Consider the following 144,179-nt stretch of genomic DNA (forward strand, 5'->3'; position numbering starts at 1 on the left):
CCCCAGCAGGGGAGGCAGAAAACTTTCCCCAAAGTCCTCCTCCCTGGAGGAACATGGGGCCCTAGCTCTGGATCTCCCCCTCCTCACATTTCCTATTCCCCGCCCCGCCCCCATCCCCCCCTTCCTCCCAGGAGCCGCGCGGGGATTGGCCGGAGGGGGCGGGGCCTCCCTGCGGAAAGTGACGTCACGCCCTCTCCCCTGCAGTGTGAATGAATCAAAGCCGCCGTCCCCGGGCCAGCCAGCGCGCCGGGGCTCTCGCTGCGCCACCTTTCCCAGTCGGGCTCGCAGGCAGAGGCGGGCGGAGAGGAGGATCGCGGACCGCGCTGAGGGGGGAGGAGGGGGGGACCGGAGCAGGCCCGCCGCAGCCCTCCCTCCCGCAGCAGCCGGACCTGGGGGCTCGCCCTGCCTTCCTTCCCCCCTGTCTTCAGATCTTGGTTGCGAATTGAATCGTTTCCCTGCCCAGCCCTTTGGGGTCTCCCCCCACCCACCCCCCAGTCGCTCGCCTCTCCTCTCGGCCTCTTGCAAGAAAATGATGCAAGGCTCCGCGCTCGCCACCGAAGGGGCTGTCAAGGGGCTTCCAGAAATCCTCGGCGTGCCAATGCAACGTAAGGCATTTTCTCTCTCTCTTTCTCTCTCTCTCTCTTTCCCTCTCTCGCATTGATTCTATAAGACAGACCGGCCGCGGGCAAGCCTGGGCTATTCAGACGGGAAGAAGAGAAGGGGGGTTGGGGGTTGGGTTTTTTTTTGGGGGGGGGCGGTTAGGCAGACGTCCTGCCGGTGAAGCTTGCAAACAGGTGGCTTGGCCGGTCGCGCCGGTGCGTGGAAGCGCCTCGCGGGCTCGTCCTCCTTCGCGGCCTTCCCACGACCCACAGGCGAGAGGGAAGGAGGGGGGGGGAGGAATGGCCAAGGGGCCGCGGGCCGCGACTTACAAGCGTCTTCCCGGGGGGGCTTTCCTCTCCAAGGACAGCAGGATCGGGACCCCTCGCGCCGAGATCGTGTCAAGGCGGTTCAGACGTGCGCACGGGTCAGAAGGTCCGCGGCTGGGGGGTGGAGGGGGGGATCCCGAGGAGCTTGGAGGAGACGAGGCTGTTTGCTTAGCGGCATGTTCCGTGGCCGGTCTGCCTGCGGCCGATCCCGCCTGCCCTTCTCCCCTTGGCTCTGCGATGCGTGTTCTTTCTTTCGTACGTGCGTGTGCCCGGGCGCTGGCTTTGGGGACAAACCTGTGCGGTGTATAAAGCTCGGGGCCGCCGTCGAGGCTAGAAAGGTGCCAGGCGCTTGGGCACCGGGGCCGGAATCGCGCTCTTGTGCGCGCCCGCGGAAAGCGAAGGTGTCCCGTCGGTGGGATGTTGGCAGCGCTGGGGAGACGTGCGCGGACGCTGTGCTGGGAGACTGGACGGCGCGTCCTTCCAAGGGGTCTCTAGGCAGAGAAACCGCGGCGGGGCTGTTGAGAGGGCTGTTTGACGCGCGTTCAGACGTGCACGCGGGTCAGTAGGTGCGGGGCTGGGCGGTTCCGAGGCGCCTGGAGGAGACACGGCTAATTGCAGGGCGGAAAGTGCCGGGTCCGCATCTCTCTCGTCCTATTCGTAAAGGGTCTGCCGGCTGTTCCAAATCGTCCGATTCTGCTTCCCCCTCTCCGTCGTTCGCGCGTGCCTTCCCAGTCTTAAACCGGATTGACTCGGTTTATACGGCGCTGAATCATTGCACCGTCCGCGCACTTTAGTGACCAGTTGCGATCGGTCGCTAAAGTGCTTTGGAAGCCTGGTCGGGAAGGATCCCTAAAGTGCATTGCAATTCTCCCTCTGCTGCGGGCGAAAGCAGCCCGGGGGGGGCTTTGTTTCGGGGCTGGCTCCCGAGGAAGGATGCCGTGGCTGGCGACCTTATTTTCTCATTGCGTCTCCTCGGGAGGAAGCCCAACCGAACGGGGCAAAGGATGACGGCGTAGCCTTCCAAAGGGCCTATATGCGGAGAACCCCGGGCTGTTTAGAAGGAAAGGTAGGTCGGCCCTCATGGTTGTTTGAAGTGCTTTCAGACGTGCACACGGGTTTGGCTTCCCCGGTTGGGGTTGGGGAGCTCCGTTGACTCGCAAATCAAATGGATGCCCGAGAGAGAAAAAATGGGTGCCAACCAAACCAGCCTCTGTGTTTGTTTGTTTTAATATATATATTGTTCAATATATATTGCTCATTCCAATGGAGTGAGGGGAATGAGCTTCGCTGTGTCCGATGGAACTTTCAGGCTCTTCATTTGGTGGGTTCGTGCCCCTACTAAGTGCAGAGCTATGGAGTGCAAGAAGATTCCATTCCAGACACACCTTGGCTACATGGTAGCCTCACCCAGATGAAGGCAACATGCAGTAGCTACAGGTGACTGACCCGAGAAACACACATGCACAGGGTGTAACTAGCATAGCACCTCTGTGTGCGTGTGTGTGCATGTGTGTGTGCACATTGAGGAGAATTATGCACAGGATGTGCACATCTGTGTAGGTGGATTTGAGTGGGGGGACTGTTTTTTTGTTGTTCTTGGGTGCACAACCTCTGCTTCCTCTGGCTTGAGGCACGTGTGAATGCTCCATGATGGCCCTGTATCATTTAGGTTTTAGCTACTCACCTGTTTCCCAAAAAGGTTCTTTGAGTCCAGCAACGTCCCTTCTTGTTCTTTCCTCCCACCCGAAGGAATTTTTTAAGTCCCCTTCCGTTCAACAGGGTTTAGGCCCAAGATCTGCGAGGTCCTGTTTGGACTGGGCCGAAATTTAGTTGCGTGGATAGGTATCCATGCGACCTACTCGCGAGGAAGCATCCCAGAGGCCTAGCAGTCTGCCTTGCTCTGCTATCCCCAGAAAATCCAGTAAGGCGGGAGGGATCCGAATTTAACCCGGCCTCCAATCCCCAGGCCAGTGTGAACGCGGACACAACAGCCTCCACGGGAGCTACCCGGGCCTTCCTGGGAAAGCAAAGGGCTCCATCGAAATCCCGACTCCAGTTTTGATAGTCCTGTGGATGGGGGGGGACCCCACGATCCTCTTAAAACCCGGCACAGATCAAAGCAGAGAAGCGCCTTGCGCTCCGAGATGCAAACCACTAAAGACCAGGCACAGCCATAGGCCTTGCCTCCGAGGAAACCCGCGCAGGATCAGGCGCTGGGATTGGAGGCCGAGCAGGTGGATTCCAGAGGCTTTGCTCGGGGAATTCCACTAGCCCTCTTTCCCCATCTGCAGACACCTATCCCGCCGGTCCTGAGGTCAGACTAGATTCGGAGCTGGGTGGGAACAGATGATGAAAAGGAGTTGGATTTTATACTCCGCTTTTCACTACCGGAAGGAGTCCCAAAGCAGCTTACAATCGCCTTCCTTTCCTCTCCCCACAGCAGGCACCCTGTGAGGTAGGTGGGGCCGAGAGAGAGCTCTAAGAGAAAAGCTCTAACAGGACTGTGACTAGCCCAAGGTCACCCAGCTGGCTGCATGTAGAGAAGTGAGGAATCAAACCCAGCTCTCCAGACTGAAGGCCATTGCTCTTAACCTGAGACCACAGCTGGCTCTCCCTCCCCCCCTTCCGACAAAACCGGTTCCACACGCGCCAAGTTCTAGCCGTTTTGATAAAGCCGATTCCTAAAAAGGGCAACGTGAGAACGGGACCAGTCTCAGAGCTGAGGGCAACCGCCGCTCCTCCCGGACCTTTTGCTCCCTCCCGGGGGCCGCCAACTGCCTGCGGTCCCGCTTTCTCCCCTCCCTTTGGCCTTCCTGCCCATCGGGTTCGGCCAGATCCGGTCGGACAGATGGACCTGCGTGCGGAAACCGTCGACAGGGAACTCGCCGCAAACCGCCTGCCCCCAAATTTATAGCCCGGGTCACCGCCGGAGTATTTATAATGGAGAGTCAATTGGTTTAATTCAATTAGGCCGAGAATATAACTCAGAAAGTCCGTTAAATTCCAATTATCGCGCCGCCGGCGTCTGTGCGCGCATCCCCGCGTCTCCCCTCGCCGCTCTCGCCATCCCGGAGGAGATGCGCTGGTTTCTACCGGCCTCTCGGACGCTCCCGCGCCCTCGGCTGAGCGGGAGACCCCCAGAGGAAGGGCCGCTCCCGGGTTCTCCGGGGAGGGGGGAGGATCCGCGACTCAAGGGGTCCAGAGGCCGCGTTCCCGACGGGATCCCCTGGAAGGCGCAGGCACGCGGCGGCCCCAATCCCCGGCAGAGAAGGGAGCGGGATCGGCGTGGATTTCACTCGCTCTTTTGTCTAGCAAGCCTGAGCCGCATTTCAGCGCCTGAAGGTTGGGGATCGGATCTTTGTTGGGTACAAACAGCTCCCACGTTCTTTCCACGCAGGACATGGCGTACATCCTCCAGGACATGGGTGGAGGGTCCTTCCTTCCTTCCTTCCTTCCTTCCTTCCTTCCTTCCTTCCTTCCTTCTTCCTTCCTTCCTTCCTTCCTCTGTCTTTTCCTTCCTTCCTTCCTTCCTTCCTTCCTTCCTTCCTTCCTTCCTTCCTTCCTTCGTCTTTTCCTTCCTTCCTTCCTTCCTTCCTTCCTTCCTTCCTTCCTTCCTTCCTTCCTTCCTTCCTTCCTTCCTTCGTCTTTTCCTTCCTTCCTTCCTTCCTTCCTTCCTTCCTTCCTTCCTTCCTTCCTTCGTCTGTTTCTGCCTTTGTCTTTCTCTCTCCCTCCCTCGGTCCCATTTTTTTGGTTTGTCTCCCTCGCCCTCTGGGGCGCCGTCTCTTCCCCTCTCTAAGGATCCCCACCTCAAAATGCCCTTGCAGGGATTTCGACTCCAACAGCGGCTAAACTCCCCTCGCCTTGTGAAATGGGAAGGGGGGGGGGAGGGAGGGGAGGAGATATCTCATTTTGACCCTATAAATTCGGCCAGACTCTCTGGATCTTAAAACGAGGCAGGCACCCTCTTCCTTTCTTCAGGCATCTGCCCCTTTTGGGAGGCGGCACCTGAGACCCCCTTCCTCCCTGACCCCAAAACAACGTCTCATCTCCCCCTCCCGTCGCAGATTCGGTGATGGCAACCCCCCCCCCCCACACACACGTTTTTAAAAAGAACTCCTCTTCGTCCCCCATCCTTCTTTGCTGGCTGGTTTGTTTTTAGGCCGGGTCCCAAAGAGCTTCGTGGCATCTTTCCTGCCAGCAACGAGTTTGGGCCAAAGAATCGGCCTCTCTCCCCTCCCCCCGCAAAAGGCCAACGGGAGGGAGCCGGGAGGGGAGGGGGGCAACGGGAGCCCCCTTGGCCGGCATCTCTCCAGGGCGCAACTGGGCCTGAAAGGGAAGGATTTGGGGTCAGTCCTCGAAGGCCGGCGCGGAGAAGGGCGCGGGGAGCCAGCCAGACCCGGCGCGGTCCTTGCAGCGTTGAGCCCCTTCCCCATCTCTAATCCGGACCAAGACTGGCTGGAAGGGCGTCCCCAAACTCGACAGGCCTCAAACCGAATTCGATCCACGCCTTTCCAAGTCAGCCGAGGCCGCTTCCTTCTGCGTCCCTGTCGGATTTCGCTTCGACGCCGGACCAGACAAAACCTCATCACTTCCCCCAGCTCGCCTGGGCCAGGAAAGAGGCGCGTAGGGTGGGTGGGTGTGGATCTCGCTCCATCCGCCCCCAATGGAATCGGTCCCCCGTTGTTTCGGCCGCCCAAGGGCGCATCCTCCTGCGCATTCGATAGCGCAACCATTTCCCAAAAACTCGTCCCCTTCACCTTCGGATCGCCGAGCCCCAGAGCAGCAAGAGACACAGAAGAAGAAGAAGAAGAAGAAGAAGAAGAAGAAGAAGAAGAAGAAGAAGAAGAAGAAGAAGAAGAAGAAGAAGAAGAAGAAGAAGAAGAAGAAGAAGAAGGCAGATCCGATTCTCTTCTCTGGATCGGCCCCGTTTCTTCCCCGAGTGTAAACGCCTTTTTCTCCCTCCTGGGGTCACCGAGACCTCTCCGGCGCGGCCTTCTCTGCCAGCCTCAACGGAGCCCGCTCCTGCCAAGCGACCGGGCTTTTTGCTTCTATTTAGGATCGCCCTGCGCCATGCTGGGCGGCTCCTCCTGGGCCCTCGGCTCCTTTGCGCGGCGCAACAAGGCCGCTGGTCGGCAGCAAAGCGGCGCCGGGACCCCTTCTACTTCCCCCCCCCCCACCCGGACCCCTGAAGCCGCTTCCAGGAACATCCCCGCCGGCCTTGGCGTCTTCCACAGCCTCCCGAATCGCCCCTTTTCTTCGCTCCTGCTTCGGGTTTGGCTGCGGGCTGGGCCGGCCTCAATTCCCAGGCTGTTCTCCGCAGCAGCGCAGCTCGCCTTTCCCTTTCTCTTCCGAAACCCGCTGGTTACATTCACATGGTTTCATGTTTAAAATTTCAGCCACTTTTCTAAATCCGGTTCAGAGCCCCCGGCTTCTGCAGCCGGCCTCGGGAGCGTTTTTCCTAAATCTCGATTTCCTTCCTCATTGAATACGCCTCACCGGCCACCCCTTCTGATCCGGTTCCTCGGGCGGGTGGAAGGGCTGGCGATCCGGATCGGGCGACTCAGAATCGCAGGCCGGGGCCGATTCCCCGCTTCCGAACAAACGGGTTCCCGTCCCGTGATCCCGCACACATTGGATAATCCGATGCACTTTAGAAGGAGAATTTCCGATTTCGGAAAAGACAATCCAGCTGCGAAAACACCTTGGAAGCGCCTTCTCCGCGGGGTGCGAATGAAATATTTGGCTGGGGGGGGGGGGTCGGTGTCAGCTGCTGTCCTCCGATTGTCCCCAACCTGGGGCCACCTTGAGCTTCCCAGAGAAACGGGAAAATGAGGAAGAAAAACGGCGGCGTGGGGATGGAGGTGGGAAGCATGTCTGGCTGGACATTTGCACCCCTGAAGCGCGCTGGATTTGAACCGGGGGCTTGGATCCCCTTCCCCGCAATGGGGCTGGCGGAGAGGAATTCTCTCCGCCGGGGGAAAAGCAGGTGGCCAGCGAGGGGAAGGAAGGGAAGCTCAGGCGAGAAGAGAAATGGCTGGGGTTGGGATGGCCATAGCGGGGGCCTCTTAGCCGAGCCGAGAAAGAGAGTCGGGGCGGGGATCGGGCGAGGGGAACTCTGTGGCGGCCAGGTGGGGCCCTGCCGACCCGCGTTGAGCTGGGCTGTCGCGCTACAGCGCTCCTGCTGCGGGCCATCGGGAGATCCAGCCGCAGCGCAATAGCGCGGAGGTCGCTGCGGACGCAGCTTTCGGCCCCAAGGGCGAGTTCTTTCCAGCCGAGCCTCCCGCGGGACGGGGCCCGGCGCTCTCCGTCGAACAATCCGCCCCTCGCATCTCCAGCGCCGGATTGAAGGTGGGGAGGCGACGAACCCGGTCTCCAAAGGCGCCTTTCTCTCCCAGGGTCGCCCTTTGCAGAGTCGGTGAGCCAAGGAGAGCCCCTCTCCTCCCCCGCCGAAGCCTACGAGCCGCCTTGCGGAGCCCTTCGGGTTCTCTCCGCTTTGTCCTGGGCCGGCTGGGATCCCCGGGTCTTTCCGAAACCCTTTGCTAAAAACCTGCTCGCGGCCAAAGTTATCAGTGGGACCCGCAGGCAGGCAGGCAGGCAGGCAGGCAGGCAGGCAGGCAGGCAGGCAGGCAGGCAGGCAGGCAGGCAGGCAGGCAGGCAGAAAGAAAGAAAGAAAGAAAGAAAGAAAGAAAGAAAGAAAGAAAGAAAGAAAGAAAGAAAGAAAGAAAGAAAGAAAGAAAGAAAGAAAGAAAGAAAGCCTTTTTCTCTCCTTGGGACCAACCAATATTTGCAACCTAAATAATTTTTTAAGAAAACAATAATAAATCACGGGCCTTTTTGGGGAGAGGATAAACACGGGCATAATGACCCACCTAAAAAAAATTCAGGCCGGGCCCTTCCTTCTTTCCCAGCCAAATGAAGCGCAGAGCAGAGCAACACCTCTGGCGCTTCGCCGGAAAGAAACGGATCCTGCCGGGGTTTGGGGCCTGGGCGGGGCGGGGGCTGGAAAGGACCCCCGGGGGCTCTCGCCTCCTCTCTTGGCCGGCCAGTTTGCAGGCTGAGCTCGGAGGCCGGCCCCTGCCGGGTTAATCTCTCCTTGGATATCTGCGCCTCCCTTTCCTCCCGCGAATCCCTTAGGGACGCGCTCCGCTGCCTCCTAATTCTATTACATCCGAGGAAGGCAAAGTCTCTCGGCTCCCTCGCCCCCTCCCCGGGCCTCTCCCCTTTCGGCGCTCCGCATCTCGCCGTCTTTCCACATCCAAAACCTTTGGCATGCGTGCGCGCCCGCATTTTGGCTTGCTGGGTCGGATAGAAAGGTGGATATTGTCCCGGGCTGGCTAGGAAATCCTCGGGAGGGTGAGGGATCGGGGCCGCGGGGCTTCCCAGATTTCCCCCCTCCCGGATCTGCCAGGGGAAAACCGGACAGACAAAAATTCTGGAACCCCAAAGCTTCCCAAGCCAACAGGGGGTCCCTGCCTGTGGTTTTAGTGGGTCCGGAAGGATGCAGCACACGGCTCTGCCGCAGGGCCCTGTGAGATCAGGAGGAGCCCCTGAAAGATGTCTTCTCCTGTCTTTTAAAGAGAATTGACACCACCCACCCATCGGCAGAGCGATGGTTAGAGCAAGGCACTGGCGAGCGGCGGGTCTGAAATAAAGGCAGCGAGGCATGCCAGCCTCGACGAAACAGAAGAGGCGAGAGCACCAAGGTTTCTGTGTGACTTGCAAGCCTGCCCATTCCGTTACGACAAGCCAATAAAAACCCACCCCTTCGCACGTATTAGGGACATGCATGTTTCAAGGCGTTTCAGAAACGGCGCAAGCTGGACAATGCACAGGGCCCATTCGGCACACATTAACGAATGCACTTTCCATGCGCTGTGGACGTCAATCCAGCTGCAAAAGCACACTGAAAGTACATTATCCAGCCTGTGTGGAGATTTCCTTCCGAGGCGCATGGACAGCGCATTATCCAGCCTGTGCGGAATGCGATATTTCCTGTTTTGTGTTTGAAAACTCAGAGGCAAAAGCACATTGAAAATGCCTTCTCCAACACTGTGTTGAGCGGGTTTTTGTTGATGTTAGTTGTGAAGTCGTCTCCGAGCCATCGACCATTTATACACTGGGAACTTCACTGCCCCAGCTCTCATGCAGGAGCACAAATGGGGGGAGGCAAATGAGGTGCACCAGCCCAAATGCTCTCCCCCCCTGTGGGTGTAGGAAAAGGTGGGGCAACCTGCCACGACTAAAACTCCAGCCTGCAGCCCGGCATGAAACGGCCAGTGCGTAAATGGTCATTGTGACCGCATGGACAATGATCCTCTAGGCCTTCCTGTCCTCTACTATTCCCCAAAGTCCATTTAAGCTGGCAGAGGGGTTTTTAAAGCCTTCCTTGGCCAATTCTGCATACAACAGATAATGCACTTTCAATACACTTTAGAAGTAGATTTTCCAGTTCTGCACAGAAAAATCCAGCTGGCAAAACACATTGAAACACATCCTTTGCGTGTGGAATGGGCCCCAGTTAACCCCCTTCTTAGATGAAGAGTACAAGTTTAAGCAAAATTGCGTCCCTTCCCTTTTCAAGGTTTCTTCATTCGGTTGGGTCAATGAGGAATGGAACCCTTAAGAAGCCCCCCAAATCTCCTTACTGGGCTGAGTGAGGCGGGGTGGGGTGCGGGGGCAACCAGGGAAGGGGCGGGGCAGGAAGAGAGGGAGGGGCGTTTTTCAACATTGGGGGGGACGCTTCTTCTCTCCCTGCCACCAATCCCCGATGCAAACGTTTCCAAGAATCCAGCAAAACAGCAAAGGCGAAGGGATCCTTTCCTCGCCAAAGCAAGCCGATCCCCTCGTTGAAACAGGCCGAACTGCAAAGCCAGCGGCTAGGCAGAAATAACAGCAATTTAAAAATCCACGAGACCAACAGGGTTTGCAAACAAAAAATCCCATATCCCTTTTAGGTTTTGCAAGCGCCCCCTGTCTCTTCAGAGCTCTGCGCCTCGCTCTTTGAATTCACCACCTGCTGAAGCGCAAGTGAAGCGCTTGGAAGGCCCATCTGTGACCCGGAGGAGAGATCTAAACCCAGGAGGCTCAACGGGAATTCAAAAGGGTTTGGCTGGATCGGGGCCCCACGTCTTTTTTTGTTGCGAGTCTTGCTTTTAGCTTTCCGGTCCCCATGAAATCCACGCCTTTGAATTGGGTTTTCATTTTCTTTTTTAAAAAAGAAAACGTTTTGTCGCCTATTTGCATTACCGCAGAGTACCCGGCTGTTCTTCCCCGTGCCCTGCAGGGACTTCTGATGAACTCCCAAACCATCCACCCTCATGAGTGAGCCAAGCAAAATTTATACATGCTGGCTCCTTTTGTTCCAGGCTATAGAATAAGGGAAACGACAATGAGAAAATCCCAGGTTTGCAAATAGGCAAAAATTCACCCTGCTAGCTAAAAATTCAGCTCATCTGGGAAACTCGCCTGTAGCTATCCCCTACCTAAATTTAGTCCTGCAAAAGAAACCATGTCGCCCATCAGGACTTTTAAAAACAATCCTATGCAATGTTTGTAACTATATAATCTACATTCCCGGTGCTTTTAATTTAAGACAATAAATTTGCTTCTCGGTCTCCCTAAATAGTTAAGTTTGGGAACAATGTTGATATGCTCCTTTGAAAGGCAATAATAGTACTAATAATATTTATAATAATATTTATAATAATAATAATACGGAGAAGGCATTCTTTAAATCTTCAGCTTCTCAAACTCAATTCCCCATTCCTGCTGTCTTATTTTTTATTTTAAAAATAAAATTAATGATGCATCTAGAATTCTCCCATCTTCTGCTGATCCTTACTCAGCCTCCCCATCCCTGCTGTCATATTTTAGATCTTAAAAAACAAATGATGTATCTAGAATTTTTCCTCCTTCTATTCATCCTTACAGCACTTCTATTTTTATTTATGTATTTATTTATTATATTTATATACTGCCCTCCCCAGAGGCTCAGGGTGGTTTACATAAGAATATAAGAACAATACATAAAACAGTCTATAACATGTGAATAACCGTACAATAATAATAACTAATAGTTGTAACCATATAACAATATAACAGTATAAACAATATAATAGAGTCAATCAGCTTTGCCATTTTGACTGAGACAAAATGCCAGTCCGCTAGCAAACAAACAAACAAACAAACAAAAAGGGTAGTCAAAACCGTTCTGGGGGGGGGAATCTCCCCCAAACACCTTTGATGAAGCCCAGCGAAAATAAGGCAGTGCAGTGTCAGAATAAAGTTGGAGTCCAGGCACACCTTGAAGACCAACAAAGCTTTATTCAAGGGATGAGCTTTTATGGGCAGGCACACTTCTGATCCCTAACAAAGTGTGCCCACAGATGAAAGCTTACCCCTTGAATAAAATTTCGTTGGTCTTCAAGATGCCCCTGGAGTCCAACTTCGTTCTGCTGAATCTAGCAACACAGCATATAAGCTTTTGAGTTTTCCGTAACTCTTCATCCACCCCTTGACAGTAACCCAGGTGAATCTCTGCCCCTCCCATTGTGAACCTGCTGATAACAAACCACTCTTGATCACACAATGAAGAGCTCTTTCTCCTCTGGCTCAGCGGGTACATGCAAAACCATAATAGTCTCACTGCCCTTTTCTCTCTCTCTCTCTCTCTCTCTCTCTCTCTCCAAGGAACTTGGAATGTCAGTTTTCAAGGGATCGAGAACAGGGCTAGTCAAACTGTGGCCCTCCAGATGCCCATGGACTACAATTCCCATGAGCCCCTGAGCTCATGGGAATTGTAGTCCATGGACATCTGGAGGGCTGGTTTGACTACCCCTGATCTAGAAGGTGCAGGTCCCATTTCTTTCACAAAAGAGAAATACAAAAAATTACAATGGCCACCTTTGAACAAGGCAGGGATTGTGGTAATAAGGTGAACCCCCCCCCAAAGGTAGTAGAACAAACGCAGGGGACAATCTGACACCTGCTACTTATGTCAACTGGTTTGGAGTTTAGGAGGTTTTGGTGTGTTCATGGGGGAATAAGCATTGGAGAATTAAATGCATCTTCATCAGATACATGACAGTGGAGGTGGGAACACAATGCCAGATTTTGGATTAATTTTTCAGGCTTTACAAGATTCTTTCCTATGCACTCAAAATTACCATTTTACTTCTCAGGCTTGAGCCAGTTCTGAGAGCAACACTCTATTATTGGGAGTTTGTAAATTGTCTGGGATATGGGTGCCAGGGTTTTGATTGACAGGAAAAGACCAATCTTTGGGGATTCTTTACCCTCTGCCTTCATTCCCTTGCTGGAAGGTTTTATCTCCCCCCTCCCAATTGCTTTAAGTAAATATCCTATTGCTCGGTTAAAATCCCCCCCAATTCCCTTTTTTGTTTTGCCAGCAGGTTGTTTTGGGGGAATCTGTAATATCTAACATGCATTCGCATTATACTGGGTTCATGTAAACGACAACTATATAGCTAAAATGATACCAACAAATAAAGAATGGTGTTAAGAGTCACAGACCTTGGGTTCACACACACAACAACAGACAATTTAATTCAAATGAAATCCATGCATAAAAGCATCGTTTTAGAAACCACACTGCACAATAAGGGTTCCCCTGGAGAAGGCTGTGGGGGAAACGCATCGGAAATTTGCGAAGGGGCTTTTGTGTAAGGAACAGAATATACCTTTGCTTTCTTTTATTAGCCTTGGCCTTATTTTCCCATGTAAATTCAATCTCACCTGCAACGTGAGTCACTACAAAGGCCATAGGTTTTCAGATCAAACAGGATCCCCTCATCTTAAAGACTCAAAACATTTATTCCAGCATGAGCTTTTGTAACATAAAGCTCACTTTCTCAGGTGCAAAGGGAAGCTTCTACTGGAATAAATTCTGTCTGGGGGAATGGGGGGGGGGCTTGATTCTTGTTTATCTTGTTGTAACAGATCAATCCAGGGATGTACCTGGAATTGTCTTCAAATGTATGCTAATGTAGCTCTGATGCTTATCTGATTCTCTGATGAGTCCTGTTTTGAGCTAGGGAAGCTATGGTGAAACATGGCTTTTCTCAGTGCTATTATAAACCCTCTCCCTGTAGTTTACATATTTTTAAAAATTGTACAAGTCCTTATTGTTTTTTGCAGACAAGGAAGATATAAGGGGGGGGAAGGAGAGACTCTGCAGGCTGTATTTTGTTCTCAGTAAGATGTAAAGCACAATTTGGGTTTCCTCTCCGCTTGCTGACCCACGCTTGGCATTTATTTTTAAGAACCTTATTCAAACCGGAATATAATTGTAAAAAAATATGCACAATGGCTTTTTTCCTTGTGTATTAAACAGCCTGCAATGAAAGCAGCTGTTTTGAACATGATTTATGGGGAATATTTCTACTCGGCTGCATCAGCAAAACTGGGGGAAGGGGGAGGGCCGTTGCACATTAACTCAGGGTAGCCCAAATTCTTTTATCATTAGCAGAACATTCCTGGTTGTGGAAAGCAGGGGTAGTCAAACTGCAGCATTCGCTGGCAGGGGCTCATGGGAATTGTAGTCCATGGACATCTGGAGGGCTGCAGTTTGACTACCCCTGGGGGTTGAGCGCCTGTCCCAGCGAATGCTGGCAGGGGCTCATGGGAACTGTAGTCCATGGACATCTGGAGGGCCGCAGTTTGACTACCACTGGGGGTTGAGCACCTGTCCCAGCAAATGCTGGCAGGGGCTCATGGGAATTGTAGTCCATGAACATCTGGAGGACCACAGGTTGACTACCCCTCTAATGAGCTTTTGTGAGTCACAGCTCACATTGTCAGGTATGTGAACCTCTGTTTGATTTTGCTACTACCGACTAAACATAGCCAGCCATTTGGGCAAGGGTTTGGAGAGGAATATTTTCATTAGGCCTTACAAGCTCCCCTTCCTAAAGCAGCAACAACAACCCAAAATGAACAAACAAAAATCCACTCAAGTTCCATTCTGCTGACGGAGTGTCGGTTGTCATTATTTTAAAACTAAGGGTTTTAAATCACATCTGGTGACGGTAAATACAATTTGAATGTTTCTGCCCTTTTAACCTATTATAAAACGGTCTTTTGGATGTTAGTTCCAGGCATTTTGACAAGTTGAAAAACAGGTATGGTAAATTAGCTTGACAGTAATTCCCGTGGACACAGTCCATCAGGACATCTTGCACATTTCTCATTCATTCATTCATTCATTCATTCATTCATTCATTCATTCATTCATTCATTCATTCATTCATTCATTCATTCATTCATTCATTCCCCTTTATTGGCATTCTAGAATATTGCAAAATATATATGGCAAAAAGTCAGAGCAAGAGAAAATATAGACACCAGCAAAATAGTAAAAAAAAAAAAGATACACTAGGTCTTCAACTAAAATTTTAGTGCCTGTGGCCATAATCTCAAATGAATGATTATTTAATAGATACTGAAATGCACTTCCATAACATGCAAGTCCTTTGGAGTGTAGTGGAAGGAAAAGAAGTCATTACTGGGATCCTCATGAAGCTGGCAATCTAGAATGATGTGTTGAGTTGACCCGGTCAGTATACGGAACAGAAAAATAACCCCTCCAGAAAAGGAACCCATTGAAATCTTCCGACTAATACCCTTGAGGGGAAAGTATTCACTCTGGCCAGTTTGAAAGCTCTGTGGTGGAAAAGGTTATCTAGATTATGAATGTGAGTTGCACAAGAGAGTGGCAGTGCAACAGCCTTCTTTGTGCAGGTATGGCACATTTGATGAGCACTTGCGCCATTCTGCCGCCATTCAATGGCTAGAGGCAGTGTTTAGGGTTTCAGTGGGGGGAGGGAAGAAAGAGGTTTCCATGCTGATGTGTTGAAAGAGATTCACTACAAGGTCAAATGGCCCAAAAGCAGCATGCACTTCCAATGCACTTTAGAGATTTTCCTAATGCACTTTCAATGCACTTTAGACGTAGGTTTTCCTGTTTTGCATAGGAAAACCCAGCTACAAAAGCTCATCGCAAGTGCATTATCCAATGGCTGTGGAATGATTGTGGATGGAAAGCTGGAAGGGGTGGGATTCTGTTTCCATGAAAGGTCAGAGCACAGAGGCTCATCCTCATTCTGTGTTTTGTCCTTATGGTTTTAACATGTGTCCCTCCCCCCGATTAGTTAACTCTCTGCTTTGGAGCCAGGCTGGAAGGAAGAGATGCACCCCCCCCCCTGTCTATGTACTCCATTCTTGTTTGCAACCACACAACCTCGCTCTCTCACACACACTCAGGCTCACACACACTCACAAGCATCACTCAAAATCCAGCTTGCGGGAAGGTTAATTGCCTGTAAAAGGGGAATGTTTTCCCCTATTGCTCTGAAACTTGGGTAACTTAATAGCCTTCAAAATAGAGTCCAATAGCACTTTCAAGACCAACCAAGATTTATTCAAGGTATGAGTTTTCGAGTGCATGCACTGCTTTGTTCACGTAACGTGCTTTGTTTCAAGTTATTCCATTGGCATGCTTTGTTCTAGACTCCATTCTCCAAGTTCGGTGGGGACATGGCTTTGCTCTGGTGAGGAAAAGATCAATGATAAACAGGGGATCTGTATGGTGCTTGCACTCAAAAGCTCACGCCTTGAATGAATCTTTGTTTCATCTTTGTTAAAGGTGATATTGGGCTCTATTTTGGTTGTGCTACTCCAGACCAACACGGCTACCCACTAGAACCTAGTAATACCCTTAAGTGCAAGATAGAATTTCATTCCGGCTGGGTGGGGAGGGGGGGTTTATTGACAGAAATGCGTTACTTTTTCCCCAAGTGAAACAAGAATCGGAATGATTCCCTCATGCAATGTATTTTCACCCCAAAATTAAAGAATTTGATTCACATTTAAAAAGAGTTATGCATAACCCGCTTCCCAATCTGATTTTTAAAAATAACTCTCCTACTAGAAAGATATGTGTTCCTAAAGAATAATCAGTGAGAAAAATGTTGGGAGTAAAACTACCAAATATTGAGTGGGACATGGAACTCATATGGTTTCATTCAGTCGAGTGAACAATTAACACTTGTGTGTACCAATGGGCCTTCCTCTGATTTATTTCCTTGGTGCATTTTGAGTTTCCTCCTCTTCCTCCACCTCTTCCAAGGATGGTAATACCAGGTTCTCCCCACCTGCATTTTTTTGCCTCTCAACAACCCTGTGAGGTGAGTTAGGTGGGGAGAGAACAGCTAGCGCAAGGAGACTCAGTAGGTTTCATGGCAAGGAGGTATCTGAACCCAGATCTCCCTGATCCTAGTCCAACATGCACACTGGCACTTGTTCATCTGATCTTGGACATCAGATCTGAATTTTGGAGGGGGTTCATAGTTCATAGTTCATTGCTCATAGTTCAATACATTACATACATAATATTGCAAGTACAGCTAGTTTTATGAAGTGGAGTTAGCAATATCTATGTATCTACGTATCTACTTTTTTATTGTAGCAATTTTTTCTATCTTGGATAAAATGAAAATAAAAATTTATATTAAAAAGATATGAATTCAGGAAACTTTTTTTAAAAAGGCATTTGTTTATAGCTTGCTTTTCTGTTGGAGAGATAAAGTGAATTACAACATCTTAAAAATGTAATCAAATAGCATAAAGTAGCTAATGAACAATGCATTAGGACAGCCTCTTCCCACTCTTCTACCATTGAGAATGAGCCTCTTGCAATGAGCCTCTTGTGGCGCAGGGTGGTAAGGCAGCAGTCATGCAGTCTGAAAGCTCTGCCCATGAGGCTGGGAGTTCGATCCCAGCAGCCGGCTCAAGGTTGACTCAACCTTCCATCCTTCCGAGGTCGGTAAAATGAGGACCCAGCTTGCTGGGGGGTAAACGGTAATGACTGGGGAAGGCACTAGCAAACCACCTGGTATTGAGTCTGCCATGAAAACGCTGGAGGGCATCACCCCAAGGGTTGTACAGGGGATACCTTTACCTTTACCATTGAGAAACCCTGAAACATTCTCCAGGCTTTGAGAAACCCCAGAAGTGGCATGATGGTGCGGAATATGGTTGGGAAGCAGAGCTGTGGACACGTCCACCCCCACCCATCACTGGCCATTTTGGGAGTGGGAGGGAATGGATCGACATGACCATATATGGTCATATCACCCAATAAACATTTAACAAATTAAAAAATAATTAACTCCCACCCATTCAGGAAACCCTTCTGGGGCCTTCAAGAAACCTCAGGGTTGAGAAAGCCTTCATTAGGACTAGAATTCTCTCTCTCTCTCTCTCTCTCTCTCTCTCTGTGTAAAGTGCCATCAAGTGGCAGCCAATTTATGGTAACCCCAAGTGAGAAGCAGAGGTGGTTGGCCCTTGCCTTCCTCTGCAGGGTCTTCCTCAGAGGTCTCTCTTCCAAGACCTTGCTTAGTTTCTGGGATCTGACGGGCTCAAACTATACCAAGTCTAGGATTACAGACATGCAAAAGAATGCAAGACACCCCCCCCCACCCCCAAGGCATGGCATATCACAATGCGGAAAGTGGGTGACAAAGGGAGAAGGCAGTGCCATAGAAGGGAGGCCATGCTTTCAATAACCGTAGCAAGAGGCTTAATGTTTCCTAATGAAAGCGAACCTTTCTGCTATACTGCAGTGCGAATCCCTTGAGAGGAATGCGGTCCTGCACAGTCAAGAAATGACTTCTTTGTTCATGTAACTTGTTTTGTGTCACGTTATTCCATTGGCACGCTTCGTTCTAGACTCCTTTCTCCAGGTTCGTGTGGGACACGGCCTTGCTCTGGTGAGGGAAAGATGAACAATAATCAGGAGACTTGTATGGTCAGAAGGAGGCAGGTGGCTTTCAGGAAAACTCAGGCAGGTTGCGGAGGGCACAGAGACTTCAATTTTAGGATCTGGAGAAGCAAACGCAGTGCTTCTCAGGGCCTTTCCTTTTCATGGCCTGCCTTTGTATCCATCTTCAGGGGTGGCTAAACTGGGGCTCACCAGGTGTCCAGGGACTACAATTACCATGAGCCCCTGCCAGTACGTAGTCCTTGGACATCTGGTGAACCAAAGTTTAGTCACCTCTGCCGTATATGATGATTGTCCATTTGGCAACAATGAGGTCAGGGGCTCTTTCCATGCTGGATCCAGCCCTCTGGAATGTGCTACCAGAGTGGATGTGAAGGGGGTCGTTACTCATAGGGTTCAAGATGGGAGATGTGGTTATTCCAGAGGGCACTTATGCTTTGGGCTGAACCTACGTTGAGCAGGGGGTTGTATTAGATGGCCTGTATGGCCCCTTCCAACTCTATGATTCTAGGATTCTACGATTCTATGGTTATTTGCTGCTATTATTTATCGTATGGTGTGGTAGGTCTTAAATAAATAAATGTGATAAATGCAATAAATAAATAATAAATATAATACAATAAATAATAAATAAATAAGCTCTGAATATTTGGGCAAGAGGCTTAATGATCATTGAACAAGGAAGGACAGGAAACTTTGAGTCATTTAAATGCATACTATTTATTTGATATAGCATGTGGCATGTGTGTCATATAGTCAGGAGATCCTAAGATTGTCTGGCTGTCAGGCAGGAGATGTTTGGAGGTGGCTTGAGATTGTCTGGCATGTTTCTTTTATTCTTTACAGCTTCCCCTTGAAGATTTGCCCACTCGCCAGAACATAGACTGGTTAAGCTCTGTTTTCAACCAATTTATTCATCAGCGGCAAGAAAATGACCAGATTTATGATTAAAGGGTCGTCATTGGTGCTGTACCAGGAATTGTCGTATAGATGCATGCAGTGATCTGAATCTGTGCAGAAAGTTGAAAGGACATCCGTGCATTTGCAATGTTATCCAGGGGACTTATGAGAATGGTGTGGTCCGCATTCCACTCGGTCCCCCGGATGAGACTGTGGAGGCAGACAATTCCGCACCCAATAGATAATGCACTTTCAATGCACTTTTGAAGTAGATTTTCCTGTTCCGCACAAGAAAATCCAGCTGCCAAAGCACATTGAAAGTGCATTATCCTATGTGTGCGGATGGAGACCTCCCACTGTTATAGTTGCTCTCCACACGACTGAGATCAGTTCCTCTGGAGAAAACGGTTGCTTTGGAGGGTGGACTCAGTGGCATTGTACCTCATGGAGGTCCCACCCCTACCCAAAACCTACCCTCCATAGGCTCCGCCCCCCAAATCTGTATTTTTCCACCCAGAGATGACAACCCTAATTAATTCCCATGTGCTTTGTAATTATATTCTGCACATGGAACTCTCCACAAACATCTGGTTGAACACCATACTGCACATGTTGGATAATGCACATTCAATGTGGTTTGGCAGCTAGATTAGCTGCAAAAGCACATTGAAAAAGCATTGCTCAACATGTGAAGAATGGGCCTTGTGTGAAGCAGGAAAATCTACTTCTAAAGTGCATGGGAGGTACATTATCTGACATGTGTGAAATGGAGAGGAAAGTCTCCTTCTAAAGCGCATTGAATGTGCATTATCCAGAGCGTGTGGAATAGGCAGGAACATCTCCTTCTAAAGCGCCTTTAAAGTGCATTATCCAATGTGTGCGGGATGAACAGGAAAGTCTGTTTCTAACATGCATTGAAAGTGCATTATCCAATGTGCAGAATGGTAAGGGAAATCTCCTTCTAAAGTTAAAGTGTATTATTCGCCATGTGTGAAATGGGCAGGGAAATCTCCTTCTAAATCCCATTGAACGTGCATTATCCAATATGTGTGGAATGGAGAAGAAAGTCTCCTTCTAAAGCGCATTGAAAGTGCATTATCCAGAGTGTGCAGAATGGGCAATAATTCCTCCTTCTAAAGTGCATTATCCAATGTGTGCGGGATGAACAGGAAAGTCTGTTTCTAAAGTGTATTGAAAGTGCATTATCCAATGCGCAGAATGGGCAGGGAAATCTCCTTTTAAACTTAAAGTGTATTATTCAATGTGTGTGAAATGGGCAGGGAAATCTCCTTCTAAAGCCCATTGAAAGTGCATTATCCAATATGTGTGAAATGGACAGGAAAGTCTCCTTCTAAAGTGCATTGAAAGTGCATTATCCAAACGTGTGCAGAATAGGCAGGGAAAGGGGATATGCAAGGCTAGGCCTTTATAACTCTGATGGAACAAGTGATGCACGTGCTCCGTTACCAACACTGTTTTATTCCATTCTTGCGATCTGCAAGCTGCATAAGCATGAAAACCCCTCAGCAATCGCAGCAGAGCACCACAGGGCCCCTGGAGCGTCCCCGGGGGTGGAGTGGGGGGCACGGTAGGGCCCTGAGTCCCTGCTCCACGTGCTACCAGGATAAACCGCTGTCTGAGTCCTCTTGCGTTGGATGAGGCCGTGCATGAGACGGAAACCGAGCGGTTAATAGATGTGCTGATCAGCAGGCAGGGCTCCCTGTTGCTGCCTTTTCGTGCGTCATCTCAAAGGCACAGGCAATGTCGCACAGGCAGGCAGGCAGGCAGGACGCTGGGTGAATTATGGCATCGTTCTGATGCAAATAAACAAGGCTTCGTTGGGAATCCATGGGATTCTGGGCCGGATCGTTACAAAGTGAAGGTGACTGCGCGGGGAGAAGAGACACAGCACAAAAGGACTGCGGCTCTCAGACAAGGGGAGGGGGTTCGGAGGGGGAGAAGAGAACTTGGCTGGACTGACGGATGCGTTTCCTGTTCTGTCCGCCTCCTGGCCGAAACTCAGGATATACTGTGAAATCTAAAGGCAAAGCAAGCAGGGGAAGAGAAATAGAGAATGGCCAACACTGGAGTTTTAGAAATGTTAGAACAAAGCTTTGCTGGGTAATAATTCCAGAAGGATAGCTGTGTTATCTTTTTATTTAGCACCCCGTTTTTCATTACTCAAAGGAGTCCCATAGCATCTTATACACAAGTTTCCCTTCCTCTCCTCAGAGCAGGTGGGTGGGGGCTGAGAGAGCTCCAAGAGAACTGCACTGTGAGAACAACCCTAAGAGAACTGAGGCTGGCCCAAGGTCACCCAGCTGGCCCCATGGGGAGGAGTGGGGAATCAAACCCGACACACACACACACACACACACAGACAGAGACACTATGACTGTTAGTTATGAAAACTAGCATGTTTGGAATCAAGCCAGGGTCTACACTGAAGTGTTGTTGTTTTTTGCATCAGAGGAGGAGGGAGGAATTATTATTTTGCTTGTGAATGTCCCTTCCCATCATAGCGGAGAATCTAAGAATTGCAGTTGGTGTTGAAAGTCCACCGAATCTACTGGTGCATTTCTGAATCTGGCCATTTAGCTGCCTCTTGAAACTTGCAACCATGGCATGAAGATCATAACCATGAGAGAGACAAGGATGATCCAGGGACTGGGGACCAAGCCCTAGAGGGAAAGATGGATAGACGAGGGAATGTTCAGCCTGGAGAAGAGGAGGTTGATAGGGGACAGGACTGCTGTCTTTAAATATCTGAAAGGCTGTCACTTGGAAGAGGGCAGGGAGCAGTTCCTGTGGGCAGCAGAGGAGAGGACCAGCAGGAATGGGTTTAAACGATGTGTGGAATGGTTCCAGCTAGATATCAAGAAAATAAATTTCACAGTCAGAATATTTCAGCAGTGGAATAGGAGTCAGCTCCCCCTCACTGGCAGTCTTCAAGCAGTGGCTGGATAGATCCTTCTCCTGGATGCTTTAGGGTGATCTTGCATTGAGCAGGGGGAGGGACTAGATGGCCTGTGTGGCCCCTTCCCACTCTAGGATTCTAGGAGTCTAGTTCAGCAGAGGAATGGGCTGCCTCAGAAAGTGGGGAGCTCCCCCTCACTGGTGGTCTTCAAGCAGCAGCTGGACAGATATTTCCTCTGGATGCTTGAGCAGGGGGTAGGACAAGATGGCCTGTTTGGCCCCTTCCCACTCTATGGTTCTATGATTCAGTTATTCTAATGCTCCCTTGCTGTTTATCCCTGGGATATGATATTAAAAGTTATACTGCTTCTGTCCAGGGAAGTTTGTTTCCTCTAAAGGCTATTGATAGACCTACAGCACCATCCTAAGGGCAGTTACAACTTTTAATCTCAGTGATCTTAGAAAGGCATAACTCTACTCAGGATTTCATTGTTATCCACCTAACAGCTTTTTCCCAGTATCAGTTGTATGGATTATTATTTTGCATTTTTTTCTTGATACTCTTTAATTTCCCCCACATGAACAGAATTCTTTATTTATTGTTTATGTCTTTCAAAATGTCAAGACATAATGCAAAGAATGAAGATTTTTAGAAAATGAGCTATATTTATACCCTGCTTTTTACTACACAAGGCAGTCCCAAAGTGACTTACAAACCGCTTCCTCTCCCCTGTGAGTGCTGAGAGAACTCTGAGAGAACTGCTCAGCAAGAACAGCCCTAAGAGAACTGTGACTAGCCCAGAGTCACCCAGCTGGCTGCCGGGAATCAAACCGGGTTGTCCAGATTAGGGGCTGCTGCTCTCTTACCCTCTCTACACTACACTGGCTTTTAAAGGATTTTATTCCCCCCCCTTAAAATAGGACTGAGCACTCCCACCCCGCCCCTCTATAACCAATCTGATTTAAACCCAACCTTCTTTTAATTGCTTCTGATCTTCAGTCAGAGGTGACTCTTTTAGGGCTGAATTATGAACCTCTCCATAACAGAAGCCCTGCAACACTTTGAACTCGAGTGGAACGGGTGCAATTGCAGTGATGAATGGAGAGCCACCTTATGCTGTACCCTGACTCTTTTCCCCTGGCGCTGCGTTCTATTCTCTTGCCCAGTGCTTTCTCTGCATCAGATTGTGTTCAAAACCTGACACAAGCAGTAGAAGCCTGACACAACACTCATTTTTTGTACCCCGCACTTCCGTGTGCTGGATTTGTATAGGGGTTGGTGGTGTTGCATATTATTTCTTTTATTTAATTTTTTTTTGAGGGGGGTAGTGGTAAAAGGGACCTGGCAGCCGTACTTATACACAGCTTTGCTTCCCAACCATATTCTGCACCATTGCGCCACTTCTGGGGTTTCTTGAACCCTGAAGCAGGTTTCAATGTAAAAAAAAAGTTGAGGAAGGCTCATTTAGATCTTGCTGTAGAGTTGGTGGCACACTCGAGTCTTTATGGTGCCATAGAGACTTCTTTACCTTGTGATAGCTTTGTATTTTGATTAGACGTTTTGTTAATTTGGCGCAGAGCCAGCTTGGTGTCGTGATTAAGAGCAGCGGCCTCTGATTTGGAGAACCAAGTTTGATTCCCCACTCCTCCTCCACATGTAGCCAGCTGGGTGACCCTGGGCCAGTCACAGTTCTCTCAAAATTGTTCTCACACAGCAGTTCTTTTAGAGTTTTCTCAGCCCTACCTGCCGCACAGGGTGTCTGCTGTGAGGAGAGGAAGGGAAAGGTGCTTGTAAGCTGCTTGGAGACTCCTTCAGGTAATGAAAAGCGGGGTATAAAAAGCCAGCTCTTCTTCTTCTTTATATTCAACACTGAACACATCAATATTTGCTTCTTCCCCAACCTGACGCTGCTGGCAGCCAGAACCATTTAACTGTGAAAACCTGCTCAGCATTCCGGGCAGGATGGATATCAAAGGCCTGGAATTCAGGTCGCCAATTTTCAGGTGGTGACTGAAGACCTTCTGGGATTAGAACATCTCCAGGTGACAGAGAAATCCGTTCCCTTGGAGAATATGGCAGCTTTGGAGGGCAGACTCTACCCCATTGAAGTCCCTCCCCTTTCTAAAACTCACCCTCCTCAGGCTCCACCCCCAATATCTCTAGGTATTTCCCATCCCAGAGTTGGCTACCCTACCTGGATCATTTTGATCTCCCCCCATGGCTCCTTTTTGTTTTAATAGCTAGTCTGATAAACAGCTCTGGTGAACTCAGAGGGCTGCACACTCTTTTATGTTATTAAAATCAATCAAATAAATGTTATTTATCTGGGAGGAGGCCTTTGCTTTGGACCTATGCACAGGGTTGCCAGTGAGCCGGGGGGGGGGTGGGGGGGAGGGAAATATTCTGTCACGTGAACAGAGCCTTAAAATGTGAAAATAGGAAGTTGCAACTTTTCATGGCATGGAGGTAAATATACGAAATCTAATGTATGTAAATACAGAAGAATGACTGGGAAATTCTGCAGGGACAGGAAAGTGGACAGCTAGCTTAGCAGTTAGGAACAAGAGATGTGCGATTTGGTACAATTTTCCTGACCCCTCCTCTCGAATCAATTTGGGTTAGGGTTAGGGTTAGGGTTGATTGAATGGCCTGAATCAGAGAAGCCCAAATCGATTCGGGTGATTCGGGTCATTTAAATGGCTCTAAGCTATTCCAGTGCTCCGTTTCATTTCCCTCTCTTTGGAAGGGGGTGGGAAGAGAAAGGAGCCTGAAATGGCTGCCAGCCATTTAAACTGAACACCCTGACTGGCCCACTGATTAGCGGTTCAGTTTAAACTGCTGTCAGTGGTGGGCGTGTACATAGCTATGTTCCCCAACCATATGCAACATGATCACATCACTTCTGGTGGTTCTCAAAGTCTGAAGAATGTTTCAGGGGTTCCTCAATGGTAAAAAAATTGAGAAAGGCTGGCTTAATAGATAGGACATCTGTTGCCAGGTCTGGGTTCGGAAATACCTGGAGACCTTTGGACTGGCACTAGGAATGAGCAGGATTTGGAGCAAGGAGGGACTTCAGTGGAGTAGACTGAGTCCACCCTCCAAAGCAGCCATTTTCCCCAGGGGAACTTATCTGAAGATGACCTGTAATTCTGAGGGACCCCCAGGTCCCCACCTGGGGACTGGCATCCTTATATGGAACAGATAATATTACTTACCTCACTGTCATTAAAAGTCTTAAGCTGCACGTTGCTACTCATTAAACCTATATTCAGGGACAAGGTGTTATTTCTCTAAGGTGTTGGCCATCTTAGATGGGGGGTGGGGTGAGGTTATTAAAATAGGGCCCTCGGGTGAATCAATTTAAAACTGTCCTTTGGCTCATTAAACCCCAAGGCCCTAATTTTCCAATATCACACTTTCACATGGTGCACCCCAAAGATGTCGCTGTCCATGGGTGCTTTCACTGAGTGCCATTTCCTGTCACGCCCACGGCAACTTCCTGCAGCCAGGCTGAATCTGACATCGATCGTCAAGCGACCGTCGCTCAGACGCCCCCTCTCCTTGCTTCAGTCAGCGCTTTTGGGTGTCCCTAAGCCCTGCCCGCTTGACTGACATCAGGGTTTCCATAGTAACTAATGCACTTCAAGGAGAAAACAGAGCCGGGGGGGGGGTTATTTTCTTTTTTAAAGGCCTAAACCAGCGGCATAAACAAAAATCAGCAAGTGCAGGGACTCTATAAAGTTTTCATTGCCACTTATTGGGAAAAGCTGCATAACTCACTGACACGGCAGGAGCCTCAACTAAGCCGGGGCCATAAAATGTTTATTGGGCCCAAGCCTGCGTTAATTACAGCGCCCACGTTTCCCGTTTCCCGTTGAAACACACAGACGCTCTGGGGAAATAAGGCCCTGAGGCCAAAGCTCTTGAGGGCAGGGCCAGCTCAGGGTATTTTTCCTCCGTGAACAACATGCACATCCTGACTCGGAGTCAAGCTGTGCATCAGGGCTCTCCTTGCTCTCCCGGCCTCCCCCCAGGGTGGCTTGGGTAGGGAACTGCTCTGGGGCAGAGTGGAGTTCTCTCTCTCTCTCTCTCTCTCTTGCTCCTGGTTTATAGCAGTTAATGGAGGGCCATATATTTTGTGTTTATAGTAGCTTTCAGGAACAAGATGGACCTCACTCTAACAGTGCCCACGTGTTCTATGCAGCCACACTGAATTCGTGCAGACGCATTCCTCACGGCGACCATTTTGTCCCGACAGTAAACTGGACTTCCCAGAGGGGTGATCTGCCTAAGACAGGGGTAGTCAAACTGCGGCCCTCCAGATGTCCACGGACTACAATTCCCAGAAGCCCCTGCCAGCATTTGCTGGCAGGGGCTTCTGGGAATTGTAGTCCGTGGACATCTGGAGGGCCGCAGTTTGACTACCCCTGGCCTAAGACTTCACTGAAAGAAGAAGAGCTGTTTATTTCTATCCCGCTTTTCATGACCCCAAGGAGTCCCAGGGCGGCTTACAAACACTTCCTCTCCACACAACAGACACCCTGTGAGGTAGGAGGGGCTGAGGGAGCTCTGTGAGAACCGCTCTGAGAGAACTGTGACTAGCCCAAGGTCACTCAGCTGGCTGCATGTGGAGGAGTGGGGAATCAGACTCGGTTCTCCAGAGGCTCCCGCACTTTAACCACGACACTAGCGAGAACAGCTGGCAATTCGAGTTGCCCCTTTTAAGTCCACTGAGAAAGGTATGATTCTGCTGTAACACAATACTGAAAACAATTATGACTAGTGATGGGAAATTTCCAGAACTGTTGAAGCCGGGGTAGGGAAGGGAGGGAACAGAGTGTCCTCCTGATTAAAAAATTGGAATTTTTTGGGATAACTTGTCCTTTAAAACCGACTCAAGGACATCATTTTAAACTTTGTACACTTTCCAGATGCTAAGTATTTGGCATACTTATGGCAACTCTAGTTCCCAATCAGATCTAGGGACTTTCTGTGCCCTGCCCATGATGAGGAAAATAACATTTAAAGTGCTGGCCTCCCTACCTGAGAATCCATCCCACCCACCAAACCGCTCAATGCCAGGTAACTCCCTCTTTAAAGATCGATACTGAAAAAGAGGTGGCGGCTTTAAACCTGCTTTTGGTGCTTAGCTGGTTCAATTAATAATTTATTAGAAATGTATTATCGGATTGTTTTAAGTGCACGGTAAACTGCCCTGAGCTGGACAGGGAAGGGCGGCATACAAAAATTAAAATAATAATACAATTATTATGATTATGCTTTAATAGAGTTGGTCTCCATGTCTTTTACCACGGCCAAAGGGCACTGGTTCACTCCTTGCAGACATGCTGCCGCAATGGCTGGGCAGATGCCAACAGCTTCATTGCCTTTGAGACTTACCAAGCCAATGGAATGCAGCGTGGGTGGGGTGGGAGGAAGCATGGCTTGATGGTCATTGCCTCCAGTTGAGTTTGTGGGCTCTCCAATGGAGGTTGATTGGTCTGGGTGGGGTCTTTTTGGAGCTGTTCTAGGTCCTGGCTCTAGTTCAGGCTCCTGTAAATTTAGAACTGACTTTGCAGTGTTGGCCCAGTACTTACCCCAGTGCAGAATCCTGCCCAGCAACCACAGGATTGGAAGGCACGGAGCTTGGGGTGGAATCATAGAATCATAAAGTTGGAAGGGACCTCCTGGGTCATCTAGTCCAACCCCCTGCAATATGCAGGACACTCACAACCCCATCGCTCATCCACTGTAACCTGCCACTCCCCTGAACCTTCACAGAATCAGCCTCTCCATCAGATGGCTATCCAGCATCTGTTTAAACATTTCCAAAGATGGAGAACCCACCACCTCCCGAGGTAGCCTGTTCCACTGAGGTTGATGTTTTCATAAGATATTATGTCTTTTTCTGGCATTAGGTCTGTGTGTCTTGTGTCTCCAGTTCTGCTGAGAACCAAACTTGGGTCCGAGGCAGGACTGTAGCCCGCACTGTGATTGACCAATGCGCGGCTAGATCCTGTCTGCCAGATCTGGTCCATTTAAAGTGAAACTGACCAATAGCATGCACTGGTGAGAAGCTCTCTTATGGGGCTTTCGTTGGGGTTGGTTGTGGGTTTCTTCGATTCAGTTTTTGCCTCTTTGAACCATCATGCTGGGGTCATAATAAAGAGCAGAAATGAAATTCCGCCGTTCTGGTTTCTCCGGACCCTCGGAACTAACAGTGTGTATCAGGACAGGAGCCAGTGTGGTAAAATGTTATACAGGATGATACAGAAAAGCATGTTATCAGTCACTCAGTTGGGAGTGGGGAATCCCTTAATTTGGAGCCTCCCCCCATTTGAGGGTTCTCAGGAACCAGGGGGATTTATCACAAGCAGGAAGTAAATGTGATATCGCTGCATCACCTGGGAGTAATGTAGGCACATTGGTGGGGTGGTGGTAGTGGGGACATGCTCTGGTTTGTTGGCAAAACTCTATGGTAAGAAGGTAATTCTATCATAGAGCTTTTGCCCACAAATCAGAGTGTCACCCCAGACATCACTGACATGCCTACATCCTTTCCGGGTGACACAGTTATGTTGTGTTTACTTCTTTCTTCTCTGCTCTCAGTAAGTCCTCCCATCCCCACCCCCACCCCCACGCCCCATCCCTTGCCTGCTGGTCTGATCGACCTGTCAACCCTAAAAGAAACAATTAAATTTGGGAGAAGAGGTCACCTGCTACTTGATGGTATCTGGAAGAGGAAGCAGAGTTGGTGTTATTAAGATGGTCACCGGAGTGGCAGAAGTTAAGGCCTTTAGGCTCCCAAGTGGTGTATATGTAACATATGAGATCAGTTGTTTGTTCAACTTGGAGGATCTTCCTATGTTTCCATTATAAGAGTTGAGAAGCAGTCTCCTGCCATAAGGATGCCAGCCTCCAGGTGGCACCCGGGGATCTCCTGGAATTACACCTCATATCCGGGCAACAGAGATCAGTTCCCCTGGAGAAAAGGGGTGCTTAGAAGGGGGACTGTATGGCATTGTACCCCACTGAAGTCCTGCCCCTCCCCAAACCCTGTCCTCTGTAGGCTCCACCCCCAAAGTCTCCAGGTTTTCCCCAACCGGGAGCTGGCAACCCTGTCCTCCCAGTATGGGCAGTAACCAGGTGATCTGAGCAGAAGCCATGCAAGTAAATTGCACATGCATATAACTTTGATACACATGAACCAGAACCCTGGAAAATGCAGTCGTCAACATGTATAGAAGCTGCATGTGCATGTCAATATGCATGGTGCCCCTGTTTAAACAACACGATGAATGCATGTGTGTTAGAGTCTTTTAGCAAGAGTCAGCCGCTGACATTCAGAGAAAGGGTTAACAATTTGTTGACTCTAGTTGCTACTGGGAACAGGCAGAGTGGGTCATGTGGTCTGTTTGTAGATATGCAAAATAGTTTAGGGGCTATTGTCTGCAACTGTAACAGGAAGAGAAGGATCCTACTTCCTCCCTTTGTTGGAGAAGAGATCTGCTTTAGGCAGAGAGAGATCCAAGCTGCCGAGATCCTCATACAGCTCATAGAACTGTGTATTTTTCCTGTTTTACCTTCCAGGGTCCCTTACCCTGTTAGCCTAGTCAAATAGTCTTTTATATAATTTAATAATACTGCCTTGTCTGGTCTCATCATTTATATATGAAGTCTGCTATTTTTACACAAAATAAACCCAATATTATGTTGAGCCAGCGTAGTGTTGGGGTTAAGAACGGCAGTCTCTAATCTGGAGAACTGGGTTGGATCCCACATTCCTGCCCCACATGCAGTCAGCTGGGCAATTCTCTCAGTAAAACATGGAAGCGACACCTGTCCTTTCTAGGAATTACTGGGAATACTATGGTTTACCATAGAATTTCTGGCAACTCCTAGAGAGACTGGTGATGGTTCTAGATGTTGGGGCTCAATGGGGAATTTGTTTCTTTTGGGAAGGAAAAAAAGGAAAAAAAGACAGAGAACAGAAAAGGAGCAAGTTATTTTCCATGTTCGGTGAACCTTGGAGGGACTTTCCTTCCAGCAGAGAGTTAGCTTCTCACATCTTTGCAAGACATTGACTTGGGGTTAAAGGAGTAGGTCCATTAGCTGGTAATCTAATCAGATTTGTGGTCGCTGAAAGCAAATTCAGCTACCCGTGTAGCAGTAAATGTCTTTCTGTGTGTATAAGTATGAAAGAGCAGGAGAAGGCGGGAGAGCACTCATAGGCTGGGGGAAATGGTCAGACAGCCAGTTCACAATGGTAAGATTGCGGTGGGGTAGGGGAAGTTCACTTATCGGAAATGAACACTGGCTCCAGAATTTGAGGTTTGTGCATAGGAAGCTCCTGGCACTTCTAAACCAAGAGAATAAGATGCTTTTGAAATTGGTCCAGATCTTTCTCCCTGTGGCCTTCCTGGGAAATTCCAAATGCATCCTAGGAGAATAGCAGAAAGGTGGTACAGGCCAGTTCCTGTATACTCATGTGTAGAATCTGTGCTAGCTTTCTTCTGTTCTCCTAGGACATGTTTGGAATTTTCCCGCGAAGGCATGATATGCAATTTTAAGCATGCCTAGTATTTTTCAGTGCCTAAATGGATCAAAGTCAGGTCTAATTGGGGCTGCTTCATATCCTGTTTTGTTATCATTTTCCAGCTCTGTGTTGTGTGTTTGGGGCTGAAAAATGAGTGAACAGGGAAAGTGTCAAGCATCCCTCCACTGAAAACTTCCCCCTCCATAACAAAACCAGGTGGTTGGAACTTTGTTATGCTCATTCGTGTGTTCTATTCCAGAGGGCTCTGAGATAGTTGTGACTGGTTGTTGGGACTTTTGGACTTGGCTTGGTCCCGAGTCCCTTCAGAGAACTTGTGCTGTAGAGTAACAGTGTTTTGAAAGTATGCAGTTATTAGTTATTTTTGTAGAGGAGGCACAGATCCAGACTCACAGCAGTTTGAGGTTTAAAAGAGAATAATCTTTACTGGATTTGACTACATCATATTCATCCACTTTAGTCTCCTGACTGAAGCAGCGCACAAAAGCTTTAAAGGTAGTTACAGAGAAATACATTGCAAGCCCCTACTGCTGGGCTGCAAGCAGACTACATGCCCACACATCAGCAGATGGAGAGAGTAGAGAGCCTTAATGGCTGCTCCTTGCTTGCTTCTGCAAAAGCACACATGGATCTGCTCTTCCTGAAGAAAGAGGAAGTGGGCGGGAACCCAATTTAAACAAAGCTATATCCTTGGGATTTTTTCACGGCAACTCCAGAGTGTCCATTAGGTGTCACTAGTGAGCACACAAATACAGCTCAGCTGCTTAAACGGCTTAACAACAGCCCAACTTCACCCAATTACTTGCTGATTGCAATTCCAACACTGGCCCAAGGTCACCCAGCAGGCTTCAGGTGGAGGGGGAGTGGTGGATGCCGAATAAGTGGCTGCCACTTATTCTTCCAATGTTCAGCAGATAACAGCTGCCTGTCGCAAGTTGACATGATTTGTCCCATCTCTTCCTGTTGTGTCATACATTCTCTGACCCTGGATTACTCCAGGAAAGCAAGAATGTGCCGAAGAACAATTTAGGGAAGAAGATTGTAGCCAGTCAATTAAGCCGCAACCCTAATTGAATTCCAGATTGTGCCGAATAACCGTCCCCTGCTGAAAGACAAATGCAAAGGATGCACATAGTTATACAAAAGCACAGAGGTGAAGTGGAGACACTTCTTATTTTAAAGCACTCCCCTGTAATCTGGTCAAACAGCATAATTCCATTAACATGACTCATGTTATGGGAAATAATTTTATTAAAATAAATTAGATAAACAAAACCTGTTTTGCCAGACATACGACAGCAAGCGGGAGAGCAGTCCCTTCAGGCATTTGTGTGAAAAAAAGATTCTATTTAAAGAAACAAGGCAGGTATAGAGATTGATGATGATGATGCCTGGTGGAATGAGCTACCAACTGGCATCCGGACCGTGACGGAACTAGCGAAGTTCCACAGGCCCTATAAAACGCCGCCCTTCCGCCACGCCTACAGTTGAGGCCAGGGCAAAACCAGATAACAGCTACGGGCCTCTTAACGCCTCCCCAAAATATCTGAATATACCCCACATTGAAAAACCTCCCCACAATGGGGTCAGAACAACCAAGAACAGAAACGCCAGTCAAACTATCCAAATATGGAAGAGCGATGTACCAGTTTTAACTGGAATGTTTGAATGATGTTTTACTGCTGTTTTATCGACTGCTCACAAGGAGGGGCGGCCTGTAAATTAAACCATCCTCCTCATCCTCATTATTTAATTTCTATACTGCCCCTCCTTATATGGGCTTGGGGCAGTTCACAGCAATAAAACCTCCAGAATAGATTTCTGTAACTCGCTCTACATGGGCCTACCCTTGACCTTGCTCCGGAAATTGCAGCTGGTGCAGAATGTAGCTGCTAGGGACATCTTTGAGAGCACATATCTAGCCTGTGCTGAAGCAGCTGCATTGGTTGACAGTTGCTGCCCAGATCTGGTTAAAGGTTCTGGTTTTGACCTTCAAGGCCCTTTGTGGTCTGGGACCTACATATCTGAAGGACTGCCTTTCATCCTATGCCCCCCGCAGAGCTCTACGCTCTGTGGGTATTAATCTATTGATTATCCCCAGCCCAGGGAGGCACCCCTAGCCTTGACCAGGGCCAGGGCCTTTTCGGTCCTGGCCCCCAGGTGGTGGAATGAGCTCCCGGGTCAGTTGCAGGCCCTGTGGGAGCTTTCGGCATTCGCAGGGCCTACAAGATGGAGCTCTTCCACCAGGTCTATGGCTGAGGCCGGCCTGGTGGGGAAGATCTGCTGATCCCCCCCAGCGCTAAGAGGGTGAGCGATAGCATGACCCTCTATGCTCCCTCTTCCCATTCCTCTATATAGATGTTTTTTTTGGGGGGTAGTGGGTTGAAGGAATCTGATTTTATTGTATGTTATGTCCAAATTGTCTTATTGGGTTTTAATGGGGTTGTTGGGTTTTTATAGGGACAAGTTGTACCCCGTCACGAGCCGGTTGGGAGTGCTGGGTAATAAGCCTAATAATAAAATAAAATCAATAAAATATACACAGTAAAATACAATACGATAATAACTACGACAATAATATTTATTTAGATCCCACCGTTCTGTGCTCAGGGAGAGCTGCAAACTTAAAAACATATACAAAATTAAAATATTAAAACATTCTAGTTCTGCCAGATGGGGGAAGTTTGGCAGGAGAAGATCTCCAATCTTCTCTCCTTCCTCCCCTATCGGTGAGGCCAGCTTCCATGGTGGATGTTATTTTTGGCCTCGATGGCTTAACAATGGCCTTGAAGGAAGTCTTGCAGGCCCTGAAGAATTGATTGAGGTCCCACAGGGCTCTGATATCTCCTGGGAGCTCATTCCACCAGGCCAGGGCCAGGGTTGAAAAAGCCCTGATTCTGGTCGAAGCCAACTTCACCTCTTTCAGGCCAGGGACCCTGGGCAGATGTTGTTCTGAGGATCTCAGTGCTCTTCAGGTTGTGGGGCAAGAATCCAGGGAGTCTTTGGCCTCTGTGGACTTTCCAGAGGCATCTGTTTTCCCACTGTGGAAAGCAGGATACTGGACTAGATGAACCATTTCTTCCTCGATCACTCCTTCATTTCCTTTATCCTGCTTGGGCCTTTGTTGGAACAGCTTTGGCAGGTCTCTACAGCACCGCAAAACCCGCGATCAGAGGCCATAGCATCCACGGCACCGGCAATTGTGCAACCACACCTTCTTCCACTCTCCTGAAAAACCATTGTCCTGCCTCTTGCTGTAGAATCTCCCCAATAAATAAGCCAATCAGCTTGGCCGTTTCATTTGAATTTGGATACAATAGATTCCATCGCTCTTGCTTCTGAGAAGCCCTTCTCAGCCATCCCGAGGATTTGTGGTGGCATAAAAAAGGCAACAAATCCTTGGCTGTTTACGGTTCGTCCATCTTCTCCGAACGCAGGGAGACCCAGATGAGAGGGAATAAAGACGGTCATGATGCATAAACATTGCTTGGGAGATTACACCCTACCTGCTCTGCGGACTTGCTTCTTCAGCAATCAATCCTTTCCCAGGTGTGTATATAAGGATTTATGGGCATTGCTTTTACTGGGTAATCTCCCCACCCCCAACCTGGCTGACTTTTACAGCACCTTCCATTATATGGAATTATAGGCAGAAATAGAGATGAACATCCAGCTCTCACCATCGGTATAACCTATTCTGTCTGCAGTCAGACTGCTTAGAGCTGGGGTAGTCAAACTGCGGCCCTCCAGATGTTCACGGACTACGATTCCCATGAGCTCCTGCCAGGAAACGCTGGAAGGGGCTCATGGGAATTGTAGTCCATGGACATCTGGAGGGCTGCAGTTTGACTACCCCTGGCTTAGAGACTCAACAACCAACCAGTCAGGAGTCTATGGGTCTGACCAGTAGAAATGTGGTCTGCTGTGTCTGGAAAGCCAGTGAATTCCAGATTCTACCGAATCCAGATGACTGGCCCAATTCTGCCAGGCACTACTGATAATTCACCGCATTTGACACTGTCTCTATGTGGTCTCACAGATTTTGCCTGAGCTAGGGTTGTCAGCTCCAGTTTGGGGAAATCCTACAGAGCAGGGATTCCCAAACTGGGGTCCACAGGCCCCCCCCAAGTGTCACAGGAGCTCCAGAGGGGGTCCATGGCACTACCTCTCTTCCTTCAATGGACACGGCCACAAGCTAGGAAACCGGTTGCTTCCTTTGCATACCTCTCTTGAATGTGAGTGAGTTCTCTGGTGGGTTTTATGCCAGGGAGGGGGCGGAGCCTGCCTACATCCCCCCAGCTGGCTGCATATGGAGGAGGAGTGGGGAATCAAACCTGGTTCTCCATATTAGAGGCCGTTGCTCTTAACCACGACACTGTATTGGAAGAAGTGTGCTTGCAAATGGAGGCTTAGCTGTTCCACTTAATATTTCAGGTAAAGACTAGGAGGAGGAGCTGGTCTCATGGCTTAAGTGCCACTCAGTGCTTAAGACTCACTCAGGGCAGCTGTCCTGCCCCTGAGTGCCTCCTCCAACCGGCTTGCCTGTCTGTCCAGGAGCCAGCCAGTCGCCTTCTGTCCCCCACCCCTGACCACTCCCTCCTCCTTCCACTTCCCTCCAAGGCTCAGAGGCTGCAGATCCCTGCTTTGTGAGACCTGCCCTGCTGGTTGGTTCCCTTCCCAGGGGCCTCCAGCCTGCAGCCTTCCAGGTCTTGAGGGGATGGGCAGGCTATCTGCAGAGTTCTTCCACACCCCAAATCTAGCACCCACTGCATTCCTGATTGCAACGGGCTTTGTCCCTAGTATCTGGAATAAAACTTGGTTGGTCTTAAAGGTGCCACTGGACTCCAACCTTGTTCTGTGGACAAAACTGTTTGGGGGACTGCAAAGAATCATCCGATCCCCCCTTAAAGTGCTGTGGTTCTTGTTTTCTGGAGAATGCAGGGAGGACTTGCATTACTAACAGATGGAGAGCTGATTCCCAAATCCACATATCCATAAAGAGAAAAAAAAGCATTACAATGCAGCCATTCTTCCTGTGAAAGCCGAAATGTCTGTGCAGGTGGCATAAAGGGATAAAGGAAGCCATCCTAAGCAGGCCTGCTCAGGAAAAATGCAATTTTGTGCAGTTGGACTTATGCCCAGGGAAGTATTTGAAGGGCTGCTGCTGTCCCAGCTATCAAGTATCCATCAATGACCTGGTTTCCATCTCCACATTTAACAACTGGGATCGTTAAAAGTAATGGACTCGTTGTTGGGCAAAGTCATTCTTGCTTTTCGTGAATTTACTGGAGGTGATTCTATCGCAAAGGTGCAGCCCCCTGGACACCTTCGAAAGGCACAGAAAGGCCAAGAACACTTTTTCTTCTTCAGCCGTAAGACGAGAAGAATCCCACGAGCAAATGCATCTGGCCTGTGTCGTGTCTGTGAAGGGAATGTACACTAGCAATACTGGTGATGCTTGGTAATATTCGAAGCTTGCTAAGATTCTTAGAACTCTACAGATCTAAGTGGGATTGTCTCATAGCGGGAATCCAAGGCCAGTATATGGCTGAAGGTTCAATGCATTAATTTAATTAGTGAGGGCTTTCCATCTTGTCACATGGCCATCTTTGGCCAATCAGGTGTACGCTCTACCACGGAGCCTGCTTTCTCTAATCCGAATCTTGAAATATTGAGCATTAAAAGCACTTTAAGATATCGCACAATAAAGGTAGGGTCACTCCGGATCAATCCTTCTTGCTGCAGAAGGAAAATTTAACTTGCCCAAAATCAAAACGGAAATCGCATTCTGTGTAGACGGCAGGGACTGAATCAACCTGGGATTGGAATAAAAGCTCCGTGCAGTTTACACCCAGGTCAGGGCTATATGATGTGGCCTTCTGACTCTGGGATCCAGAGGTTGACTGCCTCTGAATGTGGAGGTTCCCTTTATTCACCATGTCTAAGCAGCCAGTGAGAAACCCATCCTCTGTGTATCTGTCCTGTCCTCTTCCTTCTACCTCAATGGTTGGGGATTAATATTTCCCATCTGGTGGAAAAGGAGCAAAGCCCTATTGTGGCTTGATAATGTTCTTTTTGTTTTTTTTTAACATCCAAAGAAGCGAAAATGATATTGAGGAAGGTGAAGATTGTAGTCAGCAAACGGGTAACCTTAGGAATAATGCATCAGTTTCATGGCTCTATGAAGATGATGTGTCATGAGTTTGATGCGCATTCAGCATGATGAACTAAGACCCCATTTCGGTAGCTCTCTTAGCTTATTGTAATGTGACATATACCTGAATAATGCATCAGGATGTTCAATGAATCAAACTGATTAGGGTGACTTGCATATTCCGCCATTACAGTAAAAAGTTTAAAATGTTTTCCAGATCTGTTTTAGACAAATAAATATATGACAGATGTTTCCTTTCAAATGACAAAAACAAAAAAAGCAAAAACCTTCTTCAGGGCAGGATATTTCCTCAAATAAGATTAAAATGTGGAATTTGCTGCCAGAGGATGTAGTGATGGCCACAGGAATAAACAGAAATAAACAGGGATTAGACACATTCGTGGAAGATAGATCTATCAGCGGCTACGGGCCATGGTAACTATGAGGAATTTCCATATTCAGAGGCACTAAATCTCTGGATCCCAGAGCCAGGAGACAACATCAGGGGAAGGAACGCCTGTTGAGTACTTTAAGAATACGTGACTTGGGTAAGCTCAGATAAAATTGGGTCAAACGTTATACTTTATGGCACAATTTTCCCTTAATGTATCTCATTCTCAACATGGTCAGGTTTGAGGATACTTAAATCTCGTGAGGCAAACTGAGGCAAATCTTGTGAGGTAAACCCAGGCCTGGCTGCTTCCTATCCCCCAACATCAGCCATGCTACAGAAGCCAGAGTAGTGGAGTCATTAGAGTTTCAGACAAGGGTGTGGGAGACCTAGACTTGCATCATCACTCCGCTGTGGAAGCTCACAGGGTGAATTTGGGGCAGTGACAACCTCTCAAGCTAATTTACCTCGCAGGGTTGTCCTGAGGATAAAATAGAGGAGAATTATGTGAGCCCCTCTGTGTCCCTCTTGTGGAGAAAATGGGGGTATAAATGAGGCAAATAAATAATAAATATTAATTAAAATAGGGGGGAGGAAAAGGGGGGGGGGGAGGAAAGAAAGAATCAAGCAAAGGTGAGAGGATATAGTAGTTTCCAGGAGGAAGAACAGAGGACACAGTAGGAAAGGGGATAAAGTGGAACATGAAGGATCCCTACAATGCAATCGGGCCTGGCGGCTGATACTACACACCTGTGCCATTATTGTTGTTGTTGTTGTTGTTGTTGTTGTTGTTGCTTCACCAGACAGAGGTTGCCAGGGGGAGGGAAGCTGGTGAGTGGGAAGGAGAGAAGGAGATAGATAGTAGAATACTAGGAACATTGAGGCCCAGTGGTTTGGGCGGATCTGTAATGGGTGCTTTCAAGGAAGGGAAAAAGGAAACTGTGGCAAAGGGGAAACGTGATGCAATTCCTTGTGGTCTTCTGCTTGTACATATCTAACAAAGTCCCTCTGTGGCTGAGCAGGCTGTTTTCCAAAGCAATAGAACCAGCTGGTCAGGGTCATCGCAAGAAGGAGAGAGACCCTTGAGGTTGGAGGGTGTGATGTTGATAGGAGGCTGGCAAAATAAGAGCTACCTGGAGATCCTCTGGAATCCCCAGACTCATCTCCAGGCTAAAGTGATCCCTCTGGAGAAAATGGTTGCTTTGGAGGGTGGAATCCATCACATTATACTTCACTGAGGTCCCTCCCCACACCAAACCCCGCCCACTCCCAGCTCCACCCACAAAGTCTCCAACCCCAATCCAGAACTGGCGACCCTACCTCTGCATCATGACACCAAATCCCGCCCACTCCCAAAGTCTCCAAGTATTTCCCAACCCAGAGCTGGCAATCCTACTAACTGGCATTCCCCTCCCCCTGCAGCCTTCAGTTTAATCAGATGTTCTAAGAACTTGTGTGACTGTAGAACAAAGAATACATACTCTAAAATAGGGATAAGTATCTTGCAGGCTATGTTTGGATCCCAGAGCATTGTTCTATGACAGTCGTAGAACATGAAAAGCTCAACTAAAATCAGCTATCTAGATGTTTGCTTTTAGAGGTTTCTGAGTGCCTCAATTTTTGCTTGTAAAGAAGAAGAAAGAAATACTGTTTTTTATACTCCACTTTTCATTACCTGAAGGAATCCCAAAGCGGCTTACAAACAACATTATCTTCCTTTCCTCACAACAGACACTCCCTGGGGTAGATGGGGATAAGAGAGTTCTGAGAGAACTGTTCTGTTAGAACAGCTCTAAGAGAACAATGTCTGGCCCAAGGCTACCCAGCTGGCTGCATGCGGAGGAGTGGGGAAGCAAACCTGGGTCTCCACATCAGAGTCCATCACTCAACCTTTTTACTGTTGAGAACCTCTTGAAACGTTCTTCAGCCTTTGAGAGACCACAGAAGTTGTGCAATTGTGCAGAATATAGTTGGGAGGCCCAGCTGTGTACAGGCCCACCCAGATCCCTCCCCTTCCCACCCCGTCCAGACCTATCATTGGCCATCTTGGGAGGGGAGGGGGGTCGAGATGACCATATATAGTTATATCACCCGATAAATATTTAACAAATATAAAAAAAAAGTTAACTCTCAGCCATTCAGGAAACCCTTCCAGAGCTATCAAGAAACCACAGGGTTTCATGAAACCCTGGCTGAGAATGCCTGCTTTAACCACTACACCACGCTGTTTCCACCTACATAGCTGCAGCCAAAAAAAAAACCCCTCCAACCAAACCAAGAAGTTCTCTTTCATTGATTGCTAAAGATTTAGAAATGAGCTGGGGAGAGGGTAAAGAGCTGGTCTCAGTGACCCTTCCAATCTATCAAATTCCCTTTGGTTTCTCCCTTTCCAATAGCCCCTTGGAAAATCAATGCCTGCCTATCGCCATTTTGCATTGTTTGTTTTAGCATCTCTCTTCCCTGCCTAGCCCTGACACGCTTGTTCCGTATCATCGATCGGCTGTGTTACTATTTACTTCTGCCGACCCTATTTAAATTGCTAAGTCTGATTGCAAAACTCTGTGGTTGTGGGGTTAAATACAATTTTGAATTGGAAAAAAATATTCCTTCTAGCTGCGGAGGACTAGATTTCGTGGCTTTCAATCACATTCCATTCTCTGCCGTTTCCCCCACTAATTCTTTATTGGAGAAGTTGTCACCTTGTGTGTAAGTTGATCACAGAATTTCAGACTGGCTGTGGTGGCTGAATTCAAGAGAGGAAGGAAGAAAATTATGCGGGGGGGAAAGGGGTTTCCCCTCTCTAACCTTTGTGCTCAGTAGGAGTCCCAAGACCTTCATGTACATGTGGAAAATGGTCGATGGACAGAGAAATATATAAGAAGCGGCGCATTATACGGGGTTTGTTATGGTTTAAATTGTAGTTTTATGGTGTTACGCGTAGAAACGTCTTGTGACCCACCTTGGGTTTATTTATTTGCATACTTGTGGTGCCTACAGTTGAAGCAGAGTTTTTAGAACATTGTTAATAATGACTAACCCTGGTCAACTAGAGACCAGACCTCTAAATTATATGAAATATAAGCAAGATGCTATCTTTATAGGGTGTCTGTTGTGGGGAGAGGAAAGGGAAGGCGATTGTAATCCGCTTTGAGACTCCTTCGGGTAGAGAAAAGCAGCATATAAGAACCAACTCTTCTTCTTCTTCTTCTTCTTCTTCTTCTTCTTCTTCTTCTTCTTCTTCTTCTTCTTCTTCTTCTTCTTTAAAGAGATCGGCTTTTGTATATGTAGTTTTCTGAGCTATACAGAACTCTTCCTCAGGTAGAACATTGGCTCATTCTAACTAGGGCAAGGGTGCTTATTGGTACAAATTCTCAGACCCCCTGGGATCAACAGTGGCCCAGCCACGATCCACCATGTTTTGACCCTAGTAGAACTGGTGGGTTTTGTACCCCGCTGTTTACTGCCCAATGGAGTCTCAAAGCGGTTTCCGATTGCCTTCCCTTACTCACCCCACAACAGACACCCTGAGAGATAAGTGAGGCTGAGAGAGCTCTGAGAGAACTGTGACTAGCCCATGGTGACCCAGCTGGCTGTATGTGGAGGAGGAGTGGGAACTCAAATCCGGTTCTCCAGATTAGAGGCTGCTGCTCATAACCACTGCACCAGGCTGGTTCTCAGGGGGGAAAAAAGAAAAGCAACTGTCATGTCCATTTTGAATGTCTTATTTCAAGGACCGGCACAGCAAAACACTGCCAGTATACTGTTCTTGCAAAGCAGTTCTCTTAGAGCTCTCTCAGCCCCATCTACCTCATAGGGTGTCTGTTGTGGGGAGAGGAAGAGAAAGGGATTTGTAAATTGCTTTGGGACTCCTTCGGGCAGTGAAAAGTGGGGAATACAAAAACAGGTCTTCTTCTTCTTTGCTAGAAGTTAGTGACATTTGAGCCCAAATATATTAATTTAGCTGGACTTATTCTTGGGTTCGTATGTTTAACCTTTGTAAATCAGCTTTATTTTTTTTCCAGTTAGCTTAATCTATGTTTGGGGGGGGGGGAGGGAGGAAATGAAATGAATGTAGAATGAAATGAACTAAGAATATTGCCATTAAAAGAATTATCTCTCATGTGCCACCTCGTTCTGTGTAATGGGTAGAATAGCTCTCCACCCCATTCCCCTTCCTCTTCCATCATCCTGCCAAGTAGATCCTTGATGCTCCATTAGGATAAATGGAGAAGTTTCAGGCTACAGGGAAGGAGTGGAAGATGAGTGACTGAATTCTTATTGTTGACATCAAGGAGTCCCGTCCCCCCCCAAGATGTTTAAACCCATGATTCTTCCGCCTGGAGCCTAAAAGGGAACAGCCCGGGAAATTCTTCATTTGAACGGCCCTTTCAAGGGTCTTTTGGGAGCAGGGATGCCTCGGTTCAGGAGGAGATGTAGATTCCTGGAGATTATGGAAACAGAGTCCCGGGCTCAACCCCGAGCTGGGATTCTGTGCCAGAGCTGACCAACCATTGGCTGCCTCAAGCCGCATGGCGACTCTCCTGCGACAAGCATAAGTGGCAGGCTGGCAAAATTACATGGTCAATGCAGGCGGCATTGCATAACCCCCAGAACAAAGTGACACCTTCCTTCGCTTGGGTGCTTCCTCTAGTGCAGGGGTAGTCAACCTGTGGTCCTCCAGATGTCCATGGACTACAATTCCCATGAGCCCCTGCCAGCGTTTGCTGGCAGGGGCTCCTGGGAATTGTAGTCCATGGACATCTGGAGGACCACAGGTTGACTACCCCTGCTCTAGTGCATCGAGCCTAGCATTGCCTGGAAAATCCCAAAACCACAGCTGGGGGTTGCCATTTGGTGTCTGTTGACTAGCTCCTTGCCGCCTTTTCTTGTTCTGCAGAGGGCCGTTCCTGGTCTGCCCTTTTGCTGACCGTGTCATTCGTTCTCGTCCCCTTTTGGGTCCCGTTTGCTTGCTCCTTGCCGCCTTTTCTTGTTCCGCAGAGGGTTTTTTTTTTTTTTTGTGCTTTGTGCTTTTGCTGACAGGCTTGTTCTTTCTCTCCCTCTGCCAGAGATCCCCCAATGCGCCGGCTGCAACCAGCACATCTTGGATAAGTTCATCCTGAAAGTCCTCGACCGCCACTGGCACAGCTCCTGCCTCAAGTGTGCCGACTGCCAAATGCAGCTGGCTGACCGCTGCTTCTCCAGAGCCGGAAGTGTCTACTGTAAGGAAGACTTCTTCAAGTAGGTGCCGGGAAGGCCTCCTGCGGGGGTCTGGGAGGGGGTCTCTGGGCAGCTCCAAAGGGTCCCCCCAGACCAGAGTTAAGTTCCTTCGAGACCCCAAATTTATGTTGTTCAGTGCTTTTCCTCCCAATTTGCCTTAAAAGGCCAAATAATTTTTCTTCCATGCGACGGCAGAAGCCAGGCTTTCTGTCACGCCAAGATGGAAACAGCAGGAATTACCTGGAGTGGACAGATGGTTGGATAAGATCAGAGAATTGGCCACTGTTGTGTTCTAAGAACCAATCTCAAACAGAACAACCAGTCTTTATTTACACTCTCAATCATTCTCAGCAACTGGCAACTATATCAGTATGCACCTGGCCTTATATAGGCTGGTTTCCCTGCCTTATTTCCCCTCACTCTGGAACTTCCCAGGTTCCGGAATCAACCCATGCATCACCAAATAACAATACATAACTCCCACAATGGCAAAATTAACTAATCTAGTAAATTGAAGGCCATTAGAAGAATTTAATGATCACTGAGAGTTTTCCCCTAGATTGGTGTAGTTTTTCCCCAGCTTGGTGTAGTGGTTAGGAGTGCAGACTTGCGAGCCAGGTTTGATTCCACGCTTCTCCTCCGCATGCAGCCAGCTGGGTGACCTTGGGCTCGCCTCAGCACTGATGAAGCTGTTCTGACCGAGCAGTAATATCAGGGCTCTCTCAGCCTCACCCACCTCACAGGGTGTCTGTTGTGGGGAGAGGAATGGGAAGGCGACTGTAAGCCACTTTGAGACTCCTTTGGGTAGAGAAAAACAGTATATAAGTGCCAACTCTCTTCTTCTTCTTCTTCTTCTTCTTCTTCTTCTTCTTCTTCTTCTTCTTCTTCTTCTTCTTCTTCTTCTTCTATGTTCCCTGACTTTTTGTATATTATAATGGCCATTGCAAAACAACAATTAAGAACATTAATAGTGGAACATGGAGAAAGCAAATGCTGGGTACAGATGTTAATGTATAATGTACTATGAAATTTAATGTGGAAATTATTCATCTCTTGTTTATAAGTTCTACTCAAAGGTACTTTATGTTTTCATTCTGTTTATTCAAAATAATAAAAAGCTATTTAAAAAAACAAACAAAGAAAGGGTCCCCCACAACTACCTCCTCAGAAAGGAGCAGGCCCATTTTCTCTCAGGCTAACTGAGCTGTCGAGCCAGAGGCCAAAGGGAAAGATCAAAAAGAAAAGTTTGAGGCAAAAACAAAGTTAATTTTTACATGAAGTTATATGGAGTACAACCTTGTCTCTTATTAATCCAATTTGTTTAAAATACTTCACAAAGGAGGAAATCCTGGCTAAGAAAAATATTTGGAATCATAGAACAGAATCATAGAGTTGGAAGGGGCCATGCAGGCCATCTAGTGCAACCCCCTGCTCTACGCAGGTCCAGCCTAAAGCAGCCTTTCTTGACTTTTTTTTACCATTGAGAAACCCCTGGAGTATGCTTCAGGCTTCAAGAAACCCCCAAAGTGGTGCAATTGTGCAGAATATGATCAGAAAGCATAGCTGTTTACATGCCCACTCAGGGCTCCTCCCCTTCCCACCTCCTCCAGGCCCATCATTGGCCATTTTGGGAGAGGGAAACAGATCGACATGACCATATATGGTCATAAGGTAAAGGTAAAGGTATCCCCTGTGCAAGCACTGGGTCATGTCTGACCCTTGGGGTGACGCCCTCCAGCGTTTTCATGGCAGACTCAGTATGGGGTGGTTTGCCAGTGCCTTCCCCAGTCATTACCGTTTACCCCCCAGCAAGCTGGGTACTCATTTTACTGACCTCGGAAGGATGGAAGGCTGAGTCAAGCTTGAGCCGGCTGCTGGGATTGAACTCCCAGCCTCATGGATAGAGCTGCATGTCTGCTGCCTTACCACTCTGCGCCACAAGAGGCTCTATTATATGGTCATATAAATGTTTAACAAATGTTTAACAAATTTTAAAAATATATGCAAAATTAATTAACTCCCACACATTTGGGGAACCCTTCCAGGGCTGTTAAGAAACCCCAAGGTTTCATGAAACCTTGGTTGCGAAAGCCTGGCCTAAAGTATCCTTGACAAGTATCTGTCCAGTTACTGCTTAAGGAACACCAGCAAGGGGGAGTTCAGTATCTCACTATTTCTGAAATATGAAGTCAAAAATCAAATCTGGCTGAGATAGCTCTTTATCAAGAACAGTATTACCAAAACATAAAGTCCAGAATCAAATCAAGTGACTTCTGGATAAAGTCGATTTCAATCTGAGCCTTCGTGAGGAATACTTCTATAACCATAAAATTAAAATGCAACATTTTAGCTAAACGTTCATATCCACCACATAAGTTGGTTCACAATCCCCTAACATACAACATTTTTCCCCCGCATCCGTGCTTCCTTCTGAACACGGGTGCATTTTCTTGGAGCATTTAATGGTGAAACAGAATGAGTGCATATTATTTTTAAGAACCGTGGCAGGTGGTCACAATTCAGACAGAAAAGAACAAGAACTTACACAAGCATGTTGAAAATGCATCATAAGTACAATGGTGGTGACAATGGAAGGAGAAGGAACCTACATCAAGTACACAGTTACAATGAACAAGAAAGGTAGCTGGAGGCTAAAGACAGAAGCTGGGAATTCAACATTTCAAATATCAGTCTACTCCACTGAGGTCCCTCCCCACCATAAATCTCACCCACTCCCAGCTTCACCCCCCCCCCCAAAGTCTCCAGGTATTTCCCAACCCAGAGCTGGCAACCCTAGGTGGGACCTGGAGATCCCTTGGAATGAGAGCTCATCTCCAGACTAAAGAGACCAGTTCCCCTGGAGAAAATGGCTGCTTTGGAGGGGGGACTCCGTAGCAATATACTCCATTGAGGTCCCTCCCAGCCCCAAATCTCTCCCACTCCTGGCTCCACCCCCAAAGCCTCCAGGCTGGCAACCCCAGAGCTGGCGACCTTACTTGAAGGCCTCCTTCTCTCCAGTTAGATCTCTACAAGAAATGGAAGGGCAGTTGTCAAGCCGGGGTGTCAGAAATCCAAGAGGAATGAGAAGGCAACTGTAAGCCGCTTTGAGTCTCCTTCGGGTAGGGAAAAGCGGCATATAAGAACCAACTCTTCTTCTTCTTCAAGTGGGGGCAAAACTTCTACTGTGACCGCCTGCGCTGCGGCTTAACCTAAGACACCCTCCCGCAACCAACAATCCCCGCAAGCTGTTTTGCATTAGAAATAAATCCCTTTTGACTGAATATTTTTTCCCCCTAATCAAAACCTGATCTGCTCCTTGCAGCTGCTTTGACTCAGTAGGGGGGTGGGGAATCCAGGCATGGCTGGTCGGGGAGAAACAAGGGCACGGCCTCTCTGGGATCAGCTCCAAGTAATGCAGTGACCCAGTTAGCTTGGTAAACAGCCTATGCCCAGTTAGGCCCAGGGAACAGAAAGCTCAAAACAGGACCCGGGATATCTATTTCGTGGGATCCAGTTTTGTTGGTCAGAGAAGATGGAAACTTTGGAATGACCTAGTATTCGTCAAGCAGAATGGGTGGTGGGGATGATGGTGTCTGTACTCCTGCTGAGTCTGGGCTCAGTTATATATGGAGGGGATGCCCTTGAAGAACTGTAGCTTAATTATGAAAAGGTCAAATCTGAAGAGGAGGGAAAGCAGCATGGCGTAGCCTGGTCAGACCTTGGAAGCTAAGAAGGGTCAGTATTTTGAAGAGAGACCACCAAGGAAAATCCTGAAGAGGAAGGCAATGGCCAACCACCTCTGCTTCAGCCTTGAAAGCCCCTTGCTGGGGTCGCCATAAGTCTAAGCTAAGCAGGATCGGTACTTGGAAGAGAGACCACCAAGGAAGACTCTGCAGAGGAAGACAATGGCCAAACACCCCGGCTTCTCGCTTCCCTTGAAAACCTCTTGCCGAGATTGCTCTAAGTCAGTTGTGACTTGATGGCACTGGATGACCTTGGGACAGGCCCAGTTCTCTCAGAGCTCGCTCAGCTCCACCTATCCCACAGGGTGTCCGTTGTGGGGAGAGGAAGGGAAGGTGACACTTGGAGATACCCTTGGGTAGTGAAAAGTGGGGTATAAAACCAGCTCTTCTTCTGTTGGTCTGTCCATGCACATTTATTTATTTATTTATTTATTTATTTATTTATTTATTTATTTATTTATTTATTTATTTCAATGGTTATCCCACGCTCCTTTCCCCCAAAATGCCTGGCAGCGACTTTCTCCCCCTTTTTCATTTTATCCTTGCAAGACCCAACTATCTGATAGGTCAGGCAGGGATTGCATCTCTGTCCCAGAGCCACCCAGCTAGCTTCCATGACAGAGGGAGGATTTGAACCCGGGTCTCCCAAATGTCTGATGCTTTAACCACGATACCCCACTGGCTTTCAACTGGGCCAGCAGGTTTATATTTAAATTAATTCATGGACTATTTAAAGGAGTTGGAAGCTGGATGTATTGTATAGTTGAAAGATGGGACATGTAGGCTTTAAATAAGTTAATTCAAGTCATTAGATGATTGACCCCTGAGGCAGATGTCCATGGTGGCAGTGTTTACGTATGCAAGATTGTTCAGCACCAGCTGCTTAAAGAATGGTGGTGATTTATTTATTTAATTCATTTGTGTTTCAGTGTTTCAATTTCTTATGTTAGCCATTCAGTCGAGTCCAACTCTTGACAATCCTATGGCTTAACTGTTGCCACGATTTTTTGATCTGGAACCATTTCTTTTAGTTGAATAATGCTCTGGCTAGCTTCTTGTGGCGCAGAGTGGTAAGGCATCCGTCTGAAAGCTTTGCCCATGAGGTTGGGAGTTCGATCCCAACAGCCGGCTCAAGGTCGACTCAGCCTTCCATCCTTCCGAGGTCGGTAAAATGAGTACCCAGCTTGCTGGGGGGTAAACGGTAATGACTGGGGAAGGCACTGGCAAACCACCCGGTATTGAGTCTGCCATGAAAACACTAGAGGGCATCACCCCAAGGGTCAGACATGACCCGGTGCTTGCACAGGGGATACCTTTACCTTTACCTTTTAGCTTCCATTTTGATTGTGTCTAGCCACCGTGTTCTTTGTCAGCCTGGTTTCTTTTTACCACCGACCAAGCCTAGCATAACTGCTCTCTACATTGAGTAGGATTGCATGAAATAGCCAAAGTAAGTGAGCCGGAGTTTTGTGATTTTGCCTACCAGTGATATATCAGACTTTACGCGCTGTAGTATTTCCTTGTTTTTGAACTCTGTGGTCCACGGAACCCGCAGAAGCCTTCTCCAACACCAGAGTTCAAACGAATCAATTCTTCTCTTGTCTGATTTTTCATTGTCCAAATTTCACAGCCATAAGTGGCTATGGAAATATGATAGATGGAACTAAACATTTAGTAATCAGGCTTTATTGAGCTAAGAGAAACTACTTTGTAAAGAGAGAGGCGAGAGAGAGAGAGGGCTGTTCTGCACACCATACATTTAGCGTCATACTTACCCTCTGAAGACGCTATATTCTGGCCACTCAGCATGATGTTGCCAACCTCCCGCGTCTGGCCAGCAAACTGCTCACTATATCTGTCATTTTACAGTGCAAGTTGGTGAATCCCCAAAACTGGATTCATCAACCTAAAAAGAGGACAACCAGCAGGCCAGCAGCAAAAGAAATGTATGGAGGTGAAGAAGTGCTATCTCCGCCTCCAATGTCCCGTCCTCACACCCGCCTCCCTCTCCCTTCTTCCGGGGATAGGATTTTTTTTTAAGGCGAACTGCCTGGAGCAACAAATAGGCAGACAAGAGTGCAGGTGATTCCAGAAATAAAATTATTTTCCAAAGTTGTAACACAAAGCGTGCCTCCCTAAAGTCCCCCCTCCCCAAAATCAGGAACGAGATTAATATTTAAATGTATCAAAAGACTCGTGATTCCATAAGGGGTGCTATTCAGAAAGCACTATACATCTATGATTATATGCATAGACGTTCAAACGGAGAACTATGAATTAAAAAAAAATTAGTGGGCATCACGGGACTTTTAAAACATGGAGAAAGGGGATTGGCTGCCTGGATTGATTGACAGGTGGAAGAGAGTCATGTGTAAAATGTGTTGTTCTCTTCCGCCATTTCCAGCAGCAGTTATGGAGGATGAGAAGCGCAAAAAGGCCCCAAACAAAAGTGAGACAGCAAAAAGGTGAGGAGGGGCTGGATGGCGTGATAATGTTGTTCTTCACCTGAGGGAAAAGAGGAAGGAAGTGTGCTCAGATGAGCAGGAAGCCTCCAGTTGAGCCACCTGGGACACTGGAGGAGATTCTTTGAAAAATATCAGGAAGTTCCTAATCTAACTATGCTAACTGCACATCTCCTCCTATGCCCCCTGCAGGATATTCTTTATATATGCTGTTGAATCATGCATGCTACAGTTCTTGAGTAGATCAACAGCCCATTGTTTATGGAAGTAAAGGCTTTATTTATGGTCTGTCTCTCTCTCTCGGACCTGAAGTTGATTTAACAATCATTCCTTCTTTTCAAGAACCTCTGCAAACGGTCGTTCTTTTGTTTCTAGAGCTCAATCTCATCCTTTGGCTTTCCCACCAAACTGTTTTGTGGAAAATACTGAGAAATCCTACCAGGTTATTGTTATTTGTTTAAAAAACCTAAGATCATCCACGGGGGAAGCCAAGGGTTTAAATAAAGGGAATACCGTGGCTTTTGAGTTCCCGCAGGATGAATGCTATTTGTGGGAATTTAACCTACTTAGAAGGCCAAATCTCTCTAATGCTCCCTCCCTCTCCCCTTGTGGAGTTTTAAAAACCAAATTGGACTATAGCTTTGTTTGATCTAATCTCCCCGTCCTGCATCAAGGCACATCTGTTCTGATCGAGGCCAGAGGGCAAAAGGAAGCACATTCATGCCTACCGTTGATTGCCCGGAGGTTTTTCTGAGATACGTTGCTTCCTTAGATTTCAGCCTATCGTCCAGCATATGTTTGTTAGGAAACGTCAGCATTTCCCTGTGGGCAAAAACAAAGCAACCCTGCTCCGATGGGCCAGAGGAAATTACCCCAAGGAGCCATTTCAGCCATGACAATTCTCTGATAGCCTCCTGTCCTTAAGCCTATATCTTTACATGTAAAATGTGGGCACAGCCAACAGAGTTGCTACCAGAGGTATAACCGGGAGCTGTTCTTTGAGGTGGGGCTGTGGCTCAGAGCACAAAAAAGGCTTTTGATGTAAAAGGTGGGAATTCAGGAGACACTTTACTGCCTTTCCTGGCAGTAAATTTCCAACCTTTACCATGTGAACCAAGGACTGCGATAGATAAGGGAGAACGCTCTACGGGGGGATTGTCTCCAATGGTGATAAAGTGTGGGATGGAAGGGGAAGAGGGACCGTACAGAAAGGAAACAGGAATGTGGAGTCAAGGAGTGGGTAAAGGACCTGGGGACCTGTTGAACCTCTAAACCAACAACCCCGGGTGGGTCAGGAGGGTGAATATGGCATGGGGGTCCTTCGCAAGCAGAACATTTATTTGGAGCGCTCCTTCTCAGTCAAAATGTTGCTCTGGGAATTACTGGATATTATGGTACAGACGCTAGCCAATAGGTGCCTCCCCATTCTGATCTGAAAATCTGGAGGATCCGCAGGGAACGCTGTTGTTTTGGAATTCTCCCTGAAAGAAACAAAAACGACTATTTATTTAGAACAGCAGAATCGCTATCAATGATCTATGCCTTCCAGGAAAAGGCTGATTTTCATCGTATTCCTTTGAAGGTTGTGTGAGTGTGTTTGTGTATGTGCAAACGACTCTGTCAGTTTTGTCTACTTATGCATAGACAAAATTACAGCATACCATGTCTGGAAAAAAAAAGACTGAAAACGAGTAATCCTCCCCGACAAGATGTAAAAAAGGTAAAGGTAAAGGTATCCCCTGTGCAAGCACCGAGTCATGTCTGACCCTTGGGGTGACGCCCTCCAGCGTTTTCATGGCAGACTCAATACGGGGTGGTTTGCCAGTGCCTTCCCCAGTCATGACCGTTTACCCCCCAGCAAGCTGGGTACTCATTTTACCGACCTCGGAAGGATGGAAGGCTGAGTCAACCTTGAGCCGGCTGCTGGGATTGAACTCCCAGCCTCATGGGCAAAGCTTTCAGACGGCTGCCTTACCACTCTGCGCCACAAGAGGCTCTTCCGACAAGATGTACCAAATCGCAAAACAGTATAAGAACGAGTCCTTTGGAATGGAGCTCTAGAGGTGCCAAACTGTGGCTCTCCAGAGGTCCAAGGACCACAATTCCCATGAGCCCCTGCCAGTACCTGGCAGGGGCTCATGGGAATTGTAGTCCATGGACCTCTGGAGAGCCACAGTTTGGCCTTGATCTAGGAAAGTCCTCAACAACAGCAGCTTTGACGAATCCCTAGCTGGATACGCATCTCATTTCCTAAGCTCCCGAAGGCCACGCAGGGGTTGAGCTACAGAACTTATGCTGTTTTTACAACTCCCAACAGAACAGCACACTGAGAATTGCCATAGATAATACATTTCTCTCTGTGGACCGCTCTCGAGTGCCCCTTTGCTGGCATTAATGAGCGTTTGACTCTAGCCGTTAATATCCTCCTCGTTCTGCCAGCTGTTTGGGGCTCTCCGGAGAGGGCAGGGAGAAGCCGGGGGGAAATGGCCGTTTGATCTAACCTGCCGAAAAGTGTGTTTGCTTTTATTCGAAACCTCTCTAATGGCATTACATAAGCAGGTTTAAAAAAAGGAAGCAATGGCTCTCGCGTGAGCATCGCTCTGCAGGATAAGAGCCAATTCCACAGCTTTATCTCCTCTACACGGACATGCATTCCATCAAAGGAGGAGAATATATTGCAAAGGAATAGGGAATCCAGAAGAAAACTGCAGGAAACCAAGGGACCAAGCCCTATGAAGATAGGTTGAGGGACCTGGGAATGTTCAGCCTGGAGAAAAGGAGGCTGAGAGGGGACATGATAGCCCTCTTTAAGTATTTTAAAGGTTGTCACTTGGAGGAGGGCAGGATGCTGTTTCTGTTGGCTGCAGAGGAAAGGACATGCAGTAATGGGTTTAAACTACAAGTACAACGATATAGGCTAGATATCAGGAAATAAATGTTCACAGTCAGAGTAGTTCAGCAGTGGAATAGGCTACCTAAGGAGGTGGTGAGCTCCCCCTCACTGGCAGTCTTCAAGCAAACGTTGGATACACGCTTTTCTTGGATGCTTTAGGATGCTTTGGGCTGATCCTGCGTTGAGCAGGGGGTTGGACTAGATGGCCTGTATGGCCCCTTCCAACTCTATGATTCTGTGATTCTATGATTCTATGATTCTATATCAGGGGTAGTCAACCAGTGATCCTCCAGATGTCCATGGACTACAATTCCCATGAGCCCCTGCCAGTGTTTGCTGGCAGGGGCTAATGGGAATTGCAGTCCATGAACATCTGGAGGACCACAGGTTGACTACCCCTGTTCTATATGACCCCCCCTCCCCTATGCCCGTGATAATTTATTATTATTTATTGGATTGCACCATAACAACACTGAGGGCTTGCAATTCATTTAAAAGGCTGATTTCTGAAAATATCGTATTACGTTTTTGTGCCAATCAAATAGAGATACCAGCCTCCAGATGCCAGCCTCAAACTCCACCCCTACTCTGGGTGTGTGGAACATTCTTGCAAGCGGATTTAAAATTTTGATAAGCCTCATTGTGAAAATATGCTAGTTTAGAGGTCAGGGATACCCAAACGAAAGAACATATGAACAGCCCTGCTGGATCAGACCAGTGGTCTTCCTGGTCCAGCATCCTGTCGGGTAGAGTGGCCAGTAGGTTCCTCTGGAGCAGGCTTTCTCAACCAAGGTTTCTCGAGGGCCCTGGAAGGGTTTCCCAAATGGGTGGGAGTTGATTAATTATTAATATATAATTAAATGGACTCCGGGGAAGAGCAGAGGACAAGAAGGCCTGGAGGTTCGTTGTCCATGGGGTCGCGATGGGTCGGAAACGGCTTCGCACCTAACAACAACAACAATATATTTTTTCAATTTGTCAAACATTTATCAGGTGGCATGAGTATATATGGTCATGTCAACCCACCCACCCTTCCAAAATGGCCAGTGACGGACCTGGAGGGGGTGGGAAGGGGAGGGGCCCTGGGTGGGCATGTCCACAGCTCTGCTTCCCAACCATCATCTGAGGTGTCTGTGTTCAAAGCCTGGACTTTTGGTGAAAAGGAGCAGGGGCTTTTCTGCAGTGGCACCCTCTTTCTCAGATTCCTTCCTGCAAGAGTCCTGTCAAGCTCAGTTTCCTTTTTATTTTCCAATGGCTGGTTAAAGGCGTTGCCGGTTAGGTGGGACTTGGGAGCGTCAGGCCTTTTTGACTCAGAATTTAGTGTTTGTCTTGGCTTTGGGAGTCAGTTACGAAGCCATTTTGATACTTGGTGCCGGAGTTGCTGATCTGCAATTCCTTTGATGGTATTGTTCTGTACTGCTGTTTAAAATATGTTGAAGGTCACCTTGGGAACTTCATGGATATTCAAGCTTTTAAACAGTCTTTTTGCATCCTCCCAAACCCATTGAAGTCCCCCACTCCCCCAAATCCCACTCACTCCTGGGTCCACCCCCAAAGTCTCCAGGTTTTCCCATGTCAGATGGCTATCCAGCCTCTGTTTAAAAATTTCCAAAGATGGAGAACCTGCCACCTCCTTCAGGTGTACCTCCAGAGACAAAAGGCTGGAAAAAGCTGTTCTAAAGAAAAGTGAAAAGGATCATGGGGGGGGGGGGGTCATGATGGGGATAAAAGGCTGGGGAGTTTGGCGGCAGTGAGTCCCACGGTACACAGACAAGATGTCTGCCTTGCGTTATTGTCTTTTGCATAATCCTGGTGGCTGCGGGCCCTTAATGGCTATTAAAGCTGCAAGACTGTGCAGATGTGCCTGCAAGTCAGCTCCCCGAGGGATACTTCTGCGTAAAAATGGCTAGGAGTCCATGCTTCTCCCAGGATTCCAATGGGGCAGGTGAGCATACCTTCAAGTCTTTGTATGTGTGCAGCTTCCATTCCAGAGGACTTATCACACATGAGCACCACTTTGGGAAACAGTTAGGATTGGAGAACGGGGTTCTGGGCAGGGCTGTCCATTAAGCCTTAAGCATTTGCTGGCAGGGGCTCATGGGAATTGTCGTCCATGAACAGCTGGAGGACCACAGGTTGACTACCCCTGCATTAAGGGAATTCCAGTCCCCTTCCCTGACTTTTCCTCTTTGGATTAAGAGAAAAAAGTGCTACTCCCATTTATTTATAGATAGACAAAGTGAAACTGCAAGAGTTTGCTCTGCTCGGTAGCTCCATCATTAAGTTGGTGCCTACATTCTAGTATCCTGGAATGTGGATGATTGACAGGTGATGGAGGCAGAGGTTTTAGTGCCTCTACTGCATGTGCTAACCGAGAGAAGAGCGGGCTTCTTCTACTTCCATCCTTATTGTATAATGTTCTCTCTCTCATGCTTGCTTCTGTTTGTCTTATGTATTTTCTGGGCATATCGAATTGGTGGGCATTCCATGTTTTAAGATCAGGTATTCTGGTGGGTATTCTATTTAAAATCATGTTTTGAGGTAAAATTGGTGGGCATTCCATGTTTTAAGATCAGGTATTCTGGTGGGTATTCTATTTAAAATCATGTTTTGAGGTAAAATTAGTGGGCATTCCATGTTTTAAGATCAGGTATTCTGGTGGGTATTCTATTTAAAATCATGTTTGGAGATAAAATTGGTGGGCATTCCATGTTTTAAGTTCAAATCGGTGAGCATTTTGTGTTTTAAGCTAAAATTGGTGGGCATTCTATGTTTTCCATTCAAATTGGTGGACATTCCATGTTTTAAGCTAATATTCTATGTTTTAAATTCAAATTGATGGGCATTTTATGTTTTTCAAGATAAAATGGGAGGCATTGGCTGAAACATAAACGAACTTTCAAGAATGCAGTGACAGAAAAAGTCTGTGTTACTTTAACAAACTAAATGGGCTTTCTCAAAAATTCTCTAGAATTCCTCCCCTCCCCTTGCCCTGCAGGTAGATCCTTATTCACAGGTTGTCTGGTAGCAGCTCTGGAGGAGGCCCTTTAAAATAAAAAAGACAAGTAGTAGGGACATATTTACCGGCAGTTGTTATTTACTGTATTGTATGGACCCTTGTTGTTGCAAGACTCCCCTAGGATTTCCTTATAAATAAAAAGCCAAAATGTCAATAATGAAATAAAGAGGCTGCCCAGCCCTTTTGACACCCATGAGAAAAGTGAGCACTTGCTTAACTTTCTCCCATTAAAATTAATTAAGATTTAAAACTACCCGTCATTTAAGATATGGCTGCAGAATCCTAACAGGTACCCGTAGTTGGCGCAGTTGTCCGGATTTGCCTATCCGCACTGGGGGAAGAGAGCCTCTTGTGGCGAGACCCTCTTGTGGCGCAGAGTAGTAAGGCAGCTGTCTGAAAGTTTTGCCCATGAGGCTGGGAGTTCAATCCCAGCAGCCGGCTCAAGGTTGACTCAGCCGTCCATCCTTCAGAGGTCGCTAAAATGAGTACCCAGCTTGCTGGGGGGGGGGGTAAACGGTCATGACTGGGGAAGGCACTGGCAAACCACCCCGTATTGAGTCTGCCATGAAAACGCTGGAGGGCGTCACCCCAAGGGTCAGACATGACTCGGTGCTTGCACAGGGGATACCTTTATCTTTACCTTTACTGGGGGAAGGGCAGCCAGTCAGGCCTTGGCAATTAGATGGGCTGTATTAAAATTATGTAAAGTTCTTTAACAGATAAGACTACTTGTAATATCTGTTTTGTGCCTTCATCCAGGAGCTCAGGAGGAGAGTAGAAGGCGGGGGGGGGAGGAATATAGTCAGCTGCAAAAGTATTTGTGGGTATAATTTTTTAAAAAAATTCATAATGACTACAGGGGAAATTGTTGCCTGGGGAGCTTTGCAGGGATCAGTTCTTTTGCTTCTTTTTTAATATTTTGGGGGGAGAGAGAAGCAATTGGGTTAATGCTTTCGATGTAGAACAAAGGGCTGGGTTTGTTTGTTTTTTGTACCCTTCTTTTTTCTTCTTCTGAGTTCTCCACATAAGAAACCGGCAGGGCTCATTCCGTGCTGGTTGAACGATGCACTTTCAGTGCATTATTAGAAGCAGAGTTTCCTGTTCCACACAGGAAAACCCAGCTGCAAAAGTGTACTGGAAGTGCAGAATTCGATGAGTGAAGAACAGGCCCAGGGAAAGCTCAGCCACAAAGCCAGATTTGCCCTGCATAGTATGGGCAGTTAATAACCTTTGGGTTATAGTTGCTCAAAAGTCAGGGTGGGGTTTAAAATGCGCAAGCAGGCACAAGAGTTCCAGGAAGTGGGTACATGTGCCGTTCCAAAGAGTATCCAGGCAGTTCCAAAATCTGAGTCATTACAATGTCCTCAGCGATGGATAACAATGTGAAAAGCACACTGCCAGGGCTCATCTATAACCCCAGACAGGCCTGTTTCTATTCATCTATTCATCCCGGCCCTGATTGGGATAGGCCAAGCAAAACCCAACTTTTCAGAGCTTGAATGTTAAGCAATGTTGGCCTTGGCCAATATTGGACGAGAGAGTGCCGAGGAAGCCCAGGGCCGCTAGAAGAAGAGTTGGTTCTTATATGCCGCTTTTCTCAACCTGATGGAGTCTCAAAGCGGCTTACATTTGCCCTCCCTTTCCCCTCCCCACAACAGACACCCTGTGAGGGAGGTGAGGCTGAGAGAGCCCTGATATTACTGAAGAAGAAGAGTTGGTCCTTATCTGCCGCTTTTCTCTGCCTGAAGGAGTCTCAAAATGGCTTACAATTGCCTTCCCTTTCCTCTCCCTACAACAGACACCCTGTGAGGTGGGCAAGGCTAATAGAGCCCTGATATTACTGAAGAAGAAGAATTGGTTCTTATATGCCGCTTCTCTCTACCAAAGGATTCTCAAAGCAGCTTACAGTCGCCTTCCCTTCCTCTCCCCACAACAGACACCCTGTGGGGTGGGTGAGGCTGAGAGAGCCCTGATATTACTGCTCGGTGAGAACAGCTTTATCAGTGCTGTGGTGAGCCCAAGGTCACCCAGCTGGCTGCATATGGGGGAGCGGAAAATCAAACCCGGCTTGTCAGATTAGCAGCCCGCACTTCTAACCACTACACCAAGCTGGCTACACACAACACCTCTGTTCAGTTCTTGCCTTGAAAACCCAACACCAGGGTTTCCCAGTTATTGTACTGTGGTACATGAAGGGCCCTCCATGGTACTGCAGCATGGGGTTTTTATTTATCTCATTTATTTATAATTTGATTTCTTTTAAAAATGGCAGCTGGGAAGAGCCCTCTCATCCCGTGCCTGCTGTTTCTGGCTCTGAACAAAGAAAGAAAAAAGTTTAATATTAAAAAAAAAAATTCTACCCATATTTGGGCACGTTGACGCGCCCTCTACCCAAAGTGGCCAATGATAGGCCTGGAGGGAGTGGGAAGGGGAGGGTCCTCAGCCATTTAAACCTTTGCTGCTTGCGGCTCACTTCCTGGTGTGTGTGGCAGGGGGCGTGGTCAACTGGCATCACTTCCTGGCACTGTGAAGCCTAAAAAGTATTTCAGTGGTAGCTTCATGAAATGAAAAGATTGAAAAAAGGCTGCCCCACATAATGGACAATGGCACATTCCACCACCACCATTGGTACTCTGCTGGTCTCCCCGATGGGGACCCAATGGCATCACTTTCCCCTCCCCCACATTATCCTGTTCTCAGGCTTGTGAGGATGAGAGAGAGCCACTCACCCAAAGCCATCTAAAGCCCTGACATTATAGTCTTCTGCAGAGGATATTGGGGGAGATGTGTATTTCGCATTGTTAGAAAAAGAACTTCCAGATGATTTTCAAATTATCCCCTCCAGTGTCCTGAGGAGGAGGAGACTTCCTGCCCTGTTTGAGCAGACTGTTTCCCTACTTGCCTCCAGAACAGCAGTTGATCAGAAGAATGACTGCAGACAACAGAAGAATGACTGCAGACAACAGCTAACTAGATAGTTAGGTCTCTCTCTCTCTCTCCTTCTGTACAGAGTTGTTTCTCTTCATAAATACAGCTATTTCTATGCATTAAGCAGTCTGGTGCTTGGATCTCTCTGCATATTCAAATTCTGCCATCAAGTTTTTCTATCAGACACACAGCAAAACTCCCCTAGAAAACCATGGCTTTTGTAGCATCCGGAAAAATAAATCCGAGAACCTTCCTTCACCTGTCTCTTTCTCCACCAGCTGGGATTCTTTATTGTGGCCTGCACCGAAGCATATGGCCCTGTTCCTCTGACTCACCCCCTCCACATGACTCATGGCTAAAGGTGACAGGAGCCTGACCAGGAGATGAGAAAGCCAGGAAGTGACTTTAATATTCTGGTAGTTTAAGAGGAATGCATGCATGAGTGGTCACATGGGGTCCTGGGAGGAAATGCCCAGTCACTGGGCCTTAGTTGCTCATTTAGCATAAATGGCTTTTGTCTTGTGCAATGGAGAGGGAGGAAAAAGGATTTCGGTCATATCCTATAGTGGAGCACAGATAGATTTGTGGCCAGGAATACCTTAGAGTAGTGGTCCCCAACCTTTCTCAGGTCAGGGACCGCCTCCAGGGTGAGGGGAGAGCCGACGGCCCGGGTGCTGCGAAAACACGTACGCGCAGTTGCAGCGCATGCGTGTTTCCGCCACCAGGGGCGCTAACGCGCATGCGCGGCAGCTGCACGCATGCGCGTTTGTGTCACAGGTGTGCTGGTGGCTGCGCCTGCCTCTCCCCTGCCTTCTTGCTGCAGGCGGGGGGAGGCAGGCGCAACTGCCAGCGGCCCGGGACCGTGGCCTTTACAGCCCGGCACCGGGCCGCAGACCGGGGGTTGATGACCCCTGCCTTAGAGACCAAGAACAAGGCAACGGCAATGGCCAAGATGACAAAGAAGGTCTTTAAAAAAAATAACCAACTTGTTACTATCCAAAGACATCCTAAAGCAGCTTACAAACACCTTCCCCTCCCTCTCCCCACAATTAGGGAGGACCAGGTAGGACCTGGGGATCCTGCAATTTTACAGCGCATCTCCAGGCGACAGGGATCAGTTCCCCTGGTGAAAATGGCTGCTTTGGAGGGTGGACTCCGTAGCATTATACAATGAAGTCTCTCCCTGCTCAAAATACCACCCACTCCCAGCTCTACCCCTAAAAGTCTCCAGGCATTTCCCAACCAAGAGCTGCAGCCCTTCCCAGAACAGACATCCTGTGGTGAAGGTGGGGCTCAGGGAGCTCTGAGAGAACTGTTCTGCAAGAATTAAGAGAACTGTGACTAGCCCAAGGTCGCCCAGTTGACTGCGTGTGGAGGAGTGGGGAATCAAATACAGCTCTTCAGATCAGAGCCTGTTGCTCTTTAACCGTGACACCACAAGCTTTTGGAGTGATAACCTACATGCCCCAGTGTCACAGTGTATGTGAATACAATTTCTACTGTGTCCTTTGTGAAAGAATGTATTATATGCCTTGAGCCTATGTATTGTACAGTTTATACATACAGATTTATGCCTAAACATTGAAGAATCTAGTCTAGGCTCTTGGGTCCTTGTTTGTTAATGGTTGCGTTGATCTTACATGCAAGGCTAATATTGAGGTCTCCTAGTGTTTTTAACCTGCGTTAAAGATAAATGCATGCATTTTTCATATCTGTGCCTCATAATATATTTCTGGTAATGCCTTGGAGGAGGAGCTGGTCTCATGGCTTAAGTGCCACTCAGTGCTTAACACCCACTCAGGGCAGCTGTCCCACCCCTGAGTGCCTCCTCCTCCTCCAACCGGCTTGCCTGTCTGTCCAGCAACCAGCCAATCGCCTTCTGTCCCCCACCCCTGACCACTCCCTCTTTCTTCCACTTCCCTCTGAGGCTCGGAGGCTGCAGATCCCTGCTGCGTGAGAGCTGTCCCTGCTGGTGCGTTCCTTAACAGCTGCCTGCAGCCTTTCCAAGTCCCCCCCCCCCAAATCTAGTGCCCATTGTATTCCTGAATGCAACCAGCTTGGCCCCAGTATTGTAACATTTCCAGTTCTACTGTGTAAAATATTTATAACAATTGGCCGCACAGTTCGTTTCCTTTAAGTTTTTTGTTTCTTCTGTGGATAGCTCCAGCTAGCCTGATCCCATCAGATCTTGGAAGCTAAGCAGGGTCGGCCCTGGGAAGCACTTGGAAGGCCGACCTCCAAGAAACACCAGGGCTGGGATGAGGGGGTGGGGCAGGCAATGGCCAATCTCCTCCCAAGGTCCCTTGCCTGGTTGCCAAACCATCTTAGGACCTCCGGGCTATATTCCCCACACGCCACATGATACAGGAAGAAGATTGGCACTCCCTTGGGGTTTGTTTTCCCCCAGTGAATATCAGGATGGCAATTTATCCTCAGTAAAGGAGGAGGGTGTATAGGTACACATGACGAAATATCTAATCGTCCTCTGTGTGTGTGTGTGTTTGTGTATGCACACACACTTCCAGCAGGGAATCAACAAAAGATCTATTTTCACTCACTCACCCTCTGCCCTAGATGGCCCAGGCGAGCCCAATACCAACAGATCTCAGAAGCTAAGCAGGGTCAGCCCTGGTGAGCCCCTGGAAGGGTGACCTCCAAGGAACACCAAGATCATGGCCAACACATGGCCAACACAGGTCATGGCCAACCCCCTCCAAAGTTCTCTTGCCCGGTAGGTAGACAATCCTAAGATATCCTGGCTACATGACCCACGTGCCGTGTGACAAATGAATGAATGAATAATGTGAAGGCAAACATTTCCAAACAAGTGCCTATTGCAACCACACCTTTAGGACTCAGTTTAAAAAACGCAACATGCACTTACACCCTTTCGATGTTCACAGTTCTCTGGCTGCGTCACGATTCCCCGCCAAGTTGGAGGTTCCCGCAGGCTGCAGGATTTGGGCCTGCCGCTGACCATTCTCTTTAGCGGCTGCCGTTCCTCTCACAGGGGCCTCCGTTACGGGAGGAACGGAATTAATTTCCCACGTTGATGTGTTGATGCCGCCACGTACCCTGTTATTAATTTGCCTTTTAAAAACTGATTGATCTGATGTCCAGCGATTGCTGCGGCTGCCCGCGGTAACAAATGGCGTGTTTACTCAGCCACATTTCCTGACGGCCGCTGGACTCTTGACAGATGCCCTTAAAGAACATGGGCTTTTAATTTTTTACAAGAGCAGAACATTTTTCACAGGGGGTGGCAGGGAAAAGATTAAAGGGTAATCATGGCGCTTGAAGGATTCTGGTAGAAGGTTGGTCGGCTACCAGGTGGGGGATTGTGTAGGGTCTGAGTCTGAGGAAAAAGTTCATCTGTTCCGCATAATATATTTCTGGTCAGGCCTTGGGGGAGGAGCTGGTCTCATGGCTTAAATGCCACTCAGAGCTTAACACCCACTCAGGGCAGCTGTCCCGCCCCTAAGTGCCTCCTCCTCCAACCGGCTTGCTTGTCAGTCCAGAGGCCAGCCAATTGCCTTCTGTCCCGACCCTCGGATGGGATGCCACCAAGGAAAGCTGGGCACAGGAAGCTGTTTGGTGAACCACCTTTGCCATCAGTCAGCTGTGCCTTAAAGGCACTTATGCGCTCGTGGAGTGATCAGAAAGGAGGAGATGTTTTGCACGATCCACCTCTCTTTGGGAAACCAATCTCGGCAGGGGTTTCTGGAGGCGATACGTCTCCCTGTCCTCTCAATGTCGCCGCAGCACTTTCCCTCTTGCGTTAATCGCTCTTCAGCCACGAACCCTTTGATGACACAAGCCGGGCCGAAAGGATGAAGGGCCTGTTGCCTAAGCCCAGCCAATCGCGTCAGACAAGACCGTCCCCTCTGGAAAGCGAGAGGCCGGTTCGCATGACTACCTGGGCCTGCCACCTGGGCCCATTTGCGTTTTCATCCTGTAACTAGAGACACCAGCACCTGCTACGCTTTTCCAGCAGCCAGGCACTCCCGGTTCCCTTTCTTATCCTCTGTTTCTGCGTGGCAGCTGGGGAGATGGGGATGTTCTTGGAGGGAAAAAGTCTACAGGCCGCAATTAACCATGGAAATGGAACTTGCAGGCCGGGAAGCGGTGTAGAGTTCCTTGGATTAGCCGAGTGCCGGGGATCAGCCAGAGGGAATTAGCCATTACCTTGTCAGAGATGTAGGGCCGGCTGCTCCTGGAAACCGAATTCCTTTCCAAGGCTACTCTTGCACCTATGTTCATTTGAGAATACTTATTATACCAGCCCATCACCTTTCGATTGAAGGCAGGATTCATAAAAGGGGATCCGCGGTGATTACATGATCTATTTTGTTTATCTGTTCCACTTAATATTTCTGGCAAGGCCTAGGAGGAGGTGCTGGTCTCATGGCTTAAGTGCCACTCAGCGCTTAACACCCACTCAGGGTGGCTGTCCCGCCCCTGAGTGCCTCCTCCTCCAACCGGGTTGCCTGTCTGTTCAGCAGCCAGCCAATCGCCTTCCGTCCCCCACCCCTGACCACCCCTCCTCCTTCCACTTCCCTCCGAGGCTCGGAGGCTGCAGATCCCTCAATGCAATGGGCTTTGTCCCTAGTTCATTGATATGCTTAGACCCTATGTGGCATGGTGGTTAAGAGCAGTGGGCTCTAATCTGGAAAACTCTCTCAATCCCGCCTACTTCAAAAGGCAAGCTGTGGGGAGAAGAAGGGAATGCAATTGGAAGCTGCTTTGAAACTCCTTGGGGTAATGAAAGGTAATGTGTAAAAAGCTTATCTTCGTCTTCTACCTTGGGGCACAGATCTCTCCAGACTCTCTCAGCCCCACCTGCCTCACAGGGTGCCTGTTCTGGGGAGAGGAAGGGAAAAAAGATTGTTAGCCACCTTGAGATTCCTTAGGGAAGAGAAATGTGGGCAATAAAAAGATAATATTCTTCTACCTTGTCACAGTTCTCTCAGAGCTCTCCTATCCCTACCTATCTCACAAGGGGCCTGTTGTGGGGAGAGGAAGGGAAGGCGATTGCAAGCTGCTTTGAAACTCCTTGAGGAAGAGAAAAGTGGGGTGTAAACCTCAACTCTTCTTCCTCAACCCGCCTTTTCCTGTGGCTCACGGCAGCCTACCAGTCATAACTAAAAACGTCGTAATTGAAAGCCAACAAGATAAACACACACCCCGCCAAGAGACCGCTGTAGTTTATATGCCATTAAAAGTCTTGGGAAATAAACTCTTAAAAACCACCTCTCTCAACACACAAGATAAAATGCCTGCACAATTAAACAGCAGCCAAAGCAATAAGGCATCAATGCACCAGCTATTGCAAGCAAAAACAAGTCACTTGCATGTAAAAACAAGTCACTACAAGCTACCCTTGGCAGTTCCAAGTGATCATTAGCAAAAGAATCCTAAAAGCTTAGAGTTGGAACGGGTCCTATAAGCCAGGGGTAGTCAACCTGTGGTCCTCCAGATGTCCATGGACTACAATTCCCATGAGCCCCTGCCAGCACAGGGACCTGGAGGACCACAGGCTGACTACCCCTGCTATAGGCCATCTGATCCCACCCCCTGCTCATTGCAGGATCGGCCTAAAGCACCCAGGAGAAGGATCTGTCCAGCTGCTGCTTGAAGACAGGTATAAGTAACAGAGAGAAGAATCTGCCCCAGTTTCTTTTATGTTCTCCTTTCCTGCCTTTGCAGCTTAATTATCTACAGTTTAGGTTTGGGAGGGCAGGACATAAAACTCAAGGTGCAGCGCGGCTGAATTATAGCATTCTGACACTGCTTTTTCCGGCGCTTAAAATAGATCTGATTCCTTAATGTAGCCTTAACGTGCCTTGATGGGTCTATGCAGTCCCCACCTATAGGAACAGAGTCCATCTCTCCCACTGGGGGGAAAAAAGAGGAGGACTCTGCAGATCGCACGCCAGCTGGAAATCACGCACACAAGCTTGTCTGGGGAGGCTCTCAAGACGGATTCACACACGTTGGGGGGTGTTTAAAGGTGTACATTTGGTACATTTCTATGTACTTTTGAAAAATGATGTGGAGGGGGGGAGGGAGAGAGGCAATGCCTACCGATAACAGCCAGGGTTATTAGGAAGCTGGTGGTAGCTAGTGGACATTGGTGGTTTTATAAGCTGGGAGTCTGAGGCTGTACAGTCAGGCAGTGGAGACCACGGGGCAGTCTGGAGAGCCACGACATGGCACGTGGCAGCCTTTTGTCCACGCAGCATTGTATGCAGAGCTGGAAACCTGAGCAGTGGCAGTGGGGAGCCTGTCCAGAGAGGGACTGTGTGGCAGGTACAAAATGCGGTGTCACAGGTCCTTACGAGGGCCCCATGGAGGGCCAGCTTGGTGTTTTAGTTGAGACTCTAGTCGGGAGAACTGGGTTTGATTCCCCGCTACTCCACATACAGCCCATTGGGTGGCCTTGGGCTAGTCACAGTCCTGTTAGAGCGGTTCTCACAGAGCTCTTGCAGACCCACCCACCTCACAAGGTGCCTATTGTGCAGAAGGGAAGGGAAGGCAATCGTCAGCCGCTTTGAGAGTCCCTCGAGTAGTGAAAAGCAGGGTATAAAAACTTACTCTTCTTCTTCTATTCAACTTGCCATCCGACAGCTGCTTTGGTTGTCGGTGGAGTTCTGGATCAGGGGATCCTTACACAGTAATCTGGCACATAACCACCAATCAGCTGTCGCATTATAGTGTTGGTGGTGGGAAGCACTGTTAGGTTGCATAAATCTTACACCAAGATGTCTTCGGCATGATTGGCTACGACCACCGTTTATTTGTGGGTGGGGCAAATTCTCGCTTCCACATGAAATCGGTCCTGATCCGGGGCAGTCCCACGTTGGCCTGACTCAGACCCTCAGTTGTCCTGCTTTAAGGAATCTGCGTTTCCTTTTTTGCCCTGGGATCCATCGGAGTGTATGCAAATCCTGAGGGCAAAAGGGGAAGAGTGGGCCGAAAGGTCCCCCTGAGGTCATGGGAAAAATCAGGGCGATTATCCTCAGCTCAAAAATCAGGGGGCAGCATGGCTGAGTTTTCCTTGCAGAAGACATCAAAGAATACTAGCAAGGAATGATCGGTGTGGCCTCAACAGGACTGAGATACCTACTCAGGACTCACCTGGAGGTACTGATTTCCTCTTAGATTTATATTAAGGATTTTGGCACAGATAAAAAGGAAAAAGGAGAAAAAGAACAAAAACAAAGGACAGACATAGCAACTTTGTTAAAATAATCCTTTACGGTTCCAGTTCACCAGTCCTGAAACCATTCTTCTTTCAGAGTTCTCATTTAACATCCAAAATTTGGACTCAAATTTTGTTCTGTTACCGACTTCTGTTAACATTGAAGGAATTCTGACGCTTATCTTCTTTAACCTCTAAAACCACGTCCTGAAATCATCATTTCCCCCCTTTGGTCCTACAAGAAGAGGTTTCCAGTTAGCCATAAAGGAAGTTGTTGACTTTTCCCTGATCAATGACATGATCAATTACTGGCTCTATTGTCTTCATCAGCCAGTCCTATGTTGTAGGTCCGCTTATAGTTTTCCAGTTCTGAGCGTATAGGAACCTTGCAGGCTGTTATCATATACAAAATCCAAGTCCCATGGCTCTCTTCTAAATTTATCCCTATCAGTCCTGGCAGAAACGCTTCTCGTCTCTTCTAGATAGATTCAGGTGTATAACCATGTTGGTCTGAAGGAGCACAACAAAATTTGAGTCTAATGACACCTTTAAGACCAACAACATTTGTCATTTGTGGGGATGCTTCCATGCTGGGGAGGAGACAGACGGGCCTAGCAACAGGTCTCTTTTAATTATTTCTGCTCACGACTAGGAAAGTGCATGCCCTTAATCACTAACCTTAACCTTTTTATTCCCCCTCTGTTTTCGTGAATGGCAACTGAACCCAAAGGATTGATGAATTCTTGTTATTCTCACCACGGAGAGCCAGTTTGGTGTAGTGGTTAGGAGTGTGGACTTCTAATCTGGCATGCCAGGTTCGATTCTGCACTCCGCCACATGCAACCAGCTGGGTGACCATGGGCTCGCCACGGCACTGATAAAACTGTTCTGACCGGGCAGTGATATCAGCGCTCTCTCAGCCTCACCCACCCCACAGGGTGTCTGTTGTGGGGAGAGGAATGGGAAGGCAACTGTAAGCCGCTTTGAGCCTCCTTTGGGTAGGGAAAAGCGGCATATAAGAACCAACTCTTCTTCTTCTTCTTCTTCACACAGCATTATTTGATGGTGACAAACATCTTCACAGTGCTGCATGTTCATTGGATACCTTCATGATGCTGTTTACTAATTTCCTGCTAATTTACTCTCTCTTTATATCCGCACTTTGATAATTCCTGCTCCGTTGTTCTGAGGAAGTGTGCAGGCACATGAAAGCTCACACCTAGAACAGAATGTGGTTGGTCTTAAAGGTGCCATTGGACTCATATTTTATTCCAGTCTCATTTGTACATTAATCTCTCAGATCTTTTGTGTGACTCCCTTCCCCTTCCCTTCCCTTGTGTGCGGAGGCTGGACGACCGGGCCTAACATCGGATGTGTGTCAGCAGCATGGTCTGCAGAATCCTAATTGATATGAGCTGCTTTTAAAGCCCCCCCCCCCTTTTTTTTTTTTTTTGTCTTTTTTGGCCTGGAAAGTGGGATTACAAATATAACTCAGTGCCGACTGTTTGTTTGGGGGCAACGGCGCACGGGAGTTAAAAGGTCCATTAAAACTCCAAAGCTCCCTCGGATGCATTAGGCTTGCCTCTTTCCACTGAGGAAGATAAAGCCCTGCCGTGTGAAATGTCATGCATAATGGGGTTGATTGCTGTTTTAAACTCTGCCCCTTCCCTCTGCGGCCCTTTCTCCCAGCTTTGAGGACTGTCCGCCTCTAAAAACTCTCCTGCCCTCCCTCGCTAATGATGTTGGATCATGCCTTAAGTGTTGTTTGACGGCAGGCAGAGCTGGGCCACTCCACGCCCCTCCCCAATTAAAATTCTGCTTCCAGGAAATGCAGGGCTTTCATCCGGCATCGAGGCTACCAATTTGCGCGGTTCTCATTGTCCATGCGTTTTCTTTGATAAAAATGTCATTCGGTCGCATCTAGCAAGGTAGAAGCAGGCTTCCTTTCCTCTGGGATCGCCTGGACGTGTGCCTTGCTGGAACAGCGCTCTGAGCACCTGACCACGGATGGAAGGCAAAGCAGGCAGATGGAAAAGATAGCGGAGGAATCTCTACTGAGGGTCTTGAACGCGCTTCCTTCTCTGCCCTTGGCCTCAGAGCAGCTTTTTGATCATAGAGGTACTATTGAAATATTTCTCAGGCTTTGAGGTACCAGGAAGTGAGGTCATCTGGCCACGCCTCCCTGCCACCCCCCTCCAGGCCTGTCATTAGGCACTTGGGGGGGGGGGGTCAACCTGCTGAAATAAGGATAGAGGTTTTTTTTAAATCTGTTTTCTTTCTCAAGGTCAGCAGGCTCTCCCCAGCTGCCATTTTGGACCCCCCCTCCAATGAGGGGCCTTTGTGGTACTGTGGTACTTTGTGGTACTGTGTGGTATCTTGGTACTGTGGTTAGGAATCCCTGATGGAGGTTATAGTTGTCTCTGTATTGTTGAGGCTTCCCTGTGTCAACACACCATTTTAGTATGCATGCATGCATGCATTTATTTTTGCATTTATATACCACCTTCCCTTGTAGCTCAGAGCAGTTTACAGGGGTTTTGCTCCAACCACAGCTGGTTTCTAACCTTTAATGCACTTCCCCAGTTGACTTTCCAGATGTTGCCTCCTTTCTGCTCTTTGAGCACAGTGGTGGTGATGGCGGGGGCTTCTCTGGCAGTAGTCCAGGGATTCCCAACCAGGGCCTGCAGGAGCTCTGGTAGGGGTCAGCAGCCTCTCCCCCACTGCCTTAAAGGACTCAGCCACAAGCTAAGGAACCAGCTGCTTCCTTTGCTCCCCTTCCCAAGCATGAGTGAGTTTCTGCACGGGGGGGGGGTGAAGCCTGCAAGCCCACTCCCACCTTAAACAGCCTGTTGTCTCTCCCCACTGCTCAGTGCTTGAGCCTGCCTGTTAATGCAGGTGGTGATTGTCTTTTTTGGTAACACATAACTTCTAGGGGGCATGGCAGGAGGCGTGGCCATCTGACATCACTTCTGGGAGTCCTCAAAGCCTGAACAATTATTTCAGGGTCCCCTCTGTGGTCAAAAATTTGAAAAAAGGCTGCACTAGTCTGTCCACAGACAAACCTGAGTCTCGGAATAAGACTGCAAAAACCAAAACAAAACCCGCAAGTCATTTATTCTGCTTTGACTGATCTTTGGGAGGTTCAGAGGAACTCAAACCTCACCTTCATCTAAGGTTGCCAACTCCAGCCTTGGAAATTCCTGCAGGTGTGGGGGAAGTGCCTACAGAGGGAGGAATCTGAGGATCAATTTTGTGTCGGATCAATGGCATACCACCGAAGCTGCCATTTTCTCCAGGAGAACTAATCCAGTCGCCTGGAGATCTGGGAGAACTCTAGGCCCCACCTGGAGGTTGGCATCCTTACCTTCAGCCTCGGAAGGTTTCGTCAGGAACTTCCCTGGCTTCTGGCCTGTCAAGAAGCTGCACCTTCCCAAGCTTAGCTTTAGAGCTAGAATCTTGGTTTTGGTATTAAATGCGGGCTGAGATTCTCAGAGGCTGAACGACAGCACGTTTCCTTGCCGTGCCTACTCAGCTCTGTCTCTTCCCCTCTCGCTTTTGCAGGCGTTTCGGGACCAAATGCACGGCGTGCCAGCAGGGGATCCCTCCCACGCAGGTGGTCAGGAAAGCCCAGGACTTTGTCTATCACCTGCACTGCTTTGCTTGCATCATCTGCAACCGGCAACTGGCCACGGGGGACGAGTTCTACCTCATGGAAGACGGGCGGCTGGTCTGCAAAGAAGATTATGAGACGGCCAAGCAGAACGGTAAGCAAAAAGATACCCACTACAAGCTCAATGCATATATACAAAATGTACCAATTGCAAGTAGAGGATGCTGAGAGAGAGAGAGAGAGAGAGAGAGAGAGAGAGAGAGAGAGAGAGATTGTATGTGTGGGATGTTGTGTTTGTGTGTGTTGTGTGTGTGTGTGGGGGGGTTAAGGTTGCCAGATCCAGGTTGGGAAACTTCTGGGGATTTGGGGATAGACATGGACCTCAGTGGGGCGCAATGCCGTCCACCCTCCAAAGCATCTGTTTTCTCCGGGGGGAATGATCTTTGTAGTCTGGAGATGAGCTGGAATTCTGGGCGATCCTCAGGTCTCACCTGGAGGCTGGCATCCCTAATTTCTAGAGAGAGGCATGGCTCAGCAGTGGAGTCCCTGTTTTGCATGCAGAAGGTTCTAGGCTTGATCCTTGGAGTCTCCATTTAAAAAAATTAAAAGATCCAGGGATGTGAAAGATCTCCTGCCTGCAGAGGCTGCCACTCTGTGTCAAACCCCTGTTAAATCAGTATAGAATGTAGCGGTTAAGAACGGCAGCTTCTGATCTGGTGATTCAGGTTTGATTCCCAGCTCCTCCACATGCAGCCAGCTGGGTGACCTCAGACCAGTCACAGTCCTGATAGTGCTGTTCTGACCGAGCAGTAATATCAGGGCTCTCTCGGCTTCACCTACTCACAAGGTGTCTGTTGCGGAGAGAGGAAAGGGAAGGCAACTGTAAGCCACTTTGAGACTCCTTTGGGCAGTGAAAAATGGGGTATAAAAACCACCTCTTCTCCTTCTTTTTCACATGCAATTATTTATATAGTAGTGGTCAAGCCCGTTGCAATCAGGAATACAACGGACACTAGATTGGGGTAGTGGGGTGGAAGAACTCTGCAGATGGCCTCCCCCTCCCCCCAGGATCTGGAAAGGCTGCAGGCAGCTGTTAGGAACTCACTGGCAGGGGCAGCTCTCACAGAACAGGGATCTGCAGCCTCCGAGCTTCAGAGTGAAGTGGGAGGAGGAGGAGGTGGTTAGGGGTGGGGACGGAAGGCGATTGGCTTGCCACTGGACAGGCAGGCAAGCCGGTTGGCAGAGGAGGCAGGGGCAGGACAGCCGCCCTGAGTGGGTGTGAAGCACTGATTGGTGCTTAAGCCATGAGATCAGCTCCTCCTCCAAGGCCTCACCAGAAATATATTATGTGGAACAGATGGAACAGATATGTATGTGTGTGCAGGCTGGCTAAGGGGGTGTTTTTGTCAGCGAATCACTTTGGGAGAATATATTCCTGAGGCAGGGAAACAGTTCTCTGGGAATGATTTCTTAACTCGCCTTTACAGGGCCGTTTGGTTAGACACACCACGGAAAACTCCATGCATCCCAAGGAGTGTTGCCAACTCTGGGTCAGGAAATACCTGGTGATTGGCAGGGGGATTCTGCAAAGAGAGGGGTTTGGGGTGGAGAGGGACCTCAGTGGGCTACAACACCACAGAGTCTACCCTCCTTCTCGGTAGACTATCTGTCGTTCTCAGGTCCCATCGGGAGGCTGGTATCTCTATGTGATTGGCACAAAAACGTAATACGATGTTTTCAGAAATCAGCCTTTTAAATGAATCGCAAGCCCTCAGTGTTGTTATGGTGCAATCCAATAAATAATAATAAATTATCACCTGCATAGGGGAGGGGGGGTCATATAGAACAGGGGTAGTCAACCTGTGATCCTCCAGATGTTCATGGACTGCAGTTCCCATGAGCCCCTACGAGCAAACACTGGCAGGGGCTCATGGGAATTGTAGTCCATGGAGGACCACAGGTTGACTACCCCTGATATAGAATCATAGAATCATAGAATCATAGAGTTGGATACAGGCCATCTAGTCCAACCCCCTGCTCTACGCAGGATTAGCCCTAAGCATCCTAAAGCATCCAAGAAAAGTGTGTATCCAACCTTTGCTTGAAGACTGCCAGTGAGGGGGAGCTCACCACCTCCTTAGGCAGCCTATTCTACTGCTGAACTACTCTGACTGTGAAATTTTTTCCCCTGATATCTAGCCTATATCGTTGTACTTGTAGTTTAAAGGTTTCAAGTCAAGGTTTCGGTCTTCTCCCTCTGTCTTTTTCCTCCCCTGTAACTGACTCTCAGCCACTCTTACTACTCTAGCCATTCTAAGACATGCTCAGGCCTCATCAGGGTATCTCTGGTAGATGGCCGACCTAGTCTTATCTCATTAGATCTTGAAAGCTAAGCAGGCTTTGCCCTGGTTAGCATTAAGATGGGAGACCCTCAAGGAAGCCCAGGGTTACTATGTGGAAGTGGGGAATGACAAACACCTCTGAACGTCTCTTGTCTTGAAAACCCTAAGCCAGAGATTCCCAACCAGGGTTCTGGGGTTACACAACAGCTCCCCAGGGGTTCTGTGGCCTTTCCCAGAAGTCCTGATGTCCACTGACATCACTTGACATCACTGGCGCCCACTTCCCCTGTTGCTCTACAGGCCGAGACTCTTTCTCCACAACGGGAACGGTAAATGATCCATCGACTGATTGGGCTGGCTCCCACATCTTACTTCCACGTCCACGTCTCTGAAGGGGCTGGTCACAATGTCTGGGGTTCCTTGAAGCCCCAAAAACATTTCAGGGGTTCCCCCATGGCCAAGAGGTTGAAAAAGGCTGCCCTTAGGGGTCACGTAAGTCCGTCAGCTGTGATTTGATGACGCTTAACACACAATTCGCAAAGGCATCCCTACGGCGTATTTGGGAGAGAGACTTCCCTTGTTTGTGGGTTGCAAACAGTGAGAGCTACACAAGGGACTGGCGCTGTGCCATGAGACAGGACATCTTGTCCAGGGCTCCCCTCTTCACGGGGCCTGGATCTCGGACCGGTTCTGCAGATGCCTGGAACCTCCATCCAGTTCTGAGCGGTTTCCTCTGGAATGGGTCTCAGGTATTCCCAGGGAACTGGTGAGGGGCTGTCAGCCTCCCTGCCTTCTTTCTCCAGCTTAAGAGGCTGCGGATAACGAACCGTCAGAAGCCCAAAGCAACGCTAGGCTTGGCTCCACCGGGGCGGCAACAGAGTCGCCTCCTGCACATCAGCTTAATCTGGCCCTTCACCCAAAGAGTCTCCCATTTTTCATCCCGAGGTCTAAAATGCCAATATTTACTGGAGGTGAAAAACCCAGAATTGGGGGTGGGCTGAGGGAAGTGAGACAGAAAGAGGCTATAGATCACCCGCGCTAATGAATCCACAGAGACTGCCAAACAGTGCCTGACTGAAATTAAAACTGAACTGGTCTTTAATGGATTTCATGTTGACAAGCCCTGACTTCTCATTAATTAAGGACTCTATTTTGACCTAATCAATTTGGCTGGGGTGATGCAATGCCTATTTGTGGGGGGGGGGAGAAAGGGAGGATCGGCCGGAGGGGGGGGGTAAGAGAGCCTGGGCGATGGCAGATTGAATATTGCTTAATTTCTATTATTGACTCGGTGCTATCGATAGCTTTGGGGTCGTGAAGGCTTTGCCGATTACGGAGCCGTGCGGAAAGGAGTTGGCGGGGCATTCAGGAGCTCAGCGAGAAGTGCTTTTGTCTACAGATGAGAAGGAGGAGGAGGAGGCTGTACTTCGGCAGCGAGATATTTTGTGAACAAGGCAACAGGCAGTGGGCTGGATCTCAATTAACTTTTTGGCAATGGGGCACTTTGTGATGAGGCCTTCCTGCTGTAGATCTCCTTTTTGCCTCTTATTCTGTCCCCCTCCCTCTCCAATGAACACTATTACAGGGTGACCAATGGGCCGCAGCAAGAGATGAAACACAGGAATGTCCACTTGGTTGACAGAAGTGGAATCTGGGACCAAAACTATGCATAGTGGAGTCCCATTTGTAATTATGGCCTTTGAGCTTCTATGCATTGGCTGCGTTTTCTTCCTATGTATTCAAAGGGTGCACCCGGGCCAGTTTCAAAGGCCAGGAATGAAAGGAACCAGTGCTGTTAGAAAGGCTGCTAGGCCTGCTCCCAGTTTTTGAACAGACCTCCCCAAACCTGAGAGCCAAAGGCCACATATATATAATATAATTTAAAGAAGGACAACCACTGAGGAAAACAAAATTGAAAACGGTTCAATCTAGAGGCCGTTCTGGTTGTGCTTATACACATAAATATATAAGAAGAGATAAGAAACGTTTATTTGTATTTATTGTGAAATTGTTTAATACAGCCCGGGATAGGTTCTGTTTTCTGTTACCCAGTTTTATAAATTACACAGGTAAATAAAAATTCCAACCTGGCAACTTCAGCTCTGTTCCATGTTAGTTTATTTTTATTTGTTTATAATTTAATTTCTATCCCGCCACTCCTGTGACCGGCTCATGGCAGGTGACAATAAATACAACCCCACAATAAGATGCTCATAAAAAGGTAAAGGTAAAGGTATCCCCTGTGCAAGCACCAGGTCATGTCTGACCCTTGGGGTGACGCCCTCTAGCGTTTTCATGGCAGACTCAATACGGGGTGGTTTGCCAGTGCCTTCCCCAGGCATTACCGTTTACCCCCCAGCAAGCTGGGTACTCATTTTAGCGACCTCAGAAGGATGGAAGGCTGAGTCAACCTTGAGCCAGCTGCTGGGACTGAACTCCCAGCCTCATGGGCAGACAGCTTCAGACCACATTTCTGCTGCCTTACCACCCTGCGCCACAAGAGGCTTGTTAAAATGCTCATAAACCCCCATAAAACATCAAGAAAAAAAAACAAATTAATAAAATCAGGAGCAGACTAAAATCCTCATCCCATCTCCGCTCATAGAGGAATGCAAAATCCTGTGTGTGTGTATATGTGGGTGTGTGTGTTAATAGGGAGTAGCAAATTCTTATTGCTCCAGTAAAGAGGCCCAGATCTTAACAGCCCTGGCCTCAACCATAGACCTGGCAGAAGAGCTCCATCTTGCAGGCCTTGTGGAACTGCTCAAGCTCACGCTGCTGTTCTCAATGGAAATTTACGGATCCTTCATCCGTAGTTCTTGGCAACTGAATCGCATTTGAAGGTGAGGTGTACATTTTGATTTAATGGTGAGGGAATGGAGGAACTACCATTGCTCAAAAGACTTGCAGAATCAACACGCAGTGGAAAACTCACTTCAGCTATTCCTTTAGTTGTTGCAGTGCAGAAGTGCAAAGAAGTTGTGAATTTATTAAGCATGTGCTCAGCATTTCTTTTTTACACAAGGGCTGCTTCTGCACTTACCTTTTCCCCCCACTGTAAATCTTGCCGAATTCTGGTCGATTTGAACTTGTATCTACAGACTTCTTTCCCCCCGATTTGAAACAGAGGTCGCCGTTCTGCATTTGTATTGTCTTTCCCGCTTGATTGGGGGGGGGGGGAGTATTGGGTGAAGTTCCAGTCAGCATTGAAGGCGCACAAGGCTGGAGAGTGCTTTATTTCCTGCCTTTTGAGTCCACAGCCAGAGCAAGCCGGGGGAGAGGCAAGTGGAGCATGAGGCTGTTTGTTTATCTTTTCCTGCAGGAGCGGGGGGGGGGGGGGAAGCAGCTTCATAGAGAAGGAGGAGGGGAAAGTAAATACAAGAGGCAAATCTCTGCTCAGAGAAGTGTGGGCTTTTGAAGGGCAGTCACTTTAAAACAGATCCCAAAATTAGGGCAAAAATAAGTCTTATGAGGGAATGGAACTGGGAACCAAGCAGTCTTTGAACTGATGTCCTGACCAATCAGCGACAGATTGCTTTGCTATGTCAGAATTGGAGGAATGGGGCAGGAAGTTAATCCTGCAAAATGCAGAGATCTACACTTAATACTAGGGCTTTCGGTGCGGTTTCTTCAAATGTAGCGAGTTATATCCGCTCCTGGATATTGCAGGGGAAAGGTGTCACTGCAAATCAATCATAGACATTGCAGAGGGAAAATTTAAAGTACTAAATATCAGACTGGAAATTGAATCATGTGTAAATGACTTTCTTTAATTCGGGGTCACTGGGGATAAAAAGCCCAGTGCAGATTCTACCAGGGACTCCCATGTTCACTTGTACCTCTGCAAGCTATACAATCAAAATAATGTGCAATCTGGCTCCCATTTACTGAGGGATAGGTCCAAGCCAGGAAACTACCATTAAAGGGAGAGTGCATATAGTTACAGGTTTCAGAGTTTGTCTTCCTAAGCGGAAATATGCAAAATGCCTTTCCCAAGGTCTGTCTTGTTTAAACTCCCTTGTCAATTGCAAAAGAATCAGGGATATAACCACAATGTGTTGTTTGCTATGCTTTGAGCAGACAGCATGCCTATACCTTTATCTAGTCATTCCCAACCCATCTCAACTCCAGGAAATACGAAATTGCAGTGGGACAGTGTGTACAGAAGATGTGTGTGAAGATGTATGTGCAGAAATGGCTATGGAAATAAAATCAGGCAGTGGAATTGGAACGGGGGAAATGGTATTCTGGCAACTCAGATTTTCATGAACGCATTGCGAACTAAATAGAATATCTCTAAGCTTTGTCTGCGGGGAATTACTTTCTCCATGTTTCCATTGGATGGAGGGAGCCATTGACTAAAATTGGCAGTTTCTCCTGATTCCCCCTTCCTGCTGCAGGCCTCCCTCCATGTCTTCCCTTAGAGTTCCCAATCGCTCCAAGAGCAGCCTTTCATAGGGATGCCAATTTCCAGGTGGGACCTGGGGACCCCTGGAATTACAGCTCATCTCCAGACTACAGAGATCAGTTCCCCTGGAGAAAGTGGGTACTTTGGAGGGTGGAGCCTCTGGCACTGTACCCCACTAAGATTCCTGTTCTCCCTAGGCTCCACCCCTTTTCATTTGATTGTGGGCAGCTCGAGTATAAAGAATGTATTGGAGTGGAAGGACTGGCTATTCTTCAGAGCCGTCCCCCTTCTCTTTCTCTCACTCCATGGCTATCACAGCAATATGTACAAGGTTTAGAGAAACCCTGGGGTTTCTGGACAGCCCTAGAAGGGCTTCCCGAATGTGTGGGAGTTAATTAATTTTTTAGATATTTCTTAAATTTGTTAAAACATTTATCAGGTGATATGAACATACACCTTTATCAATTTTATTGCTTCTAGCCTTAGGCCATTGCAAGACTGATGCACAATATATGCAAAAATTCCAGCACAGTCATAAGACTTTAAAATTCACACTCAATTACCAATAAAATAATTAGTCACAAATCTCGCCCTAATTTTCTTTGCAGCCACTGCCAAAAGGGACACGGTGTGAGTGACACGAGGGGTCAGCGTCTGATAAAAGCAAGCACCTTTTAGCTATATCTATCTGTCCTTAACTCCCCCAAGAACTTAGATCTAGGATCAGCATAAAGAGGACAGTGTAATACATGTGCCCGCCTTTTCAGTTGATTGTGGGCAGCTGGGTTATAAAGAATTTCTAGAAGAGGCTGGAGTGGGGGGGGGGAGCAAGCTGGATATTCTTAAGAGCTTTCCCCCTTCTCTCTTTCTCTTACCCCATAGCCACCACAGCAGTACATACAGGGTTACTTAATGACCCTAGAAGGGTTTTCTCAATGGGGAGGAGTTAATTAATTATTAATTTCAATTTGTTAAACATGTATCGGATGATATGGCCATATCTGGTCATGTCAACCTGCTCCCCCTCCCAAAATGGCCAATGTTGGGCCTGGAGGGGGTGGAAAGGGGAGGGGCTCCACATGGGCATGTCCACAGCGATGCTCCCCAACCCTATTCTGCACAATGGAGCCACTTCTGGGGTTTCTTGAAATCCGAAGGATGTTTCAGGGTTTTCTCAACAATAAAAAAGTTGAGAAAGGACAACATACATACTAAGGGATAGTTGACCCGCTGTTCAGAGGCAAACCTGGACACAGACACCCAATGTGCTGCTAGTTAGGACATGCTACTGAGGCTTCTGATAGAATTGCTGAGATGCCTTCCAGAACCATGTACCCCCAGTGGCCTTTGACGGTGCAAACAACTCCGTCTCCGCAGTCCTGGGGCTGGAGTTTTGTCCTCCTTTTCTCCCATTCTTGCACATTTTTAAAACATTTTTGTGCACCTGGCTGCCTTTCCTGCGTGCTTATTTCATGCTCCGTGTTTCAAAGCCGTGGCAAAATTTATGTTGCAGATGATTCGGAAGCTGGAGCGAAGAGGCCCCGGACCACCATCACCGCCAAGCAGTTGGAAACGTTGAAAAATGCCTACAAAAACTCCCCCAAACCAGCCAGGCACGTGCGGGAGCAGCTGTCCTCCGAGACGGGGCTGGACATGCGGGTCGTGCAGGTGAGCCGACTGGACCGAGTATTGACCGTTGAAATGGATGATCGATTCACAGCATTAGGTGCTGGTGCCTCCGGAATCTGTTCAAAATGGTATATAAAATATTCCATATAGAATCATGGAATCAAAGAGTTGGAAGGGGCCATACAGGCCATCTAGTCCAACCCCCTGCTCTACGCAGGATCAGCCCTAAGCATCCTATATTTTTTTTAATGGGGGAAAGGGAAATGGTTGTGGCAATGGCTTCGAGGAGGGGTGGCCAAACTGTGGCTCTCCAGATGTCCATGCTCTGCAATTACCATGAGTCTTTGCCAGAATTATTAGAGGGCTGGAGGAAAAAGAAGAAGAGTTGGCATTTATATGCCGCTTTTCTCTACCCGAAGGAGTTTCAAAGTGGCTTATAATTGCCTTCCCTTTCCTCTCCCCACAACAGACACCCTGTGAGGTGGGTGAAGATGAGAGAGCCCAGATATTACTGAAGAAGAAGAAGAGTTGGTTCTTATATGCCGCTTTTCTCTACCTGAAGGAGTCTCAAAGCAGCTTACAGTCACCTTCCCTTTCCTCTCCCCACAACAGACACCCTGTGAGGTGGGTGGGCTGAGAGATTAGAAGTCCGCGCTCCTAACCACTACACCAAGCTGGCTCTATCTGCCAGTTAACCTCTCCTTACTGAGGCCCTGTGTTTGTTGTTGTGGCCCAGTTGAAACCAGAGGACACATACTGTTCCACTGCTCTGCCCATGCAGATATTCGAGGCAAATTGGTCAATCCATTGCCGATCGAGCAAAGAGGCTGCCAAAGGGATGGGAGCACTCCGGTGACAACTCAGCTTGCTAAGTTTTGTGCTGCTGCCACAAAAATACAATGTCTTGAAGCAAGACAGTTTTAAGTTTTACTTTTATGATACGTATTAACTGCCCTATCCCTTATGACTCAACTGCGATGGCCTCTTATGTTTTTGTTTCTATAATTTGGTCTGAACAACTGTAACAATAAGCTTTGACTTTGGCCTCCCCTGGCCGAGTTTGGATACGGAGAGGATTTCTGCTGAAAAGTATCTTGGCCCTCAAGCAAGCAGCCAGAACTTGGAATGAGATGGTCAATGGCCTTCTCAAGGCGCAAGGACTCAAGCGAGGTGGAGCTCAAGCGTCTCTGTACTCTAGAACAGGGGTAGTCAACCTGTGGTCCTCCAGATGTTCATGGACTACAATTCCCATGAGCCCCTGCAAGCAAACGCTGGCAGGGGCTCATGGGAATTGTAGTCCATGGACATCTGGAGGACCACAGGTCGACTACCCCGGCTCTAGAACTAAAGATGGACAATCTCAATGGGCTTCTGACAGTCAGTGACTGACTCTTGCTCAAAGACAAAGTCTAACAATTTGGGAAAGGAAGGTGACACGGTATCATTTAATCGCCGCAAATCTTAGAAGCTGATCAGGGTCAGTTCTTGGATGGGAGACCACCAAGGAAAATTCTGAAAAGGAAGGCCAATGGCAAATCACATTTGCTTCTCACTTGCCTTGAAAGCCCCTTTTTGGGTCCCTGTAAGTTGGCTGAGACTCAATGGCAGTAAGTCCTTAAGTGCATATTAGTTCCTAAGTTGTCTAAAATGCCTGTCTAGATTTGGTAGAGAGGATCGTTCAGTGAGAAGCCATCTGTTTTGCAACTGGAAAGTCCCGTTCAATCCCCAGCATCTTCAGTAAAAGGATCAGGTAGTAGAGGGTGAAAGACTTTCCTCTGAGCACCTGGAGCACGACTCCTAGAGTGGAGACTTCTGACCTTATCGGGCCAATAGTTTGACTCAGTATAAAGGAGCTTCATAAAAGTGGAGACCGCTTCTCTTTTTTGACCTGGGACTGGCTGAAATCAGGCTGAAGGCACAGCCCAAACAGAACCCCTTTTTCTTATAGGAAGAGGAAGGGAAGGGGATTGTAAGCCGCTTTGACACTCCTTCGGGCAGTGAAAAGCAGGGTATAAAAAACCCTCTTCTGGGTTCAAATCACATGATACTGCACATCATAGGGTTGAGAGACATCAAGGAGTCAATTGGGGTGTAACAGAGGCAAGTATAGAGCCCTGATGTGAGAGACATGGAATGTAAGAAGGCCAGGGCCCATTCTGCACACGTCAGATAATGCACATTCAATGTGATTTTGCAGCTGGATTTTCCTGTGAGGAACAGGATAATCTAACGTAGTGGTTTTCAACCTTCCTAATGCCGTGACCCTTTAATACAGTTCCTCATGTTGGGGTAACCCCCAATCATAAAATCATGCAAGGGTTCTTTCACAGAAATTAAACCAAAACTGACCCATGGCTTGAAGGTCCATGGTTCATGATTGTATATAAATTGTTTTTTTTCTCCAGGTTTCTCAGTTCAGTTCTGCCTCTTGTCCCACCATGCCGATCTCGCTCTTTTCCGCTGCTCCAGACAAATGAACACTCTATCTTGATCTGCCCTGCAAGGCTGTTGTGTGGATGGCGCCCCCCCCCCCCGGTCAAGCTGCTTGCCCTTCTGCAACCCCTGTGAAAGGGTCGTTCGACCCCCAAAGGGATCCCGACCCCCAGGCTGAGAACCACTGCCGTAGATGTAGGCTGTAGGCGTCCGATAAAAAAACAAGCTCCAGTTCACAAAAGCTTCTGCTGAAAAATTTGTATGAGTCTTTGCCACTGAACTTGGGTTGGAATGTTCAAACAATCACTGCATGATCAAAGCAGTGCTTGGAATCAAGTGACATCCATTCCATGAGCCATGCTAAAATTCTCTGGCTCTGCATTTAGAGGCAGACCCTCTACTATGTTGGTTGAACTCCCGTAAGCGATTTAAAAAAGATTTCTCTCCTTGGCTACAGGTCTGGTTTCAAAACAGAAGGGCCAAAGAGAAACGTCTGAAGAAAGACGCTGGGCGGCACCGCTGGGGGCAGTTCTACAAGAGCGTCAAGAGGAACCGCGGAGGCAGCAAGCACGAAAAAGAGAGTTCGGCGGAGGACTGCGGGGTTAGTGATAGTGAGCTGAGCTTCCGAGGTAGGCTGGAGTGGGGGCAGGAAGGGAAAACGTGAGAGCGTCAGTTTTTTCCTTCGCAGGGCAACGGAAACTTGCTCTTCGAAGTGGATCCAGGCTCAGACACCTGCAAATGGCGACGTTTGCGCTATCTTCTCGGGCTGTAAGCGGTATGGGCAAAATAAGGGTTGTTTCCCTGCTTGTTCCCCTGGTTGAGTGCAGAATAGACATCGTGTCCTGATGCACACAGTCGCTCCACTGCAAGGAATCCTTCACTGAAAAAGGATAGGTAGAAAGATTATGTGGATAAAAAGGTCAAGGTGAAGGTATCCCCTGTGCAAGCACCGGGTGATGTCTGACCCTTGGGGTGACGCCCTCTAGCGTTTTCATGGCAGACTCAATACGGGGTGGTTTGCCAGTGCCTTCCCCAGTCATGACCGTTTACCCCCCAGGAAGCAAGCTGGGTACTCATTTTGCCGACCTCGGAAGGATGGAAGGCTGAGTCAACCTTGAGCCGGCTGCTAGGATCGAACTCCCAGCCTCATGGGCAGAGCTTCAGACTGCATGCCTGCTGCCTTACCACCCTGCGCCACAAGAGGCTTTTTATGTGGATAAAGGTAAAGGTGAAGGTATCTCCTGTGCAAGCACCAAGTCATGTCTGACCCTTGGGGTGACGCCCTCTAGCATTTTCATGGCAGACTCAATATGGGGTGGTTTGCCAGTGCCTTCCCCAGTCATTACCGTTTACTCCCCAGCAAGCAAGCTGGGTACTCATTTTACCGACCTCGGAAGGATGGAAGGCTGAGTCAACCTTGAGCCGGCTGCTGGGATCGAACTCCCAACCTCATGGGTAAAGCTTTCAGAGGGCTGCCTTACCACTCTGCGCCACAAGAGGCTCAGTTTTTATGTGGATAGGACATTATAAATTGCACACAATGCTGATGGCCCACGGTCACAAACAATTTCTGAATGTAGTGGTGGTGGGGAGAAATCCATAGATTTGCTTTCCTGCCCCCTCTGTGTTCACCAGGGGTACTCAAACTACGGCCCTCCAGATGTCCATGGACTACAATTCCCAGGAGCCCCTGCCAGCAAACACTGGCAGAAGCTCATGGAAATTGTAGTCCATGGACATCTGGAGGGCCGCAGTTTGATTACCCCTGTACTAGACTGTCCCACATGGAAGATCTGTTCTCTGAACAATTTGTCATGGAACTGCTCTTTGTGGCTTATGGCTGCGTTGTGAAGGGTTTTGTAGGTCAGCCTATAGACAGCTCTGGTCCAGTCCTGAATTGCATAAAATTTTGTTTAGTATAAATGAGGGGGACGATTAAGCGAGGGTTCCTGGACTGGTCTCTGCCATTCAAGTGACAATCAGGATGCTTTCTGAGCTCTCCCTTTTTTGGCTTTCTCGATTTATTTAGTACCTTTCTCTCCTGACTTTCTCCAAGGGGTTCAGGGCGGTATATGTAGTTAAGAGCGGTGGCTTCTAATCTGGCGAGCCGGGTTTGATTCCCTGGTCCTCCTCCCCCTGCAGCCAGCTGGGTGACTTTGGCCTCGTCACAGCCCTGATAGCGCTGTTCTGACTGAGCAGAAAAATCAGGGCTCTCTCAGCCTCACCTCCCTCACAGGGTGTCTGTTGTGGGGAGAGGAAGGGAAGGCAACCTGCTTTGACCCAACACCACTCCTCTCTCTTCTCATGGCAACTGCGTGAAGTAAGTTAGGCGGAGAGAGCGTGGCCGTCCCAAGGTTACCCAGTGAATTTCAGGGCAAAGAGTGGATTTGAAGCTGGGCCCAGCATTCTAACCACTATGCCACACTGGCTTCCTGGAAAACCACAAAGATTTGAACCATGTATGTAGACACCTCCTGGCATTCAGTACCTCTCACAGTCTTCTGTGATGGACACGGGTGACTTACACAGGGCAACCCTGGAACCCTGTACACAGCCTTTCTCGACCCTTTGACCACGGAGGCCCTGCTGAAATATTTTTCAGGCTTCAAGGTACCAGGAAGTGATGTCAGCTAGCCACGCCTCCCTGCCATGCTCACTGGAAGTGAGAGGAACCTCGACCTGTGATTGGCCACTTTGGGAGGGGGCGGGCCAACCTGCCCAAATAAGAGTTGAAGTTTTAAACACAATAATAATAAAACCTTTTTCTTTTCCCTTTGTTCAGAGCCGGAAAGGGCAAACACAGGGTGGGAGGGTCTCCCCAGCGGCCATTTTGAAACCCTCACCCAACATGTTTCCATTGTAGGGAAACCCCGTCTGTACAGCATGTAGGATTAAACGTGGGACACCTGACCCTTCTTTTCCTCACACACTTCAGGGACTGAGTTTTAAATGGACTGCAGTTTTCTGTATCGCGTGAACGTTTGAGCTCAACAGGTCTCGAAAACAGCTTCAGGTGGCAAATTTTGTTGTTTCAAGGTTTAATGAGAGTCATCGGGAAAACTAATTTACAGCCTGGCTTTGAGTGCGTTTATGCAGAAATCCTGCTGAATTTAGTGGGATCTATTTTTTAAACAAACGGGCCCTGCTTCAAAGCAGGAGGAATTAAGCAGCCAGGATGATATCGATGCTTCCATAAAAGATAAAATCCTATCCGTGAGTCGAAGAATACCAAGTGGGGGCAGAAGCCACCTCCCCCCTAAGAGAGGCACATGGTCTTTTTTTATTATTTATAAGGGGGGCCTTGCTTGTGCCACTCTAGCTGCTGAAGCTTTCCCAACCAGGGTTTTGTGAAAGCCTGGGGTTTCTTTTAAAAATTGTTAAACATTGATTGGGTGAGGACAGTATATGGTCATGACAGGCCACCCACCAACCCACCGCCAGTGATGGTCTTGGAGGGAGTGGGAAGGGGAGGGTCCCTGGGTGGGCATGCCCACAGCTCTGCTTCCCAACCATATTCTGCACCATCAAGCCTGATGAATGTTTCAGGGGTTTCTCAACTGTAAAAAAGCCAGTACTTGTTTCTGCTTGAGGGGGGAAAGTTCCGGGCATCCAGGAGCTAAATCAAGGTGATGATGGTTTGGATCTGAAGATTTATTTCTTTTAATAGCTACACATTTAATTACACAATTAAGTCATGTTATTATTTTTTTAGCATGTCGTTATTATAATGCTCAAGAATTCAGTTTATCGCGAGATCGACAATTTGTCCCAGTAGTCTACAACGGGGTAGTCGACCTGTGGTCCTCCAGATGTCCATGGACTACAATTCCCATGAGCCCCTGCCAGCAGTTGCTGGGACCTCCTATCAAAATACCAGTGAAGGCCTACCCTGCTTAGCTTCCAAGATCTGCCTGAGTTATCCAGGTTGAGGCTAAACTTTTCTGAAGTCTGAGAAGACCACTCCGCACAGTCCTAGTAAATTTTCTGTGATGCATTGTAGACCAAGGGTAGTCAACCTGTGGTCCTCCAGATGTCCATGGACTACAATTCCCATGAGCCCCTGCCAGCGGTTGCTCATGGGAAATGTAGTCCATTGACATCTGGAGGACCACAGGTTGACTACCCCGGCTCTAGAACTAAAGATGGACAATCTCAATGGGCTCCCTCACAGTTTGTCTCCCACCTCCCTCACAGTTTGTCTGCTGCAGGGAGAGGTTGAGAAAGCTGTTTATAAGCCACTTTGGGACTCCTTTGGGTGGGGGAAAGTGGGGTATAAAAACCCGCTCTAGTTATTCTTCCCCTGCTTCTCCTTTCTTCTTGAGATACTTGTGTAATGGAACCCAAACCCAACATGCAACAACGTGTCCACCATCATCTTTTAATGGATCTGTATTTTTTTTTTGGTGGGGGGGGGACAAGACGGTGGACTCAATCTGTGCTTAAAGGTAAAGGTATCCCCTGTGCAAGCACCAGGTCATGTCTGACCCTTGGGGTGACGCCCTCCAGCATTTTCATGGCAGACTCAATACGGGGTGGTTTGCCAGTGCCTTCCCCAGTCATTACCATTTACCCACCAGCAAGCTGGGTCCTCATTTTACCGACCTCGGAAGGATGGAAGGCTGAGTCAACCTTGAGCCGGCTGCTGGGATCGAACTCCCAGCCTCATGGGCAGAGCTTTCAGACTGCATGTCTGCTGCCTTACCACTCTGCGCCACAAGAGGCTCTTATTAATCTGTGCTTAACGACTGACAAAACATGCTCCCTCCCCTCCCGTTGCATTTCAAAATCCTCGGTACCGCTGCCGCTAAAACCTTCTCTTCCTCGCTTCCTTTGCAGAAGACCAAATACTGTCGGAGCTCAGCCACAACAACCGAATTTACAGCAGCGCAAGCGAGGTGGCCAGCGGACCCCTCATGAACGGCACCTTCGCCATCGACGGGTCCGGACAATCCTACCAGGACTTGAGGGACGGGAGCCCCTACGGGATCCCCCAGTCCCCGGCCTCCATCTCGTCCCTCCCGTCGCACACTCCGTTGCTCAATGGCCTGGATTACACAATGGACAATAATTTAGGAATCGTAGCACATGGAGGGCAGGGGGTGAGCCAGACACTCAGAGCTATGGCCGGGGGTCCGACCTCCGACATTTCGACTGGAAGCAGCGTGGGTTACCCAGACTTTCCAACAAGCCCGGCTTCTTGGCTTGACGAAATGGATCATCCACCTTTTTAAGCACCCGTCGCTCTTTGGTGTTTTGTTTTTTTGTTGTTGTTGTTTTGGCCGTATACCCACTTGCTCTTTTGGCCTGAAAGCTTACTCAGCCTCAACAAAGAGAGGGGGGGAGAGACAGCAAGCAGACTTCAAGGATCACAGGTGTGCCATCGCACTGAAGTTCCTATTCTTCTAGAACGGGAAGCCCTTCTCTGTTTCCTGTAGAGCTTCAAAGATGTTATGATATTATAAATATACATATATATCTATATCTATATTTGCTTTCTGTTGGAAAGACTGGGACAAGAGGAGGAGCTGCTTCTGAGCACAGCACATTGGCACGGACGGTTCTTTGTCTAGTTTTAGAGGTCCCGGTTGTAGAAAAAAACCCACATCCGCCGATTTCTCGGGGCCTGCCTTTGGGGAACCTGACTGTTGGCCGTGTGGCGGCTCTCGCCTGGGGTGGCTGCTGGCCACCGTTGGTTTGAGTCTAGGCACACAAGCAATGGCAATGCAATATTTTGACAGGCCAGGTGTCGCTCCTCACCACTGAAGAGAGAGATGGAGGAGGAGTTGACGGGCTTGTCCTTCCTGCACTTCTCCCTGCCTCCTTCTACGCTGACTTGGATGGTTCATGAAGGATGGGTCCGTCTTTGCCCAAGAGGGGTGGGGAAGCCACAGGCAGTGCCGTTGCCACTTCTGAGTGAGCACGTGGGTCAGTCGGGGTCAGTAGTGTGTACTGATTGAAGGTGGCTCTCCAGGTGGAGGCGTTTCACATCATCTTCTGTCCAAGATCCTTTTAATGGGCAGGTTCTTCTGGGTGTGTCCGCATGCCGAGAAGGTGCCATAGCCATCTCCTGTATGACTCTGGGCTGTTCTTCCTCAACCATGCCACTGTTGCTTTCCTTCTCTTTTTGCTTCATCCCACCCCACCCTAATGGGCAGGAGCCAAAGCAAGGTAGACCCTTCTGTGGTCCCCGGGATAGTGGCCCCCTCTGGGTACCAACAGGCCCGTGCTGCTGCTGCCAATGTGGATGGCGGCTGCATGTTGAATCCGGCATTATGCTACAGCGGAGTGAAACAAAACCCCTGATCTTGTGCAGTAGGTTGTGGTACCTAGATATTTAGGGCAGGGGTGGCCAGATGGTGGCTCTCCAGATGTCCATGGATGACAATTCCCATGAGCCCCTGCCAGCTGGGAATTGTCATCCATGGACATCTGGAGAGCTACTGTCTGGCCACCCCTGTATATGACGGCCATCTGCCTTCCCAGTTGGGTACTCCAGTAGCCACTGGTCCCGGGGAAAACAAGCAAACAGATCTTATTCCTTGGGGCAGTCTCTCCATCCCTCAGGTCCACAACATTCAACACGGATGGGCCTTGCTACAGTCCCTACTGAAGGGAGCCTACGAACATTCATACCCAATCTCCCCCAAGCTACACTGGAGACCTGCGTACCATTCAAGCACAAGGTAGGGACAGGGCATCCGATGAAGCGAGCCCGGACACAGGAAAGTGTAACGTTGGAGCAAATTTTTTGATACTGCTTGGCTTCGGCTTAATTTCCAGCCAGCACAAAAAGAGCTTGCTGGAGTGAGCCTTCAAACCCCCTAAGAGACTTTTAAAAAAGGGAGGGGGGCAGAGATGTTACGATTTTGTCTTCACTAGCTGGAGTAACTGGAATAGACAATACTGCCGGGAGAAAGGTGAAGGAGCAGGAAAAGAGAAGATCCAACATGAGGCGGATTGACTCAGTCAAGGAAGCCTGCAGTTTTCCAAGACTTGAGCCAGAAATATGATGGCACTTAACGCACAAATTCTGCACATGTTGGAGAATATACTTCCAGTGCACTTCAGAAGCAGTTTTTCCTGCTCTGCACAGGAAAATTCATCTGCAAAAGCACACTGAAAGTGCATTCTCCAACGTGTGCGGAATGAGTGACAGCTGGGACCCTTCACTGCATAACACACTTTGAATGTGCTTTTGTAGCTGCATTTTCTCGTGCAGCACAGGGAAAGCTGCTTATAAAGTGCATTGGAACATGTGCGGAATGAGCCCAGGAACTGGTAGAACCACATGATATAACAGGAAGGACTGATAATCTCTTTCCTTCCTAAACCAGACTGGAACTTCTGCCCCCCAGTGAGCTTCTTAGTGGGAGGGACATCAGACACAAAAACTGGTGAAGGACAGACTGACAGGTAGACATTTGTCCACTCAACAGGTAGTCACTTGCATCTGTAAACGTGCAGCCAGCTTGTCGGGAGGATAAAATGGAAGAAAACAATGTTCAGTCGCTTTAGGTCTCCACTGGGTAGAAATGCACGTCATAAATGAAATGTGAGAAGCAAGGTATATCATCCCTTTGCCCAATGAAATCTTTCACGTGTGCCAGTAGCTGTGTATGGTTGGATTGCTCCGTAACTTTTGGTCTCTGATGTTCGTTTCTTGAGTTAAATGTCAGAGGCTAAGAGGAAGTTTGTACAAAACACTCTTTGGGCTACAGGAGCAGGGAGGTTCCCTCTCTTGCTTTTTTAAAGTATGGAAATGGGATTACAAAGAGTAAAAATAGAACGAACATCGCAGTATCCTCTCGAATACAAAATAAACATGCATGCTGCGCTCCCTTCTCACGGTAATTATTTGTAGCAAATCATCCCTCCCGATACTGTGATTTTTTCAACCTGGATGGCCGCTAGTCCTCCTTGTGGAGGTTCTTCAGACATCCAAGGTATCATTAAAAAAAAATTAATTCATTTTCAGATTTGTATGCTGCCCGAGGCTCAGGGCAGCTCACGTTTTCATATATAATATATCCATATAAAGGTATATTAAAATCACATTAAAATCCAGTCCAATTAATTTAAGTTAAATGCCGTATCAAAAAGTCACCACCTTCTCTCTTGGGAGGGGGGGGCATGAAGTACATTCTTGATGTGAAAAATTCCTGATGTGAAAATTGGCAAATGTTCTGATAATAATTTAGAGTTGATAAATGCATTCAGTTGGGAAGCCAGATATTGTCAGGAATCATTTAAGGCCTCAACCATGGGTCTAGTGGAACAGCTTTGTTTAGCTGGTCCTGCATAACTAGTAGTTCAGCAGTGGAATAGGCTGCCTAAGGAGGTGGTGAGCTCCCCCTCACTGGCAGTCTTCAAGCAAAGGTTGGAGACACACTTCTCTTGGATGCTCTAGGATGCTTAGGGCTGATCCTGTGTTGAGCAGGGGGTTGGACTAGATGGCCTCTATGGCCCCTTCCAACTCTATGATTCAGAAAAAAAAGAAAAAAAACTGTTTAAGGTCTCGCAGGCCCCGATCTTGCTTGGAAGAGCATTCCACCAGGCCGGGGCCAGGACTGAAAAGGCCCTCTGGTTGAGGCCAATTTGATTTCTCTGGGGCAGGGGATCTTGGCAAATTCTGTGTGCTCCATCTTAAAACCTCTTGGAGGGGTGCAGTGGAGGAGGCACAAAGTCTAGTGAGCCCAAATGAAATCCTGTGAAGGAAAGTTCTGGTGAAAAACCTGCAGAGGAGGGGGAAAGAATGAATAAAAATTCAGACTCAAAAGACATTCCGTTGGAAAATACCCTTTTTATCGCTGAAACCGTTTCCCTTCCCGGAATCTATCAGGAGCGGCAGGGAATCTGAGGCTGCTCTCTGATTTAGCGAGCTGAAAATAATTTGGACGGCTCTAAGTGTCTCGCTATTTTAAAACACGCCTGTGTGGTTAGCCAAGAAGTGTTCATCACACGTACCTACAATGGGTATTGATCCCACTCGGAATGGGCTCTCTCGCTCCTTCTGAACCGTGCCCGGTCATTTCCAATCCAAACCCAGAACCGTTTCGGTCGATTTAGGACCAGTCTTGTGATTTAGATGCTGTACATTTGCGGAGGGTGAAGATGACGGGGGCGTTTTAAAGGAATGCGGCTCCCTGCACAAAGCGGATCCAATTGAGAGCTCCGACGATTCGGCTGCATGCCCGCACATGCCCTCTTGAGACAATTGCACGTCGCGACCCGTGCCACGGCGTGCACATTGTCTCGGCCCCTTTTCTAAATATATCCCCATTTCCAGTAGGTTATTTGACGCTATCACAAATAGGTAACCATTCTCCGATGACATTTATTACCGCAACTTTTTTATAGCACCGCGGCTAATGCAGCTTTATGACCCAGCCGCCCGTACCTTTTCGCTCCAAAAGAGAAAGCAATTATTTCAGAAATGGCCACCACCGCACCATTCTATCTGTATCAGGATCACATGCAGGAGGATATTAAAAAAAGAAGAGGTAAAAATATCTCCGCCTGACCTTTTAACATTTGAACGTTTCGGGTTGGGTGTTTTTGGGTGGGGCGTGCACAGGGCTACCTTTTCGGTTTGGTGTGATCGGTACAAAAATACAATAAGCAGATAAACTTAATCAAAGTCCAGTGGCACATTTAAGACCAAGAAAGATTTATTCATGGCGTGAGCTTTCGAGTGCAAGCACTCTTCCTCAGACTAAGAACTACCACCATGACAGATAACCTTGTTGGTCACTCCGAACACAAAGGGACCTGTAGAACAGAAGTGGCCAGACGGTGGCCCTCCAGACGTCCGTGGACTACAATGCCCATGAGCCCCTGCCAGATGGCAGGGGCTCATGGGCATTGTAGTCCATGGACGTCTGGAGAGCCACTGTCTGCCCCCCCCCCCTATTCTAGAAAATGCAGGATTTGTATTTTAAGACAGAGCAAACATGAACATATGCATAATAGTGCAAATTCAGGGTTGGTTTTCTTTTTGTAAAAAATAATACTAATGGGCAAAGTTTGCAACTATGCAGTGTAACTTGAAATACTTTCTTGTCTTGTCGTTTTTAACGGAAGAGATGCTTGATGGAGTCATCAGAAACCAAGGCACTTCCTTGTGAGCCTGGGGGGTTTCAAAGGGGGGTATTTCTGCTTAGGGCTGCCCTTCAGGGTATCCGAGGAAGGAAGCTCTGGCTCTCAACACCTTTTACCCTGGGAATCTTGTTGGCCTTTATGGTGCAACTGGACTCAAATCTTGCTCTGTGACTGCAGCTCTTGTTGGTGTCAGCTAGTGGAATCAAGTCCCAACAATGCCCGCTGGCATTTCATTGCATCCAACTTGTCTATAAAACATTACTGTGATATTTTTATTATTGCCATGGGTTTTTTTTGGGGGGGGGAGAACTGTTTGCAAACTGGGTTGTCCTGCATAAGGATCTGCCTCTGTTTCGGGACACCCAAAGAGCAGGGAGCCAGGTTCGTGTCGTGGTTAAGAGTGGCAGCCTCTAATCTGGAAAACTGGACTTGATTCCCCTCTCTGCCTCCTCATGCAGCCAGCTGGGTGACCTTGGGCCAGTCACAGTCCTCTCATGGCAGCTCGTTTAGAGCTCTCTCAGCCCCACCTACGTCACAAGGTGTCTGTTGCGGGGAGAGGAAGGGAAGGCGATTGGAAGCCTCTTTGAGAATCTTTTGGTTAGTGAAAAGCAGGGTATAAAAACCAACTGTTCTTAATACTGGAGTGAAAATAATTTGGGGAGAATCAGGTACAAAAATTGCCTGAGCTTTGAGACAAGAACTGAATGAAGACAGTTTTGGAAGGTAGCCATGTTGGTCTGCAGTCAAACAGATTTGAGCCCTGAAACACGTTTAGAGACCAATTAGAGATTCAGGGTGTAAGCTTTTGGCCATCAAAGCTGTCTTCGTCAGACTGATGAAGAGAGCTTTGATGCTCAAAAGCTTACACCCTGAATCTCTTGGTCTCCAAGGCACTACGGGATTCAAATCTAAGAATTAAATGAAGAGTGTTGAAGAAAGGCATACCTTTCAATGCATTACAAACAAGACAGAAAATAAAATGGGACTGGATGGGACAGTATTGCGAGGAATTTGAGAAGTTGAGAAGCGCAGGGAAAAAAAAGATTAGCTGAGAGAGAATCCATGCAGAAGCTAGGGACAAACCAGAAGACTCCTCCTCCCCTGATCACAGACCACCAAATTGTGACCCAGAATATTCACCCTACCACCACTCCGATACAGCATCTTCTCTCTAATTCAGCAAGGGACTGGGTTTGTGAGCGTGGTGTACATGAAACCGCCAAATTCACTCCAGCAAAATGTCCTGTTTTCAACGTAAGGCTCCAAACCAGCGCAAAAGGAGTTGTGGGGCTTGGGGGATTCAGAGACCGAAATGGCAAATCCACACCTCTTTCCTCCTGTAGGGCTGCACATAGAGAAATTAGGTGCGCACACCACCATCACCGAATTATTACGACAAACTACTGGAGGTCATTCATTCAGAGGGCCGCCATAACCCCCTAAGGTGAATGGTCAGAAGGGGAGGGTGAACTGATACGACGGACATTCATGCCACGACTCTATCATGCCCATTTGAGATGCCAACATAGATCCTCCTTTGAAAGAGCTCTGTGCCAGCGGGTCATATTTTTAATCCTGACACAACGAGAAAGATGTCTGCTCTTGAAATGTTTGTTTCGATGGCAATTTGCACCCCAATAATCGCGTCTCGTTAAACGAAGGGTATAATTCACTGGTACGTGCTGGGGGGCGGGCTTTTAAAGGTTTTATGTATGCATACGGTTACCCCCCTTTCCTCCGTTCTGCAGGGCTTTCCCCATCAAAAACCAATGAGCAATTTCCGCCTCTCCCCCCCCCCCCCCAACAGTAAGTAGCACTCATCAGATTCTCTGGCTTGAACTATACGTTTGAGGCGCTCCAGGAATGATATAGACATCCCTGGCTGGAATTTACTTGCATATAAATGAGGCTTGCTTTTGCGCACCTGAGATGAAGCATAAATTATAAACGCTTTTTGCCATGAAGAGTCTAATAAAGTGCGGCACTTTCGGGAGGATTTAGGAACCTCGTTTGGGCTTAACGTAGGCAATGTCGTCTGCCTGAAATTGTTCTGATGGAGAAAGAACCGAGGCTCGAAAACCACCAATTCTTCTCCCTCAGCTTCGAAGGGAAATTGAGTTGATTGCTGCATGTCCTTCACCACTCATGGCTCCGGAAGTAACTCTGGAAGAGCTCAGCATGACATTTTCCTTGATCATTGCAGTCTATGATCTCCTGCTGAGCTCCGTAGCCTTCAGACTGATGGGGAAGTCCTCTTCACTGACGCTCAGGTTTGATCTGGAAATCTACGCCGGCTCAATCTTGTAGAAAGGCTGCGATGCCCGGCCCATTTAAAACACTGCACTTTAAAACTTGGAAGCGGCCCTCTGAAAGGAAATCCAAGCAAGAAGGAACAAGTTGCGTTTCATGACTTGCTCTTGTAGGGCTCTGGCTGAAGCTAAACTTAGGGGGAAAGAACTAAAGAAGCACACCGCTGGCATGCCGTTTTCTCCTTCCGGGGTTTGGCCGTTGTCGTCTTTTAATTTTTTTTGGAAGGGGGGGGCAGGAGTTGCTCTGAAAGCACCGTCGAAGCAAATAACTGCAAATGCAGAGATCAAGCAATGCTCACACCCCCACGCCACTTGGTAAACGACGAGACCCCAAAGCACATTGGTGACGCTCGGAGCTACTGCTGTTGGAATGAGGCGGGTTCCTTTGTTTTGGGAGGATGCAGACTGTGCGCTTTCAGGGGCGGGCCGAGAGCATCTTGGATTCCGGAACCCAACCCCAGAGCCTTTTGTTTTCCGCTGCAGTTCCAAGTGCGATAGAGGAAGGGTGGTGTAAACCCTTTGCAGATCTCTGCTCCCTGTTTGCTCTACTCCTCTCCGTAACCAACTCCTTGCGGTTATGAATTTTGTACAGTTCTCAAGTGAAAGTCTCGTTTGTTGGGGAGAAATTAAGAATGAAAAAAAAAAAAAGACAAACCCAAACAACTCACACCCTGTATTTATTGCCATGTGTCTTTTGGGGTTCAAGGGGGGAGAAAACCCTGAAGCAGAAACTGGCAAGTTCCTTGGTTTATGCCTCCTGTGCGTTGGCATGAGATGTATGTAAAAAAAAAAAAAAAAGGAAAACCCACAAAAAAAGGTCTATGTAAAATAAATATGAAAAGTTCTTTAGAATTTTGTGTACCTTTTTCTGGCTTTTATTGGGAAGTGAAACCGGGGCAGAGATCCGGGGGAAAGCACAGGCCTAGTTCCTCCAAGGAACTTATACACATGTCACATTCACTCAAGCTTCTGCTGAGAGAAGTTAGGGAAGCCTTTAAGGGAAGCCTTTGAACTGACTCCCTGGCCGATCAGGGCTGTTCTACAGCGTTGGAGGCTCGAGGCAGCAAGTTAGTTCAGGGAAAAGCAGAGAGCTGCACCTTTACTCATGCTGATTTTTCAAGTATCAAGGGTTATATCAACTCCAGGATACAAAAAAACAGCTCTTCTTCATCGACATGGGAGCTGGCCAAGCTGTCCTTGGTCCCATACATGCCTATCGCTCTACATGAACCAGATTCTACCCAAGATACAGTCAGCTAGTTATACAGTTATACAATCGTGTATACAATCGTGATTGTACTGTTATACAATCGTGTTTCAGTTATTCCCTGTTCCTGTAAGGATGGGATTCAGAAGGTGAGCAAAAGTGGACCAACTACCAGTTGGCTTATCTAATTTGTTCAAGTTCAACAACATTTTATCGGAATTAAATGTATTCTACTGAAGCCCAGACTAGAGCCATTAACACTCCCGTTAGATTAGGAAGGTAGAAAGCAGCTGATTCTTTTCAGCTACTGGACTAAAGCAGTAGTATGTTCAGAGAGCCTTCCTCAACCTGTTTACCATTGAGAAACCCCGACATATTCTTTCGGCCAGGGGTAGTCAAACTGTGGCCCTCCAGATGTCCATGGACTACAATTCCCCTGAGCGAACTCTGGCAGTGGCTTGTGGGAATTGTAGTCCATGGGCATCTGGAGGGCCGCAGTTTGACTACCCCTCCTTGAGGCTTTGAGAAACAATGGAAGTGATGTCAGCAGGCCACACCTTTCTGCCATGCTCCAGAACTAACGTCACCAGAAGTGACATCATCCAGACACTCCCACTAGACATCACCAGGCCAGTAAGAATTTGTTTGCCCTGGGTCCCTTCCTCTCCCACCCACCCCCCAGGCCTATCATTGGCCATTGGGAGGGGCAGTTAGACATGACCATATATGGTCATATCACAATGTTTTTTTTTAAAAATTAAAAATATAAACTCCCACACAGTTGGAGAAACCCTTCCAAGGCTGTCAGGAAACACCAGGGTCCCATGAAAAAGCCTGGTTCAGACTATCACAAAAGCTGCAGTTATCACCATGTGGTGATCTGGCAGAATCACTCAGGGCAATGCAGCTGTTATTTACAGGAGTGCACCATCTTATTTATTTGCATTTACTTCCTTTGTCCTCCACTTCTCTCCTCCTCTCTTCCATTTTATCCTCACAAGGACCCTCTGAGTTAGGTTAGGCTGAGAATCTATGACTGGCCCTAGGACAGGCAGTGGGATGGACTTCCATGGCAAGGTATAGGTCAGGGGTAGCCCATCTGTAGCTCTCCAGATGTACATGGACTGCAATTCCCATGAGCCCCGGCCTGCATGTGCTGGGACGAACCTTATGGGAATTGTAGTCCATGGGCCTCTGGAGAGCCACCGTTTGGCTACCCCTGGTATAAGGATTTGAACATTGGTCTCCCGGCTCCTAGTCCAACTCGCCATGCTCAGCTTCCTCTGGCGATGCTCAGTGAAGTAATGTCTGCTTTGTCATAGCTATTGCTACTATTTCAGTCCAATGCCAAGCCCTCTCTGATCATGCCGCTCACTGCTCGTACTTTATTAAAAGAGCTGCTTTTTTTATACCTTGCTTTTAACCACTTGAAGGAATCCCAAAGCGGTTTATAATTGCATTCCTTCCCTCTTGCCACAGCAGGCACCCTGTGAAGTAGATGGGGCTGAGAGAGCTCTAAGAGAATTGCCGATAGCTCCAGGAGACCCAGCTGGCTGCATGTGGAGGAATGGGGAATCAAACCCATTTCTCCCGATAAAAGCCCTCTGCTCTTTAACCACTGCACCACGCTGGCTCTGTCTTGGGGGGAAAAGGTTAAGCTCTTGGCAATAGAGTGTTTATTGTGGCATGTATGCTCAACACTGGATTGCTAGGGTGCAGGAATGTTCTCTCCCACAGCCCTCAGTGCCATCTGGGCAGGTGTCTGTAGAGTGCCCCGTTGTTCTTGGGATGTGGCTAGAAAATCCCGCTCCAAGTCCACCTCGGCTGCCTTTAAAGGTAAAGGTATCCCCTGTGCAAGCACCGAGTCATGTCTGAGCCTTGGGGTGACGCCCTCCAGCGTTTTCAAGGCAGACTCAATACGGGGTGGTTTGCCAGTGCCTTCCCCAGTCATTACCGTTTACCCCCCAGCAAGCTGGGTACTCATTTTACCGACCTCGGAAGGATGGAAGGCTGAGTCAACCTTGAGCCGGCTGCTGGGATTGAACTCCCAGCCTCATGGGCAGAGCTTTCAGCCTGCATGTCTGCTGCCTTACCACTCTGCGCCACAAGAGGCTCTTTTCAGCTGCCTTTAGAGAAGTGCAATTTTGGGCCGAGCCAGTTATCACAAAAAAGTCCATTCCACGAACACCGCCTGCATTAGGGCCAAACCTTTCAAACCCACCAGGTCCTCTTTTTGATCCCTTAAATCCCTGCTTGGCAGCTGCGAAATTAAAAGGCTGCACTTGGCACGTAAGAGGAACATTTTCCTCTCCCCCCCTCCATACCTACTGAAGGACAACCCATTTTGTCACGATACTCCCAATGCAGGAAAAAGTGTAGTTCGTAAGCATCCTTCCCCCCAGTGCGCACCGCCAACCCTGGTGGCAGACCGCTCCCAGCTGCAGAAGGCCACTTGTCAACCGCTCCATCTGACATTCATCGGCCGAGGGAAAGGACCGGTCTTCTTTTAAAGGGATTCCCTGCTGCTGCACCAGTTTTCGGGCCAAAGTGCACTCTGGAGCTGTGGCTGTGGGATCTTGCTACACCCGCGCCAGGCTGGCTTTATATATTTTAATCATTTTAACATTTAATGCTCCTCAATTAAAGTGATTTCCTGGAGTAGATGCCAGGCTTAGTTTGAATATGCATTAACCACTTTCAGCATCGGTAGTTAAAGGCACCCGAGGATTTGAACAGCAATCCAGAGGGCTGGGGAGGAAGGTTTGGCTGAATAAAGCAGATTATAAACAATAATATATGTCCTCCTCCCCGACCCCCTCTTCTTTTTTTTTTGGACATGCTCCAGCCTCACAAATAGTGCTAAAGTGCTGTAAACGTATCCAGGCCCTAAGCGGTGAGCTCTTCAAATGTGCTTTCGTAAAAGCAGCGGGAGATACTGCTTGCCACCCGGCCTTTTAGTGCACAACATGTCTGATGCCGAGAATTCCTTTTGGAAAACATTAATGTCAAAAAAAAGGGGGGGGGGGAGGAAAAGGGATAACCTTCAGCACCAAAGAATAAATCAATCCAGGCTGCTGGGCGAGGTGGCCGTCGTAGGCAAAGGAGACGTGGGAAGGCGGCCACTCTGTTCCTTCGCTCCTGCCAATCTCTCCGTAGCGCAGCTCCAAAACCGACGGCCGACTTCAAGATTCCGGCGCGGAAAGATGGCGGAGCCACCAGCTTGCTTGTCTCAAGGTGCTAAGCTCCAAAAGGCAAATCGCAGAACTTTATATGCTTGGATTTAGTATCCAAGTGACAAGCATTGGATTGGGGGGGGAGAGAAATGGGAGACCAGAATCATAAAATCATAGAGTTGGAAGGGACCTCATGAGTCATCTAGACCAGGGGTAGTCAACCTGTGGTCCTCCAGATGTCCATGGGCTACAATTCCCATGAGCCCCTGCCAGCGTTTGCTGGCAGGGGCTCATGGGAATTGTAGTCCATGGACATCTGGAGGACCACAGGTTGACTACCCCTGATCTAGACCAAACAGCACGGCTGTGTTACAATTGACTGTGGAGCAGATGTGAACATGAGAAGAGCCCTAATGGATCACACCAGTTATCCGTCCAGACCGGGCTTTCTCGACCAGAGTTTCATGACATCCTGGGGGTTCTTGATGGCCCTTGGAAGTGTTTCCTGAATGGGTGGCAGTTAATTTGTATATATGTTATCTTTTTTTGCCACATTTATCGGGTGATGTGATCATACATGGTCATGTCGACCCTACCCCCCCTCCTAACATGGCCAATGGTGGGCCTGGAGGGGTTGGGAAGGAGAGGGCCCCTGAGCGGGCGTGTATGCAGCTCTGCTTCCCGACTGAATTCTGCACAATCCACCGCTTCTGGGGTTTCTTGAAGCCTGAAGAATGTTTCCGGGGTTTCTCAACAGTAAAAAATGTTGTGAAAGGCTGATCTAGACCAACATCCTGTTTTACGCAGGGGACAACCAGTTGCCCAGGAGGCCCAACGAACAGGACACAAGAAGGCAAAGTCTTCTCTCCTCCCCACCCCTCCAAATTGTTGCCTACCAGCTGTGTTTTCCTGCCTCTGCATACGAAGCTTCCCTGGTAGCCATTGGTGGACCTTTCCTCCGTGGATCTTGTCTAACTCCCCCGCTTTTTAAAGCTATCTGCTCTCATGGCCATCACTAGGTCCTGGGGCAGCACATCCCCACAATTCAATTACTTGTTGAATAAAGAAGTATTCTCTTTTGTCTGCCCTTAACCTAATGCTGTTCAACTTCATCGGTGCCGAGTGCTAGCATTACAGGAGAAGACAACTGAGAGGGTGAAGAGGAGAGCAAGGAAGAGGATCCAGGGCCTGAGAACCAAACCCTATGAGGAACAGCTGAGGGACTTGGGAACGTTCACCCTGAAAAAGAGGAGGTTGAGAGGGGACACGATGGCTCTCTTTAAGTATTCAAAGGGTTGTCACTTGAAAGAGGGCGGGGAGCGGTTTCTGTTGGCAGTGCGATGTATGTATGAAAGTTTTTGTTTCCTGCGAAGGGAGATGTGGTGTATGTTTCTTTAAGAAGATCACGCTCTTAACACACCTGTGATGCATTTGAGTAACCTTGTTTTCTGGTGGGTTGCTCTTCCTTTGCTCTCACCTCCTGTGTGTTGCCGTTCCTGCTTCCTTTTAATTATCTTGCAAATAAACGTGCCTGTGTTCAACAAGACAATCTGGACGTTGTTTCTTGGGCCGGCAGAGACGTTACAGGCAGCAAAGGAGAGGACCCACAGCAATGGCTTTAAACTACGTGTAGCACGGTACCAGCTAGATATCAAGAGTTTTTTTTTCACACTCCAAGTAGTTCAGCAGTGGAATGGGCTGCCTAAGGAGGTGGGGAGCTCCCCCTCACTGGCGGCCTTCAAGCAGCGGCTGGAGAGATCCTTATCCTGGATGCTTGAGGCTGATCCTGCATTGAGCAGGGGGTGGGACTAGATGACCTGTGTGGTCCCTTCCCACTCTAGGATTCTGTGAGTCTAGTTCAGCAGTGGAATGGGCTATCTAAGGAGGTGGGGAGCTCCTCCTCACTGGTGGTCTTTAAGCAGCAGCTGGACAGATACCTATTATGGATAGGGTGGACTAGATGGCCTGTATAGCCCCTTCCAATTTCATAATTCTGTAATACCTCAAAGCTCTGTAGAACCACCTCATGCTATTTAATAGATTTGACTTCTGAAGCTACAGAACTCAAACTGTAATGATAATCCAAAAGCAAATAACCCCCAAGCTTGCAAACTAACAACTCTTTCTGCATCGTTTTCTGCATTCCCTATTGTTAATGCTCATTTTCACCTCTCAAAGAAGCTTCGGACTTTGCAGGTTTTCAAAAGGTCTAAGGACTTCCAGAAATAAGGCAGCAAAGCGAAAGCTAGCGGGAACGCCTGAAGGCCTATTTCAACGGCTGGCGTACAGCTAGTCCGCTTTCTCGCTAGAAGAAAAAAGAAGGACCGAGAAAATTCTTCAATGTGTTTTATCGTGCAAGACGGCACTTTACGACAGAGAAAGAGGGACACGCACAACAGAAATTCCCGTCTGGTATCTCACAGCGACTGAGTTTAACATTGCCACAGCTTCCCTGTTTTGCCATTTCCACCTTCCCGTGGCAAGAGAAAAGTTTTGCACCTTTACACCGTAGAAAAACACCCATAATTCCGTTACACAAACGAGGGGAGGGGCTAGGGACGGTTCTGTAGCTTCTTCTACTGCTTAGCGATTTTGCTTAGAGGAAGAGATCTCGTTTGTACATTGGCTGAACGACGTCTTGCTGCCCGCTTTATCTGCCCCCTCCCCGCCAACCGCTGCCCTCTAGGTCAGTGGTAGTCAACCTGCGGTCCTCCAGATGTCCATGGACTACAATTCCCATGAGCCCCTGCCAGCGTTTGCTGGCAGGGGCTCATGGGAATTGTAGTCCATGGACATCTGGAGGACCGCAGGTTGACTACCCCTGCTCTAGATAACTTGTGTAATAAAAAAAAAGAAAAGAAAAAGAAAAGAAAAAAGAAAAGCACATTTACTTGGAAAAGCCAACTCTGTGAGGCTTGCTCCTGACTAGGCACGCGGACTGGCAGTCTTGATGCGGCTGCTCTGCCCCTCAGCTTCCAGGATCACGATCGGAACTCCACGGCATGCAATGTGGGTCTTCTGCAGCACCGGGCCTAGAGAAACTTGTGGTCCATTGAACGGAACACAGCCTGTGGGCCTCCCTCTGGAGCGACTAGAAGCTCAAAAAAGGAAGTCTTTTGTTTCTGATGCGTCCCTGAAATTGTGTGTGTGTTTGTGTGTGTGTGTGTGTGGGGGGGAGTGTTCCTCAAGCACACGGCAGGCTAGAATATATGGCTGAAAAGCTGCATTCGACCTGGTTAGGCCACGAGATACACAGGCCTGCGTCTCGAATGTCCCACTGCCCCCTTCCTCCCCCCAAATTAATACACTTAGGGTTTCATCTCCATACATCATGCAGGCCAGAGAAGGTTATTTGGGAGAAGGGTGGGACTTATTGCAGTGTGTGTCCGTTTTCAGAGTCCTGGGCTGGGGTCCTCAGTACTTCCTTGGCCTTCCGGGCTAGGCTTTGCTAGCAGAGTGCTTCTGAAGCAGGAAGGTGATCGCTTGACAGTCCGTCACCTCCTCGGGCAAGTAGCCCTCCGTGTCCCGGATTGTAGGGTCAGCTCCAAACTTCAGCAGCAATTCCACAATGTCGGAAAACTCACAGGTTGAAGCTAGAGGACAAAGAGGACATGGGTTACCATTAAGCCGCAGCTGAGGTGCGGTGAGAAAACACAAAGACAGAAGTACCTCTAACTTTGGCCTTTTGTGACTGCTAAGCAGGCATAGAAATGGGGCTATTTGGCCACAAAGGCAGTTTAAAAACCAAGCAAAGCTGCAGGCACCGCAGAGGAAAATTCTGCTCAAGAGACGTATGACAGACTCTCTTGACATGCTAAGAATCACATTTCAGTTTCCTGAAATCTATACTGGAACATGTTTCAGCAGTATTTAGCAAGGACCAATTATGTACCATGTAGGAAAAGGATTTTTAAAAAGTCTGATTCTTGGCGCAGGAGTCCACCGCCTTGGAGATGACTGTGATGCAGCCTTTTGCTTTTATTGATAGATACTGAGTCAAAATTTCTTTAGAGGAAAGCTAGGAAAGCACAGCCTGTGGAAATGAAGAGAAAAGATAGAGGTGCAAGATATTAAATTTAAATCATAACCTTTCAGAGGAAACAGGAGAGAGCCTGTAACCTTGACTCTGGCATTTTGTGACTTTTAGGCAATCTTAAAAATGGAATTATTTTGCCCAACCGCTTACACAAATTTTCTTAGGCTCGCCCTTACGAAAAGACAAATTGTAGGGAAGACATTTTAGGACGTGAGAGTATTTCTAGGTAGAACGTGGACATTGAATCCTGCCCCAGTTAATGCTTAGACAGAGAAGTTGTGTGAAAGTATCTTTTCTCAGCTGCTGTTTTGACCACGGTGTCACCTAGGGCAGGGGTAGTCAACCTGTGGTCCTCCAGATGTTCTTGGACTATGATTCCCATGAGCCCCTGACAGCAAACGATGGCAGGGGCTCACAGGAATTGTAGTCCATGAACATCTGGTGGATCACAGGTTGACTAACCTTGACCTAGGGTATGTATTCAGATATACCCAAGTTGAAAATAAGCCTGAAAAATACATTATGAATATTTTCCAGGTATATTTGGACTTCCCAAAGTTATCCAAGAATTTTTAAAAACAAAGAAGAAGAGTTGGTTCTTATATGCCGCTTTTCTCTACCCCAAGGAGGCTCAAAGCGGCTTACAGTTGCCTTCCCTTTCCTCTCCCCACAACAGACACCCTGTGAGGTGGGTGAGGCTGAGAGAGCCTTGATATCACTGCTCAGTCAGAACAGCTTTATCAGTGCTGTGGCGAGCCCAAGGTCACCCATTTGGCTGCATTTGGAGGAGCGCAGAATCGAACCCAGCATGCCAGATTACAAGTCCGCACTCCTAACCACTACACCAAACTGGCTCTCTCTCAAAACACCCCCCCCAATATTCTGAATACAGTTGGGATTTTCTGAAAAGATTGGGAACCAGCATTACAGGGACTGTTTTTCCTTTTTTGTTCCTGTGCCTCAGGATTTCTATGGGCTTCCCCACTGCCTTTGACAGTTTCAAACTAGTTTTGGCAGTTTCTAGAGGTTGTTTCCACACACAGCCCTCCTTTGCTGGTGTCCCTTCCCAGTTTCTCACACAACACTTGCAAAATCCCCACCCTTTTGCTTGGATTTGTTGTGACTGTGCTTTGAGATCAATCCTCTGACGCTTGCAGGGCCACAGTGGCACTGGGTTCTGCTGAGCATTCTTTACGCTGAACTGGTTGTGCTGAACTCTCAACTTGGCCAGTTGCTTGGACTGTGCTTCTATGCTTGACACCGGTCCTTTGGAGCCTGCATTGCCACAATAGCAGTGAGCTCAGCTATGTACTTCATACATAGTTCTGGTTCTGCTGGACTTGAAAAATACGAAGTAACTGCGCTGTAGATTCTTCTTACCACTGTGGTGTTACAGAAACAGCATACCGTGGATTCACGGAGAAGTTGCACAAATTGGAGATGCTTATGTATAAATGATGTTATTTGAATGCACGGCCCTTGCACCTGTGCAATTCACAGAAGTGATGTCAGCTGGTCATACCTCCCCCAGAAATGACATGCTATCGGAAGTGACATCGCTAACCATGTTAACAGGCAGGCTCAAGGAAGACTGAGGGAGGGGAGAGACAGGAAAGCAGTTTAAGGTAGGAGGAGGCGTGCAAGCTTATGGCCGAGTTTATTAAGGCAGGAGAAGGAATGCTGTGCCCCCCCCTACTGCTCCTATGGACCCAGGGGGTCCGGAGACACCTGGTTGAGAATCCTTGACTCAGAGCTGTGGTTCTCAACCTTCCTAATGCCGCGACCCTTTAATCCAGTTCCTCATGTTGTGGTGACCCCCAACCATAAAATTATGCAAGTGTTCTTTCACAGAAATTAAACCGAAACTGACCAATGGCATGAAGATCCATTGTTCATGATCGCATATACATTGGTTTTCCCCCCAGGGTTTCTCAGTTCAGTTCTGCCTCTAGTCCCACCATGCCGATCTCGCTCGTTTCTGCTGCTCCGGACAGATGAAGGCTCTATCTCGATCTACCCCGCAAGGCTGTTGTGTGGATGGTGCCCCCCACTGGCCAAGCTGCTTGCCCTGCCGCGACCCCTGTGAAAGGGTCTTTCGACCCCCAAAGGGGTCCCAACCCCCAGGTTGAGAACCACTGACATAGAGTGTTACTGGAGCTATCTCAGGTTGCTCTGTGCATACTCCCTCTTAGAGCTCCTCAGACTGATGTGGGTGCTCTTCTTGCTTTTAAGCACTGAAAGGGAATGAGGCGGACATTTCACTTTCAAGGAGCTAGAAGTTGCTTTACAACTGCAAGCTGCAGAGACTGCAGCATCAGGTTTCAGTAAGGATATTGGAGATGCTGACGTGGAGCAGATCATAATACTGATTCCAGAAAGTTGTCCAGCGATGGGCGGGCTGATGACAGTACGCTTGGGCCAGTCTCAGTTCTCCCAGAGCTCTCTCAGCCTCACCTACCTCACAGAGTGTCCGGAGAGGAAGGAAAGGTAATTGTAAGCCGCTTTGAGACTCCTTCGGGGTGCAAAAATCACCAGCTCTTCTCTTCCTGCACAGAGACCCTGAAGAAGAGCCCTACCGTTTCACTACAATATAAGAACTGGCCCTAACTTCATCTGTCACGGTTATCCAGGCACTGGGAGAGCAATGGTTTTTAAACTAAGTTTAAGGAGACGGCGTTTTGAAAGGAGAAGTCGATAAATGCGGTTCTCTTCACATTCTGTTCTTAAAATAGTCCTGGAGTTAAGTACGCCGCTGAAGAGAGAACAGGAGCCTGTGCTTGCCAAAGTAATGAGATGCAGAAATATTATAGATCAGAATTTGCTTCACTGGCGGCTTATGGTTGCAGTGGCTCAACGTAATTAATTTGGAAATCCTTACGTGGTCTTAATGGCAGGAAGACATAAATACATTCAAGCCAGCATATTAAGTGAAATGCAATAGACCGGGGTGCCATTTTGCAGGTCTCTTCATGCTCTTTACAACTATGAATAAAGCAGAAGAATCCAAAACCACAAAGCCACGCTCTCTTGCCCTGGACAAGGAACACGGGCTTCGTCTCATTAATAGATACTGTGATGATCTACAGCTCCAAAACGCTGCAAGGGCAAAGACACAAAGGCCGGACGGGGCAGCCTGAAATGGTGAACGTTTGGTGGTTTAATTTTCTTTCCCGATTCTCTTCCCCCACCTTGGAAAAGAAAAAAAAGTAACATGAGATTTACATCTGAGGGGAGTGACAAGGGGAAGCAGGGTGGGAGAAACATTTGGGACAAAGTCCAGAATTGTCATTTCTCTTTAGGGGTGGGGGGGAGACAGGAGAGAGAGAGTATGGGCCAGTACGGTTCTTGGATCAGAAAAGCGGACAGGCGGAGCTTCTGTGAGAGGGCAGGGCGTGGAATAAGGGGAGAAGTTTGAGTACTACTGTCTAATTGAATATTATTTATTTATCACGTTTATATACCGCCCTCCCCTAAGGCTCAGGGCGGTTAACATGAAACACAGGAACGAGAATACAGAGAAAACCACAAACAACAATAGAAAAATAATAAACAGTGTGAACAGGAAATTCGTAACCGCAACATGTAAACAGACCCATGATTGGATGGTTTAGGATGCTAATTTGATGGGAAGGAGGATCGGGGGGGGGCAGTGGAAGATGTTGGTTCTGGCCGACCTCATCCAAATGCATCTAGTTCCTTTTTAATCATAAATAAAATATGAATATGAGGATGTACTCCCGAGTCACCTGCATTCAAACACCAAGTGAAGCAAACCACTATCTATCTGTCACTGGCATGCCAAGTTAGGACTGCAAAAACATTTCTGTATCATAGTGTCCAGGACAGGGGTAGTCAAACTGCGGCCCTCCAGATGTCCATGGACTACAATTCCCATGAGCCCTTGCCAGCATTTTATGGCAGGGACTCATGGGAATTGTAGTCCATGGACATCTGGAGGGCCGCAGTTTGACTACCCCTGGTCCAGGACTATCTACTCTGGCTAGCAGTGGCTTTCCAGTGTCTCACAAGCAGGTTTTTCCAATCTGTTTCAACTTGGAGGTGACAAAGAAGAGCTGGGTTTTTAAAATATCCCTCTTTGCACTCCCTGAAGGAATCCCAAAGTGGCTTACAAACATCTTTCCCTTCCTCTCCTCACAACAGGCACCGAGGCTGAGAGAGCTCTGGCAGAACAGCCCTAAGAGAACGGTGACTAGCCCAAGGTCACCCAGATGGCTGCATGTGGAGGCGTGGGGAATCAAACCAGTTCTCCAGATTACAGTCTGCTGCTCTTGAAGAAGAAGAAGAAGAGTTGGTTCTTATATGCCACTTTTCTCTATCCGAAGGAGTCTGAAAGCGACTTACATTCGCCTTCCCTTTCCTCTCCCCACAACAGACACCCTGTGAGGGAAGTGAGGCTGAGAGAGCCCTGATATTCCTGCTCGGTCAGAACAGCTTTATCAGTGCTGTGGCGAGCCCAAGGTCACCCACCTGGCTGCATATGGGGGACTGCAGAATCGAACGCAGCTTGCCAGATTAGAAGTCCGCACTCCTAACTTCTGCCCCATGCTGGCCCTTATGCCAGCATTTGAACCGAAGCCCTTGGGGGCATACTACATTTCTGTTCTACCTGGTGGAGCTATGGCCCAGTGCAATGAGAGGATATGGTTGCATAGATCAGGGAGAGAATTTACCACTACCCTGATTTTCAGATCTCTCTGAAGGTGGAATATCAGGATCCATTCATACAATGTAAGTGTCAGTCTCCTTAAAACGCACACACAAACACTCAGCGCACTTTTCTATGGATGGTCTGAAGGAAGAACCTCTCAACAAAGGGCAGGCTTAGAATACTGATATGATTATCAAATACATTCCAAGTAATTCAGAGTTTCAGTAGTTTTCATCAGTGAAAGCACCAGCGCTGGACAGACTTGCCCTAAAGCTATGCAGTAACTGAAATTTCCAAGGGGATCTATACTTTGTTAAACGCTCATTACTGCTTTTAATTATATTTTCTGACACCAACACATTAGCCGTGTACTCCTTTCTGCAATTAGGTGTAGTGATTACAAAGGATTGCGGATGTTTTGTTGTCTCCTCCGGCTGACACCAGAGGAACGTGGAAGCAAAAGTTTAATTAAAAGAGGACGGCAGTATAGCTGGAGGTTATTTAAAGGAACAATCGGGGGGGGGGGGGAGAACCTCCTAGGATTTTTAGGGTATAGTAAAGAAGCACAGCGGACCTCAACAAGGGCAAGAGCCTTTTCAGTCCTGGCCCCCACCTGGTGGAACGAGCTCCCTGAAGAGATCAGAGCCCTGCCCGAACATGCACAGTTCCGCAGGGCCTGCAAAAGGGAGCTCCTCCACCAGGCATTCGCTTGAGGCCGACCAACTGAGAACATCTGCTGGGCCCCCCTCAGATGCCCTTCCATGACTGAACAAATTTGATCTCCCCAGTGTTGTTGTTATTTATGTTGTGTTATAAAGTGTTACTTGATTGTTATAGTGTATTGAAACTGTATGTTATTGATTAAATTATTATAATGTTCCATGTAAAAAAATTCATAATGTTCCATCTAAACCAGAGCTGTAAAGAATGGGCGGTATAGAAATCCAAATAAATCAATAAATCAATAAATATTCAGAAACATGACTGTCCATGTGGCCTGGCACGGTTAATCACCGCTCAGTTCTCAAAGCCCTCTTTGCAGAGTCCTTCAAGCCATGACTTCTATTAGCCCAGCTGTGACCTCATAAAAAGCTATGGCAAATCGAGACAGCATCCTAAAAAGCAGAGACATCACCCTGCCAACGAAAGTGCATCTAGTCAAGGCTATGGTCTTCCTAGTTGCAATGTATGGCTGCGAAAGTTGGACCATAATGAAGGCCGAGCATCAAAGAATTGAGGCTCTTGAAACTTTGGTGCTGGAGAAGACTCTTGCGAGTCCCTTGGACTGCAAGGCGAACAAACCGGTCAGTCTTAGAGGAGATCAGCCCTGACTGCTCCTTAGAAGGCCAGATCCTGAAGATGAAACTCAAATACTTTGGTCACCTCATGAGAAGGAAGGACTTCCTGGAGAAGAGCCTAATGCTGGGAGCAATTGAGGGCAAAAGAAGAAGGGGATGACAGAGAATGAGGTGGTTGGATGGAGTCACTGAAGCAGTAGGTGCAAACTTAAATGGACTCCGGGAAATGGTAGAGGACAGGAAGGCCTGGAGGATCATTGTCCATGGGGTCGCGATGGGTCAGATACGACTTTGCAACTAGCAACAACAACAACCTCATAAACAGAGCTTTAACAGGTCCTGAATGGCTCAAAACCAGAGGAGTTACCAGTCTGGTGTAATTCACCAGCCCCCTCTGCATTGGTAGTTTCATTGCACTTCAAAAAGGAATGGACAAAAGTGAGAGGGTGCAGAGGGGAGTGATGAAGATGATCTGGGACTAGGGGACCAAGCATTATAAGGAAAGGCTGCGGGCCTTGGGAATCTTCAGCCTGGCAAAGAGGGGGACAGGATGGGACATGATAGCTCTCTGGAAGTATCTCAAAAGTTGTCCCTTAGAGGAGGGTAAGGAGCATTTCCTGTTGGCAGCAGAGAAGAAGAACCGCAGTAATGGTTTTATACTAAGCGTAGAATATGCGGGGGGGGGGGGGTTGAGTCAGAATAGTTCAGCAGTGGAATAGGTTGCCTCAGGAGGAGGTGAGCTCTCCCTTGCTGGTGGTCTTTGAGCAGCAGCTGGATGAATGCATATAATGGATGCTTTAGGTTGATTCTGCATTGAGCAAGGGATTGGACTAGATGGCCTTTATGAGCCTCTGCAACTCTAGGGTTCTGTTTTAGGATTACAGCAGATTGGATCATTCAATTCCAGCCAAAGCAGAGACGGGGCAGAATCACCTGCTCCTTAGACAAAGCTAATTGGAAGAAGGGAGGCGAATTGCAGCAGGCCACTGCCTCTTGAGTGTAGATACCATGGATTCAAAAGACTAATTTTTCCTTCTTGCAGTGCTCAGTCTGGAAATGATTGATGGGGCAATCAGTCAAATTAATAACACATTTAGAAAAAGTTTTTTTCTGGGGAATTAAAACAAATTATCCCATTTCTATTGAATTGGGACTTTTTCAGCAAATGGAGACATTTGCTTATCGACTTTCTTCTCCTCATAAAAGGAGTTGAGATATATTTGCTGCACAGAAAACTCTGGAGCGCTGTTTTCTGCCGGCCGGCAGCGAAAAACTCAGCATACAGCAGTGCCCTCAGCATGAGAGCAGAAAAGCGTAGCCCTATCCAGGGGTGGCCAAACGGTGGCTCTCCAGATGTCCTTGGACTATAATTCCCATGAGCCCCTGCCAGCATCATACTGGCAGGGGCTCATGGGAATTTTAGTCCATGGACATCTGGAGAACCACAATCTGGCCACCCCTGTATGGCATAGGGCTTGTTTTCTAGTATATGGATGCTGTGTTTCATCAGACTGGAGGGATGTGAGTAGCGGGGTACCTCAGGGCTCGGTGCTCGGTCCGGTACTTTTTAACATATTTATTAATGATCTAGATGAGGGGGTGGAGGGACTACTCATCAAGTTTGCAGATGACATCAAATTGGAAGGACTGGCAAATACTCCAGAAGATAGAGACAGAGTTCAACGAGATCTGAACACAATGGAAAAATGGGTAAATGAGAATAAGATGCAATTTAATAAAGTTAAGTGTAAAGTTCTGCATCTGGGTCAGAAAAATGAAACGCATGCCTACTGGATGGGGGATATGCTTCTAGGTAACACTGTGTGTGAACGAGACCTTGGGGGTACATGTGGATTGTAAGCTAAACATGAGCAGGCAGTGTAATGCAGCGGTAAAAAAGGCAAATGCCATTTCAAGAAGGACGTAGATAAAATTGAAAGGGTACAGAGGAGAGCAACGAAGATGATCTGGGGCCAAGGGACCAAGCCCTATGAAGCTAGGTTGAAGGACTTGGGAATGTTCAGCCTGGAGAAAAGGAGGTTGAGAGGGGACATGGTAGCCCTCTTTAAGTATTTGAAAGGTTGTCACTTGGAGGAGGGCAGGATGCTGTTTCCATTGGCTGCAGAGGAAAGGACGTGCAGTAATGGGTTTAAACTACAAGTACAACGATATAGGCTAGATATCAGGAAAAAAATTTTCACAGTTAGAGTAGTTCAGCAGTGGAATAGGCTGCCTAAGGAGGTGGTGAGCTCCCCCTCACTGGCAGTCTTCAAGCAAAGGTTGGATTCACACTTTTCTTGGATGCTTTAGGATGCTTCGGGCTGATCCTGCGTTGAGCAGGGGGTTGGACTAGATGGCCTGTATGGCCCCTTCCAACTCTATGATTCTGTGATTCTGTATACTCCTTTTGTAAGATGTGGTTTTGGAGGACTCTGCAGGCAGTGCTAGAGGATTTTCTCCAAATTCCTCCTGAGGAGTCCCAAGATCTGCTATGGCTATGTAACCAAGGCTGGAAGTGGATACTGGCTTTCCCTACAATTAAGTCCAACTGGGATATTTATTCAGCAGTGTGACCTGGTGGCTAAAAAGGCCAATGGGATTTGGGGCTGTATTAAAGTAAGTATAGTGTCCAGATCACGCAAGGTGGTGCTACCACTTTATTCCGCTTTGGTAAGACCTCACTTGGAGTACTATGTTTAGTTTTGGGTGCCACAACTGAAGAAAGATGTAGAGAAACTCAAGCATGTCCAGAGAAGGGTTACAAAGATGATGAGGAGTTTGGAGACCAAGTCCTATGAGGAAAGGTTGAGGGAGCTCAGTCTGTTTAGCCAGGAGAGAAGGTGATTAAGAGGTGATATGATAAATATCTTCAAATACAGGGCTGTCATATAGAAGATGGAGCAGAGTTGTTTTCTGTTGCCCCAGGGGGTTAAGACCAGAACAAATGGGTTGAAATTAATTCAAAATTTTTTTTGCCTAAACATCCGGAAGAAGTTCCTCACAGTTAAGAGAGGTTCCTCGATGGAACAGGCTTCCTTGGGAGGTGGTGAGTTCTCCTTCTTTGGAAGTTTTTAATCAGAGGCTAAATAGTCATCTGACAGAAATGCTGATTTGATGAACTTAGGCAGACTGTGAGTCGGTGGGCAGGAAGGGATGTGCCAGTGCTTGTCTCTTGTGGCCCTTCCTTGCATACCCAGGGAATTGCTAATCACCACTGTGGAATGGGAGGTGAATTTCCTCTAGGGCAGGATAGATTCTGGAGATTTTTGGTGAAGGGATTACTTGGGCAAGAGATTGGGGTCACTGGAGGTGGGCAGGTAGTTGTGAGTTCCAGCATTGTACAGGGGGTTGGACTACATGACCCTAGAGGTCCCTTCCAACTCTTATTCTATGATCTTTTTTGTGTATTGTCTTTTTTGTGTAGCTGCTCTGCCGACACCTGAACAGGGGGGGATAACATTTAAGATGCTGACCGGATCCTACTCCTATCCTAAGATGCCTCTAGCAGCACTTGCTTTTGGCTCTGTTGCTATCATAGCTATGCGAGACTACACAGGCCCAGAGCTGCAGTGGTGAACGGTTGCCATCCTAAGCCTTTCTAGCCGAGTCTCAGGTTTTTGCCTCTGGAGATGAATCCTTCCTGCAGTGATCAATGGGGCTTGGTCTGTAATATATGCTGCACGCAGGAGTGCCTTGGTAGCTGACAAAGTAAGGGGTACACTTTAAATCAACAGAATGGTGAGTTAGTAGCTGGCTTTTTCCAACCGTTTTGGTTCCTGTGTGCCCTTGAGATACAGGATTGGGGGACACATTAAACACTGCACTTTGTTTTAATTGTGACTGATAGCTTCAATAAACAAGGGAGTAAATCACCTTAAATCCCCCTATTAGGAGCTTAAAAGGGCACTTCCATGGAAATTTTATTAATTTGCCACTGGATTTAAACCTAATCGATTCAAACAATAATTAACTAGAGATTCTTCAAGTGGCTGACAGCCTTAAAAATAAGTAAGCCCCAAGGATAAGTGGCAGGGAGGGTCATCTGATAGTGGAGCTGGGCTAGCCGAATGCTATCTGGAAACGTACTGAACCAGGGAGGCAGGAACAAATCCAGCCCACCAGCAGACTGTGGTCATTCCACAAGCGACCTGCATTCAGAAGGGCAGAGGCAGATGCTACGTGACTTGGAAGGAGACGAAGATCTAGAGGACAGGACTTGCTCAAGATCCTCAGCCCCAAAGAGGTTAAACTGGCCTCGAACAAGGCCAGGGCCTTTTCAGCCCTTGGAGAGATCCGGGCCCTACAGGACCTCGGACAGTTCCGCAGGGCCTGTGAAAAAGAGCTATTCCACTAGGCCTACAGCTGAGGCTGGAAATAATACCGAAACCATAGCCCAGGGGTAGTCAAACTGTGGCCCTCCATATGTCCATGGACTACAATTCCCATGAGCCCCTGCCAGAGTTCGCTGGCAGGGGATCATGGGAATTGTAGTCCATGGACATATGGAGGGCCGCAGTTTGACTACCCCTGCTCTAGCCCCTGTGCTCTAAACATCAGTTGAATTCATGTATACACCACCCTCTTGCTACAGAGAGAAGGAGGCACCTTTCAGAATGATTTGATTTTAAACTGGACTATTAATTAATTTGCGATTTCAATACTTATGATCATTATATCGTGCGATTGCATTGCTTATATATTTGTTGTTACCTGCCCTGGGCCTTTGGGGAAGGGCGGGTTACAAATGAAAATGTATTATTATTCAAGTCGCCTGCTTACATCTGCACTAATACCAGGAGGGGTCCCTTACAGGCAAAGGGCCTGAAGCTTAGGAGGAGCCATGAAGACAGATATTTTCTGGCATTTCTACAGAGAAAGCTCTGAGGAGCAAATTGTACCGAAGTGAGACAATGCGTTTTACCACTGCGCCAAGAAACCCAAGAGGACATCGGCCCACCGCTGAAGAGTGCAAAGTTGCCCCCGGAGATGAGAACAGCTGCAGAATTTATGGCCCGCCCTGGGAACCTCTATCCGTCAAAGCGCCAGAGAAGCAGGCTTGACACAGGCACAGGTGAAGATGAATTTCTATTCAGCATAGTTTGCCTTCCAAGTCCATTAATCCTCAGGGTTTTCGTGATAGATTTCCCCTTTTTTATTATTTATTTCCACTCTGGCATCCCCTCCCACTGCCCTGCCACGGTGCGGAGCAGATGGTGTTCCGACGAGGAAGGGAGAGCCCAGGAGGATACAGAGAAGCCGGCCCCACTCTGAAGCCACATGACTTCAAGTGCAAGGAGAAACCTTGATTTCCTCTGGGAGACGGGCAGGCAATCATTTGAGTGTTCCCTGTGGGGGAACAAGTGCGTGCGTGGGGGGGCCCAGGGGCGGGGCGGCAGCGGGCAGGGATTACAAGGCTAACAGGCCATTCATGGGGGAGACCACACACATCCTGGGCTTTTCAAAGACACGACTCTACCAGCTGACCACAAAATGACAGGGGCACCAATAACCAGAAGATATTGAATTGAGCGGGGAATGGGGAGGGGGAGGAGTACACTTTGGGCCTTTTCATAACATGCCGCCCATCTGAGGGGGACATACCGGGGAGCTGTCCTTCGCTTAACCTCCGAATGGCTCTGACCCATGTTTAATCAGAACGAACCAGGATTTATTACCTATCTAAGGATGCAGTTTGACACTTGCTGTAATCACCAGCACTGCCGAGGCAAGGACAGCTGTCAGGCCGAACACCCTCATAAAAAGAAAGATAAGCTCAGCTCCCCGCTTCTCCGTCCCCACAAGCAGGTATTTTGGCTAACTCATTGGTTTGTTATGCGGCGGCAACAAAGAGGCAAGGCTATTCACGGGAGAAGAGGATTGCCCGCACAGTCAAGTCTCTTAAAATTAATGGCTTTATTATACAGACGGAGTAATAAATACGCAAGGATTTTCAGGAGATTGCAGGTCTGAACAAATCACAGTGATTAATTAAACTAACAAGATATTGTCAAGCTTTGAGCAAGGTTTGATTGGTGCTGCTGGAGATGGTTTGCCTCCAGGCCGAGGCGGCAACGGAGAAAACGCGGGGCACAGATGCGGAGCCTGCTGTGAAATCGCAGGGCTCGGAGTTTGAATGGGTTACATCCAAGCAACGCACGTCCCTTTGTGCGTATTAACTGCGCTTTAATTTGTTACAGAGATGTACAGAAAAAGGAAGTAAGAACAGTTTGCGTGAAATCACAAAAGGCGCTCCTGACAAAGGAGTTCTTGGCTCGCTCGTTTTTCTATCAAAGTATTTTTGAACAATATACTCGCTTGTAATGGAATTCGGCGACACGCAGCATGATCAATCTAGCCCGTTTTGTATGAAAGTGCCCTTCTGGCCCCGCTGTTATTACTAGGATATGTAGAAGACCAGAGGCTCTTTCTGCCTTGGTACATTCTTGTTCATACATTTATTGTGTGGATGTAGGTCCAGGAAAAAAACCACTAATGAGCAATCTTTAAAAAAAAATTGTGTGTGTATGTGTGTGAGTGAGTGAGAGAGAGATTTATATTGGATTTACGGAATGGGGAGAGGGGCATTCAACTCCTCCTCTATGCTATTTTTTCTGATTTCAGTCCACCCACCCGCCCCGAAACGTACTAAGAACTAGTCCACACTTTAGGGGATCTCTGGCAGGAAAACAATGCAAGGAGAGAGTTAAATGTCCTTTCTTTGGCTTGATACAAATAGAACTTCTTTTTTTAAAGGCGTGAGACTGCTGTTTAAGTCGCCGCGTCTGCCTATTAGGTGTTGACATGAACCAAAAAGGACTGAAATGAAATCCCATGAAATCCAAGGACATCTCAGTGGGAAAGCAATATTTGCTTCAGGATAGACACTGCAGTAGCTTTAAAAGCCCTGTGTGTTTTTTTTGCTTGCAGAACTAAACTTGACCGTTCCGAATAAAAGGCATATGCTTCTGTTGCATGTGGTGGGCTTTGGCTGTGGCTTATGCAGCTTATGAAACGTGCAAAAAGGCCCACCCAGGACTTACCGTAATGCAACGCTGTCTGGCCTTCATCATCCTGAAAGAATAAGAAAGAAGGAAACCGGAATTAGTGGCATCCCCACCAACAAGTTCTAAAAGGCACTGTAGATCCCATCGGATGTGCATCCCCATTTGGGTAATGAGTAATTCAATGAGACGCAAAGCTCACACCCAAGATGAACAGCAGCTAGCGACTTTTATTAAAACTTCATTTCTGATTTTCGCTGCTCGGAATGCTAAAAAAGAAAACCCTATATTGAATTGAAAAGAAATGTGAGTTGTATCTCAGTGACCGGCTTTCCACCAACTGACAGTGGTTCTAAACCTGTTGCCCAAGCTAGGAGACCAAATTCTAGTTGGGACACTGCAGAGGCACCTTCAAGTCCTGCAGCAGGTTCTACTATCTAATGCTGCATTGTTGAATTGTAGTTTCCAGCTTCAGTGTGCGCTAGTACACAGTGTGCTCCTAGCAGAGAGTGGGATTACTGTACACAAATGCCTTGAATGGGGGGAAAAGGATACAAGATGAGTAGCAACAATAAACAAGGCACCGTAATAGCATAGGCAGGTCAATGCAGTCTTTTTCTTTGCAAAATGACACCCTCCCCCTCCCCTCGCACTCTTATGTTTGGCTGTATTTTTACATCGTGGCAACCAACATCAACAGATGTTAAGAGCCAAAAAGGCCCCACTGCTTCCATGCCAGAACTATTATTAGGCCTCGTGGGCACAGCTGGAACGAAGCCCCTACACCACCATTAACCCTGCAACAAATCCTGACATTTACTTTAGCACAGCGGACACAAGACCATGCTATCAAAGAATGTTTCATTGCTCTGTGTCTTACACACAATTAGATCCCCCCCTAAACCAAAGAAAGAACAATTGTACTTCTGAAGGACACACTTTGAGATCTTCTTGAGAACACCCAGAGCTGTATGAAAGGGCAGTACAAAAATCTGAATGAATGAATGAATGAATGAGTGGATTGGCTGGCTCCCACATCTTACTTCCATATTCATTTATCTGAAGGGCCATGTCACCACTTCTGGGGTACCTCAAAACCTCAAAAAATATTTCAGGGCTTGCTCCGTGGTCAAAAATGTCAAAAAGACTGGCCTAGATCCTTCTATACGACTCTGAAATTGGTGTGAAGAACTCTTCTATTGCTTAATCAATTTGAAGCCAGATTCATTAACTGCATCTCTCAAAAATCCCTATTGGATCACTTTACAGTTGAAAGGTAGAACGTTGGCAGGTTGCATCTCTCTCAAAATGTCTCCCCCAAAGTCGTTATCTGAAGACGGAACCAAAATAACATGCAAGAGATCTGCAAGACTGCTGCCACACCACCAATAAAAGTCTCCAGCATTAACAGAAATTCTACTAGGCCTATAAGGTGTCAAATGCAACTGATACAGAATCTTACAAAATTTCTCTTTCAAATCAGAGGATATTAATATAGGAGTTACCAGGCTATTGATCGAGAATGGTAGTTAGTTTACCAATTACTGAAAGAGTGGCTATCGTTTTATTATTTAAAGTAATTGAGACTAGATCCTAGAAGCTGAAATAATTCTGTTAACCAAACACAAACCAATACCACAGTTCGCTTTAATGGCCGTATCATAGTGAAAAAAGCAGTATAATAAAGCTTCTAAACAACAACACAGAAGTCAACTTTGTCCATACACAATTTTATCCATACCCCTAGATTGCCTGAGCAGATTGGGACTATTTTTAAGTATGTTTCATTTATAATGATGATGATGATGAAGATTCCAGGAACAGCCTCACAATAATATTTCAAGTGATGCAGACCTACACAATAACACCCCCCTCCCTTTTACAGCAACTTAATACCAAGGGAGTAGGGGAGAAAAATAAGGCTAGCCATTGGGGGTAGGGTTATGGGCTCTATCAGAAGCCTTTCTACAAAAAGCTCCTATTAAGCTAATAAAGGACACATGCCTAATACTAAAAGCTTAACTTCACTTTCATGCAAAAGTTTATAATCCCAGCACACGCCCTTTAAACACCCTCTCCTTAACCATTAAGCCCCCCCCCCAAATGCTGAGCTATTTACAATATAGAGAGAGAAATAAATTCCTATTGTTCCTTGTACAACGGAGATAGGCAAACATTACCCCTTGTCCATTGGCTTATGAGTATTATAGGGTTCTAACTTGCCTCGTACACTATTTAACATCTGCACATAACTGTTTTGGATGATCACCTGTTGGTTGGAGGTCACCACAACATGAGGAGCTGTATTAAAGGTCTGCAGCATTAGGAAGGTTGAGAACCACTGCTCTAGACGCACTGAAGGGCTAAATGTGGGCAAACACTGCAAATGTCATCCAGACAAGAATGAAGTATTACTGCTCAGGAATGAAGGCGATTTGGAATTAAATGTACTGATGGAGTTCCATTGCTTTCTAAAGGTCAGCCAGGGATGGTCCCGGTTCAATCCCTCTTCCTGAATACGCCGGCAGCAGATGGAACCAGGAGTGCTTTTGAACAGCATAGAATGGTCTGCTAAACATGGCCATTCCGAAATGGAGCATATTGGACCAGTTACTCAGTAACATCCAGGTCAGACTACTGCAAGAAGTTCGACAAAGGGCTGCCCTTGAAGAACGTCCAGAAGCTTCAACTGGTACAGAATGTGGCCAGGAAGAAGAGGATGGTGCCAGTGTCACACCGGTGACCCTTGCTGCCTATTTGTTTCGTGGCCTATTTCAAAGTGCTGACCGCTGACACTGAAGCAAGCAAATACCAGGCTTCTCAACAGCCCCTGTTATTCTGCCCATGAACTGAGATCAGCTGCTGGTGTTCCCATAAAGAGGAGACTGTCAGAATCCAGTGCTCTTTCCATACGCAGACCATATGATGAAACAAGGGACGGGAATGGTGATGAGAATTCCCCCCTCCCTTGTCACTCCCTAATTTGAAAGGTAAAGGCCTGAGGTATAGAAGAAGAGTTGGTTCTTCTATGCCGCTTTTCTCTACCCGAAGGAGGCTCAAAGCGGCTTACAGTTGCCTTCCCTTTCCTCTTCCCACAACAGACACCCTGTGAGGGAGGTGAGGCTGAGAGAGTCCTGATATTACTGAAGAAGAAGAGTTGGTTCTTATATGCCACTTTTGTCTACCTGAAGGAGTCTCAAAGCGGCTTACATTCACCTTCCCTTTCCTCTCCCCACAACAGACACCCTGTGAGGGAGGTGAGGCTGAGAGAGACCTGATATTACTGAAGAAGAAGAAGAGTTGTTTATTATATGCTGCTTTTTTCCAGCTGAAGGAGTCTCAAAGTGGCTTACATTCGCCTTCCCTTTTCTCTTCCCACAACAAACACCCTGTGAGGGAGGTGAGGCTGAGAAAGACCTGATATTACTGAAGAAGAAGAGTTGGTTATTATATGCTGCTTTTCGACTTAGGTCTTTTTATACTGAAATGATGAGGAAAGGCACAACCCTGCTTCCTGTGTGAAAAACACGAGAAAATGTGTCTCAGCAAGTCTTAGGGGAGATCTAGTCCTACTGTAAAAATGCAACTATAAATAAGCAAATGGAACTGAGTGACAACAGGGCTCCCCCCGCCTTGGAAACTGAGCAGGATAATTAAGTTTCATTTTGAGTTACTAAGCAAGAAGAGGGAATATTTGCCACAGTTATTTATACTCTGCTCTGTTCCAGGATGAATTACTGTCTAAACGTAGCTCATTTGGAGCTGTACCTATCAGCAAGAACTAAGCCATGCTGAAATATGGGCGAAATGGTTAATTGATCACGATTTTATATTGCGTGTTTCTTCTGACTAGGTGGTTATGAAGTCCATCCTGAGTGAGTCCTTGCCCTCACTTTGGAGTGAACCTGAGAAGCTGTTTGTATCAGTTTTCATAGCTGTTTTCACAGTGAGGTAGCCATTTTATGCTTCTTGGCCTGTAGCGCTCGATAAGGCAAAATTAAACAGTAGAATTATTGTTCTACTGACATAGAATGACCTCGTTACAATAGAGCAGATGCCTATATGAGACCCTCTACATCAGGGGTAGTCAAACTGCATCCCTCCAGATGTCCATGGACTACAATTCCCATGAGCCCCCGCCAGCATTCACTTGGCAGTTTGACTACCCCTGCTCTACCTACATGGTTGAAAAAATGAATAATTTAAAGAAAAAATTAAGAACAAAGGAACAATCATTGAGAAGGTTTTCAGGGAAACAGGTGAATCCGATACCCAGGACCCCGTTCTGGTTGCTCAAGATATTAATTGTATATTATTTGCTTAAGAAGTTTATGAATACAGAAATAAACATTTGGACTTATTTGAGAAATATACACAGCCTGTGGAATTCCTTATTTCAGCTTTGACTATTAGACAAATTGACGGTTCCATTATGAGGGGTGCAAATATCAGCATCATGAGAAGGTGACAGTCTCATGGACAACCAAGGGGGGAAGAAATTATTCATAGGAACTTTTGTTCTTCATACCACTTCTGCTTATGCAAAGTGGGGTGGGGGGGAAAAGTCCACACAAATGGAAACAAAAAAGATCTTTTGGAAATCTGGGCTAATATTTGTAAATGCTCTTCTTAACACCTATAACCAAAAACTACAGAACAGCAGGGAGGAAACGGAAAATTCCTGGGCCTTCACTTCTTGAGCCAGTGTAGTGTCGTGTTAACAGCGGCATACTCTAATCTGGAGAACTGGGTTTGATTCCCCAGTCCACCACAGCTAGGTGACCTTGGGCTAGTCACAAGCCTCAGAGCTGTTCTTGGAGAGCTCTCTCAGCCCCACCTACCTTACAGGGGATCCACTGCAGGGAGAGGAAGGGAAAGGTGCTTGTAACTCACTTTGGGACTCCTTTGGGTAGTGAAAAGCGGGATACAGAAAGCTTACTATGTCAGCTTACACATGTATTTTTTACATACCTGCCACAATATGAGGGGATCCTATTCTATGCATATGGTCACAGAACAGGTTGGCCTTACTGGAAGGAGAGGGAAGAATTTTTGCCACACAAGGACGATCAACACGAGGCATTTGGGAGCGTTGTGCTCCAAGAGCAATTTCAAGTTAACTTTAAAATGCAGCCAAGGTATCCTGTTTCACCAGAAGTACCCAGACGCCGAGGGCACGGCAATTTGCTCCGATGAAACTCTCGATTCCAAGTGTAATTCTATTGCAGGCATATCTTTAATAACAGTTTCTGACCATGCATAGCTTAAGCGTGTATGCCGAAAGATGGATACGACCTTTGCAATTTTTTTAAAGGGCAAAGCTGTTATTAAGAGGGCTGCCGAGAAATTTGGAGAATGCATGCCTTCAGGGGCCACAGAAACTGCTTTGCTAACAAGATAGCGGGACCCCCAAACTTCAACTAGGAACATGGGCTTAAGAACAAAGACGTGATGGTGACAGACATCCCTCTAGGTGCAAGTCCCCCCCCCCAAATCATCTATAAAGCATGAGAGAAGGAGATCTAAAGAAGACAAGAGGCATGTCAGCAGACTAAGTGAACCTTCCTTGTGCCTGTAGCTCCTTTCCTCATACATTTGCTCCCCCCAAGCCAGGCTCACAAGGGAGGTAGAAGTAGGCTGCCAGTAGGCTCTCTTAAGAAGAAGAAGAAGAAGAAGAAGAGTTGGTTCTTATATGCCGCTTTTCTCTACCCGAAGGAGGCTCAAAGCGGCTTACAGTCGCCTTTCCATTCCTCTCCCCACAACAGACACCCTGTGAGGTGGGTGTGGCCGAGAGAGCCCTGATATCACTGCTCAGTCAGAACAGCTTTATCAGTGCTGTGGCGAGCCCAAGGCCACCCAGCTGGCTGCATGTGGGGGAGTGCAAAATCGAACCTGGCATGCAAGATTAGAAGTTCGCATTCCTAACCGCTACACCAAACTGGTTAAAAACTACCTTAGGAAACTTCAACTGGTTCAGAATGTGGAAGTCATATTATTAACTGGAACAAGCCAATTTGAAGGTATTCTTCCGGTGCTGAAAGACTTGCACTGGCTGCCAGTATCATTCTGGAGAGAAATCTGGCTGGCTTTTGAAGCCTAAGCTAGGGGTAGTTAACCTGTGGTCCTCCAGATGTCCATGGACTACAATTCCCATGAGCCCCTGCCAGCAAACGCTGGCAGGGGCTCATGGGAATTGTAGTCCATGGACATCTGGAGGACCACAAGTTGACTACCCTTGGCCTAGGGCTTCAAGTCCTTGAAGGCCTGCCTTATCTGAGTCTTCCACTGCTTTCAATCTGGAATAGAGGCTCTTCTCTAGCCTTCTACACCAGTAGTCCCCAACCTTTTTGAGGCTGGGGACCGGCAGAGCAACTGCCCGCCCGCGCAACCATGCATGCGCGGCCGTGCATGCGCGAGCCTGATTCCCTCTCCCCCCCTCCCGCAGTAAGAAGCTTCCCGGGCCGCAAGCTTGTGGCCTGGGAAGTTTTTTACTGCGGGGGGGGGGGCGGGGAGAGGGAGCCGCGGCCCGGCGCCAAGGCCTTCGCGGCCCGGCACCGGGCCGCTGCCCGCGGGTTGTTGACCACTGTTCTACACCATTAAGAGATCCAACGGGTGGGGGGGGGACCCCTTTGCAGGGGGCATCCCCGCTGACAGAACCTCCACTCCAAATAGATTCATGGCAGATTTACAATGATTTAATTCAGGAGCCAAATTAAGGCTTCACTTTGTAGGATTTTTATTGCTGTGCGGAAAGCTTTATTTTTCTCTTGTTTGGATATTTTCCTGATTCCACGTGGACCTCGTATAAGAAAACGCTGCAAGTTTTCAAAAATATATATTTTAAAATAATGTAGGGAGGGCTAAGAAAAGATAAGCAAGGGTGAGGAGAAAGCTCAATGAAGGTTTTTTTTTTAAAGCTGGGACCTCAGCCCCTAGTTTGTCAATGATTAAGACGGATCTGAATTTAAAGTGATGGGGTTTACCCTTTTAAATTTTGGTAATTCCAGGCTGTTGAACAAAAATTAGCTGATATAGGCCTTGATTTTGATTCCCTATTACCTTTGGAAGAAAGATGCATTTATCCGATTATTAAGCAGAGGACATTAGAGGCATCCGGAACTTACAACTACTGACTAAAGAGATGGATTTTCCTCTGGATAATAATAATTCTATATTAAAAAATGACTAGATATGGCTTGTAGTTACTAACCCTGTTCAACTGAAATTCTGGAACTCTGGGTCCATTGGTATTTGAACCTGGGTGGGGATGCCAACCTTTGGCTGGTGATCCCTGGGAGCATGGGCAGGGGGGAAGAATTCCTGGAAGGCACTTCCTGTTTTGAAACCAAAAAAGAATTTATGGCAATTTGGGCATTTTCCTGACCTGGATAGCTCGGGCTAGCCTGATCACATCAAATCTCGGAAGCTACACCTTGACTAGTATTTGGTTGGGAGACTTCCAAGGAATACCAGAGGCAGGCAAACCACCCCTAAACATCTCTTGCCTTGAACACCCTGCTGGATCACAATGTCAGCTGTGACTGTGCAGCACTTTGCATCACCAGGCGATTCAAAATCTGTACGGTAAAAACCATAGACATTTTTGAAACCCGTGCAGAGTCATGACATCGTTTCCTGTTCTGAAACAGGAAGTGACTCCTTGGTGCTGTTTTTCCCTTCTGTTTTCTACTGATCAAAGATGGAGGACAGGGAGCATCACTGGCAGGTCCCCTGCCATTACCAGGGGCAACCCTACACCTGATCTCCCACACCCTAGTCCAAAACTACCACAATGGCTTTCTTGGGGTAGCCTTAGTTGAATATTAGCAAGCAGCCAGGCATACATGACAATTAGCAAGTAGCCCAGTGGTTTCTGCCAGGGCTGGGCATGATGAATCCTCCCTCAAAGAGCAAAACAGCCCTAGAAATGACCCTGCTTCCCTGCCTTTTACAAACAGAATCCAGGGCTGACAACACTGATGGTTGCCTGCCAACAGCCGCAAGTGACATTTGTTTCTTATGCCATTATGACTTGGGTGATTAACCCCCCAATATTCCTTTTCTAAATATTTTATCTTACAAACCTGTTCTCCCCCCCCCTCCCCCCTTCAGTTTGTGGAAAGATTTGTCTTGCCCATTCATGGCTCCAGTTTCGGGCTTTAACTATCCAAGACATTCTATTTTAAAGCCAATCTCAGATATGCCCCAGGACATTTCCTGTGGCATTTTAGAGGACTAGATGAATCAGAAAAGTACGTGGGAGATTTGGACCAGGGCTCTGGCGATGGAAAGATGGCTGAGTGTGGGGAAATGGTGAGGGTTAAATCCCCTCCCCTTTGCCGAAAGAGCCCTAGTTCAAATACCACCATCCTGGTGGTTGCATTACTATGTTTAAACACAGAGTGACAATTGTGGTTCTCTTTTTGTGGATCTCTTCAATCTAGTTGGTTCTAAGAAGACCTTACTTCAAAATCACAGAAATATAGAACCAAGTAGGCCATTTATCTTCTGCACCCTTTCATATGCATGTACTCTTCATTGGGGCAGGTTTCTACCCTCCACATCAAGGTTTTTCAACCCCTCAGCGGTACCACGGCATGGGGGTTTCTAAGATGGCGGCTATTGACATTACTGAAATCACAGCATTGGCTGCCACCGCTGCATCAGCATTGCCACCTTCTGCCACGGCAGCAGTGTTACTGTCCGCCCGTGCCAGTCTTGGCTTGACCTCCTCGACTGGAATGTACCACAGTGCTGTGCTGTGCAGGATGGATCACATACAGAGCTGGCAACCGAAGCTGCAGAAGGACCACCATCTGCCAGTTCTGTTCTCAGCACAGCCCCCCTGCCCAGCACCTCCCACTCCATCCTCATCAGAGGCAGCTTCTTCTTCTGTGCCTCCGCCTCCTCCTGCCATCTCTGTCACTGCATGGAAGATGACATGGAGAAGTCAAGGAGTGCTGAGGAGAGGAGATTGCAGGGAGATGAGTTATTTGTGTTATTTAATTTTATTGGTACATCCTTTGCAGCCAAAGTGTGGTGGGGTCAGTAGATTGGGGGGATTGGTTTTTATTTTTGTTATCATTTTTACTTGCAAAGAATTGCAGCTGTGGTAGGGTGAGATAAGGAAATGAGAGGGGGGTTGTTTTTTATTTGAAAAGAAATTGTAGCTGTGGTGTGGAGATGTGAAGAGATGGGGGGATGGTTTTTATTTTTATTTGCATATGGGGCACGGCAGGGAGCATGGTCAGCTGACATCACTTCCCTGGTACCTCCATGGCTGAAAAATATTCCAGGGTGCCTCCACACTCAAAAGGTTGAAAAGGGCTGGCCTACAGTACTTCAGTGAGGGGGTCTCCAGTCTTACCATGAAGGCTGCAAAGCAGGAGACACAATGGCCTAAACAGCCGAATTCACAGAGCGATCCTTATTCATTTATTTTTGATATTCTCTTAACAATCATCTGGGGTTGAAATTTTCCTTAGAACAGCCATTGTATCACTCGAGAATCCCTGGGTTGAGAGAAACCAGGACATCATGTATAGTCAGCCTGTGAACTCGCTACCAAGCACCCTAATGTATTCACAACATTCTCGTTGAGTGCGGATACAGTGGGGCTGACAGCCTACCTGCAGTCAAGAGATGGAAGCAGGCCACCGGATCTTATGTCCATACCCCTCTGAAATGGTCAAGAGATATGGCAGCACAGACATTAACTGTGATTGCCTGGCTGAGGAAATCTGCTTAAGGAGAGGAACTTGAGCCGTTTCTGCACTTCGCTAGCCCGGCTCCCGTGTGGGAACACAAACCCGGGGCGGACAAGGTGTACCAGGCCAAATGCTCCCCTGTGCGGGAGCAGGAAGAGGTGGGGCAACCTGCCCCGGCTCAAACTCCAGCTCGGTGCAAAGCCTCTGGTGCGGAAATGGTCTTGGTTAGGCTAATCCCTGGTTAATGTCCGCATTTTTCAACCTTTTGATCGTGGAGGAACCCCTGAAATATTTTTCAGACTTTGAGGGACCCCAGAAGTGGTGGTATGCCCCTTCAGAGAAGTGGGCACAGAAGTAAGATGCGGGAGCCAGCCAATCAATCAATCATTTACCATTTCTATTGTGGAGAGACAGACTAGGCCTGTAGAGCAACAATGATGTCTAGTGATGGCAGTGGCCATCCGAACTTCTGGGAAAAGCCAGGTAACCCCTGGGGAACTCTTATGCAACCCCAGAGCTCCCTGGAACCCCGGCTGGGAATTCCAGGTCTAGGCTGCCATCTCTTTTATGGGAGGTGAGTGGGCAGCGTGAACAGCCCTGTTATAACTCTGTTAAGTCAAGCCAAGCCGTTCCAGTCAATATTACATTTCAGCCTGTGCTGTTAGGCAGGTCTACAGAAACTGGAAGAGAGGATCCATAAAGAGACGTACAATTTAAAGCCACTGGGACAGACAGGCACAGTAGATTTTAGACGGTTACTGAAGACTGCACAAATGGACCAACTTGAAGTATTAATCTTTGCAAATCACTTTGCTCACAGCTATACAAAGAAAGACACGGGGAGAAAATTACTTCACTACTTCCCGTAGTTTCTAATAGTCTTGCGCATGAAAAGGGCTGGAAAAGAGCCGCAGTTCTTCAAGTGGACTCCAATTGGGCTTTGCCATCACGGCGTTTGTTGATTCTGCATGCTTACTACCTGCTTCATCTGCACGGCCCCGTCTATGTTAAAATCTCTAGCCTCGTTTAGGAATTCCCAAATGCGGCTGGAGGAAAAGAAAAGCAGCCTGTCCAGATGGCAGGGGCTCCTGGGAATTAGGGAAAGGCAAACCAAAACAGAAAACGTGGAAACAAAGCCACGGTACCATGAATAGCAGAATAGCACACAAACTCCTGATGGGCATGAGAATATATTTATTACCCTTCTAGACCACTCTTCCATTGAAGAGCTCCGGATGGCTTGCCTGTGGTTCCTAAAAAGTCACCTATGCAGGAAATCTTCTGGTAGAATTTATCTAGATGAGACACTGAAGATCTGTGAGTATTTATATATAGTAGCAGCAAGGACCAGAATTGAATTGGATCCAATCCAACTCAAGGGCCCTGCAATTACTGCCTTCAGAAAAAAGGAAGAAGATCCACTCGTGAACTGTGTGCTCAATCAGTTTAAAACCCTGGCTGAGGAAACTTGCTTAAGAGAGAAACTAAACCCTGGTTAATGCCTTTTTCAACTTTTTTTAACTGTTGAGAACCCCGAAACATTCTTCAGGCTTCAAGAAACCCCAGAACGGGCACAATCGTGAGGAATATGGTCTGGAAGCATTGCCTACCTGGGCCTCCTCCCCTTCTCACCCCCTCCAGGCCCATCATTGGCCATTTTGGGAGAGGGGGCAGGTCAAGATTTTATTTATTTATTTATTATATTTATATACCGCCCTCCCTGGAGGCTCAGGGCCTCCTGACCATAGATGGACATATCAACCAATAAATGTTTAACAAATTTTAAAATATATATGAACAATTAACTCCCGACCAATTGGGAAATCCAGGATTGTCAAGAAACCCCAAGGTTTCATGAAACCCCGGTTGAGAAAGCCTGGTCTAGACCAACATCTTCTCGAGATGACTGGTTCGAGAGGGAGTGGTATATAAATCAAAGTATAAATAAAATAAGCAAATCCCTCACATCTAGTAATGCTTAGAGGTCAACTTCACTAGTAGAAGCATGTCACATCCCAGATCAAATTCTCTGGGCCGGTCAAATTCAAGTCTGCAGTTCTGTGGGTTCAATTCTCCTACCTAGTCCTGTCAGTGTACAGAAGGCAGATGATTAACCAGCCCTTCTTAACTGAGATGCCATACATCAACATTTTATCGGGAGGTCCTGTGGTGATGCATATCTAACCCAGCACTTGTACTCCCCATACTATTAAAAGAAACTGAATTGTACAGAACAGAAAATGCACAGTGGATTACATCTGTGCTACACCGAAGGCACACAACTATATAAACAACTGCCATGCTAAAAGTCAGATCAGCACAGCTTACTGGAAAAGCCTGCATCCTAGGATGCTTCCCTTTCCCCAACATTTCAGACCCTTCTGGCTTTCCCCAGTTGCTTATCGCTTTAGTATGGATGAGGCAGGTACCCGGTTATTTAAAGAGCAGGATAAATGGGCCGAGACAGTTCCTCCCCCCACCCCAGCCCCAATTCACCAGGGAACGCTCAAGAATTCCACCTGACACTGGGACAGCGTTGTGCTCTTAAACAATCTGCCGTCTGATCCGATTGTTCCCCAGTGGGGAGGCAGGCCGCAGCTCACTCAAGAGTCATTGATTGGATTAACAGCCTAATTCCCAACAGATGAATAGAATACTGATGTCTTGTCAGCCCAGATCATAGGACGAAAACACAATCTGCTTCTACAGCTTGGAAACTTAACCCTTTGGCTCCCCTTGCAAAGCAGACTGGGGCAGAAGTTGGGAGTGCTGCGATTTTTAAGTCGGCGTCCTAAACATTTTAGGAGCAGTAAAATTAAACAGGCACTACCAGTGGCTTGGCGTCTTTCATTTGTCTTTGTGTGTAAGCTTTCCTTAAACTACACACATGGTTCTGGTGGTGTAACTCCATGCATGTGCCTCAAGAGTTCTTCCCTAAATTACAGATCATTTATAGTGAATGATGGCAAAATGTCAAAAGTCGCCCCACATTGGTTGATGCTGTTTAATAGCAGAAAAGAGCTGGGATTCAAAAGGACATAAATTGGGATAAACCAGATTTCTCACCTTTTTTTCTATTGAGAAACCCCTGAAACATTCTTCAGACTTTGAGACACCCCAGAAGTGGGGCAATTGTGCAGAATATGGTTGAGAAGCAGAGCCGTGGACACGCCCATCCAGGGCCCCTCCCCTCCTCCTCCAGGCCCATCATTGGCCATTTTGGGAGGGGTGCGTATGTCGACATGACCATATATGGCCATATCACCTGATAAATGTGTAATACATTTTAAAAATATCTAAAAACTAATTAACTCCCACCCATTTTGGAAACATTTCCAGCGCTGTTAAGAAACCCCTGGTTAAGAAAGCCTGGGATAAACATATACCATCCCCATCTATTTAGATTTCAATATGAAAAGCTGAATATGCAGAATTTTCACTAGTATAATCTCTGCGGTCAAAATGACAACAGTTTAGCTTATTAGTTTTCTACACTTTGTAAAAAACAACAACAACAACAACCCTATAAGCTGCATCCAATGGCTAAACATTACAATCAAAAAGAATATTATTAAGATAGACCATGAATATCATTGGCTGAAATATAAAATATACAGAATCCGTATTTAGGTCTGTACTTTCCCCACGTTGCTTAGCCAAGTTTAAAGCTTTCCCTTGGCCCAAGGAGCCTGCCTGCCATGGAAGAAGATCTTTGGCTCAGTGGAATAGTAGATACAAGTCAGCATGTTGGGGCACATAAATAAATAAAATAAAACCAATTTAAGGCTCCTTTATTCCAAGAGCCTCTTGTGGCGCAGAGTGCTAAGGCAGCTGTCTGAAAGCTTTGCCCATGAGGCTGGGAGTTCAATCCCAGCAGCCGGCTCAAGGTTGACTCAGCCTTCCATCCTTCCGAGGTCGGTAAAATGAGTACCCAGCTTGCTTGCTGGGGGGTAAACGGTAATGACTGGGGAAGGCACTGGCAAACCACCCCGTATTGAGTCTGCCATGAAAACGCTAGAGGGCGTCACCCCAAGGGTCAGACATGACTCGGTGCTTGCACAGGGGATACCTTTACCTTTACCTATTCCAAAGTAGTCCCCCACCTGTACTATCTCTCTGGCCTTGCCTCTTTTTCATTAACTTATAATACGGAGGAGTAATTTCTCCCCCTTTCAGCCTTTCAAAAGGCAAGGGGAGAAAGCAGAATTCATAATACGTGTACAATAAACAACCAAACAAACAAACAATAAATGCCTGACCAATGAGCTGACATTTGCAAAGAATGACACTGTACATCCCATGATGCTTTGAGCAAGAGGAAAAACACCAGAGCATTTTAGGCTGAATCCAGTCTGTGACCCCGCCCCCCCAAGATGTGTAGTTGTTTTCTTAGCTGTGTGTAGTTTCCTTCAGGTCTGTGCATCTCCACCTTCAAATATTAAGTACTGCACAGCCATGTCTTAGATAACTGTTTCTTCTGCTCCTTCTTCCACCACACATCTAGATTACAGAGCATGACCAAAAGATGTCTGAGGCTGTTTGGAATCTGTTTTGCTTTCGTACATCAGTATGGAGAACCTTTGCCTGTGTTACTCATTCTTGATCTGACTTGTTTTGGATTTCTTTGTTGCTTTGCTGGAATTTATTTAGAGACCAAAGTAAGGATCACTCTTAATAGCAAGTGGTCCACCAAACTTTACAGATGAACAATTCTGATCTGCGTTTGCACTTTTCAGACACAGCTGGTAAGCAAACACAACAGAATGGCCTAACAGAATAATTTTTACAGCTTCTCCCAGCTCTTTCATGGGAGTGTTGGACCAAACTGAAGAAAAAGAGGAACTGTTTTTTTATACCCTGCTTTTCAATTAGGTTAGGAGCACCGACTTCTAATCCGGTGAGCCGTGTTTGATTCCCCACTCCTCCTGTACTTGCAGCCAGCTGGGTGACCTTGGGCTCGCCACAGCACTTATAAAGCTGTTTTGACCGAGCAGGAATATCAGGGCTCTCTCAGCCTTACCTCCCTCACAGGGTGTCTGCTGTGGGGAGAGGAATGGGAAGGCAATTGTAAGCCACTTTGAGACTTCTTCAGATAGAGAAGTGGCATACAAGAACCAACTCTTCTTCTTCAAAGGAGTCTCAAGGCAGCTTCCAATTGTCTTCCCTTCCTCTCCCTGCAACGGATACTCTGTGAGGTAGGTGGGGCTGAGAGAGCATTGAGACAATTACTATGCGAGAACAGTTCTAACAGGACTGTGACTAGCCCAAGGTCACCCAGTTGCCTGCATTTGGAGGTGTAGAGAATCCCACCACGTTTAACCACTACACCACATTGGCTTTCTCTGCTCTTCAGGAGGCAATCATAGAGCAGTGACAAACAGAAACACAGGAAGCCAGCCCCTCTGACAGTAGCTGTTTTCAGAGATTTGAAAAATAAACCTTTTGGGGTGTTAGGACTGAAGTGTGCGTCCAACTCCGAAAAAGTATCCCTCAGCTACCACACATCTGAGAAACATCAACACAATTAAGCCAGGAATAAACTATAATATATACTATTTCTCTGCTTAATTTTGCAAAAGCAGCAAGTTGGCAAAACTAGACAGACATCATCTTGGAAGGAAAAGGTTTAAAAATCCCTTTAATTTATAGCAGGATGACCCCCGCATGGGTTGGGGATTTATTTTAAGTATTTATTTATATCCTGCCTTTCCACAATGCCCAAGGCGGGGGGCAAAATACAAACACACACAAGGAAGAACGTAAATGCTCAGATCAAGCGAAGTCTCAGCCTGGCAACGTCCCGGCTATTCAGACACGCTTCAGTTAAGATGTACGACACGTCGAAAACCGTTCCATCCGCTCCTGGAACAATAACTTTTATATTGCCTCTTCTTTGTGTTTTAATTTTGGATGGAAACAGGAGCTCTAAAGCAGTCATTGGAGGAGATGGATTATCTGCACCCATTTACACCTGGCTGCTAGCCTGGTTTTGGATCCGAGACTGAAGTAGTCACTCTGATGGATGACCTGTAAGAGCAGAGAGATTGGGGGAGGGGGGGGGAGAGAGCTGTGTTCCTATTTATTTTTCAAGAACTCTCAGAGGCTTCTGTTATCATCAACGGGAGCATCCTTCTAAGCAGTCTGCTCGGGGGCGTTTGGTGATTCCTGCACCGTTCCATAAGCCTTGCGCTACAGGGTTCTATCTTGGCCTCTAGAGCCAGCGTGTTGTAGTGGGTTAAGAGAGGTGGACTCTAGCCGGGAGAACCAGGTTTGATTCCCCACTCCTCCACATGCAGCCAGCTGGGTGACTTTGAGCTAGTCGTAGTTCTCTTAGAGCTGTTCTCGCAGAACAGTTCTCTCAGAGCTCTCCCCCCCCCCAACCTCACAGTGCGTCTGTTGTGGGAAGAGGAAAGGGAAGGTGTTTGTAAGCCTCATGGGGACTCCCTCAGGTAGTGAAAAGTGGAGTACAAAAAAATCTGCTCTTCTTTCTCTTCAGTATGGTCCAACAGTCCCCTGAAATAGCTGGGAGAACCTATCTGGAGGTTTAGGCTACTGTAATCACTGAGCTCTGTTTCTCGTTGTCAGAGCCAGATAAATCCCTGGATATACTGAATTGGAGGCAATTTAAAATATCTTTCCTCTTAGAAAAAAATAACACTGGAGAAAACTTACTGTAAACAACGTAAAGGTATTATTTCAATTTTGCGCAAAAACTTTTAATGACCTTTTTTTTTTTTGACTCCTCCTAAAGTAGCAGAGAGAAACTGCTGCATGCAGTTCTGGAGGCCTCACTTCAAGAAGGACGTAGATAAAATTGAAAGGGTACAGAGGAGGGTGACGAAGATTATCTGGGGCCAAGGGACCAAGCCCTATGAAGATAGGTTGAGGGACTTGGGAATGTTCAGCCTGGAGAAAAGGAGGTGGAGAGGGGACATGGGTTGTCATTTCCTAGATATCAGGAAAAAAAATTCACAGTCAGAGTAGTTCAGCAGTGGAATAGGCTGCCTAAGGAGGTGGTGAGCTCCCCCTCACTGGCAGTCTTCAAGCAAAGGCTGGATACACACTTTTCTTGGATGCTTTAGGATGCTTAGGGCTGATCCTGCGTTGAGCAGGGGGTTGGACTAGATGGCCTGTATGGCCCCTTCCAACTCTATGATTCTATGATTCTAAATCATATCTAAGATCCCCAAGGATGCCCGGATATCTGTTTGGCTCATGTACCCTCTTAAATCAGCTCCTACCAATATTAAAGAGCTAGCTTATATAATTATGAGCCCGTGGTACTGCACACCCTCTTGTATTCAACATAGCCCACCTGGGCACTCAGGTCATTGCTAGAAGGGATGGGGGCAAACTCAGCTGATGTCCTGCTCTGCTGGGGGACATGCCTGAAAACAAGTTTCTTTGGGGACAAGAGGGAAGCAGAATTAACCACATAACACAAAGCCCCTGTTATTTATTTGTGTATCATATGGCGTGTGCAGTGCAGTGCAGTGTGAAGATCCACGGACTGTCTGGCGGTCCAGCAAGGGACGTTCAGAGGTGGTTGGCCATTCCCTGCCTCCGTGTCATGACCCCTAGTGTTCCTTGGCGGAACTACCACCCCAAGCCTCGGAGAGGTCCAAATACTAGCCTGGGTTGCCCTTTTTAGATTCCGAGATCTGAAGTGATCGGGCTTGCCTGGGCTATCAAAACCCCTTAGGATGCTTTGTCTTTTTAGATTTGATAGACAAACCCCCTCAATCCGAAAAAGTGAACACATTTAGCAGCAAAATTTCTGACAGTCCCAGACTAGGAGTAAAGTCTAGATACTTTTCATCGGGAAATGATAGGAAAAGGTATGAATTTTTTTTTTTTTAGATACTTTAAATTTTAGATATTTTCAGAACTTAAAGTAGCAAATGTCTTACCCTACAAACTTATTAAATAGATGGCTGCCCTTATATATATATCTATATATCTATATATCTCTATATATATCTATATCTATATCTATCTATCTATCTATCTATATATATATATATATACATATATATATATACACACACACACACATACAGAACAGGGGGCACCATTAAGGAAATAATGTCTACAAAACTACGGCATGATTTGCATTTATTTAGTATTGCTAAATGAATATAATGAACAGTGTAATCACTGTCAAAAGCATTATTGCACAATAGACTGGAGCAAATATTGACAGTACTAGTATGTTTAACTTGCTGCTGTTTAATTTTTATAATGTTGTTATTAGCTAGACTTAAAGAGTCATTAAAAATATATGCACTTGAAGGGACTCTAATGGGCTAGAGATGAGGCGACAAGCTGAGGCTCAATCCAGGTAAGACTGAGATGCTATTAAGGCAACAATATGGCCAGTCAAGGAGTGAAGACCCAGCCTCTTTTGGACAAGCTGGTAAGAACAGCCTGGGAGCCTGCGGTGCTATTAGGTCTGTTTATAGATGGAGGAGTTGGTGGTGTGACACACTTTTAGCTAGCTGCAGTTGGTGCACCATGCCTTTCCTGGCCACAGTCATCCTTAATTTGATCAGTCCTGGCTGGATTACTATAATATTGCTCTCTACAGAAACTTCAGTTAGTGCAAATGCTACAGTGAGGTTGCTTGCCAGTGTAAATATATCATAAAAATCCCCAAATATCTACACAGGCTGCAGATTTGCTTCCAGGCAAATGTCCAAATATTGGTTATTACCTGTTGGAATACGCAAGATCTGCAGCATACATGGTTAAACAGGATATGAGGAGTGCCCTGCAGGGGGCATCAGAGATGATGTGTATTTAAGCATGGTCAGAATAAGAACTTCCGGATGCTTTTCAAGTAATCTCCTCCAGTGTCTTGATTGGCTCATTTGGAGACTTCCATGCTTTGAACACACTTCCTCCCTGCTTGCCTTCAGAATTCAACAGACTGAATGAAGGTGACACACAGACAGAACTCTCTCTCTCCCCCCTTCCTTCCCACTTTCAATGCAAAGTTGTATTTCTTCTAAATTAAACTATTTTATTATTTTAAGCAGCCGGGTGCTTTCCCCCCTGTTTGCACATTTACATTCTACCAACATTATACCCCCAAATGCAACCATTTTCTCCCAAATTGACCTACTTGCCTGTCAGCTGAAACCAGCTGTTGTATGGTTCCCCACCTTCTAAAAATAGGCCTTCTCTATTAAGCCACCTTTGACAGCTGAACTCCTTGCTGGCATCAGTTTACCTGCCAGTTAAAACATTATTGTGAGCAGAGGCCTTTAGCTGTTAATTTTCTTTTGCTGGATATATCGCTGATCACTTGCCGTTTCCATTTGTACGGTTCCTCCATGCATATGATACCATGGCGTTATTGTTTTGTTCTATAATGGCTTTTAATAACTTAGCCATTGAGTTTTTATCGGTTTTAGTATTATTTTTACCCGTATCGTATGGAAGATGCTTTGCACTGGGAGAATAGGACATAAATGTTTTAAATAATGCATCTTTTAAAAAAATTGTTATTAAAACTCAAACTAGGGATTGTACATTTTCATAGAATGGAAACACTTCTGCATTCATTCGCTCCAGGTCCCCTTATTATCTTGCAGGTTACATTTCGGCTTTTTATGGCTGGTGTTTGGTTCCGGAATGATGTCCCACTTGGGTTTTACCTTAACCACAAAGGAGAGAAGACCATATTCTATGGCCTGATATCTGACAAGCCAGAGATTTTATTTAATCTCTTTCCACTCCAAGCTACACGTGCTGTCCAGATACCCAACAGCCGGTCTGGTGAGGGCTCTCTGCCAACAGTGACTTTACAGGCTTTGTGGCAGAGATTACTGAAAGGAGATTACGCCTTCTAAACCCCTTAGATTTTAATTATTTCTGTATGTATTTATAAAACCTGCAGTCTGCTGGTATCAGGGCTGCACTGCCCGAGCACCCATACTTAACCTGGTTATACAAAGACGAAAAGCCACTAAGTTAACAGCACAAAGTCTGGCTTGTTATTTTGCATTTCAGCAAAAAGGAGGAATGCGATGGTGCTTCATATTGGACTGTGAAATGCAATAATGCTAACGGTGCAATAACAGTTTACTGCATCACCATTTCACTAATTACATCCTAAATTTGAGTCCTGGGCAATTTCCATCAGTTGTTGCTTTTCCTTTCATTCCTAATGTTGAAATCCTGCCTGTACCTGAGAGATGATCTATCACGATGCTTCCTGACCTTATTTTGATGCCTTAAGTCAGACAGGCTCTTCATTTAGTCTTCAATCACAATCATCTGTACACCGCCCGTGGCGCCGCGGGCGCCACGGACTAAATAAATGGTTAAGGGGCCTTGAGGAGGGCTCTGTCCGTGATGAGGAAGGGTCCGAATTGGACCCTTCCTCACGACAGACAATCGGAGGGACCAATTGGCAGGCGCGAAGCGCCTGCCGATTGGTCCCTCCGATTCCCAGCCCCAGCAACTGCGAGCCGCGCTCAGCGCGGCTCGCAGTTGCTCCCAGCCTGACGTGGTGAGAGGCGCGAAGCGTCTCTCACCGCGTCAGGCCGGCCCCAAGGAAGCCCCCGCCGCAAACACAACACAAGACTCCAGCTGCTGAGAAGCTGCAGAAAAAAAAGAAACACCCCCGGAGGAGCCTTTCGCCGCTAGCGCGACGAGAGGCAGCAGAAAAAAAAAAACCCTGTAGGAGCTCCAAGCCGCCGCGCCGACGAGAGGCAGCAGAAAAAAAAAAACCCTGTAGGAGCCTTTCGCAGATCCAAGCAGCAGAAAAAAAAACCCCTGTAGGAGCTCCAAGCCGCCGCGCCCACGAGAGGCAGCAGAAAAAAAAAAACCCTGTAGGAGCCTTTCGCAGATCCAAGCAGCAGAAAAAAAAACCCTGTAGGAGCCTTTCCCAGCTCCAAGCAGCAGAAAAAAAAAACCCTGTAGGAGCCTTTCACAGCTCCAAGCAGCAGAAAAAAAAACCCTGTAGGAGCCTTTCGCAGATCCAAACAGCAGAAAACAAAACCCTGAAGGAGCCTTTCCCAGCTCCAAGCAGCAGGAAAAAAAACCCCTGTAGGAGCTCCAAGCCGGCACGCCCACGAGAGCTAGCAGGAAAAAAAAACCCTGCAGGAGCCTTTCACAGCTCCAAGCAGCAGAAAAAAAAACCCTGTAGGAGCCTTTCGCAGATCCAAGCAGCAGAAAACAAAACCCTGAAGGAGCCTTTCCCAGCTCCAAGCAGCAGGAAAAAAAACCCCTGTAGGAGCTCCAAGCCGGCACGCCCACGAGAGCTAGCAGAAAAAAAAAACCCTGCAGGAGCCTTTCACAGCTCCAAGCAGCAGAAAAAAAAACCCTGTAGGAGCCTTTCGCAGATCCAAGCAGCAGAAAACAAAACCCTGTAGGAGCCTTTCCCAGCTCCAAGCAGCAGAAAAAAAAAACCCTGTAGGAGCCTTTCACAGCTCCACGCAGCAGAAAAAAAAAGCACCTCCTGGTGTCCCCTGGGTCCTAGCGCCCATTGCATTCCTGGTTGCAATGGGCTTTCTTGCTAGTGGTTATTATAAAACCACTATAGCCCGTTGCACCCAGGGAAACAAAGGGCCCTAGGATGCACACTTGTACTGTGGCCTTCCTGGCGGATGGCTACATGGCAAAAGCTCCTCCCCACCCCTGGACTCTTGAGGCTCCGCCTCCAAACCTCAAAGAATATTGCTGACCCAGGGGTCATAGAATCATAGAGTGGGAAGGGGCCACATAGGCCATCTAGTCCAATCCCGTGCTCAACGCAGGATCAGCCCTAAGCATCCTAAAGCATCCAAGAAAAGTGTGTATCCAACCTTTGCTTGAAGACTGCCAGTGAGGGAGAGCTCAGCACCTCCTTAGGGAGCCTATTCCACTGCTGAACTACTCTGACTGTGAACAATTTTTTCTTGATATCTAGCCTATATTGTTGGACTTGTAGTTTAAACCCATTACTGCGCGTCCTCTCCTCTGCAGCTAACGGAAACAGCATCCTGCCCTCCTCCAAGTGACAACCTTTCAAATACTTAAAGAGGGCTATCATGTCCCCTCTCAACCTCCTTTTCTCCAGGCTGAACATTCCCAAGTCCCTCAACCTATCTTCATAGGGCTTGGTCCCTTGGCCCCAGATCATCCTTGTCACTCTCCTCTGTACCCTTTCAATTTTATCCACGTCCTTCTGGAAGTGAGGCCGCCAGAACTGCACACAGTACTCCAGGTGGGGTCTGACCAGTGCTGTATACAATGGGACTATGACATCTTGTGATTTTGATGTGATGCCCCTGTTGATACAGCCCAAAATGGCATTTGCCTTTTTTACCGCTGCATCACACTGCCTGCTCATGTTTAGCTTACAATCCACAAGTACCCCAAGGTCTCGTTCACACACAGTGTTACCTAGAAACGTATCCCCCATCCAGTAGGCATGCTGTTCATTTTTCTGACCCAGGTGCAGAACTTTACACTTATCTTTATTAAATTGCATCTTGTTCTCATTTGCCTATTTCTCCATTGTGTTCAGACCAACCTCAAGGTGCAGCCTGGAAACCTCCTGAAATTGGAGCTCATCTGCAGAGTATAGAGATCAGCCTCCCAAGGAAAAATGGATGTTTTGGATGGGGGATTGGCTCCTGGAGATTAAAGGGCTTGCTTGGGAGAGGGGAACTCTGTGGTACTGTGCCCCACAGAGGTTGGAGGATGCCAATCTCCAGTTGGGACCTGGGGATTTGCTGGAATTCCAAGTCATTTCTAGGCAACAGAGATCAGTTCCCCTGGAGAAAAGGACTATCCGGGAGAGGGGAACTCTCTGGTTTTAGATCCCATGGAGGTGCAGGGATGCCAGGCTCCAGGTGGGAAACAAAAGGAAATGCTGTATGGCAGTAATTGCTAATAACAGTAAACATCAAATAATTCATAAATTTGTCAGTTTCTTCCTTCCATGAAAATATGTAATTGACAGCAAAATTTGCTTGAAGAACTGAAAACCTTTCAGACTGTATGTTCTTTTTAGTTCAATATCAAAGTAAATAAAAAACAGTTGTATGTTATAATCAAATATGAAAATATTGGTTTGTAAAGAACTTACAGGGGGTTTCTCAGTTACTGCCTCTATGTCAACTATTCTCAACTGAAACCCCTGAAATATTCTTCAGGCTTTGAGAAACCACAAAAGTGGGATCTTGAAGTCCCAGCTGTAGGTTAGCATCCCTGCCACTGCTCAGTGACGCCAGGTTCCGGTGGGACATGGAGAACCGCTAAAATGAAAGTTTTTCTCTAGACTGCAGAGATCAGTTCTGCTGGAGGAAAGGGATGCTTGGGAAGGAAGGGTCTCTGTGGCACTGTGCCAGTATTCAGGGATGCCAGCCTCCAGGTGGGACCTGGAGAACCCCCCGAATGAAAGTTCTTCTCCAGACTGCAGAAATCACTTCCCCTGGAGGCAGGCCAATCCTGGCTGAGGCCCATCTCCTATTGGGGGAATATTTCCAGGGGTGCCAATCAGATAGGGAGTGAGTTGTCTACATGCAATTTGAACTGACTGGCCCTCATTGGCAGTGCTCTCTATTGGCAGCACACCCCCAGTGAGGGCCAATCAGGTAGGGAGTGAGCTGTCAATTTGAATAATAGAATCATAGAACTGAAAGGGACCACCAGTGTTATCTACTCCAACCCCCTGCACAATGCCAGAACTCATAACTACCTGCCCACCCACAGTGAACCCAAATTCATGTCCAAGTGACCCTTCTTACCAAAAATCTTCAGAATTCAGAATGGTCTAGAGGGAATTCACTTACCATCCCACTTACCATCCCATGGTCTAGAGGGAATTCACTTACCATCCTTTGGTTTGCAAATACCCTTCTAAAGAAGCAAAAAGTTAGGTGTGAGCTTTAGATTTCTACTACTGAGTTCTGGCTCACTACTTTGTCTGGATACGTTGCTGTGCCACTCGACTAACCCAAACTGAAAAAATATGAAAAATGTGCTTTCTTGAAACCCTGGAGTTTCTTGACAGCCCTGGAAGGGTTTCCTGAAGGGATGGGAGTTTATATATAATATAATATGATACGATATAATATAAATATATTTAAATGTGTTAAACATTTATGACCCCCCTCCCAAAATGGCCTCAAGACAGATGGTGGTCCTGGAAGAGGTGGGAAGGGGAGGGGCCTCAGGTGGTTGTGTACAGTGTTGTGCTTCCCAACCATATTCTGAACAATCAAGCCACTTCTGGGGTTTCTGGAAGCCTGAAGAATGTTTCAGGGGTTTCTCAACTTTCTTACAGTTGAGGCTGTGCTATAGGAAGAGGTTTGTTTAATACTGTTGATATATTTGTGGGCATTTGTTCCATTTGCTAAATGGGTGGCTGCCTTTAAAATAAAAATTGGAACTGTCAGATTGAAAGATAACTTGATTTAAGAGGAAGGACCCAACTATTCCTGACAAAATCATGGAGACTGTTCAGTTTTGAAATTGTCTACCTCTTTCATTGCTCTTTTCTTGTTGCCTGGTGAGTGCACACATAGAATGGTCTAGGACAGGGGTAGTCAACCTGTGGTTCTCCAGATGTCTATGGACTACAATTCCCATGAGCCCCTGCCCATGCTGGCAGGGGCTCATGGGAATTGTAGACCATAGACATCTGGAGAACCACAGGTTGACTACCCCTGGTCTAGGATCTAGGATGGGAATATTGAAAGTTTATATTGTTATATGCAACAGAAGAAGAGTTGGTTTTTACATCCCGCTTTTCACTACCTGAAGGAGTCTTAAAGAGGGACAAATCCCTTCCTTCAGATCTCTTCATCAACGGCAGGCCTCTGATCTTTCATGTGATCAACATACTCCCATGGAAGGAGCTCAGAGTCTTATCTTTAGTACCAAAAGCAACATGGAAATCGAGTATATTTCAACGACTGATATCACTTTCGGTTTGCCAGTGTGTTTCTACACCCTCACAATGTTCTGGAATATATAACTAGGTCTATAGTACTGAGTAAATAACTACACAAGACAGTTTTTTTTCCCTTGCATTATCAGGTGCAAAGGGGTCAACCATGCAGAGTTATTTTTTAAAAAAAATGTAACTGCACAAGCTAATGCTCTGAAAGTGTCTTGATGGAATCAGGGGAAATTGGATTGTCCTCCCATCTGCTGGCCTAAAACAAGCCTTTTTATATAGCCCATTAAAGGAACACAAGAGAAACCTTTTAAATGTCACTGCATTTAAAAATTTCCCTGCAATGCAAAACCCAGGCAGAAGACTTTAATTCTCCCTGAGAACTGTTAAGCAATGCAGTAGGATAGGATTTAATGAATTGGGTAGGGGACTGTGTTTATGCTACACAGTTTGTGCTATTTCAGCCAGGGGTAGTTTTTCAAACTGAGCTGTCCTCCATCGTTAGAGAAGGGTTCTCAGATCAACACAACTGCTGATTCATTAATAACGCAACAGGGTAAGTTAAAGTGATTCTGCAGAGCTTGGTTAAAGTAAGGATGGTTTATCTACTCCCACTGAGCCTCCTGAAATACACTGCCACTAACTTCTTTCTGCAAGGGGAAGCTACAACTTTGTATATAGTTAAACACTAGGATTGGCCAAGATGAACATGTTAGCAAAATAAGGACACGTTATAGATTGATGTATAAATTGAGATATATAAGTGTATTGGCTTAACCCTATTAAGGGGCAACATCATGTGTGAGTCAAACTACCTTGCCGGAGTTACTTTCAACACTCAGTTGCAAGATCAGATCTTAAATGTTGTAAAACTGAGAAAGTGGATAACATTTCCAATATGGAAATCAAAATATTGCAAGCATACCTCTCACTAGCTCCATAGGACTTACTGAATTACTTCTCAAAATTACTCTTTTTCTCCTTCTTTGGAAGTTTTTAAGCAGAGGCTAGGTAGCCATCTGACAGAAATGCTGGCAGATTTTAAGTGCGTGGGCAGAAGGGATTGTGACTGAGCTTGGCTCTTGTGGCCCTTTCTTGCATGGCCAGGGAAATGCTGATTGCCACTTTGGGGTCAGAATTTCTTCCAGACCAGACTGTGGGCAGGCAGGTATTTGGGAATTTCCTGTCTTCTGCAGTGGGTTGGACTAGATCAGGGGTAGTCAACCCTGTGGTCCTCCAGATGTTCATGGACTACAACTCCCATGAGCCTCTGCCAGCATTTGCTGGCAGGGGCTCATGGGAATTGTAGTCCATGGACATCTGGAGGACCCCAGGTTGACTACCCCTGGACTAGATGACCCTGGAAGTCCCTTCCAACTCTATGATTCTATGACCTGGGCTAACTCCATACATGTAGGACAATGCACTTTCAATGTGCTTTTGCAGCTGGATTTTCCCGGGAGTTACCCTCAAGTGCGCTGAAAGTGCATTCTCCAACGTTATGTGGAACCGATGCTGATCTCAGTTTCAGTTGCTGTGGGAAGGTTTAGAATTATTTCAGACACTGTTAAGGAAGTGGGATTATAGGGGGAATCCTGAGGATCCACACATAATTATTCTGCGTTTTCTGATATTTAAATGCAAGAACTGAGCATGCTTCTGAAACACATCTTTTAACTAATGCAAGCATCTGAGACAATCACATAATTTTCACAGCGTGAACATCCCAGCGGAGTGAACCACTCTGAGCAACTCTGTTTCTGTACTTGCTGAAATAATAAAAATAAGGTTTGTTTGAATGAAGTTACTGTTGTTAAAATGAGAAAACCCTGCGTAACTGGGCAGGAATGAAAAGCCTTTTACTTCAATTCATCGCTTGAAGTGTGTACAGGTAAATCAAGACTATCATTTCTGTCAATATGACTTTTCTTGATAATTCTACAAGACATACAGATGCCTTTATAAGAAGAATAGTATTTTGGGTATAAGCTTTATTTTCTTTGACATTACTGTATGTACTACAAGATGCATTTATGATCTAGTTTTGTCAAAACTTTACATATATTTTGGAAAACTCTTTTTGGAGTGTATGAGAAACTTTATAGGGTGAGTTGTTCTCTATAAAGCAGTTTCCAGTTGCATGCTCATTTGACTTGGTATTTATGTTCTAATTTTATTATTTCTGCATGCCTTATAGAATTATTGATTGAAAAAAGTCATATTGACAGTAACGATCGCCTTGATTTACCTGAACACGCTTCAAGAAATGAATTGAAGGAAAAGACTTTGGACAACAGCATTTGTCGTAATTATTACACATCAAACCATTATTTGCCTAGGCATTCATTTTGGTGTTCATATCTCCTCTGTGCAAACCCTAATTCTAATTGTTCAAGAACAACCATTGAACCACTTACCGTGAATGGTCCTTCTCCTTGAAATCAGGGGGACGCCTCCCAGTTAAAGTGGCGGGAAACACCCACCGAGGCGTCCTCCTGAATGTCAAGGGAGAACAAAATGTCAGCCGGTACCTGCACCTCATCTTTTACAAGGACTTAAAATCACAGAAAGAGGCTTTACAAAAAAATGGCGGCCAGGATGTTAATTGCTACTAACTGGAAAAACGCAGATAATATCTCATTAGATAATTGGCGAAAGAAAATTAGGCAGTTTATGATGTTGGAAAAGTTAACAAATAACATTAAAGTAATTCAAGGGGAGAAAAAGATCGATGATTTCAATATAATTTGGCTTGATTTGGCAAAATACTTAAGGAAATTTTCAGACTATAAGGGATGTGAACTAGTGTTGTAATGTGTGACTTGGAAATATGATGAACAGTTGAAATGTGATAGATGAAATGGGCATTTACAGGATTCAAAAGGTTTATGAAGCTACAGAGTTGTGTTGGGGTGAATTTTGTTTTTCAGTGGGCTGTTTCTGTTGATTGTCTGTTATTTATTAAAAAACAAACCAAAAAAATGGCAGATCAAGGTAGGTCTAAATCCCCGAAATCTACATGCTGACAGTGGCACAAGTAAACTGCTATGGAGGCAAGTCAGAGAATCCCACTTTAATCTGTCTCAGAAAACAATGCACCCACGAGACAGATATTAGCGCCTAATCTTTTCTCCAGAGCTTCCTAATCTATTTTACAAAATGTCAAAATTCAGCATGAAAATAGAATGGGGGACAGGGGGTGGGCAGAGAAAGAAGGGATGAAGTGAACAGTTATTGGACCAATGTTAAAAGGATCAGGAGGTAGTGGTTAGAGGAGGGGGAGTGAAGGGGATAAAATAGTGGTTCTAATCAAATCAGTTTAAAAAGCTGCAGCCTCTCAGCGCCTCTCGGAGTTAACCTTGCCAATCAGAGCGCAAGTAGGAGCATGCCTGTGCACATTAAACTGGGAGTGTGTCCTTGAACCCACAGGCATGCTTCAAAGCAACCTGCAAAAGCTGCACTGTGAGCACCCTTAGGAAGATAAAAAAAGCATCCCTGAATTCCATTTCGAGAGCTCCTCAAGAATGAGTTACCCTCAAGTGGCAGTGAGCATGGTGAAAAAGCTCACACACTTTCCTGTTATTAAAGGGGGAACTCATGGGATTAAGGGCTGTGGTGCCTCGGAAAATAAAAATGCTAGGGCTGGGGGAAAATCCCAATGAATGGAAGGGCCACAGCTCTGGGAAGATATCTTGCAAACCCACAGAAATAGTTAAGAGGCAATGAAGTCACTTCAAAGCAATTATTCACTATGCACTGCCATATGCAATCGCGATGCCTTAAAAAGTGCCATATATTAGGCAAAATGGAGCCCACACAAAAGGCTTTCATTTCCCTGACCTGCAGTGACTCCCATCTTTTGGGTATGTGTGTGTGTGTATTCAAACCCAAAGCCACTGACCAAGACCCCCATGTTTGACTCATAACCACTGCTAAAAATGACACTGTACACTCACAAAATCCCAATTCAATTTTTAAATCCAATGGCACCTTTAAGACCAACAAAGATTTATTCAAAGCGTGACTCTGCTTCCCAACCATATTCTGCAAAGGTCCAATTAAAATTAAAACGTTTGACCATTAGGAAAGATTCTTGGGGGACACTGAAGTTAAGTCAAAGATCCTGCCTACAGGAAACAATGGAAAGCAAGCTTTTTTGTTTTGTTTGTATTCTGCTTTTTTATGACTTGAAGGAGTCTCAAATTGGCTAACATTCTCTTACCCTTCCTCTTCCTGCAACAGACACCCTGTGAGGTGGATGGGGCTGAGAGTGCTCTGAGAGAACTGTGACTGGCCCAAGGTCACCCAGGAGGCCTCATGAGTCTCAAAGCGGCTTCCAATCGCCTTCCCTCTTGCCACAAGACACTCTGTGAGGTAGGTGGGACTGAAGGAGCTCTAAGAGAACTGGACTATGGTCACCCAGCTGGCTACATGTGGAAGAGGGACCAAGCCCTATGAAGATAGGTTGAGGGACTTGGGAATGTTCAGCCTGGAGAAAAGGAGGTTGAGAGGGGACATGATAGCCCTCTTTAAGTATTTGAAAGGTTGTCACTTGGAGGAGGGCAGGATGCTGTTTCCGTTGGCTGCAGAGGAAAGGACGCGCAGTAATGGGTTTAAACTACAAGCACAACGATATAGGCTAGATATCAGGAAAGAAATTTTTACAGTCAGAGTAGTTCAGCAGTGGAATAGGCTGCCTAAGGAGGTGGTGAGCTCCCCCTCACTGGCAGTCTTCAAGCAAAGGTTGGAGACACACTTTTCTTGGATGCTTTAGGATGCTTAGGGCTGATCCTGTGTTGAGCAGGGGATGGCCTGTATGGCCCCTTCCAACTCTATGATTGTAAGAGGAGTGGGGAATCAAACCCAGTTCTACAAATTAGAGGCCGCCGCCACTATGCCAAGCTGGCTCTCTTAGACCAGTAAGAGGAGGACGGTGCTGTTTGTATTCCACAGCGCACATAACTAATGGACCAAGTGGCATCCCCTTTGCGACACATCCATTATCTGGAGGCATAAAACAAATATTTTAGAAAATGATCCCTGTAATATAGTGCCGTTTGCAAAAACCAGGGAAGCCAAACGGCATGGATTGTTGTTGCTTTTCTTTTCTTTTCTTTTTTTAATTGTATTAAAATGAAAAAAAAAAAGCTACTAGTTGCAATGCTGCAGGATTAGTTGGAGGGATCCTGGGGTGGGCATAATCAGCTTAATGGCAACAAAGATCACAGCGGAGTTAGTGCCGCTGAAACACTCAAGATCATTTTACAGAAGGGTGAAACTCATCCAGGGAGTAAACTTTGCCCTTTCCCTTTTCAGTCATCCCCACCACAGAGCGCAGCGAACCCGACAGCAGCCCCAAAGCCCGCATTAGTATTGAGGAGCTGGGACGCGAGACTATTAGGAAGGAATTATTTATTGTAATTGAGACAGAACATTGAGATTCTCGTGACTCAATTAGATGCGCAAATACAGCAGGGACGGTCCTGTCCTAAACTTAAGTGTCATCCCCATTTATACTGAACTAAGCTACAGCTAGGGGTTAATAAAAAACTGTGACAGAACAAGTGAAAAAGCGGTTTGAGCTTTATCAAGGATGACAGGAGGGCCTTTTTGCATTTGCATTTTACTGTGCAGAGAAGTCCTAGAGGTCCTCATTTGTTCTGCACTGTTTACAGCTTGGTGTAGTGGTTAGGAGTGCGGACTTCAAAATCTGGCGAGCCGGATTTGATTCCGCGCTTCCCCACGTGCAGCCAGCTGGGTGACCTTGGGCTCGCCACAGCACTGAAAAAGCTGTTCTGACTGAGTAGTAATATCAGGGTTCTCCCAGCCTCACTCACCTCACGGGGTGTCTGTTGTGGGGAGAGGAAGGGAAGGCAACTGTAAGCCGCTTTGAGACTCCTTCGGGCAGAGAAAAGCGGCATATAAGAATCAACTCTTCCTCTTCTTCTACATTCCTTCCCAGGACTGTCCTCCCTAGGACAGCAGAGATAATATAGCACTGTGGATAGATGGGGAATAGGCACTTGGGTGAGAGAAGATCTACACAGGTATGGTTGACCACAAATCCCTCCCCCTACGCCACAATCCTCTTAGCACCTTTCAACTATTTTTAAACATTACTCAGAAACTCAATGTTCCTGCACTGTATACAATTAAGAAAAGGGTGAAAGTAACATTCTCCAGGATAAAATCTGGACAAACGTATCGGTGGAGATTTATCTTCCTGAATTATAAACCACAAAAACAGAGACATCACCCTGCCAACAAAAGTGCGTCTAGTCAAGGCTATGGTCTTGCCAGTTGTAATGTATGGCTTTGAAAGTTGGACCATAAGGAAGGCCGAGCATCAAAGAATTGAGGCTTTTAAACTCTGGTGTTGGAGAAGACTCTTGCGAGTCCCTTGGACTACAAGTTGAACAAACCGGTCAGTCCTAGAGGAAGATCAGGCCTGCCTGCTCCTTCGAAGGTCATATCCTGAAGATGAAACTCAAATACTTTGGCCACCTCATGAGAAGGAAGGACTCCCTGGAGAAGAGCCGAATGCTGGGAGCGATCGAGGGCAAAAGAAGAAGGGGATGACAGAGAATGAGGTGGCTGGATGGAGTCACTGAAGCAGTAGGTGCAAACTTAAATGGACTCCAGGGAATGGTAGAGGACAGGAAGGCCTGGAGGATCATTGTCCATGGGGTCGCGATTGGTCGGACACGACTTCGCACATAACAACAACAAAGAGGACAGGAAGCCCTGGAGGATCATTGTCCATGGGGTTGCGATTGGTCGGACACAACTTCGCACCTAACAACAGCAACAACAAGAAAAACAGCTAAAACTTAGAAATTTAAACCTGCATCCTTTAAGTGTAGAGTGAAACAATGAAATCACAGGGTTAGGTCCACAAGTCCTGTCCCACTAACATTTGAGCCTTCCTGCAATGCAACATCCTTCTGCCTCTGTGAGGAGTCTTCAAGCGACAGACTGTCATTCCTGGTGGAATGGAACTTCTCAAGCCATTCCATCGTCTAGTATTAATTACACAAAATTTGGAATACAATGTGGACTAAAACACAGCTAAAACTAAATTCTGCTCATTCTGTATCATGTCTGCCCTTCCCTATCATGCAGAGATCAATGACCGGTTGAAACGCTGCTCTTCAGCCCGATTGTGCCTTGTTTTATTATACTTGTCCAATGACAACATGACACCAGCATGGAACAACCCATCAATGTTAAAACAAATCTTTTGACAGCTTCCTTTGTACA

The 144,179-nt window shown here is 47.3% G+C and overlaps 2 protein-coding genes across 3 annotated transcripts in view; one reads left to right on the forward strand and one right to left on the reverse strand.

The window, feature by feature from the left end:
* The first annotated feature begins 301 nt into the window (after positions 1 to 301).
* LHX4 (LIM homeobox 4) lies at positions 302 to 91,646 on the forward strand. Its single transcript, XM_077332221.1, has 6 exons — positions 302 to 605; positions 41,707 to 41,878; positions 67,665 to 67,867; positions 75,977 to 76,131; positions 78,983 to 79,154; positions 83,362 to 91,646. The coding sequence occupies exons 1-6, from the start codon at positions 530 to 532 to the stop codon at positions 83,754 to 83,756; spliced, it is 1,173 nt and encodes a 390-aa protein (XP_077188336.1). The 5' UTR covers positions 302 to 529; the 3' UTR covers positions 83,757 to 91,646.
* A 5,999-nt stretch (positions 91,647 to 97,645) lies between these two features.
* Positions 97,646 to 144,179, reverse strand: part of ACBD6 (acyl-CoA binding domain containing 6) — a 157,774-nt gene continuing 111,240 nt past the window's right edge. For both annotated transcript variants that reach the window (XM_077332223.1, XM_077332222.1), the window contains 2 exons: positions 112,356 to 112,386; positions 97,646 to 98,905 (listed from right to left, as the gene is read on the reverse strand). In XM_077332223.1, coding sequence (XP_077188338.1) covers positions 98,751 to 98,905; positions 112,356 to 112,386 — 186 coding nt within the window. In that variant the 3' untranslated portion in view covers positions 97,646 to 98,750. The remainder of the gene's footprint in view (positions 98,906 to 112,355; positions 112,387 to 144,179) is intronic.

Source organism: Paroedura picta, chromosome 4 (genome assembly GCF_049243985.1).
Source record: "Paroedura picta isolate Pp20150507F chromosome 4, Ppicta_v3.0, whole genome shotgun sequence".
In the NCBI taxonomy this organism is placed as follows: domain Eukaryota; kingdom Metazoa; phylum Chordata; class Lepidosauria; order Squamata; family Gekkonidae; genus Paroedura; species Paroedura picta.

Bases quoted from the DNA above. Each gene is read 5' to 3' on its own strand.
- LHX4 (XM_077332221.1), top strand. From the start codon at position 530: ATGATGCAAGGCTCCGCGCTCGCCACCGAAGGGGCTGTCAAGGGGCTT. The intron at 606-41,706 runs GTAAGGCATTTT...TCCCTCTGCCAG, and splicing joins CCTCGGCGTGCCAATGCAAC to AGATCCCCCAATGCGCCGGC. The intron at 76,132-78,982 runs GTGAGCCGACTG...CCTTGGCTACAG, and splicing joins TGGACATGCGGGTCGTGCAG to GTCTGGTTTCAAAACAGAAG.